The following is a 144,179-nucleotide window of genomic DNA, read 5'->3' as shown; positions in this document are numbered from 1 at the left end:
TGTATTAAAAGGCAGGTGTTCGAACCAATACTCTATAGATATTTTTTATATTTTTAATAACGTATTGCTTAATTAATGAAACGTCTAATAAACTACGTTAAGTACGTAGATAAAAATATTGTTAATACATTCTAATACTCGTAGTAGCAGGTGGTTTGTTATAATGTTACCGATATGTATTTTTATGTAATCCGTGGATAATATTGATAACGTACCCAATTACGACTGTCGCTGTATTATATTCGACTACATGTTAGCGCTTGACATGTTGTCTATTGAAATGTTAATTTATTTTTACTAATAGTATGGTCATAAATGGTAGTTCATTGCCATATTATGTTGGTTTATACAATACATCCTAATTAGTTTCTACACTAAATCGTACTGGAACTTAGGTGTATATTGGTTGCCCACACTAGTATGTACCTGTGCCCACCCTAGGATTCTGGGCTACCGAAAGGATCTATTACTTGATGTCAGTGGCCAGGTCCACCCTAGGAAATAATCCTAGATACGTCAATGCTTTTGGCTTAATCCACCTTTGCCAATATATATTATTATTCAAACTTCCAAAAGCTTCAAAACCCAACGTATCTTCTATAAAAATTAAATAAAAAAATATTATTAGTTGGCATAATATTGTCTGTTTGTCTGAATGACTCTGCCATGATGACTACATCGCCCGCAAACCCCAGTTAAGTGATATACTCGCCATTGATGCCAAGTCCGTCCCAATCCAGAAACTTAAAGACGTCTTCCAAAGCAGCGGTAAATAGCTTCGGAGAGATCACATCTCCCTGACGCACTCCTCGCTGCAATTGGATTGGTCTCGTAGTTTGATCCTTAATACAGACTGACACAGCGCAACCCAGGTTTCCACCGAATCGAAGGCTTTCTCAAACAAACGCTAAGCATAGTGGCTTATACTCGCCTTCTGTATAACCTGCCGCAGCGTATGGGTGTAGTCTATGGTACATAAGTAGCTTTAATCACTACTATTTGAAGTTCAGTTTAAAGAATTTTTAGTTTGAAATCCTATTCCATGTTTTTAAACAAAGCACTACAACATGTCAGTTTTGGCTGAAATCTAAAACCAGATAAAATAGATTCGTTATGTTTTTATGTTTAGAAATATTAGCTTCTATTTCAATAAAAAAAAACATTAATCAGACTGACATAGGTTAGGACATACATTTTTGATTATACTAAAAAATAGCATAGCATACAAAAAACAACATATTCGTAGTGTCATGTTAATAGAAATGTGTTATATTTTTATTAAAACACGCCGAGGCGTCATATCCAATTACTGTGTTTACAATACATGGACTGAGCGACTGCTACAGCCAGATGTACCTCATTCTCGGAAGGCTGAAAGTTTGTCAGCCATTGCTCCCAGTAGCGTGCACTTCATAGATGCATATAAATGCATACCCAGATTAATTAGGTACCTGTATGTTAGGAGAAAAACCTTGTCTACGCCACTGACTACTACTCTCATAAGAACAATAGCTAATCATAAAGTATAGACCATGGTGACTTTGGATGATAGCAGGTTTCAAGGGTCCAGATCCTCAATTGCCCAAGTATAACACGTTTTTGTTTTACATTTTTTCTAGGATATCATGAGGAATTATTCCTCTTAGAACCAAACGCTTAGCTTCTAGACCCTTCGCTAGAAGCCCTTAAAGTTCTCTTTAAAAAATCTTTGACGATGTTTAACGAAGCGAGCCGTAGTCCACCATAGTTTAAACTTCACAATTGGCTACCTATAGAAGGACTATAGGCTGATGAATGTTCAACCTTTCTAAAATGAGGTATTGCAACGGTCTGGCCATCGTTGGCACTCGGTCTAACACGGGTAGAAATCATGTAGCTACAATCTTACATGTGCACAGATAAAATCTGACATTCCTTGTTTTGAATTTAAATTTAAATCCACTCGTGCAAACAACACGTATTGTTGTCATAGTAGAAATACTCTTTGTCTGATAGAAACGGTTTTTTTTAATACTCATACCACGATATCGTTAGTTGACAATCTCGATACATAAATAGATTTTCCAGCACGATCTCATCTGTCTTAAGGGCCTGCCTTTGAAGTGAAGTTTAAAAAAATAAGTTGATCACGTATCTATCATGTACACTTACTCACATTTCTGAGTCTTGATTAATATTAACCGTGTGTACCGCAGCAATTAATAAATAAATAAATAATTGAGTCATAACTATCGAAGTTGTAGCTTTTACGCATAGAATTTAACGAGACAAATATTTTAGCAATCCATGGATTCACCGCGTGGGTGCCAGATTCATTGCGTGGTAGAGAAAAACTCTAAACAAAGTTCTTCTCTTGTGACGTGGGTATAGGTTTAAGAGACCCTTTGAAGACGTACGTTAACATTAACCTTAACCCTACGTACCTAGGTAGAATAATAGATCTTGTAATTTGATTCAAGTCAATTAAAAATAAAAAGCAGATTTTCCACTCTTCTACATAGATTCGTTAATTGCTCCAACGCATTTGCAGATGGTATAGCAATTTTGAGTACTTTGTATTTTCCTGTTTTTTTTTTATTTCATTTTTAAAGCAGGCCCTTGAGAGTTGAGACATGGCCTGATATTTTAAAGTAGCAACATCAAGTTATGATGTTTAGTCATTTCATAAATCATAAGAAAACATCAGTATTGTCAACTTGAGTGTTGCTTTATGCTTGAGTTTTGATAACATGTAATATTTTTACATTGTTTTTATAATGTTAAATTAACTTTTAATTTGATGTGAGCTGATAAAAATGACTAATTTGTAAGACATATCTGCCAGAGATGATTCTATACTAGCTACATTACTAAGCTAGGAAGTAGTAGAATTAGTAATTTTGCTCAAATCTGAAGAAAAGGAAACCACTAAGCCAGGAAATGAATTTAGCGAGACAACACCATTCCTTGTTGAACTTAAAGAACATACACATCAGGTAATTGATGATTAAGTATTTGATTAATCGAATTATATCGTCTAAATCGTCACTAAATTTTTACGTACTCGTTGATACGAGATGTGAGCCTAGTTTGATAAAATAGCAATTCAGTGTGTAGTCAATATTCCACAGCCTGCTTCGGCATGCTCATCACATTGTTGTGCCTATAGACGTCCACTGCAGGACATAGGCCTTTTGTAGAAACTTCCAAACATCACGATACTGAGCCGCCTGCATCCAGCGAATCCCTGCGACTCGCTTGATGTCGTCTGTCCACGTGGTGGGTGGTCGATCTACAATGCGTTTTCTAGTGCGAGGTCGCCTTTCTAGCAACTTGGGACCCCAACGTCCATCAGCACTTCGAACAATATGCACCGCCCACTGCCACTTCAACTTCGCGACTGGTTGAGCTATGTCGGTGTCTTTGGTACTTCTGCGGATCTCCTCATTTCAGATTTGATCACGCAGAGATACTCATAACATAGCTCGTTCCATCGCTTGCTGTGTGACTCTGAACATTATGAGTCCCATAGTTAGCGACCAAGTCTCGGAACCATAGGTCATCATTTGCAACACGCTCTGTTCGAAGAATTTTGTCTTCAAAAAAACTGTTCGAAGACTTTTGTCTTCAAGCTCGGTACGCTTCTTAAAGTTTGTTAGTTTATATTTGAAAATCTGATTGAATATTACAGATTTTAAATAAGTATGAAACAAATCCACTTTCCTAAGCCTTCGCCTTTGTAATATTTAAAACAAGGCTTAAATAATTTTTATATCCAGAATTGCTGAAGGAACCAGAATTATTGTTTTTAGTATTGAAGAGCTAATAGTTTACTTCTCGTCGTCATCAACCCTTATTCGGCTCACTGCAGAGTTCGAGTCTCCTCTCAGAAAGAGAGGGGTTAGGCCAATGGTCCACCACGCTGGCCCAATGCAGATTGGCAGACTTCACACACGCAGAGAATGAAGATAATTCTCTGGTATGCAGGTTTCCTCACGATGTTTTCCTTCACCGATTGAGACACGTGATATTTAATTTCTTAAAATGCACACAACTGAAAAGTTGGAGGTGCATGCCCCGGACCGGATTCGAACCCACACCCTCCGGAATCGGAGGCAGAGGTCATATCCACTGGGCTATTACTGCTCTAGTTAGTCTAGTTTACTTCTATACCGAGATATTCCCGAGGGAACGAGATCTACGCCGATGAAACCGCAGGGCCAGTGTTCCAATAATTTCGAACTGCAATTAATACTTTATCCATATTGTTAGAAAAAAGTAGCTCACCAACTCACATTGGAGCAGTGTATAGGGTCTAAGCTCCATATCCCTTTTCCTATATACTCGTATTATAATAGGCTGACAGTGAGGTAAAATGTTTCACTTAGTATTCTACTTGAAATTAAATCTGCAATCTGTTTATTCTGTCAAATAGCTTACTCGTGCAAGTTAACAATGATATATTATATCAACTCTAATAAGATAGATAGGTATTACTTACGAATACCAAATATTTTCTTTTTACGATGAAGAAAATCTGCCAAGTAAGTGTACCTACGTCACAAAATAAGAAAGTTTTGTATTTGGACATTATTAAATCCTTCAGATGTGAAGTACTTTAAAGATTAATCTTCACAGTATTTTTTAATACTCCAACAACTTTTTTACTCACAAAAAGTCTGTCTTACAAAAAAGAATTCTTCAGCTTTTGTTCAATTGAGGGAAAAGTTCGGCTCTTTTTCTTAAAATAACTCACCATGAAAGGCATAAAAGACTGTTTATAAGTTCAAACTTAGACGACTCGTTATACTCAAATACTATAGAAAACAAAGAATTTGTTCTCAGTAACATTAATGTTTCGGTTTCGGACGTTCACAATAAATAACGGGCCATAAACTCCGTTGAGTGACACGAATATTTCTTATTTTTCTTTGAAACTGATCCCAAAATATTACTCTAGCCGGCCGTAAAAGCTATACTATTAATTAGGAGACGTGTTCAACTTCTGAACGCATGACATCATGTTCGCGCGATTTCCAAAGCACAAAACCCCCTTTGTCTAAGTTGACTAGTTACCGCAGACTTCCTATTTTCTTGGGACATTTCTTGTAGTTCTTCTGCCACTAATTGACTACTAAATACCAATTTTGAGTGACAAGAGTTCGAGAGTAAAGGACGTAACCAGTGACAGTTCGTTTCGCTCTTGAAAGTTTGCTGCGATTCACGATAATAGTATGTATTATGAACGTCATACAGGCAACTGTCAACCTCACCATGCTACAGCGCACGAACTGTAATAATTAATCAATAAGTATGTAATAAGTTCGATTACCAGCAGCGCATGAACTCTAGGCATATTTGTAGCGCCATATATTAAAATATCATAATATACAAATGGCGTTTCATATATTCTTCGTTGCTTACAAAACTGAAAAAAAATTACGTTTTTACAGAAAAAAATAACACACTTGTAAGCTTTTAATGGTCACCATATAAAATTGCCACCCAAATTGTAAAAATATTTTGAAAATGATATTTTTCTCGTTTTCAAAGCGCCGTGGCGCCTGTCCATTGGCACCTATCTCTTAAACAACAAAGTAGCTAGTGATTGATGTCTCGTCTCTATCCCACTTTCTGTACAAGCTGGCAGACGTCTCGGGAAATAAAATGGGTCACCTGCCAATTGGACAGTGATTGTAATAACTGTCGATCTTTGACATCTACTGTGTTAGATCGACCATTTATATACTTCGGTCTCTAATTAAGATGGATGTATTAATTTTCAGCCAGGTTTCAATGTTTTCATACAAAATGATGAAGAATTTTTAATAAATTTTCATACTACTACTTACATCTGTACAAATTTAAAACATAGCTAAAATAGTTATTACCTCCAGAAAGGCTGAAGATATTTTATTATACCTATAATAAAATGCTTCATGTATTGTTTAACTTTTCCCATATCAAGCTCCAAAGAATCTGAAATGTAAATGCAAGATTTTCCTCCTTCTAAGTGGTCTCTTTTTTTTGTTTTTTTTTTTTCAAACAAACATAGAATGCATGTTAGTCATCACTTCTTTGTTGTTTTGATCTACCACGTTCTGGTAGCTGAAAACTACAACTCTTTGTAAGATCCTATTTTTAACAATATTTTTGTTATTTTCTTTGGCTATTTGGCAGTTATTTCGTTGCGCCAAGACATCACTAGCACTGTTTTAGTATCCAGTAGCTTTGTACAATTTTTTTGTATTGAACATGCCATGTTTATATTTATTACCTATTTATAGCATGGCTAGAAAAATAAAACACCCAACCAAGTTGCAAAAAAGATAAAACTAATTTCTTCTGTTAGAATGCTAAGCACAGTCATCTTATACTGCGGTGACCCCGATTAATGTTTCTTTTTTATATTTTTGGTTAGTCTAATACAATATGTCCTGTATTTAATTTTTTTTAGTTGGAAACCCCTCAAACTTGACAGATACGGCGTAAATCTTGCACAGTGACAAGCGTGGCGTATAAATCTGAGCCGAGAAAATATTATTTCTTGCGTTCTTGGTTACCGAGTTACGTCAGTGTTCATTTGGGCTGATGACTATGTGCTAAATTATGAAATGGATTGTCGAACGCATTTGTTTGTACAGGGGCTGGATAAATATACTTGCGAGTGAGTAGTGACTCGAGTGTCGGTCGTTATACAGAAAGTTTTGATGGCTTGTTTATATCACCACTGATCTTAGAGTATCTCTGCCTCGTCGGTCATCATTTTCATCATCATTATCAACCCATATTCGGCTCACAAGCAGTGAGCCGAATATGGGTATGCTAGGGGCAGGGGTAGTAGTAAGGTTTCACGCGGACGAAGTCGCGGGCGTCCGCTAGTACAAATAAATATACTTATTATAAAAACAAAGATATAAATATCATCCTCGTAGTCATCAATAACATCTTCGCGCAAGGTTCAAGGGCCAGTCACGTCGCATGGGAATGTAATTTTTCGTGAGTGCTATCGAAATTTAGCATGTTAACAATTGATTAACGTATATTCTGCAAGTAGCAGTAATTAATTTCATATTTTATTGACCTACGCCTTGTATTAATTTATGCAGATTTACTTCGCAGAACAAGTTGTGTAACAATAATTATTTTCTGGAAATTTTATTGGTTTTCACAATGTTTTAAAAGCAAGTATCTTTAACTATTTTGGCAGGCTGACAAAGATTACAGATTAGATACAAACTTTTGGTCAAACCTTTAACTTTAACTTTAACATTTTTTGACGGCCTCCGTGGCGCAGTGGTATGCGCGGTGGATTAACAAGACGGAGGTCCTGGGTCCGATCCCCGACTGGGACGATTGAGGTTTTCTTAATTGTTCCAGGTCTGGCTGGTGGGAGGCTTCGGCCGTGGCTAGTTACCACCTTACCGGCTAAGCGATTTAGCGTTCCGGTACGATGCCCTGTGGAAACCGAAAGGAGTGTGGATTTTCATCCTCCTCCTAAAATTTAGTCCGCTTCCATCTTCATCTTCATGCACCATGCATCACTTACCATCGTGTGATATTGTTGTCAAGGGCTATCTTGTAAATAATAAAAAAAAAGAATATATAAGGATTATCTCGCCTACAAAAACTGGTTCTGCAATGTGATTTGATCTTATACTACAACGTTACATGGATTTTTCAAAAATAAACCACCTTTAGTACCAAGTACATTTTAATGATTCCCAAGTAAATTGAAGTACATGAAGACATTTATAAGCAGTTGTGGGCTTAAAAATTCATATAAGATATTATAAAAGCCAAAATGTTATTCCAAGTTTATTTTCGTTTCACGCGACAGCTGACATATAAGGGCGTTTCGGTAAACTAATCGTGACGATGACGGGAAAATATAAGTGGAAGTAATTACAAGATGGTGTCTTCGACAAAGTCGCCCGCGGCGATGTCAGGAACAGGAATAGAATGGCGCGACGACCGATTTGTTCCCAACTTGATGTTTGTACTAATTGTGTTCATTAATATATTCCACGCGTTCACATTTTGTATATGGGATGAAGAAAATTGGATTTTTACTAGCAGCTGTGTTGGCCACAGCTTGAAATCTAAATTAGAACCACTTCTTGACATTTCAGGACATAATCACAGAATAAAGATCATACAGAATGAGTCTTTACACGCACCGTGGTGAAGCCGGTGAAACCCATAAAACCCCAAACGTCTTGACATCCGCGTATACAAACTTTTTTCATAATTTGTATTTCAAAATTTAACACTAACAACAATCACGTAAATGAATATAATAATCATTTAAATTACCAATAAAAATACTCTATTTTATTTCTTTAGTTTGTGTGAACAGTTTTTAAAATATTTAAAAACATAAGACGCCATTTTTCTTGAATAATATTGAAAGTTACTGATGCGACTCTTCGTGTCGTACTGACTCGTGAATGTATTCGTTTTTGAATTTTGTATTTGGAGCGGCGACGACACAGTCTTGTTCGCTCTATCTGCCTATTATTGATTAATCTGTGGACATGATATATTTTTTTATACTACTTATAATGTCAGACCAATCAAATGACCGATGATAAATGGAAAATCATTATCTGCCAGAGCTCCGCCACAAAACGCTCTTCTATGTCTATTTGAAAACAAATATGATAAAATAAAGTAAGAAATTATCTTCTAATTGCATAAGAAACGGTATATTAAAGTGTAATTCTATTAAACTTGCTAACTTTACGAGTCTACACTCAATTTTCGCTGATCACAAAAAAGCAAACGAAGTAAAACAAAAGCAAATCATTCTTACAGTTGTGAAACCATAAACACCCAATGTTTTTGCCATTTTGCTCCAATCAGCACATGTAAATGCAGAGGAGCTACGAAACAGCTATAAAAACGCCGTAAGAAACGAATAACTCTCCATACCCAGACAGACAGTGTATAGCCGACGACATGACAACATCTTAGTACTTACTGCTAAAAACATAAGAGCTATATTGTTTAAAAGTTTTATGAATAAACCTTATTGTACCATTGTACAGGAGACTTAATTAGTATCAAACACGCGATCTTCGACTCTCAGAATACTGTTACTTGGTTGTAAAAGAAGAATACCGCCCAACCATACTCATAAAGTGGCTGCAATGAAAAAACCGTAAAACAAGGGAGTCCAGGATAAAATAATATGATTTTTGCAGCGCGGTTCCCCGAAAGAAGTTATTTAAAAATAAACCACAGTTTTAAGACAAATTGCTGTAAACTTCGTCTTAAAGCGAACTTGGAAAGGCTAAAAGTTTCAAGAAAAGAAACAAAAACAACAAGTTAATGATAAAAATCTACATATTCGTCTTCAGTCTTCACAACTCTTTAAGTTAGTTCAACCTTAAACGATAATAATAATTGGTTTTGTAATTAAGAATGGTTAATTAGTTTATCACCTAGTTTATTTATACTTATACTCGTAATAAATCTGTAGAGAGATCAATTCTGTACATGAAATATATTTCCAAAATAACTCTAATCAGGAGGTGATATGTGATCGATACTGATGCCTAAAATGCAATCAATAAAATTTTTGTCTGTCTGTCTGTATGTTCGTTATAGAAACAAAAAATACTCTACGGATTTTAACGAAACTTGGTACATATTCTTCATACTTCTGGGCAGGTTATAGTATACTTTTCATCACACTACAATTAATAGGAGTAGAGCAGTAAAGGGAAATATTGGAAAAACGGGAGAAGTTACTCCATTTTTACAGCGTTACTACTGTAAGGGCTGGATTAAAGATGTCCAAGGGCGGACGAAGTCGCGGGCGTTCGCTAGTCATCAATAAACAAAGAAGTGTTGGTACACATCTTTACGTGATAAACAAATTAACCATTATAGTAAAGACGCTATCTCGATGTAAGACAAAGTCGATAAAGTCAGTCGAGCTTTTTTTACATAATTTAATGTTAATTAGCAAGTTTATCGACACCAAGGTACACGTCTCTGTAAGTTGCGAAAAGCCGAGCCACATGGCGCGACATCGTCAAGAAGCAAGCTTGTGTTAGGGGTCACGACCCTCAGTAATGTGGAATAGGTGAGACGCAAGGAGGACTTAGCAACTTCATTGATGGATCCCAAAAAGTATTTCATGGCATATTTACTATGGAATACCTACCATTGATAGTCGAATAAGTTGACTTTCAACTTCTAAAAGCCACTGTCTTCTCGAATAGCCTAACAGAACTTGAAGTTCATTATTAGAAGACGTACGAGTAACACTATAATCTTTAGAACAAACATTATCAATAGCTAATCTTCTTAAACGAGTTCAAGGTGCAACACTTGCGAACAATTAATAGTCACTAACTAAGAGCCTGTCATTGCCAGACCTTCGTCATTTTATAATAGCTGAATGATTTACGTCATTACTTCATAGGTAATTAAATTAGGCAACTATAATCTATATGTTTTCTGTGCTTTAAGTAGAGTCACAGAAAACATATGTACAAGGTATACTTTTTACAACGATGGCTTCGTGAGCAGACTCCAAAAGTCCAGACGTCCAGACAGAGGATAACAATGCTTGTCGAGAGGTTTAATTACTTATCAGTAGGTACTTAATTCAATTGAAATTGAAAATATAATAAAGTTACCAGATCAATTTACATAATTAAATTGGTACTAGTATATTTTCACATTGCGTGACAAGATTTTATTATTATATAAATTGTATATAATAAGGTATATTGATAGTTGAATTTAAAAAAAAAATATTTTTTTTAGAGCAATTAGAGCGTTTTTTTGCTTTTGATTTATATTTATTTTATAATTATCGCTGGCTAGGTCTCTGAGTCGGTTCATATTTTTAAATTACTATTAATAATCCCTTTTATTTGATACCCATATTGTAGAAATGTATTAAAAATAACTATTTCGCTATCTTAGGTGGTCCGCCATATTGGATGTAGAATGCCGTTATGTAACAACATATCGTGCATTGTCATCCAAATTTAACGTGTATACAAAATTTCAGGCTCTCTAGACTCTCAATATAAAACAACCGCATATTTAACCGACGAGTTAAATCTATTAGTAACTAGTATTGTCATTGATCCGCAACGTCAGTTATCCTTAAACCAATCCCAGATATGCTAAACATGTATATTAACCATAATACGGTCAACGACCTAGTGGTTTAACCTTCTTCTTTAACAATTAATTTTATTGTCTCCACGTGATTTGAGTTAATAAGTGTTATGTTTCGTTATTCTTAGAGATGCTAGTTTTGCATTTGACCTTAATAAAGCTGCCTTGTAACTTTATTATTATTTTAAGTTTTCGACTTTAATTACCACCATTAAATCATGGCATTATTTGACAAATGTGCTTGTAAACTAAGCCTAATTGAAATAAATTAAATTTGAATTTGAATTTGCCGTAACATCACACAAATATGATGACAAGATAAACGAACACGATTTTTCAGCCAATCCCCTAATGAAAAATATATGGCGATTCGGAACATGATTTTTCATATTGCACCGAGTAATATTTTCAATAACATAAAATTTGAAAATTTTAAATCCCCCGAATGTTATGATATTATTAATTACACTCTCGATCAAGTTTCAATATTCTAGGTGCGCTTTAATTTGGGACCTCATTGGAGTATATTTGCAGACATTTATTCTTCCCCACTTTCACCCCCACCACTTTTAAACGCTCAACCGATTTTCATCAAATATGTCTAAAAACACACGCAAATAAATTACCTTTGATAAAAAAAAAAATATTTGAAATCGCCTTATCCGTTTGGGAGCTATGATATGCCACAGAAAGACAGACAGACAGACAGACACGTCACACTTATAACACCCTATTTTTGTATCGGGGGTTAAAGATGCGATTTAATTACAAAGAACAAAAAATTAACACTGGTAACTAAAGCTTGTACATATGTTTTCTGTGATACGGTCTGAATACTGTAAGAAAGAAAGATCTTTAAGTAATGCCACATATTACATTCTTAAATTCTAAAATTCAATTCTAATTGTCCACGCAAAAAGTGGAGCAATAAAAGAAGAATGCCTTGCAATATGTGGCATAACCTACAAAAAGGCCCTAACTCAGCATTTTGCCACATACTTCCTACACAAAAAAGAAGTATGCAGCACTGATTTTCAGTTAGGACCCAGTTCAGGTGCCGCCACGTACACAACATCCTATGTTAACTATTATAAAATAAGAACCAAATTAAAACTAATTAGGTAGATAAGTACATTGATTAAAATTAAAATGTGCACGAGTGATACTACAAGTACACAGTATACTTACCAAAGACCTTATACTTATAATTATATTAGTAAGTATAAGGTCTTTGATACTTACAAGGACCTGGTTCTGCACTACGTACCGGAACCCTAATAAAAAAAACACAAAAATAAAACATAACGGTGAATTTAAATTAACGATTAAAATAAAAAATCACCTGCAAGATAGTCACGTAAGTATACTTTTTCTTATTGAAAACCATTGTTCCTCATATTATAGATAACTAAATAGGTAAATATTAAAAACATTAATAGATATATAACATCATATTCATTCGTATTTGATAATTAAATATATATAAACAATAAATACAAATATTTAAAAACAAAATTAATAATAATACAAATATTTCATTAAAGTGGTGGTAACATAAAGACCTCAAAATATTACATAGAAAATCAGAATTGTAAAAATGAAATCTCCGCCACATGATCTTGGAATTCAACCTGTTTGTCAATAAGAAATCGTTTCAGCAGTTTTTTGGAAGGATATATGCTTTTGACTTTTTTTAATGGAGGAGGGTTGTTAAAGTTTCCTTAAAAATAATTGGGGCTTGCCATGTAATGCCGCCAAATACCACAAAAAAACGCATTTATAGTCAAATCTACGTGTAAGTAGGTGCTTTATTGGGCCGACATCAAAAGGAAAAAGTGATCCCTTTTCCGCCTTGATACCTTGCCGTCTTTGTCGCCGTACATTCGACTTCCTTATTGTGAACAACCCTCATAACTCTTCAATGGACAGATTTCTTTATTACACTTTTCTAATTCAACTTGATCCTCCTGTTCATTTATTTATGTTACCACATTGATATACGAAATCCAAGATAACTAGCTACTTATTAAGCATCACTGTGGTTGATAATAAAATAGTGATACATTATATTATAATTGTTAATATTGATCGTTTCTAAAAAACCATTAACAGCCTAATTTTTGTCTCATGGTAGAACAGAAATCTCTTTTTTCAAAGGAGAAAGTTTGAAACGAAAAACAATGGGGATGATGACTAGGTTTGAATATATCGATTTTTATGATTCATTCGGGTACATAAGGTCAATGTTAACTAATTTATACATAAAAAGAAAAGATTGTCTGGATATTTGCAAAATAAATAAGATTATAAAATTTCAAAATCTATTAAATTTTTTTTATCGTAATTAGATGAAAATTTATACAGTTGTAGCTTCCTTACAATAAATGTGACATTTTTAATAAGTGAACTATAAACATAAACGCACAAATTATAAAGATATTAGTGATTTTGTTTGAACGCCCATACAAATCTAACGATCAGCGAGCCAACGACGTCACTAATTCGTGCCATTTTGTATGAACCGTTTTTCTGGGATCCGCGGCAGCGCCGCAAGTAATGATCGCAGATATCCTGTTACTTTTAGAAAATTGAATTACTGTTAGCATACTCTTAATTTATATACAATTTAAAAAACTGTCATCTTGTGTGAGTGTGTGGTGACTTATAGAGTACCTATACCATTACAAATTATAATTTATGTATGTTCTTTAAAAAAATACCTAAAGTCCTCATTTATGCCATGACTGCTAAAAAATATTTCTTGATATTTTGGTATAACCTAACGATCTGTATGTCTCTACGAATATATGTCTTTGGTTACAAAATAATTTGGTGAAAGGCGACGTAAAGAAAAAACCATTTTTCTTATTAAAATAGTCCTCTGAGAACAGCCGAGGGACCTCATTGTAACTCCACCTGCATTCTTCAGCCAAGTTCAACATAAGTAAATCTTATTATATTCGTCAATGGGAGTCGAGTTACTTGAGGGAGCTCATTTTGTATTTATAACTTGCCGCGAGTTATTTCTAAAACGACATTGTGATGTTTGACTCGGTGGTATATACGCGCCATGAGAAACCAATTAAGAATATGCTTTTAATAATTAAATTACAATCAATGAAACTACAATAATAATAATAATAGCAAGTAGGTAAATGTGAGTTTATTTTCGTAAAACACATCTGCACTATAGGTATACAGTAGGTATAATTCCTAACCTCTTTACGTGTAACCTCGTTAAGGTGAAAACCACCACAACTCTAAAGTACATATACATAAATTGACTACCAAAATCATTAATCTTCCTTTTGTCTTCGCCGTAGTTGGGTAAAAAAGGTGTTTGGTCTTTTTCATTCAATACCCAAAATTCAATTTTTTTTTTTAAACTTCCAGCCTTCATTAGTCAAAAATAATCAATGACTCCTACGTACAGTTCATTTTGGTAAATATTTTCCCTCATAAGTCGAAAATATTAATTGGACCTCTGTATCTCGAACATGGCCAAAACATAACGAAGATTTTAAAATTAACTACCTCAAAAGTATAGCTTGAAAGAATCGAAGAATGTCGACAGGTAAATGCTTTATCTACTTGTCGACATTCTGTAATTTCGGTTGATCTCTGAACCGGCTGGACCGATTTTGACAGGATTTTTCACTGATAGCTGATGTTATACTTAGGTTACTTAGGTACATGATAATAATGTGCTAACCCCACTTAAGTGAGATAAGGATAAACTGATGATGATAAATCACAGATCATAGAAAACGCTAAAGCTATCCCATAAACATAGTTGAGAATCAGTGCCGTGTAGACCAAGCTAATGCAAAGCTAATGCAAAGTACGTAACAGATAAAAGTAGTAGGCAAAGCATAAAATCGCGCGCTGATCTCCCCTCACGTGGCCGTATAGATTTTTAAACAGAAACTTGGAGGGTCCTTTTATTTCCCAACTTAAGTACACGGTTACGACGCACTCGTAAAACACGGATCACTGAAAATTTTTGATATGTAACTTTTCTATTCAAATGCCGGTTTACGAGCCGGCCCATTATAATTTTACTGACGTCATATTTTACTCCACCGTCGTGATTATGGAAGGTTCAAAAGAATTTTTTTTTTATTAAAAAAAAATGTTATGTCTTTTTAATCACTTCCCTTTTTACAACGTTCCCGGTGGCGGTGAGTTCTCTTCAATTTTGCGCGCCATTCAAACTTGTTTATTACGATTTTACTATTGACATTTCGGGATTGGCTATAATCTGGCTGTAATTGACTTTTTCAAACTAGAAAAACTGGTCGGATTTTATGTAGACGGGTATGTCTGCACGATACATAATGCCATTTTATCACAGGTAAGTGATATAAAATTTTGAAGTGTTGAATGTGCAAGTGGAAGGACATAAAAAGAGAGGAAGGCCAAAGAATAGATGGATGGTAAAGAGGACATATTGTGTGAGTGGATGATGAGTTGACGAGTAATAGAGACGAATGGAAAAGATTGACATATTTTTCCGACCCCACTTAAGTGGGATAAGGGTAAGGAGATGATGATGGAGTCTAAGTTTTATGTCTTGAATATTTTTCGCGCTTCATAATATGTTTTTAATGTATTTTGGCTCATATATTTTTAGGAGTATTATTGTTTATTACCTTTAATAATAATAATGCGAATTCTGCGTAAATTGATGTCTCCCTGAATTACGTTTGTTATTTGTGGTAACTACCGTGGCCCAAGATAAAAATATTAGCGGGCGACTGAAATACAGTTTTTCACAAATGACGCGGGAACCATAGATTTTTTCGGGATGAAAAGTAGCCTATTTATTTGTAATCCAGAACAAAATCTTTTTCCAAATTTCAGCCAAATCGCTTCAATAGCAGCGTAAAGGAGGAACAAACATACATACACACACACACACACACACACACAAACCAACTTTCGCCTTTATAAATAGTGTGAAGTGCGATGAAGAAAGATGAGAAAAAAAATATAGCTAATATAACCTGGCCAACAGTTATTATTCTGATTACAATACTTACTAACATAATTCTTTGCTTTTTACATTGCGACCAATATAACAAAATAATACCTAATTGTAATCGTATCTTCGTGTAGTTACTCATAGCGTCTTAGTTACATTCAATAGACTACAGGAAACCATAACATTATATGTCGTCCGGTCATTAATATTAACATATGAAATAAGCCAATACAAGTGACCCTTTTAGTGCATAAGTATTATAAACAAACAGACCCAGGTTCGATTACAAATAAATTTGAAAGTTTGAAATTATAGTGTTAGTTTTTGGATTACCTAATCAGTAGTTTTCAATAAATCAATGTGTGTCCATTAAAATTATGCTACATTTTTAAATTTATTTTTTGTGAAATATACTTTCTGTAAAGCTGTTATTTATTTTCCGCTTGATATATCCTACAATGTGACATTTTAGTTTTCGACTACCTACCTACAGCAAAGTATGTGAAATATAACTTTACTTTCAAAGACGTTTCAAAGACAGTTATTTTTCACTTAGATACCTTCTAAAAAAATCGGTTGTCTGTAAAGTCGGTTTACTGACGATAGTTGAACGTGACGACGTCATAAGAAAATACTGATGGAATGGTTGCATTTTTCAAAAGTAAATAAAAATGGTTTTTCTAAAATACTGTTTAATAAATCTTCATAGACCAGAATAAACTTCATTTCTTGTAAAAAGAAGTTGGCAACCCTAGAGCGAGGAAACGAGGCATGACGTCATATTTTTTCGAGTGTGCAGCCGACTCCATCGAATTATAAGACGTTGTCACGTCAAAAGCTACTTTTAGCTATTTTTAGCAGGCAGGTACAGACTTCTTACTTACCTTACGTTGACATGAAACTGAATACACCTACGCCTTGTATACTGCACGAAAAGACAAAACATTTGTCTTTTACAGATAACTTGCACAGAGATGCAGTCAACTCTCGTCAAAGACTAAAAAATACAATCCCAGTAGGTACTAGCCAAGTCTACGAGTATGTTGACACGAAACTTAATACTAACTACCCATAACATATAATGGGCCATAAAACAAAATAAACAAATCCACTTTTTTATTGCCAACACGAGTGTGTATCAAAAACTGTTCTAATTTATGATTGTATGATGTCATACAAAGTGGAACTCAATAAGAATAAAAGCTGCGCAGTGAAAAACATGTGGTCTGCCAGCGTGAGAACATACAAGCCAATCCGATATATAAAAGGCAAGCTTTATTCCGTACTACAATAATTCGACTTAAAAAGGCGTCTCATAAGATTAACGCGACTGTGCTTGTCTGTACACGATTGTACAGTGGTATGTTTCTTTTTTGTAAGGAATAAGCTCGTGCTTGACCACGATCTCGCCGGATGGTAAGTGTCGATGTGGCCTAAGATAGAACGCGCTTGCCTAGAAGATGCTCATTCACTCTCATCTTAACGCCCAGTAAGAATAAGGAAATACTGAGTTCGGGAGAAAGTTCTATACCCTAGGCATGCGTATAAGAAACGAAGAAGCAAATCGCTTCGTACGAGTTCTAGGAATGTCCATGACGTAAGGATGGAAACCTACCCGGTGTCTTGCAGTGAGCATCATGCTGAGCTGTTGAGCATAAGTCTCCTCTCACAATGAGAGGGGTTAGGCTTAGTCCACCACGCTGATTCACACACGTAGAAAAATAAGAAAATTCTCTGGTTTGCATGTTTCCTCACGATGTTTTGAGACACGTGATATTTATTTTCTTAAAATGCACATAGCTGAAAAGTTGGAGGTGTATGCCCAGACCCACGTCCTCCGAATCGAAGGCAGAGGTAATATCCACAGGGCTATCGCGACTCATGAGCTATCCTATCCATTAGGTAACATTAAAATAAATTAAACTAAGCCTGACAACCAGATATGTAGAACCAGTAATGATGATACAATGTACAATCTGAATTGTATCGACAATCGTCATCATAATTACTTCTATAGGCTGTAAGAGTATTTGAATTAGCCAAACTTACAGTTCAATAATTTCGAAAAGAATAATTAGGCAATAGTAACGTTTTAAATATATCTACTTATTCTGAAATTTTACGCAGTGGTATATTATAGTCTGAAATAACATTTATTACCAAAAACTAAAGAAGAGTTCAGAGATTTTCGCCTACAAAGTTGCGGGCATCAGCTAATACAAAAATAATTAAATTATAATAATATTGAATGCCACTAGAAAATATATTAACAATGTTTGCTCAAAACATGTGATGTCATGTAACATGTTCACGAAAGTTCACAATAATCGGAATGTTAATTAGAAATTATTATATCAGATAATTATGGTCCATGACAAGCCAGGTGTGACACTTTCAAAAATAAAATAACTATCGGTGGATCGCACAAATGCTTTACAGCTGTCTAAAAGCGCATTCACATCGGCACAGGCGTTTAGTGAACATTTAATTAGCGCAGACGCCACGTGAGATCGCACCTTTAGAATTATAGAGACCTAACCCGTTTTTTTTTTAATTTTGACTTCTAGTGATAGCATGACTTACAATGAACATACACTTCGTCTGTCATTAAACAGGCGTATTTTTGTGTAAAAGGAGGTATGCACACATTTAGGTCTGTCACGCCAACCCTTTGCCTGGCATGCGTTTCAGTTTGAAAGCGACGCAAACAGTAGTGAGCCGTCAGTATTTCGAGAAGTTTGCTGCGTGTTTATAAATGTGAAGAATCAATCTGAATTGCGTCCAAATAATACTAAACATAATGTAAGTATAATTTTTTTCGTTAACGTAAAGACCTGATGCGTATAGGGTCCATTTTAAGACACGAAAGTGTCTCTAATTAAATATCGAATGCTGTATTATACAGGCTTATTACAAAATGATACGCGGTTTCTTAATTTTTAGAATTAGTGAAACCTAAACAAAAAAGGTATTTTTAAAAATATGTACGTATTTAGATAAACAAAGGCCTAAATTGCTACAGTTTAAAAAAATATACATAAACATTTATTAAAAACAAATATTTTTAATTTACTTCTCAATTTGTAGGTAGATAAGTATATTAAGATATGCAACTGTAAAAAAATATAATATCAGATAAACAACGAATATAGCTTCTAAGGTCACAACATTTTAAAGAAAATGAATTTACCTTAGAAGCTATATTCGTTGTTTTACAAAAATTAGATTTTTTGCTTTAGGTCTTTATAATTCTAAAGGTCCGACTGATATTTGCACATAACGTAAACAATTTGGGGAATCTAAAAAAACTCGTCCTGTATACCGCTTCCTACTTTGTCAGTTTTGTATGAGTTGTAAGACTAGTACGTAGCATAGCGATTATTTGTGCGAGTAAAGCAGGGTTTCCCAAACTATGGGTCGCGACCCACTGGTGGGTCTTGGTCTTTGGATTAGCGCGATAGTATCTTAGGCTGCATAGTCACTTAACATCTGGTGAGATGGCAGTTAAGTTTTTCATGACTATAAATAAATAAAAAAACAAGTCATTTTACAGTGCAACTTTGTACAAATTATTTTAATGCCTATTATGACTTCTGTATAAGGTGTCATTACGAAAGTAAAACGCCAGGTGATCTCCAAAATATTTAATAATAAAAAGCTGAAGATATAAATTATTATACGTCTATAACTGTTATGAGCAGTTTGAAGAATCCTACTAATATTATAAACGCGAAAGTTTGTATGGATGTTCGTTACTCTTTAACGCCGCATGAAGCAATTTGGCTGATATTTGGAATGGAATTGGAATTTTCTCTGGATTAACACATAGGCTACTTTTCATCAGCATGTTCTTCGCCTTAAATGGGAATGGGCATGCCACATACAAAGAACAACAGACGATAGATGGTCCCAAATGGTTACAAATTGATACCCACAAGACTCAAAGCGCAGACGAGGTAGACCATTAAGAAGGTGGACGATGTAGTCAGGGTTGCAGAAAAAACATGGCAACGAATAGCCAGAGACAGAGTATAATGGCTACAATTAGAGAAGGCTTTCACTGCTATATGCAGTCCTTACAAAAAAGTATATTAATAATTAATTATAAAAAATAAAAATAACACTACTAACATAATACAAATAAAATATTTAGATAATTTGAACTAACCCACTAACAATCTATAGAACTTGTAATCCGTTGTAATAATTTTCAAAAAAAATTGTCTGCAATTATAAGGAAATAAAGCCTCACCCGCGTTGTTCCCGTTCCCGTGAGATTACGGGAATAAAATATAGTTTATGACACTCGCGTATAACGTGGCTTTCTAGTGGTAAAATAATTTTCAAAATCGGATTAGTTTTTATTCAGAGATTACCCACACCACATCATAAACTTTACCTCTTTTAAATAGAAGTATAGAAACAAACTTTTTATTTGTTATTAATACCTAATTTATATTTCTGTATATCAATAAATATTTAAATACCTAGGAAATTGAGATAAGGGAGTTAATTTAATTAAAATACAAAGATGTTTGTCTAATTGATTAAATTCATTTTATTATAGGCCCGACAAAGAACAAAGGAAGATGTTGTTTCTAAAATGTTTCCAAGTAACGAAATAAGGTCAGGTCAACATTCGGATATAAAGTGTATGGACTAAGAGCCTGCAATAGCCAGACATGCCCAATGATATGCTCTTCATAGATGCATAAATGAACTGCCTGCCCTGAGAATGATGTTTGTCAGCCTAGTCGGTTAAATACGCTTAATACTTACTTGAACGATTGAAGGTCCCTTGTAACCTTCCAAAACCACCATAATCCAAGTTCTACTATTGATTACGATAACTCACTTAGGGTAGAAGTAAAGTAAAGTTGATGAAGGAGAAAGTGGGTTCAGAACAATGCAGAAATGAAGAATGCTCTAAAACTCTTGTATTTTTTACTAGATAACTCCATTAGAATTTTAGACTAAATAATATAGGCCAACATGGAAAATAAGCTGATTTCATTATTTTCATACTGATCCAGCTTTACAAAAGCGTTCACTGATAGAAAATGGGCGCTGAATGTGAACGCCAAAGTTATTAAAATATCATGCGTGTTAAAAGTATACTTTTGCCAGTAATTTCATTCTAGGCCCGTGTTTGTATTATCTGTGTCAAACTGATAGAAAATACACATTCAACGAGTAATTAAGGTGATATAATGAATGTAGATTTTACTGAAAATTTACCTCATAAGACCTCCTTATATGTTCTAATTTATGGCCAATTTTGTGTCGTTTGAATTTTTTGGGCCCGTGTTTGTATGGAGACTGAGTTTCATAAAATGAGGTACGTCTGGCTATCACAGGCTCATAAATCCAATTAGTTGTTTTTGACCACAGTTACGCAAAAGGGCGTTGTAACACGAGAATCCAGCCGTGAGTTCTGAGAAACGTGCTTTTAAGAGAAACAAGGATTTATCGATTCGTACCCGATATGGGAACATAGCTAGCGTAGTCGGGATTCAAAGCAAAGCATTATTAACGTGGTTGTTATTGGGAAATTCTAATTAAGTAGAACCAAAACTATTCCATTGTCGGTACCGATATGCTGATTTATTTTAAAGACGACCCGGTTTCACCGCATTCTGATAAGTGTTGGATAGTCTTAGCTCTCATTCGCACGAGAGTTTTTTGGACGGACGTTAAAAAAGCGATCAAATACAACAAATGCATTCCCAAGTATATGTTCACACGACAGCGTTTTTAAAACACAACGCTTTTTTTCGAGGGGTGTCGCATTTTCAATTTTTGGCGTTGGTAATAAATAGAGCTTCATTTAACTTCATACTATATTTGAACGCAACGAACGTTTTTTTAACCTCCGTTAAAAAAACTCTCGTGCGAATGAGGGCTTGCCGTAAGTTTTGTTACTTTTTAATATTATGTCAATTGAAAAACCCAAAACTTCGAAATCTATCCGACGCTTCGGTTTCTTTTCTTCATTATTACCTATTATTAACTTATTTTAACAGTCCACTACAAGGTCAGACTTTCCTGTTTATAGGAGAGGGGATATGGAGCTTGCATCCACCACGCTGCTTTAATGGGCAGGTTGGTGGGTGACAATGATAATGTCAAACTCATTAAGGTAAATAAATGAGACTGACGGTTTAAAGTGCCCTTCGAGGCACAAGGGTGTGAGGGACCGATCCAGGACTCGAACCAGGACCTTGTGACTCATTACCATATAAGCTAACCACTGGAAATACGAGGCAGAAAGAGAATATTAAAAAAAACTTTTTATATATATTTTTTTATTTTTCAATTGCATCTTACCATACTCTGACCGAACATCCTGTGCAAGCCAGTGCGCAGGTCTATCGTAGTTGATTTTCAGGGTCTCGCAAAAAGGCTAAGGTAACATTCGACGGAGCAAACGAGTCAAACAGGTTTTATGTTTTTAAGGAATCTTTTTATACAGTTTCCAATTTCTTTCCTGCACAAAATAACACAATGAAAGGAAATGTTTGCAACGTGCTTGTATGATGTGAAGGAATAAAACATTTTACTAACTTCCCGCTATTACAAACAGTGGCGTGCACTAGTAATGCGTAATTTTATTACTAGTGCATGCCCTTATGCACGTCACTGATTACAAAGTAACTACTACTAATTAGGGAAAATGTGAGCCGTGATAGCCCAGTGGATATGACCTCTGCCTCCGATTCTGGAGGGTGTGGGTCCGTATCCGGTCCGGGGCATGAACCTCCAACTTTTCAGTAGTGTGCATTTTAAGAAATTAAATATCACGTGTCTCAAACGGTGAAGGACATCGTGAGAAAACCTGCATACCAGAGACTTTTCTTAATTCTCTGCGTGTGTGACCCCTCTCATTCTTAGAGGAGACTCGAGCTCAGCAGTGAGCCGAATATGGGTTGATAATGATGATGATGATGATGAGGGAAAATGTGAGCCGATGATGACTGTGTAGTAGGGATAACCCAGTGGATATGCCCTCTGCCTTCGAATCCGGTCCGGGGCATGCACTTTCAACTTTTCAGTGTGCATTTGTGTGAAAGAACCACGGGAAAGTCTGGTTATCTGATAGATATTTCTAAAAACAATAAGACCGTCTTTGCACATGCTTATATACTATGTTTTTCAATTATTGTGCGATAAAGTATAAATAAATTGATAGTACAAGTTCATAATTCCGAGGTCATGCGTGGAATCAAAAATTGTTCGAAGGGCACGCAGCTGTCCCTAAATTTCGCGGCGAACTGCGGCCATTATTCGAAACCATAAATAACTCCATAAAAGAACGACTAACCCTTCATTGCCTCTTCCTTTTACGGTTCCGCGAAAAGAAATAAAATATGTGCGAGCCAAAACAAAGGCTATAAAGTCAGAAATGACAGGGCCACACGCTTTCCAGAAAGAGAAAGAGAGATGGAGGAAAAAAAATTGGAAACTATAATTTCGCATTATGTAACAGAGCGTAAGGAGTTGTTAGACGGGATTCGTGTTCAGGCGATGTTTAAAAATAACCCAAGGTTAGCCGGCAGATCGCCGAGGGTCCCTTAGAGATCAAGGTCTACCAGTTTTGCGGGATGCCTTCGAGTATAGCCATGTTTTGTTCGAAAACGGGTTGATGTTGTTTGTATGGAAAATCGCGGCGTATACCTACCCTACCTATAAAAGGCAGTGGATTATGTACCTACCTAAGGAATCTGTTTTTCAATACATTTTAACTCATTGTTAAATTCATGGGGATTAAATTATTCAATTTCCGAATTTTGTATAAACGAGTGTACCGATGTTAATTCACTCTTAGTAAGTAGTAGAATTTTAAATACATACCTATATTTTTTTAATTATGTAGGTATTGTAAACTAGAAAATATTTATGCAAAACTGTTTTTTCCCCCATTCGTATACCTATTATTAAAGTAGATAAAATAAATTATGTTGAATTGATAAAACTAAATTATAACCATTGATTAATTATTATTATTAGGTAGATTTTACTTATTATTCGTTGCCTTTGCTGAAAGAATATATTTATCTTAAGTAATACTTACCTACCTACCATTATACCTACTATTATTCCACTTAAAAATAATGAAGTTCATAATTATTATGTGAACAATTTACAACCCAAAAGGCTATAAAATGATTTTTGTTTAAAAGTTATGGCTCTGTTGTTTTATAGCAACGTAATCACTGATAATAAGAAGATATGCGATATACTCGTAGCTGTACCAAAATATCGGAATACCAACCCTAAACGGTGAACTAAGGGTTCACATTTTGTATGTTAGAAGGAAAATATCTTTGTCCTGCGGTAAGCTCAAAACTCTACGTAGACGCTACATACTCGTAACTTAAGTATTTAATACTTACACAACAAGATAATGTTTTTGAAGGTTGCAGCTTTCATCAGACGATAAATGATAATTTACAACCGAATTAACATTTCAATGCTACAAGTAAACAATGAAAATCTGATGACTGCCGATAAACGAATAAAAACCGGAATAATTTTAATAATCTCGCATATCTGTATTGGCAACAAGATTTAAATAATACATGGCCAGAGAATCTTTATGATCAGGCAATATACGCGTGATCTTTTCACTGAGAGCCTGCGAGGTTTTCAGTTCGATTTCCGCTTTGGACGTTTAAAAATCGAGAAGAGATCACTAAACACTTTTTATACATTTTTTTATGTTTAGCTGACGTATTTTCAGTCTGTTGGTTATTTTTTTTTTAATTATAATCTGATAGATTTTCAATTGAGATGAAGTTTAGAGGTTAAAGTTAAATTATAATCCGAAATTAACCTATTATTGTTTTAAATCTTCATGTGACCAGGTGACGCGCATCCCACTACTATTTTCAGTTGACAATCATTATTTCTGCAAGTTAGGGAATTAACTATAATACTTATTGTAAATTTTCATTTTGGAGGAAATGAGTAAAATAAAAAATATATATTCGAGAGGATATACTCATTATTCATTATATATCATTGCTCAACCCACTACTCATTTGTGAAGTGCCGATTTTTATTGGTCGACTTGATTAAAATGGAAAAGCGGCTAGCCGCCCCGGCGGTTAACGGCTAATGTATTACAATAGCGCTTATAGAAAACAATATTCAAAGTATTTTTGACAAGAAACAATAAAAACATAGTACGCCACATGTCCACCTTTTCCTCTATGTAAATTGTAAGCATACAATAATAAGCTTATAAATAATAATAAGAAACGCTCGTTTGAATGAACAAATTGTTTCCTAGAAATATAAAAATACGCAAAAGGAGTTAACAAAAAAACAAGTTCACCTATAAACATTCCCGCGCACGCGCATCGCAAAACATGTACAAAAAACAAAAAAGGCGCACACGGTAGACCTTGAGCAACCCCTCGCAGTTAGCAGGTGTACGCTCCGATGCACCTGCTTATATTATGCAGTGACCTATAAAAGTAATAATTAAACAATTTATTCCCTCACAATTATCCCTTAGATGTGGGTCAAATAAAAACGGCTACATTTTTACTGCTAATTAATTCACTTCACCCTGTTGTTTCGAAGTGCGCAGTTTAAAAACATGGTATTCCCTGAGTTCGTGTCCGACGTACAAGCATGTAAGATAATTTATACTGATATTATAAAGCGGAGGAGTTTGTGTGTTTGTATAGATGTATATTTGTTTGAACGTTCGTTGTGTATATGAAAGCTGCTAGAATTCTGAAGCGTGGCATAGGCTTAGTTTAAAGGGGTGGACGGATACGAGGAAAATTTGAGGAATTTTAAAATTCTAATCAAAATGACTGCACAGCATCTAGGAGATTTTGTATTACGAGTAGACAGTAGAGCAATTTGTGCAAAATTTTTCAAGAACAATACTAGGTATGGGTGAATTGTTTTACAAATTAAACATAATTACAATTTTATTTCTTTATTCCTTTATTTGAGTACCATCCAATTAATGAATTTTTTTGACCATGTGTCTATTTTTCCTTCTTAGAACTGTGTTCTTAATGTGTTATTTTAGGAAAGAAAGAATCTAATACCAATTACTTTGCCAAACCGCAGTAGATGTAGTGAAATAAATCAGGATAGGTATCATATAACAATGGACAAAACCCACGCCAGTATGGCTAGACATTGGCTCATCATCAAAACATGGTAGGACTGTAGAGTTATCAGTCATTATGTGCTAACGAAGTCACACTCAACATTATAAGTAATACTAGCAGACGCCCACGATTTCGTCTGTGAGAAAATAGTTTCATTGAACATGATCATTTTTTTATTATAAGATAGAATGCATTATTATTTCTGATTGTGTAAGTGACTTTAACAGGTCCTTAACGGCGTCACTAGAGATTTTTGGCGAACGCATCGCCTGATGGGCCCGAAGACATACGCAGAAGACGTAGACACGTAGACCGAATGACTCTCTAAGGGCGTCTTCTCTGAGACTCGGACCTCGGCTTACAGGGCCATTTTGGAAAGGTGTTTTGGCCTGGGTGTCAAATCTGGGCTCCTCCAGATGATAGAATGCGGCATGTATACTTACAATTATACATAATACCAAGGCTACCTTTTTTTATTCAAGTTAGCCCTTGAGCTCATTCTCACCTGATGCAAGGTGATGATGCAATCTTGAATGGAAGCAAATAACTTGTTAGGAGTAGGATGAAAATCTTCGCCGCTTACGATTTCTACAGGACATCGTACCGGAACGCTAGGTATGTCTTTGCCGGTAGTGTTGTGGTAACTAGTTATAATAATCGCGATTTTTTTGTAGATCTCTAAAACAGGAATCTACCCTGCATTGTTTTGTTATCTCAAGGAAAACTTTCCAACACTTTCTTTATCTTTTATTATCGACATATTTAAACAACAAACTTCAAAATCCGCTAAATAGACAGTAATAAATTTAATTGCGAACAGACTGACAGACGTGACTTTGTAATATGTACCTATAGATGTATGTACTTACTTCATAACGTTTTTTGTATTCCACAACGCATCCGTTCGGCGTCAGAGGAAATGAGGGCTTTATGTAAAAGTTTACTGGCTGGTTTTTATATACTGCATGTAGGAATACGGCCGTTTAACAAAGTGCATTATTCAGAACCCTTAGATATTTGCACTCCAGGTACCTACACGTAATTTTGTTATATAATATTGTTAGATTTTTAATTATTTAAATAATTATAAATACCTACATAAGACAACATATAAAAACTCCTTCTTCCAGATAAATATTTTAATCTTTACTGTTTATTAATGATTATGGTTTTATTCTGAGGTTTGGTTTGGGTATTGTGGTCTATGTAAAAGATGATGACATGTTATGTGGTGTTAAGTAAATTTAATTAATGTATTAACCATCTACTAAAGTAACGATTTGTTTAAGAATGAGTAATAAGTTATTTTGCGCTCGAAATTGTAGACGAGTATATATACCTAGGACACACAGTCCAGTTAGGAAGGTCCAATTTCGAGAAAGAGGTAAATCGCCGAATCCAGCTCGGCTGGGCCGCGTTCGGAAAACTCCGCGACATCTTTTCGTCCGAAATTCCTCAGTGCCTGAAGACGAAAGTCTTCGAACAGTGCGTGTTGCCAGTGATGACATACGGATCCGAAACCTGGTCGCTAACTATGGGCCTCATTAGAAGGCTCAAAGTCACTCAGCGGGCGATGGAGCGATCTATGCTTGGAGTTTCTCTGCGTGATCGAATCAGAAATGAGGAGATCCGCAGACGAACCAAAGTCACCGACATAGCTCAGCGAGTTGCGAAGCTGAAGTGGCAATGGGCAGGCCACATAGTTCGAAGAGCCGATGGACGTTGGGGTCCCAAGGTGTTGGAATGGCGACCCCGCACCGGAAAGCGCAGTGTTGGTCGACCCCCCACTAGGTGGACAGAGGACATCAAGCGGATTGCAAGAAACCGCTGGATGCTGGCGGCTCGAGATCGTTATGCTTGGAGGTCCATGCAAGAGGCCTATGTCCAGCAGTGGACGTCCATCGGCTGAAAATGATGATGATGATGAATAAGTTATTTGAAATACAGTTTAATCATTCCAGCTTGTGTTATTTTATTCCTATTCTATTAATATGTACCTATAATTATTTGTTGCCTGTGCTACACTCTAATGGTTAAAATAAAAAAAAAACGATGAAATATAATTCGATACTCAAATAATATTCTACCATTATTTTTAATATTTATTTAAAATAAGTTAATCACCTACCTATAATATAAGTAACCTAATCAGCGCTGGGCTGTAAACCCTTTCTTTCTGTTTGGTGTCACAGACAGTCATATAATATCTAAGATAGTGTACTGTTTGTGACACTAAAAAGTGAATAAACTTATTTTCTTTCTTTCTTCTTTCTATTTAAAATAATATCTTACGCTTCTCTTACTTTACTTAAGTTATAGTCTGTCTCGATAAATGGGCTACCTAAAACTGAAAGGTTTTTTCAAATCGGACCAGTAGCTCCTGAGATTAGTGCGTTCAAGCAATTAAACAAACAAACTCATCAGCTTTATAATAATATTAGTATAGAAAGTATAGATTACTGAAATCAACTTACAAATATTTTAGTATGTAGGTAATTCAATCAACTTTGTGAAAGTACTTCTAAGTTACTTTAATCCATCAGAGGGCCTAGTGGGAGTTTGATACTGTGACGATCGCGTTAGCGTTACGCGAATTTCTAAGGAATTGAATCAGCGCCATCTAGTGATACTACTGCACAACTGTTTCAATTCCATACAAATTCGCGTTTAAGTTAATGCGATAGTAACAGTATGAAAACATTGAAAAGTCTCACTAGGTACACAGTACAGTAAAGGCAACAGTGAGGATGGCTGTGGGGTATTGATTTAGGGGATTTTGGTAGAGTAAAAGTCTTTTATACGATGCAATGTCCTCTCACAAGGCGAATTCTTGGTATATAAACTCTTTTACAAAAAGTAAATCATCAATGCAGCAGTATAAAGCGGTCGAATCTTTATTCCCACTAAACCACGTTCAAGGGTTACGCTCCAAATATTTTCAATAATTCAATGGCTATTCAAGAGGTCACACAGATGTGCGGACTTCAGACAAAAGCCTTATAATAATATCGCGGGATCAAAACGAGTTGAGACGCAATTCCTTTGCAAGCTTTACCTTTCCGGCAATTCTTTTAAGGCTTAACTTTGTGACTTGGTAATAAAGCTGGTTATTGCTTAAAATATCCTTTTTCAAGGGGTCTTTAAAACGTTGTCACCGATGTATTTTGGCTGGTGTTTGATACACGTGTTGGTCTCCCCTCCGAATAAAATGCACCTATCACCTGGTAAGAAATAAAATTGGGTCACACGTTGCTCTAGTAAGTAGTTTCTCTATGGGTCTATTGACTAGTTTCACGTTTTACTCCGATATGATCTTGTTGGTTTGATCTTATCAGAATATTTTATTTGATTTGATGCTACTGGAAAGTGGCTTAGAGTGCCTGCCTTCAATTGGTATAACTATCGATCTATAGTAGGGACCTATAAAACCCAACATCAATATCATTATCATCATCATCATCATCATCATCATCATCATCATCATACCTATTTATTAGCCATGGAAGTCCACTGCTGATGATTAGCATATGAATCCCAATAAATCCGGTCTAGTGTATCTAGTAGTATACTAATGTAAAGTTGATTAGGTTAGGTATTTGTTTATAAAAATAAAAATTAACCGCAGAGCCGATTTTTGTAAAATGGATAAAGATCATAGGTATTCAAAATCAAGTAGTAACTATGTCGGACAATTTTCAGGGGGGAGGTAGGTATATTTCTTATCGGATGGCTTTTTTATAGTCAACAGGCTTGCGTTACTTCAATCATACGCAATGGAAGGCAATGATGAGGTCTAGGAGGAAGATAGGACGCGCTTGTCTAGATAATAGACTGTCTTCAAGGTTTTAGATTGTAGATGGTAGAAAACAAAGACGGCGGAAGGGCATTCCACACTACAGCAGTTCGAATAAGAAACGTTGAAGCGAAACGTTTGCTGCGGCTCTAGATGTCAATGATCCAGGAATGCCACCCTTTACATCTTTTTGCTATTCTGTGAAGATCAAAACCAACAAACGCGTCTTTCATAGTTTTGTCCGGCTTGCATAAAATATCACATACTTACGTACCACAAAGTTTTGTCAATAGGTACATAAATCATGAATTTATATTTTTTCCCTGGGCCCTAATACTATAACATGCCCAGGTGTCCAGGCTTTGGCCATCTGAATGTAGCTTACCTATGTCGAAATCAACGGGCACCTATCGAGTGTATCCTCCAAGGTGGTCTATTAGAGTCAATACTTTTCCTCCTATACCATGGCCATCTGCTAGTTTCATCTAGTGACACAAAACATAACAACTTCCTTTGTATAGTACAAAAACAGAACAAACCTTGCAGGCTACCATAGAGCCATGGCGCTCAGCCTTGAACCGGTCTTGAAGTAAGCCATTGTTCCTTTCATCTCACCCCATAGTATCCACACGTGCGGTGCTCTGTTCACATGAATGGCCCGCCGAGAGTATTTATTATTTCTGTATTAATAATGGGGAACTGGACACGAAATTGCGCAAGTAATGCGTAATTCTTTTATTTGAATAACTCTTAAGAAACTCGTAATCTTTTTTATGTATTTATGAGTTAGACTAGCGGACGCCCGCGACTTCAGGTGAAATTTAGCTTTTCACAAATCCCGCGGAAAATATGGATTTTTCCGTTATGAAATAACCTTATGTTGCTCAATTACTTCTTCTATCTTCCAGTAGAAGTCCCATTAAAAACCGGTCAGCTGTTCCAAAGATTAGATTAGGTTCCGAACAAACAGGTGGATAGACAAAAATTTTAAAAAAGCTTGGTTGGTTTTGGTTTTGTGTAAATAGCTATTGGTAAGTACTTGATAAAACACAATTATCTTTGAAATCACAGGTTTTATGTTTTATTTATTTGTATAGGTATTGAGTATTAATGATAGTACCTAGTTAGGGGTAACAGAATAGGGTACCTCGTTGACTCATGTCAAATTTAATATAAAATAATATTAATTTTGTATAGTAAGTAGGTACATGGAATAAGAGTCCGAACACCGAAATATATCGATATCTATATAACTATAGAAAAATGAATCCATACATCTCTTGATCACGCCATCACGCGTGAACAGCTGGACCGATTTCACTATTTTTTTGATGTGTTTGTCATTGTCAGGAGAAGGTTCTTATGACAGACAAACGGCCCTATAAACCGAGGTCCGAGTCGCAGAGGATACTTAGAAAGTCGTTTCGGCCATTTACTCTGCTGCTGCCTTCGGGCCCCATCAGGTGATGCTTTTGCGTTCACCCAAACCCCCTGAGGTTACGCCGCTGAGGTCCCATTATGAAGCTTACTACACCTACATAATCAGAAAAAAAACAAATAGGTATATACAGAAACGCTAGTGTGTTAGAACTCATATCATTTCTATAATTGTAAACATTTTAATATCAACATAACAAATACCAAGATAATAATAACAAGATGAGTCACGAGCTAAATTAAGTTTTAAATACCTAACGCACCAGCAGAGTATGATTTGTAGTTAACTGCAGATCATAAACTTAATTACAATAGCTATTTATTTTTAATAAAAAGTTTCTATGGTAACCAGTTTAGACGTAATCTTAATTAAATTGGTTCTGTAAGAATTTTAAAAGGATTTAGAGATAAACCTTTGAATAAATTATTTAAATTAGCTTAGTAAATGAATTAAATTAGGTATTTTTCATAAGTAGGTATTCTGGTGGAAGTGCAAGGTTGGTCAAATATCTGAAAAGCTATGATTAAGAACACGAGGATTCGGGTCCAGGGAACTTGGGGTGTGTCACTAAAATAATAAATAGGTATTATTTCATACACTACTGCTCGGTATTAATAATTTAAAAATTAAACTATCGACTAACCAACGATGTACTACATTGTACCTAAAGTAACAGAATGTTATTAGTAGCGTAAGTGATTCGGGTAGGATAAAAAAAGTGAATAGCAATTGCATTTTTTGGCACCGCTGCAGTCGTCGGCGCGGCAGGCTCGGTCCGCGGTTCCGCCATCGACCGCCGCTGCGTCGCTGTCGCTAGTCGCTACCCGGGCCCGGGCACGGGTAGGGCCCCGGTACCGCGCGAAAGTGAAAATTCGCTAGGCACTTTCTCCCCACCCGGGCCGTCGCGCGTCGGCCGCATCGCCCCGCCCCTCGCTGCACCCCCGCGCCCCCGCGGCCCCCGCGCCGCAAGGTCAGCCCCGCGTGCAGGCGGGTGGCGCGGCGGCGGCGCGGCGACGCGCTGCGCTCTTGAAATTTCGCTTTCGTTCACTCGCGGTTATTAGTCGGCCGCGCGCGCTCCGGCAAGCATGTGTTTCGCGTGACGCGTTCCGATACACCGCGGCGGCACGTTCGATTTCGTTGAGTCGATCGTGGTGCAGCATGGCTCCGCGACGGCAGGGCGCTACCGGCGAGCGGGAGTCCGACGACTCCCACGGCTGCTGCGTGCCCGGCGAGTGCCTGCGCCCCCGGGAGCCCGTGCGCGTGGAAGACGCTATCCGCGTGCTCTGCAACAACGACACGTGCGCCGTCGGCCGGTACATGCACAGAGAGTGCTTCGAGCAATGGGAGGCCGGCGTGCTCGCTTACCTCAAGTCCTGTGGCCGCGCACGATCGTGGTCCGAGAGGCAGAGACACCAGAATCTGTGGACGAAGAAGGGCTATGACTTGGCGTTCAAAGCGTGCGGCTGCCGGTGCGGTCGCGGCCACTTGAAGAAAGACTTAGACTGGACTCCGCCCGGCACGGCGATCAGAGCGGACGATGAGAAGAAGAAACGCAGGAGGGCACGGCCGGGCCGCACGCCAGCGCCGGTCGACGTCCGCTCCCGGGCCTTCAGCCTCTCGAGCTCAGGTTCCTGCTCTCCGCCGTCCGCTTCCTCGGAGCCGTCTGCGAGCCCCACACACGCGCCACCGCTCAACTTGACTCCCGCGAAAAGGAACTCGAAACCCGAACTCGTTTCCGACAGGATCAGGTAAGCAATACATATTAATCTGACAAGCAGCACGTTTTGTCACCGATACTGACGCAACTACAACTCAGTAAACACAGGCGTCATGACAACTTTGTATGATGAATAATTGAAAAGGTGGGTAGACATGGTGGTATTTGAGCCGGAGTGAGTTGTTAGAAGTCCGATCATGTCCGCGGCTCACACTGGGTTGCATATGGATAAAATAATAATGCAATCACGCCTTATTTTGTAAGATTGGCGGTAAGTGGCGCCGGCCGCGCAAATGGCCACACCTACGCAAAAATATGTTTTCTATACAAGAGTACGAGCGACGCCTACGGTGCCTCGAACGCCGGTTGTTTATGTATTAAATCGTTAAGAGCCGCATAATTGGCGGGGAACTGGTTATCGGGTCTCGGAGCTTGTCTTGTTCGAAAACCGGACCCCTTGGGCCTTTTCTATGCATTGAATTAAGATACAAAATTAGATAGCACGTTTCTGTGTAATAGAAACTAATGGTGGGAACACCTACCCAGGTTAATTGCAATTAGAATGTACACCTATCGAGGTGTTACAGTTATAAAAGCAGACACCAGGAATAATCTATGTCTAGGTTGTCCTAAATCGTAACACGGTGAAAATCGTACACCGGCAGTAGTAGGTAAGAATATGAACTTATCATATTTTTTCATAGACCAACTTTACTCATTTTGTCAATATTTAAAATACCACCACCGCGGTTCCACCATCGTTCCATTCCCGTAGGAAAACGTAGTTTTAATCACTGAAAGAAATTTTTAAATCGGTCGTCATTTATTTTGGAGCCTAGGTAGGTACATACAGGCTATAAAATCTTACCTCATAAATTAGTTAAAATTGCGTGTAGTCCTACCTACCCAATTTAATTCCTGTCACTGTACAGGTAGGTAAGAACTCCTATTTTAAAATATTGACTGTAACGCCAGCCACACACGGTCATGTTAAACGTCAAGTTTCAAAATATCGTTATAGTTTATAGTTTGGTAATATTTTTACTGCCCTACGGGCTGCAGACTTGATATTTTTTAATTTTTTTTAATTTAATGACAAGTTGGTTCTTGACTGCGATCTTACCTGATGTTATGTGATGATGCATTCTCCCTCACCTCAGACGGTTTCTAAGCGGCATCGAATCCGATCTAGCGACTAAATCGCTTAGCGGTACGTCTTTGCCGGTACTTGGCCTACCACTAGCCCAGACTTAAGCCAATATCTATCTACTTATAATAAATCTGTAGCAGGTTCAATTCTGTACATTAAAGATATAATCGATACTGAAGCCAAAAATATTTTTTGTCTGTCTTTTCGTGTTTTTTGTTGACCGAGCATCACGCTGAAACTACTGAATGGAATCAAAGGTAGCACGACCATAATATGAATAAGGTTGTAGGATATTTTTTGTCGCGAAAATAAAATCAGAATGAGGTGAAATATGGGTTGAAAATTTGTATGGGAAGTCCTTCATTTTTCAACTTTTGTAAAAAATTGTAAAAATATATATCTAATCCTTAACTAACTGAGCTGGGTATCGAACCCAGGACTGTTGGAAACCACAGCACTATCAACTGCGCCAGAGAGGTCATCAAAACAGTATACTTGACCGTGTGTGGCTGGCATTATAAAATCACCGTTTTGTACTAAACCGTTTAGTCAATTAATTCTGATAAAGTCGTCACACTAAAATTAAAAACATGTAACCGGAAATAACCCCACCTAATGAGTTACACTCGTATGTTATGATTGTAACCTTCACCTGTCTTTGTTTACATTATGAAAATGCTAATAAAGTTTTGACGGCCTCCGTGGCGCAGTGGTATGCGCGGTGGATTTACAAGACGGAGGTCCTGGGTTCGATCCCCGGATGGGCCGATTGAGATTTTCTTAATTGGTCTAGGTCTGGCTGGTGGGAGGCTTCCGCCGTGGCTAGTTACCACCCTACCGGCAAAGACGTACCGCCAAGCGATTTAGCGTTCCGGTACGATGCCGTGTAGTAACCGAAAGGGGTGTGGATTTCCATCCTCCTCCTAACAAGTTAGCCCGCTTCCATCTTAGATTGCATCATCACTTACCATCAGGTGAGATTGTAGTCAAGGGCTAACTTGTGAAGAATAAAAAAAAAAAAAAAAAGTTCAAAATGTATAAAATGAATGAATTTTTTACGTTTGTTTTTGACAATACTTCGTCATGGAATATAAAAAAAAATACTTCCATACAACGTACGAGTAGATTAAAATATTGTAATATCATTATACATAGCTATATGCTAATCACAACAAAATTGCCACTTATTTAAGTAGGAGAGGTAGGTAGGACCTATCTTAATACTAGCTGACCGCCGCGCGCGCGCGGTTTCACCCGCGTGGTTCCCGTTCCCGTAGGAATACGGGGATAATATATAGCCTATAGCCTTCCTCGATAAATGGGCTATCTAACACTGAAAGAATTTTTCTAATCGAACCAGTATTTCCTGAGTTTAGCGCGTTCAATCAAACAAACAAACAAACAAACAAACTCTTCAGATTTATAATATTAGTATAGATTTAATCATAAAATATATTAAGTTTGGAAAAATACTTTTCCTTAATCAAAAATACTATACTCTACAATATAAAGCTAACGGGTTTCAACAATTTCTTTACCTTTTTATTGTAATTTTAACTTAACCTAACCATAAAAGTAATTTTAACTCTAAAACAAGAAAATGTAGGTACTTAAAATCGCATCACCATTTAATTTTGCAAACAATTTTGTAGGGTTTGATATCTTTTTATTAGGTAAACGGAACCCTAATTTTTTTTTGTTTTAAACTTACAATTATATTCCTTAATTCTATAAAATGGGCTATCAATCAGAAACAGTTGCGTCAAAATCAGTGTTGCTTTTCGGAAATTAGCCAGAACAAATAGCTAAAAAAAAAAATTATAAAAAGGTTTTAATGTCTAGCTACCTACTGAAGTGTGGTGTTAAACATTTTAAATATCCAGTGCATTCATTTCAATATTTAATTTTAATAATAATAATTTTAATTTTATTTATTTGTTTGAATACCACTTAAAATCTGGCCGATCGTTGGTTTGTTTCATCATTCGTATAAAAAAATATATCGAGAGTGTTCCATACCTCTCAAAGTTAGCGTGTGCTTATATTATTAATAGTTATAGTTGCTTATCAAATTGCCTATCCATACCTAGTATATTAATTAATTAATTATTAAAATAATCAGATACATAAATATATTGTAGGTACTACTTATCATTGTTTGCGTGCTAGGAACATATTATTAACTAAAGCACACTATAATAACAAAACAATACAATCAAATAGGTACCTAGGCAGGTACTTACAGGTTATAATCCATCATATCATCACACAATTGTTGATTAACTTTATTAACACAGTACAATAGTTGTAAAATAATTATGTCATCATCATTAACAACCCAAATTCGGCTCACTGATGAGCAAGAGTCTCCTCTCAGAATGACAGGCCCAATGCGGATTGGCAAACTTCACACACGCGGGGAATTGAGAAAATTCTCTGGTATGCAGGTTTCCTCACGATGTTTTTCCTTCACAACTTGAGACACGTGATATTTAATTTCTTAAAATGTATATAACTGAAAAGATGTAGATGCATGGACTGGACCGGAATCGAACCTACGCCCTCCGGAATCGGAGGCAGAGGTCATATCCAGGGGGCTATCACGGCTCTCATACATTATTTTTATTAAGTAAAGGTAAATCAGTGGAAAGAGTGCGCAGGACTTGAAGCTTTTTAATTGATTTTTAACCGACTTCAAAAAGGAGGAGGTTCTCAATTCGGTCGGTATTTTTTTTTTTTTTTTTATGTATGTACACCGATTACTCAAAGACGCTTGGACCGATTTCAAAAATTTTTTTTTTGTTTGAAACGATATAGTCCCCATTTGGTCCCATTGCCATCATGTCAAGATCTGATGATGGAATCCTGGAGAAATTGAGGAGAACTTTCGAAAATTATATGAGTGTCTAGTGTGTTCGTATACTTTTCCATTTAGTACTTTTAAGCACTACAATTTCATGAAGGTTTAAAATCGATCTGGTGGTGGAGCCATAAAACAGACGAGGGAACTGATCGGCGATTTACAGCAGTTACCTTGTGTTTGGGCTTGATTAATTTGTATTAATGAGAACTTTCCACATAGATAGGTTGTGACTGTCATTTAGGGGTTTGGTGATGAAGACCAAGGACAATTAAGGGAACTCCTTAACAGTTAACATTAACTACCTTGTGTTTGGCCTTGATTAATTCGTATTGCTGAGAACTTTCTACCTAGATGAGTTGTGTCTGTTATTAGGGGTCTGATGATGAAGACCAAGGTCAATTAAGGGAACTCCTTAACGGTTTACGGTAGCTACCTTGTGCTTGGGCTTGATTAATTTGTATTGCTGAGAATTTTGTACCAAGATGGGTTGTGACTGTCATTAGGGGTCTGATGTATTCGTTTGAGATGAAATTTTACACTAAAAATGGAAAAATAATAAAAATTTTAATAAAAAAAATACAACCGACTTCAAAACCTAAAAACGTACCCACACAACTAAAAAGTGAAAAATAACATCATAATTTGTTCTACCTGCTGATCAGTATGAAGGCGGTGCTTAGCCGGTGTTGTCTTAATTTAAGCCATTTCTGACAGGACCACATGAAATAATACTGTCTGCAAAATCTAAATCTATAAGATATTCTCACATGGCTTGAATTAATATATCACCGGCTTAGCACCGCCTTCATACTGATCAGCAGGTAGAACAAATTATGATGTTATTTTTCACTTTTTAGTTGTGTGGGTACGTTTTTAGGTTTTGAAGTCGGTTGTATTTTTTTTATTAAAATTTTTATTATTATAAACATCAAATTAGTATTCAATTTAATTTGAATATAAATTTAATGGTACAAAATAATAATAGAGGTTTACCTATTTCTTAAAATGCACACAACTGAAAAGTTGGAGGTGCATCCCCGGACTGGATTTGAACCCACACCCTCCGGAATCGGAGGCAGAGGTCATATCCACTGGGCTATCACGGCTCGTCACACGGCTTTTAAAAAATTATTAAAATATCACGTGTCTCAAACGGTGAAGGAAAACATCGTGAGGAAACCTGCACACCAGAGAATTTCTTAATGGGGATGATGACTAGGTTGGAATATATTGATTTTTATGATACATTGGGATAAATAGGGTCAATGTTAACTAATTTATAAATAAAAAGCAAAGATTGTCTGGATATTTGCAAAATAAATGAGATTATAAAATTTCAAAAACTATTAAAATTTTTTTATCGTAATTAGATAAAAATTTATACACTTTTAGCTTACTTACATTAAATGTGACATTTTTTAATATATGAACTACAAAGATAAACGCACAAATAACAAAGATATTAGTAATTTTGTTTGAACGCGCATACAAATCTAACGATCATTACATTGCCTATGACGTCATTTTTTCGAGCCATTTTGTATGGAGCGTTTTTCAGGGATCCGCGGCAGCGCCGCAAATCTGACTCTTTAAATCCCTGTAGCTCCGAAAGTAATGATCGCAGACACCCTGTTCCTTTTACAAAATTGCTTTACTATTAGTATACTCTTAATTTATATACAATTTAAAAAACTGTCATCATCCTTATTCTCTGCGTGTGTGAAGTCTGCCAATCCGCATTGGGCCAGCGTGGTGGACTATTGGCCTAACCCCTCTCATTCTGAGAAGAGACTCGAGCTCAGCAGTGAGCCGAATATGGGTTGATGACGACGACCTATTTCTATGATCCCACTTGTATCCGAAACTCAGTAGGTGTAGGTGCGATCCACCAATCTTGAATTGCATATATTCTGGTGTAATACTGTGTAGGTACACTAGCAGATTGCCGCGACTATGTTCGCGTAAATTCAGTTTTTCACAAATCCCGCGGGAACTATGAATTTATCCGGCCTGAAAGTTAATGTGTTAATCCAGGGGATATTCCATCACCACGCCAAATTTCAGCCAAAATGATTCAGCAGCAAAAATACACACACAAACTTTCGCCTTTAAAATATTAGTGGGATGTATAAATATTAAATTATACACAGTATAGTAACTCAACGAAACAAGTAATAACACTTTTTACAACAGTCGGTCGATAGTATTCGCACCGGCGCATCGCAAATTGGTGTAACCCTAAAAATGCAATTTCGCCGGTCCCATACATTAACCGCGCTTCGCTGCACAGCTGGTTTCCGTTTCCCGTCCATACACCATAGTTACGAAATGCATTTTCCCGAAATTGACGCACCACCTGCCCCTGCCCGAAATTGATGCGGTTTCTTGACTAAAACTCATTACTGGCTTATCAGATCAAATTCACTTTGCGTTACCTTTTATGACTACACCATGTCTTTGTTTTTTGTTTATGCAAATACGCTCGCGTTTGACCATGAGCAAACCTGATGATAAGTGTAGATACAGTCTAAGATGGGACACGCTTGCCTAGAAGGTGCCTATTCACTCTTGTTTTGAAGATACCCAAGTTATAAGTTCCAGGAAACAGACTCGGGAAGGGTATTCCAAACCCTAGCCGTGCGTATGAGGAAAGAAGACGCAAAGCGTTTTCTATGAGTCCTAGGGACTATATTGTAGATGTCCATCTACAATATAGGTATGAGAACCCACCCGATGTCTCCCGATGGTAAAAAGGCGAAGGTGGTATGACGTCGAATTGCTTCAGAGCACACTCTCCATAATAAATTCTCTAAAACTATATTAGTAAAACACTACAAAGTTAAAATGGATGCCTTATGGTAGCTCACTGATACTCACACGACATCTGCATGATCTCATGCACATCACGACCAACACACGATCAATTTTATCGGATGTCCTCCCATTTGCGCTGCAGGCACGTGGGTTTATCGGATGGTGAGTGTTTAACATTAACCACTTGCACCAAATTCAGTTTTTTAGTTTTGTCTAAGAATGCATTTAAAATTGTATTTCATTTGTAATCAATTATGTTAATTGGAATTTCTAGAACAAAGAATTAAATTGAATAAAGAAAATGACTGGAACGAGTAGGTATTTCGTTTATCTTAATGAGTTAAGATATAAAAATAGCACCATATCAGCATCATGTAGGTTATTGTTTAACGCGAGTAAATAATGATCGAGTTAATAATAATTCAAATTAACTCTATGAATAATATTTATTTACTTAATATTTATAATATAATAATAAAGCTTGCATGTATACCTACACAGTAAGAATATTGTTATTGGTAATTTGTGGAAGGAATAAACTAAATAACTTAGATACAAGGTACTAATTTAAAAATCATCATAATCATTATGAACCACTGCTTTATGGACGTCCACTGCTGGACATAGGCCGCTTGCATGGACTTCCAAACACAACGGTCTCGAGTCGCCAGCATCCAGCGGCTTCCTGCAACCCGCTTGATGTCCTCGGTCCACCTAGTGGGGGTCGACCAACACTACGCTTTCCGGTGCGGGGTCGCCACTCCAGCACCTTGGGACAATCCATCCCAACGTCCATCGCTTTGCGCCATGCCCATTGTCTTATAAATAGTTTTGACTTATAATTGTTATTTATATCTCTGTAAGTAAATATATAATCTTGACTAATAGGTAGGTAGGTGTTAACCGTTTTTTTAACATTTGGTCAGACTTAAATCATTAATAATAAAAAGTGTTAAGAATTTATAAAATCTAATAGCTACTCTAGGTAGATCCGTGATAGCCCAGTGGATATGACCTCTGCCTCCGATTCCGGAGGGTGTGGGTTCGAATCCGGTCCGGGGCATGCACCTCCAACTTTTCAGTTGTGTGCATTTTAATAAATTGAATATCACGTGTCCTAAACAGTGAAGGAAAACATCGTGAGGAAACCTGCACACCAGAGAATTTCTTAATTCTCTGCGTATGTGAAGTCTGCCAATCCGCATTGGGCCAGCGTGGTGGACTATTGGCCTAACCCCTCTCATTCTGATAGGAGACTCGAGCTCAGCAGTGAGCCGAATATGGGTTGATGACGACGAAGTAAATATATAATCTTGACTAATAGGTAGGTAGGTGTTACCCGTTTTTTTATATTTGGTCAAATGTAAATCATTAATAATAAAAAGTGTTAACAATTCATAAAATCTAATAGCTACTCTAGGTAGTTTCTGGCCTCTCACTGCAAAACACACAATCTAAATAAACAATAATAGACAGCCAGACACGCAAAGCAATCAAAGGGATTTGAATACGAGTATAACCGGTTTAATGTGACCGGTTTTATTTAGATCTAGAGAAAGGACATAAGTACATACTTTAAAAGCAGAAATGTGTTGTTGTTACGCTTTTACCTGAGGGTATGAATACAATAATTCTAGCTCGTTTAAACTAGAGATTGTTGTAGTTATTTCTACTGTACCGTTTATGCTTAACATATAGCAGTAACTATTAAATCATTATCATCATATTTTAATGGCTCACCGGGCCAGGACCTACTTACAAGAGTGGAATCAATAGAGCTTAGACCCACCACGCTGCTCTAATATGGGTTGGCGAGCTTAGTGATAATGTTAAATTGTTTGACGACCTCTAATCAGATGTTAACAATAGTGATAAATTAGTATGTCATAGCCTGACCCAGGACTCGAACCCAGGGTCGCGTGATCCAAAGCTACATAGACTAGCTACAGGACCAACGACATAGTTTATGCCACTGTAGCACAAAAGACAGCACGAGTGCTGCAATGGATAATTACGTGCAATGGCATACAATACTTTTTCTACGATCATGATTAAATAAGTAACAAAACTTGGTAAACAATATAAAATTGGCGTTTTTATATCGGCATGGCCTCCTAGATTTTATCATTTTTATGGCAGCCTGAATTTCTGTAGTCAATGCTACAAAAATTGGTAATGAATATTACCAAACGACCTGTAGGAATGAATAGCTTTGTGATATGGTTTGAGGTTTTATATTGATAGATTTATTACGAACAAATTATTTAGATGGTAGATTACGAAAAATATCTATAATTGTTTCCCTCCTTGGTTCAGTGGTTAATCTGTTATGCTACGGATCGTCATCTAGATTACAAGTCCGTGAACTAATCTTTATGCTGTTATTATTTAATTATTCGCATACAGTTATCAGTTTTACTGGTAAATGGGCACGACTATACCTTGTTTGTTTTTGAAGTTGAAGAAGCATAGCTGATAGGTGCATTTCACTATTTCGAGCGCTAGGATAAACATGCGGTATCTATTTAAATGCAAGTCCATATTCAAGACCAACGAGTCTGTTATATCAAGTATCACACAGGTATCAGTTTTATTGATACGTGGGCGAAGACAGCATGACGTCCGATGCCTTGTTTGCTCGTTAACTTGACCTATAAAAACGAGTTGAAATCTGACCTCGGGTATTCTAGATATCATAATTTGCGTACGACGCATACATATTACTGGAATAATTATAATGAGTATTGAAAAATAATTCTTATTAACCCACTGCAATTGTGTGAATGGGAATTTAAAGCCACGTGTGTATGGGAACGTAATATGATATTTTAATTTGAATGTAGATTGTAATTCTACTGCTCACGGCAATGGAGACACGAGGATTGTCGGTAGGGTTAAGTATTATCGAAATGTAATTTATATACAGGGTGTCCCGTAATTAATGGATTAAACACAAATGATACACCACCTAATTATCTAAAATTAATTTGAGTAATTTTGAAAAAATCTCTAGGGTGACCAAGTTATATTTTTCATTCTAGGTACTTAATTAAGATAAGTAAGGATCTGATTTTTCTTAAATATTGCAGATTAAATTACCAATTTACTATTTTTATAAATAATGTTTTATTTGTTATGTTATTAGCTTTGAGTGCAATAATTATTTTTCTTTCATTACGATGACTTGATTTAAAAAAATGTATGGAACTGAAGTGTACAATCTTTTTAAAATTTTAATGTCTTGTACCTACACTTATCGAGGTTTGTTAAATTGGTATAAAACTTGTGTTTGCTCTTTGTGGTTACAAAGTTGCTGGTAAAAATATATGTTTAGGTGCAATATTTTCAATACAAGAAAAAAAAATATTTGGAAATTTTGAAGAATGCCAATAGAAAGCTACATAAAAAGAGTATTTGTGTGTCATGGGCTATTTTTTTTTTCTTGTTTAATATAACATCTTTTAAAAATTACCAATATTCCCATTTCCCTCCAAATAGCCCGGAAAGACTGTAATAGCAGTGGGTACGAAAACCGTCCAGCAAGGCGGGGTCGAACCACCACCCCTCAGTGTCCTTTGCCGTTGAGCTATTGAGGATTTATTTTATCCCCGTATTCCCACAGGTACGAGAACTACGCGGGTGAAACTGCGGGGACTTCATTCTCGTTAGTTTTAAAATGCAAAACCTTAATCCTCGACAGTTGCAACTTACATTTGATATTTATTTATTTAAAATTATACATCGACATTGTTGCTTACAATTTGAATTCTTCTATGATTGCTGATATATAAGAATTCAATATCGTAAACATCCTCCGGTAGTCATTAGTAGATAAATATGTGTGTGTATAGCGCATTGAGTCGCCCAACCTGTTTTATAAATTCATATATGATCGCCTAATACGTTCCATAGGGTAGACAATAGTTCGTGTTTCGAATACAAAATGGACTATAAATAGTCTTCGCGCGATATGTGAATTTAATTTATTCAAATTAGCATTGAAAAGAATGATTTAGCTAAGTATCGCATGTTGGTGTGAAAGTTTTGTTTTATTGCATCCGTTGTCATTAAGAGGTTCGCACTTTAAAAAATTCTAGGCTATTTATTCACGGGAATGGGAATTACGCGGGTGAAACCGCGGTACATAGGCTAGTATTAAATAGACAATAGAGCTGACAGGTGTTAAGTTTTTATTTTGGGCCAGAACATAAAAAAAATAATCTTCGCAATCAATGGCGCAAACCTATAATTGTAAATTATAACCTATTTTTTGCCTTGGACATAAGTAGCTAAGCTTGAATGTAATATATAAATAGAAAAAATGCAAAGCCTTAAAAATTCTCAAGGCTATATTTTTTTACGTTTATTATGTAGTCAAACAGGACATAGGAAATACCATTTATTGACACGTTTTCGTAATAAATAAAAATAAAAACATCGCGAATTTTGACAAATTACTTTATTATTGTTAGCACAGCTAATTAATAGATTTTTCTAAGCAAAGTTTCCATTAAATTATTTTTTATAAACCTACTAATACTAATCTACCTCACAGGAAGTAATTTATTTTAATCTTCCTTAACTAATTAAAGTAATACCTAGTGCGTATCAAGTAGAATATAAACAACAGCTTTATAAGTATACTTGAAAAGTTTTGCTCATTATAACTTCAAATGATTCATACCGCGTTTGTCTTTCAGCCAGGTCTATAATACGATACGGATCAGCCTCCTATCAATCAAAAATTTTAAAAACCAACTATAAAAGTACAGAAGTTCAACTTGCTTGAAAAATCTATTCGAAAATGTCCACTAGCTCCCGGCCTATATGGAGAGACATACTTGTAAGCCAAGCGGTGACGCCTCGTCGTAGCCAAATCGACGCCTGGTTGACGGCAAGGCAAAGCAACGGTTACGATCCCTTTTTGAGTCGACATGTGTGCTGTAACCTTTATCATTGATGTTCCAAAGAGTGATTTTGTGTAATTTCTTATAGGAACGAGTGTTTTTTGTACCGCGTTTATTGTGACAGTGAATAGTATGACCACGTTTGTCGTAACCTTGAGACAAGCCCACCATGTCTGGTATTATAATGTATTGTTTTGTTCCGCTAATTAAGAATTAAATGAATTAACATAATTAATGTATATTCGTAACCAGTTGTGACTGTCTTTACATTTAAACTTTAAAAATGTTTTCTACTCTCTTAACATAAAACATTAATTAATTATTAATACTTGATTTGTTCAATTATTTTATTTAAATATCAAATTGTGAATACAGCATTGTGGCGTCAACAATGGAATTACGGAAGTTATTAATTTAATTGATACATAATTGTTTTCTAATAAGATAAAGTAGTGTATGAAACGTACATAATTTGGTATTAAAATACTCGTATCTTTATTAAACAAATACAACTCGGCAACGGTATTGAAGGATACATTCCAGCAGTTTTAAATGCTTTGACAGTTCAACACACTGTCAACGCTACTGTCAAACGTTTGTCCGTCCACGTTACCACTACATCCAAACCGACTTTAAATAGTAGACGAACTATTAAATAATTTTCACCACAGCCAAACTGTGACTCAAAAGATATCTCAAAAACGATAAGTAAAATATGTAATGACCTTAAATGTAGAACGTACAAAGAGTAACAAAAAAGTATTTAATCAAATATTCTTATCTCAACGTTCTCCGTTCCGAGTCCTTAAAAAAAAAATTGGCTGTCTGTAATTGTGTTTACTGATGATAGTTGAACGTGACAACGTCATGAGAAAATACTGATGGTATAGTTGCATTTTCAATAAAAATGTTCGTTTTTCTAAAATACTGTTTAATAATCTTCATAGACCAGAATATAGGTACTTTATTTCTTGTAAAAAAAGTTGGCAACCCTAGAGCGAGGGAACGACGCATGACGTCATCTTTTTTTGAGTTTGCATCTGGTTTCATCGAACTATTAGACGTTGTCACGTCAAAAAGTGAATTCAATCCTTTTTTCTTTCAAGATGGCGGAAAATGCACATAGTAAATCTTGGTCGAGAATTTAAAGTTAAGCTTTTCTAGGCCTTGGACATCATATCCAATATTAATATAATTTTTATAAAATATAATTCAGCTTTCTAGGTTAATTTGCATTTCCAAATGTATACATATACTGGTCTACCTATATACCAAAGCATAATATAGTTTACGTGTACAAATTACAACGACGATGTCGGATCTTACAAAGTAGAAACTCCACAAGAAGTCAAAGGAATACGGAATTGATTAAATGGATCACCTAACAAATTATGGAATGAACAAAACTAAAATACAGATAACGAAAGCGTTCCAAAGGATACAACACGGCTACACCGCAAGGATGCACTTATATTTAGCTGCGAACGTAAAGCTACTCTTACAAATTTAATTGCATCGACGATCGCCCGCCGCGAGACGCAAATAGCACCTCGGCCCTGAACCTACCCGAACTTTCTCCGTACAACACGATGAGCAAGACGATTCACTTACTAGAGATATTATTGTTCGTGATGCAAAATTAACATGAATTTTGCAGATAATGATAGAACTAATATAACATTGAATAGCTGAACGGTAAGGGGACTGGACTCCATACCTAGGGGTCGTAGTTCAATGAGAATATTAGTCATATTTAAAAGATATACATACAGCAAATAAAAATAAAAAAAAAATAATGTGATTTAATGATGAATAGTGTCATCTATTTATTTGTCTTGCTTTTTGTACTGTTTCATTTAGACTTATTGACTCAATACTTAAGTATTCAATCTCAAATTCAATCAATTCAATTCTTAAAACTTCTTCTTTTCAACTATCTTAAAACACGGTTTTAAGATAGTCATTTATATAAATAAAGATAGATATCACAGCACGTTAATTAATACAATTTATACACCCATATAGCTTATCTATATCTATATCTATACTATATACTATACTATATATACTATATATATATATATTATATATAATATTATAAAGAGGTAAAGTTTGTAAGTTTGTAAGTTTGTCACATTTTTTAAATGGGGTAATCTTCGGAACTACTGGTCCGATTTTAAAAATTCTTTCACCAGTAGAATGCTACATTATCGGGGAGTGCTATAAGCTATATTTTATATTGGTATCATATATATTAGCCGAGTTATCACAGTTTTTGTCATACAGGTCGGACTGAAAATCCTTTTAAACAGACTTATTCGCATGCGCTGCCTTAACTATTGTGTAAAATTGAAATTAATGTATGGAGACTTTATGTATATTTAAAAGTTCTACAAAAAAGTCCGCGACACCATATATCTATCTTCTATATATTAGCAGATATAGAACCTTTTGTGTTTTAAAAATTATTAATTTTATATACTTAGGTTTACGTCATTATTTATACAACTAAACTTTAATCCTTATTAAAATAAATTATTTAATAATCACAAGGATATTATGGAGATAAGATTTGCCTTTTACAGTATGTTAATTACTTAAATAGTTTCTGAGATAATACACAATTTCTAAAAGACGCAGAAATTCCGCTATATGACGCCCGGCGCTTTCATTTACGTAGTTCCCGTTCCCGTATGAATATAGGGATCAAACATAGCCTATGATACTCGCAAATAACGTAGCTTTCTATTGGTAAAACAATTTTCCAAATCGGTCAAGTAGATCCAGAGATTACCTACTACAACCACACGAACTTTACCTCTTTACATTATTAGCATAGAAGTCTCTATTTCTCTTGGTCATACCACCACTCTCCAAGGACTGGACCGATTTTGCTAAGGGTAGGAGTAAGATAGAGAAGTTACAGGGTAGGGTAGGGTACGGGTAGGAAAGCGTAGGGGTAGTGTAGGGGTAGGGTAGGTTTAGGGCCGGGTTTAGGGTAGTGGTAGGGTACGGGTAGAGGTAGGGTAGTGGTAGGGTAGAGGTACGGGTAGGATAGGGAAGTGGTAGGGTAGGGGTAGGATAGGCGTGAGATAGGGGTAGGAAAGGGATAGGGTACGGGGAGGGTAGGGGTAGGATGGGGTTAGGGTGTAGGTAAGGTAGAGGTAGGGTAGGGGTAGGTTTGGGGTAGGGTAGGGGTATAGTGGAGGTAGGGGTAGGGTAGGGTAGGGTAGGGGTAGGTTAGATGTAGTGGTAGGGTAGGGGTAGTAGTAAAGTGGACATCGTAATTTACGCGGACGAAGTCGCGGGCGTCCGCTAGTCACTAATATAAACTAGTGCCTGGTATTTACCAACAGAAAATCTATAACAAACAAGATTATATTCAATTTATAGCCTAGTATAAATAAATATTAATAACCAGAATATAATGTAAATTTACTCAAACTGGAAATATTTACATAATAATTAAGATGACATAAAATTGATTATTTCGCCTGCGGCTACTTCCGCGCCTCTGACAGATCTTAATAAAATAAAAATTGCAAAATCAACAACTTGATTGATTTACTCGTATGTGTTCCAAGCTAGAATTATTCCAGTAACTTTCTTTTGATAGAAACTCGAGTATACACTGAATTTCTTATGAAAAGACAAGATTTTCAAAAGAAATCGGCCCAAAATCAGTATAGAAACGTAAACCAGATCCCAATCTGTAATGTTATAAGACAAGTTTTAGCCGATAGAATAGAATGTACAGACTGCTTTTAAATTGCTCTGAACTCGTTACAAAGTCGTTTTAGCAGTCTTGAAAGTTGTATTGAATCCTGACATATAGCGTCGTATAAGGTTGGTCAACTACGTCTAGCCAACACAGCTAAGAGTCATTTCGAGAATTAATGGCTAAATTATGCATAGTCCGCTCTGAATTGTCGCCGCTTCGCCGGTCGACTGCGTAATGAGCACTGCAACTGACCAGGCATGGGTGACAATAAATCATTAAACTTTTATACTTTAGCATCATCATTTAATAAGAACCTACCTCTAGCTGTCTCTGACTTTCTGTCTCTAGGTGGCTGTGGTCTTAGGCCATTTGTAGGCGAAAGTGGATAGGCATCTTCTAGACAAACGTGCTACGTATTGGAGCTCTTCACTACTTACCATCAAGAATGATTGTAGTCAAGTGCAAGTCTATCTATCTTTCAAAAAACTTTGCCTAAAGCTTATAACTCAAAATTACTCAATTAATTTTACTATAGTAAATGGTTAACCAAAATTGTACTGCATCCTTACTTGAAGAAGGTATATTATAATTTATTGAACATAAACTCAAGTCGGGTTTAAATTTTCCCAAGCAATATATCATCTTCTTTTAGTACTTTGAGCGCGGAGTTGGTTGATTTTCAGACGTTATTTATTACTATTTAAAATTTCGAGCTCCACAAAGTGCACACCGATGTTGCACCAATAAAATTCGACACAGGTATTGTGTGAGCGAACGAAGGGGAACTCTTTGTTATGCTGCACAATATTGGGGCACATTTGGTGCGTGCCCACATGAGCATAACACAATGCATACAATGTACTCCTAAATACTCGTACTTCTTAGCTGTTGGATATGCATAATCACAATTTGCAAAATATAATATTTTTCAGTCGGATTGTGGAATTCTTATAGGATTGGGGGCTTTCGGTCAGATGATATTAAACTGAAGCTGGGTATGTCAGCTGATTTTTTGCTGTGCTATACAAATAAAACCAAAAACGTACTTAATATTTTGAAACATGAAGATTACTTGGTGATTCATGAAAATGCATATTTTAAAGTACTAGTCTTAACGGTTCAATTTGTATACTTAACTTTAATATATCATATGAGTATAAGTCACAAAGAACTGGGACCCTTTAACAACAAAGCTCTTTGTAAAATGCTTAAATCAACTCGATTTAGCGATTCGTCATTCGTCCCACAACAAGCTTTTATGTCAGAGAAAAAAGTAAGCTTTCTTAACCAAGGCGATAAAGCCTCTACTTTTCCTCCACTCTTTTTCTTGTTACAATTATCGGCCGAAACTCGGTACAAGGTCGAGACCACGATGCTACGTGACGCCGCAACGCCGGCTTCAGTGAAAGAGATGCACGTACAGAAATCGGGAGAATATTGTAGTCGGTTGCAATTTATGCAGGCATGCGCCGTTGCGTTGATCACGCCCTAAAAACGACGCTAACGAGCCTTACCGCCCTCTGCCACTGTCGACATGGGAACGGAAACCGCCGCCTTGTCTGAGAATTTAAGACTCCTGTAATTTCGAACCCATTAATAACAATAAAACCATTTTCGAGGCCACACCGGAGCCGGTTTGTTACGATTCCGAAGACATTCTGTACAAAAAAGCGTTTTGTTTTACGCGACGAGCGTAATGTGTTTCACGGCTATCACATTCTGGGGTCCCTTGCAGTTGCTCCAAATTCGTTTTAAGAATTAGTTGAATTCTTTTTCTTAATATGTACGAAGCAACTTAAAAATGTTGTATCTGAAGCATTTAATGTTAAGAAAATACTTTTCTAATATTTGCAGTGGCTATCAAAAAATTACATTATTAATATGTCCATCGGTAGTGTAGCTTCCGATTACGTTACTAACATTAAATAGTCCTATGTCATCATCTTCTTAAGATGAAAATCAATGTCAAATTGTTTTTTGTCTCCTGTTTCTACTAACATCTTTCAATACTTTGGTCACAATTATTAAACTCTTCTGTTAGCGTTCATCGATAACCCTATGCGGCCTCCCCTCGATTTCATGCGCCACTGAAGTCTGAGTCATAACAGTCGTGAGTGGCGACTCAGACGCTTTTTATGCCGGCTCACATTAGTGCCGTGAATTCACGCGCGAATTCTCGCAATGAATTCACGGTACGAGTCCATGCCCGCTACATTCACGGGATGCTCACAATCGCTTGAAACCCGCCGCTTTGACTCTGATTGAAGAACAGGCGTGAACGTGCGTGAACCCCGCGAATCCGTCCACATTCACGCGCCTGTTCACGGAGCTTCACGGCAGTAATGTAGAGCCGACATTATAGTACTATATTCAATAATTTCTTTTATTCGCTTAACTAGCTTCACGTGATTTTCCTCTGCGTTGCCTTTATGATGGTTCCTGGCTACATTATATGTAAATCTACGAAATCATTTACAAACAAATACTAGAGCGTTTAACATATAATTTGAATTGCTAGTCTCAAGGATAACGTTGAGGTCTTTCAAAGAAATTTAAATGTAGTTTTGAACAACAACAACAAAGTACATGTAGAAAAAAATTGTACTGAATGTATCATTGAATATAAGATAGATCTGGATAATGGGATAAAGAAGAGGTTTATAGTAAATGATAAAGTGGTTGCATAAAAGGGGTCATTAAGTAAGAGTGCGTTTTATAAAATTGAATGACATATTTAATTTATTTACCTACTATTATTATTATAGCTTTATTTGTTATAGTTTTTTTATATATGTATTTATGAAAATTTCAATAAAGAATTTCTTGTTAAAATTAAATTAAATTTTGAATATATTTATATAATTTAACTTCATTGGTAGTCTAAAATATCATCTCTACTAGCAAATAGTGAACGTTTTACGCGAGAATGTTTCTATGTTGCAATCTCAGCCTACATAAAGTTCAGCAGTTCATTGAGCTCTGTCTCTAACACCCATTGTGGTTTATCTAAAGGTTATATCAGCGACATTAGTGAAGGAGAACTATTGTTAACTTATGGTGAGATTAATTATCTCGCCTTTACACAAAACGAGCGTTGAATTTATTTCTTGCACTCGCAACTCTAATTGTATTATTTTCTTGTAAAGATCAGAAACTCTTGTTGCATTTTTTTTTAAGAATTAAAACTTCATTAATTTACTGCATATTGTCAGCTTTCTTTTATATATTTTTTTTTATTTTGAGAAAAAAATAAACAATATTAAACATGAACATTTTCATATATCATCCAACGCGAGTTTCTTATTCGCTGGCTCGGAATGAACAAGATAATACAACGTTGTACAACACAACTTTAATTCAGCTGACATTTACTTAACTATCAGCCATCCATTGCGGTTATCTTTCCTTATTGTGGCATCTGATATTTTATCCCCTTCACCTCCCATATTAGGTACTAGCTCTTAGCCTACTAGTTCTTCAGTGGCAGACGGTGTTTAATTTCCTAATTCACTGTTTGTATTTGACTTCTATTACTTGTATTATGTATTCTGCCTACTCTTATGTATACTGTCTTCGACTACTGTTTATATTATAGTGTGTGTGTTTGGCTGTCTGTGGCTGGCTTCATATCACGAGTCCTGGGTTCGAGTCCTCAGTCGGGCTATTAAATATCAAGTTATTTTTGATTAGCGTAGTGGGTACTAGTGAGCCGTTAAAATAGGAGGATAATGATAATAGACGTAAAGTGAGTTTGTGAGGGTGTAGGGAATAATCTTTGGATCGACCGGACCGATTTTAAAAATTATTTTACCAATAGCAAAACCAAACCAACCAAAAGCCACGTTATATGTATGTCATAGGCGATAAATTATCCCCGTATTCCTACGGGGACGAGAACTGCATGGGTGATACCGCTGAGCATCTGATAGTGTGTTATTGGGATATTTGTTCTCTTCATCAATCATATTAGATTACATCATCACTTACCATCAGGTAAGATTGTAGTTAAGGGCAAACTTGTAAAGAATAAAAAAAAAAAAAATGTTACAAGAAATGTCTTACCTAATAGCAGTTGGGAGTTTTGTTGGTAAACCCCCGTGCCTCGAAGAGCACGTAAAGCCGTTAGTCTTGCACTTGACCTTTGACCGGTCGTAGCGGAATAGAGAGTGCACCTGTGCTTGCACACACTTGTGCACATTTTGTGCACTTCTGCACATCTTCCGTATATGGTTAGTCTCAACGTGAGATTGGCCGCCGTGATCGAGAAATTGGCTCGGTAGCATATTATTATACACATAGGTTTGAAATGTGCAATGTAGCAGAATATTACAAATGCATATGCGTTATGGCGATGTCATCTCTAAATCTTGAAATATATCTCTCGCAATGGCCTGGGAATGACGTTTAGATTAGATAACTGATTTATAGTTGCGTTGACTTGTCAGCCTGGTGCTATGTAGACTGCAGTGTGCACTCACCCCATTACTAGTGTGTTTGAAAAAGCATACATTGGTGTTGGGAGAAAATGATTTGTCGATATTTGTCCAATGTATTTTGTACTGCGAGTGTGATGCTATGTTATATGTATCTATGGAATTTGTCATATCATCATCTTATATGTTGTTTATGTTGCACTATGGTTAGCCTATTTTATATGTTATTTGTAGAATAATAAACAAATAAATACTAAGTATAATATTTTTACCCGCAGTAGACATTTATTGGGTACAACAAATTAATTTTGTCTCTACGCAATGCCGACTGAACTAGTTATAGCCCTTAGAGAGTCGTTCCGGCCTTCTACCCTGTTTCTGCCTTCGGGCTCCATCAGGCGATGCTTCTGCGTTAGCCTTAAAAAAAAACACTCACACACACACACACACTACACACACACACACACACACACACACACACACACACACACACACACACACACACACACACACACACACACCAGTGACGCCGCTGAGGCTGAAGAGGCTGAGGCTGCACTTAAGTACACAATCAGAAAAAAAAAACTTTTCAGATCTCTCAAACCGTTGAGTTATTTAGACTTTAAAGGCTTCAATGTATCACTACTATCATAGCAGTTACTCACAACATTGATAATGATAAGTTATCAAATACAATTTAATTCACCGCTATTTTTGCAATCGAATTTTATCTTTACAGTTAAGCTATGTTGCTGCTTTCCACAAAAATATTTTTCACCACATCGACTAGCTGTATCGGATTATCAGTAACTTACATAACAGTATTTACCTATACCGATAAACGTATTTGTTATAAATTCGTATGTTATGTTTATTATATTTGTTAATGTTAACTGACACTTGAGGATAATTTAAAATTTTAGAAATAAACCTACAAAACCAAAACTATAAACCTACCTAAGCTATATCAGTGACTTTGGTTCGTCTGCAGATCTCCTTATTATTGATTCGATCACGCAGAGACCAAGCATAGCTTGCAAAATGAGTGGTTGTTGTAGGGGGTAATTTCTGGATCTACTGAACCTATTTTGAAAATTCTTTTACCACTAGCAAGCCACGTTATATGTGAGTGTCATGGCCATATTATCCCCGTATTCTTATAAGCCGTGATAGCCCAGTGGATTGGACCTCGGCCTCCGATTCCGGAGGGTGTGGTTTCGAATTCGGTCCGGGGCATGCACCTCCAACTTTTCAGTTGTGTGCATTTTAAGAAATTAAATATCACGTGTCTCAAACGGTGAAGGAAAACATCGTGAGGAAACCTGCATACCAGAGAATTTTCTCAATTCTCTGAGTGTGTGAAGTCTGCCAATCCGCATTGGGCCAGCGTGGTGGACTATTGGCCTAACCCCTCTCATTCTGAAAGGAGACTCGAGCTCAGCAGTGAGCCGAATATGGGTTGATAATGATGATTCTTACGGGAACAGGAAGTACGCTAGTAAAACCGCGAGACGTCGGCTAGTTATATTTTTGCGTCGCAATTACCGTGACAACCTACCCGTTTAATTTGTTGCACTGCATAACAAAGTTTTAAATGGATAGTCTACTTATCGCCACACACTTATATAACATTCTATTTTTATCGCGGCGTATGCACTGGCTGCAGTCGAGTACATTGTTAGGTACAATAACAATTACTGCGCATCTAGAGAACTAACCATCCTCAACGTTTATAGCCGTTGCAAGGTCTAGAATTTTCTATGCATTAGTACTCATTATATGCGGTGTTAGGTACAGTGCAACTATCGGGGTCACGCTGTCGTTTGCTTCCTGCGATAAACAACGTTTTACAGCTGAAATATTGCATACATTTTTATCTTTAAACATAATATTTGCGTTGTATTTTTCCGTTTACTTACATTGTAAAATATTTGCCTCATGCTCTTATATTTGTACTGTTACTACTCGTAGTTACTTTTTACAGTTATGCTTAGAGTTTCTCTGCGTGATCGAATCAGAAATGAAGAGATCCGCAGATGAACCGTGTCACTGACATAGCTCAGCGAGTCACAAAGCTGAAGTGGCAATGTGGACTGCAATCAAAGGGGTTATTCCAGATGCTAGCGAACCCTCACCGGAAAGCGCAGTGTTGGTCGACCCCCCACTAGGTCGACCGAGGACATCAAGCGGGTTGCAGGGAGCCGCTGGATGCTGGCGGCTCGAGACCGTTGTGTTTGGAAGTCCATGCTAGAGGCCTATGTCCAGCCGTGGACGTCCATCGGCTGATGATGATACAATAACACTCAAAATCAAACTAATTTATATTATGACACCGAAAGCATTTTATAATCATCTAAAGTTCCAGAAATAGTCAGCCCTCATTCGCACGAGAGTTTTTTAACGGACGTTAAAAAAGCGTTTAAATACAACAAATGCATTCCGGCGCTTTTTTTCGAACCGTATTACATTTTAAATTTTTAGCGTTAGATATAAACCTTCATTTAACTTCAATCTTCATACTATATTTGAACGATTTTTAACGTCAGTTAAAAAACTCTCGTGCGAATGAGGGGTTACCCTAGCTAGATCTTATTGAATCAAAACCACTGGACGTTTTGATGGATGCCGGACCAACCATTGCAATCCTAACCTATGACTAAATTGCGTGTTGAAATGTATTCAAGAAATAATTGAATGATATGCATTTAAAAAAGTATCTTCATGCAAATTTGTTTTGACTATAATGTAATTATTGTTTAATTATGAAATAATTATCGCTGCGTGTACACAATAGATATTATACAAGTAACGAAGTGACTATTATTTCTATCATTGATTATGTGTGATGTAAATTATAATGATAATGATAATTTTATCATTACACAAACACATTGCAGACTGATCACAAACAATTGATCGTTTGGATGTTCAACAAAACGCATCAACTTTGTAGTAATTACCTACCTTTTTTAATTAAAATGGGGTCGCGTTTGAACATGATTTTTTTTTTATTATTTTACAAGTTAGCCCTTGACTACATCTCACCTGATGGTACGTGATGATGCAATCTAAGATGGAAGCGGGCTAACTTGTCAGGAGGAGGTAGAAAATCCACACCCCTTTCGGTTTATACACGAAATCGTACCGGAACGCTAATTCGCTTGGCGGTACGTCTTTAGGGTGGTCGTTAGCCTCTCACCAGCCAGACATGGACCAATTAAGATAACGTCAATAGGCCCAGCCGGGGATCGAAACCTAGGACCTCTCGTAAGTTTACTGCGCATACCACTGCGCCACGGCGGCCGTCAAAAATCTCACCTAATGGTAAGTGTAGATATAGTCCAAGATTGAACACGGTAGCCTAGAAGATGCCTATTCACTTTTGTTTTAAAGATCCCAAGTTAAAAGCAGGAAACACAGACTTGGAACACCAAATCCTAGACGTGGGTATGTGAAAAGTAGACGCAAATCGTTTTGTACCTTTGTAAATTTTACCGGATTCGAACCTACGTCCTCCGGAAACGGAGGCAGAGGTCATATCCACTGGGCTATCACGGCTTCTTTTGCATAGAGGATCTTAATTTTCAAGATGTTAAAATACTTTCAGTATTTTGTTTTATTTGAGCAGGACAGACGTAGCAATTTGTTCAGAACACTCGATGCGTGAATCAGTCTCACACTTGGCCGGTTTTTGTTTGAAATAATTATATTATAGGCATAGTTTTTTTTTTATTGTTAATGTATTCAATAACTTGTGTTAGCGTGGAAGGTCGTAGCTTTTTTAATTACGTTAGGTCAGTATCGAGAATAATGGATATTATGTTTTTTTTTAATTTAATTATATAATAACATTATTATATCGAAGATATAATATTTTAGTGTAGATATTGAAAAACTTGTGTTCATGATCGTAATAAAGACTTTTTTTGTATATTTGGATGGTGTAAGTTTAATCCTTCTACACCACAATACTTTTAAATTGTGAGTTTAGTAAGTTTTTAATATGGCGGAACTACATTTGCTATAATATTAAAAGCTACCAGTCAGGTAGCTAATTCTGCTTTATATACTTATATGATATTGTTTACGGCCAGTTGATTTACCTGAGCATGTTCTATTTGCCATAATATATTTCTTACTACAGTTCTTATAGTGTAATAATGTAATTTTACGAGATTATAATCATAAGGTCCATTCGGAGTGAATTGACTTGTCAGTGTAGATCTTACTTCATACACAGTTTTTGTTGCTGTTTCATACATAAACCTCGTAAAATAGTAAAATATCTTACATTGAGTCGTGTCAACTTAATTTCTGATAGAATCTTGTATGATGTTACACAAACTTTAGAATTGTGATTTTAAGTAAACACAATTCCAAAGTACAAAGTTGTGGTTCTTTGATTACTTACCATCAGGTGAGATTGTAGTCAAGGCCTAACTTGTAAAGAATAAAAAAAATTGTAGTTCTTAGAGTTTTGTATTTTTTGAAGCAAGCCGCTATAGCTCATCAGGTATGGTAACCGACATAACCGGTCGTGGGTTCGATACACGTCCGTATTATTTACAAAATTCTCGAAAAGTCTACGATTAATTGGCCGAGAAAGAGAATGTTAGTAATAAAAAATATACCTATTTAAAAAAATACGTGGCCAATATTCTGTAAAATATACCTAATTAAAAGTATGTAAATATATTGATTTTGTAAAAAAATAAATTAGGATAAAGTTAATAATTTTATTTATTTCATATCTATAGTAGGTACTTAGAAGGTACAAGGTACCTAAAGGACTACTTCTCCTGTAATGCTATAATTTTGCTTACTATAATTCTCTCATATGTTAGGAATAATAACTAACTTTATGTTAATGGCAATTTTTAGAATCTCAAGTATTCCCTTTCAATTTTTGGTAAATTCAAGTCTGACCTCTGCATGCTCTTACTCGTACAACAAAGTACGCTAATTCCAGGTATCTGTTTATTTTGCTGTCTGAATGTTTATAATAAAGGGTCTGCAGTATTTCATGAATAAAAAAGGGAGAAAGCTAAATCCTCGACTTAGCACTTCATTAACACTGTAAATGTACTTAACGATTTTAATAAATCCTTAATTGAAGACGTGAAATTGCTCAGACATTGGCGTCTTGCCCATGCACTTACACTTTTAGTATAGCAACGTAAGAATTTAAATGGACTTAAAAAAAATCGAAATATCCCTGTAGTTTTTAATTCGATGTAAATGAATCTAAACAAAGAAGGTAAGTAGGTATAAAACTAATTAGTATTCAAAGTTATGGCTCTATTTATCCTTAAACATTGCAACATAAACAAGATAAACAACCCTATAAATTATCTCTTAGTTTAGTAATACCACTAATTATTATAAAAATAACTATAAGAATCGAAATCGTGGAACAAAAATAGTTGATAGATATCGCTTTAAATTAGTATTAAGGTAATAAATCTGGCAACATAAAATTCTTAGCCGTTAACGATAAGTTTTTTTCAATCAAACGGGCATATTTATCATGCTGGTTTCGACTTTAGATTGTATCATATTTGGTATTTATGACCACAAAAGTAGTTTAACGTGATCAAGGTAAGAATTCACTCTAATAGCAAACTACTAATGAAAAGTATTGGTCAAATTGTATTTGAATTTCGCAATTGTGCTGCCTGAAAACTACTAACTAAGGGTAGGTTTTACCATCTTCGGGTAAGTTTAGGATAGTCGTAATTGAAAGTTTTGTCACTTACCTATATTATCTCGAAAGAAAAAGGCAAAATTTGTGAATAAGCTATCAGACACTTTACAGAAAATGGTGAAGTTCTAAATTATCTTTTATACGATTTAGCTACCAACGTAATATCATACTCAAAAACATCTTCAGATCAAGTCTTATCAATACTAATCATTGTGATAACTCTGACTGATATGCTACTTACTCTATTCTGTAATAGCTTAGTCGCGAGAAATGATTTTTTTTTAATTTTAATATTAGCACTACTCATCTTATAAATAGAAAGGCTGTTAAACTAATTTACAAAGATTTTTTGAGTAAATCATTTGGTTACGCTCAATTTGATTGTTTTGCTTTTTATATACAACGAAGACAGTCGGGATCGAAAGCCACGCCCTCGCACAATTCGCCTAATTGCCTAATTATTTTTATTACCCGTTTGTTTCGGGCGCGGCCGTCTCGACCCATTTTCCAATTTAATCTTGCAACAAAAAAGAACACCTAACATTTTATCATCTATCAAAGCAAATAAGAGATCTTTTATCACTTCATTACACGTGTCATGAAATATAATAATCAAAAGTTTATTCTGTCGACATCTACGGTTCAAAGAAATATTTCCATTTGGAATTTTTAATGAGGGAATGTTGCCTTGAAATTATCCGATAGAGGATCGGTCCCTTTGTTCTTGATACGGAACACTTCGGAATCCTAATGAGGGACTGTTTACGTTTGACGGCCTTGAAACTTAAGAGGGTGTGGTAGGTGTACCATTCCTAAATTTTGCTACGTGTGATTCATAGAAAAATATCAATTCGTATATGTAAGCGTTTCGGTTTCCGGGCATTGTTGACTGTATATATACAATGTATCGAATCTTATGAATGTTATGAATGTTGAAATACGATACCTTAGTACACTCTTTAAGTGGCTACGTGGTGGAGGTATACTGTTCGGGTACCGAAAAAACAAAATAAATATTAAGAATTCAACGTGTGTAATAAATGCGATGCTCGTATCTTGATAAAAATGATATACTTGGCAGAAAATAAGAAAAATTATCACATTTTGGTTTATGAAATCATGGAATTAGTGTCATAAAACGTAGGCGACTCACGAAAATTGGCGGTATGATAAAAAATCGTGAGCAAAACAAGCGTGCCGGGTGTTAGGTAATCGAATTTAGTAGGACCCATTATGCTACCGAGGCCAAGGTCTTTATTGTTTACAACGTGCGCAGCCATGACGTACCAAATCATGTTTTCGGTACAATTGTACCGGCCTGAACTATGTTCTGCTTTATAATAATTATTTACTATTTAGGTACGACAAGGTCCTTACTTTTGGTTACAAACATGTTAATAGTTCGTGCATGTGTCGGACCAGTAAGCTAGTCTTTTGTTCAGAAAGGCATTGCAAAATGCACATACTCATTTCCATGTATATTTTATACTTGTACAGAAAATCCTGTAATAGTAACGTTTACAATATCGATAAACGATTTGGAAACAATTCTACATTCATTAGTTTGGAAAATACACTGTAGTCGTGCTTGTATATTTTATAAAAGATTACAGCTTTTAATCACTAATAGAGAAACCCAAAAGTATTATTCGGTCTTCGGATTATTAAATATTATTTGAAACTTTGAAGCGTCCATGTGAATCGAGGTTCTATAGATATTAATTGCTCTGCTCTATCACAGTAGATATATTACAAGCAGTAGTTGGACTTCATACTAAAGGTCGAAACGCGAGCTATACCTACGCAGCTCGTACGTGGGGTGATCGTGGGGTGAAGACCGTTGCGACTGTGCCGCGGTGACGAACGCAGTGTATTGGATTTTTTAATTATGACGACTAGGAAAAAAGTTATTATTTTTATAAAGTTTGATTAATATTTTGTATTCTAAAGGCATAATTTAATAAATATATATATAAATAAATGCTTAAATGATAAAATTGTGTAAATAGGTAAATGACGTAAACGTTAATATAATATTATTAAATAATTATTTATTAACTTCTTCATTTATGTTGTTTTCTTTGATTATTATGTAATACATAGATTTAAATCTTATGACATGTATGTTTTGTATACCTGTATTTTAAGGTAATAAAGAAGTTACGTAAAGAAGTTGTTTGAATTTAACAACATTATTGTGTTGCTCATACTTTAATGTATTTGAATAAAAAAAGTAAAGAGCCAGCTTATATCAATATACCTATCCAGATTTTTTTATTAAACTACTAGCGAACCCGGTCAATCTCAATTTGTTTTTTGTAGTTCCTTCCCTACATGCCAAGTCAGGGTCAATTTTTTATCGTCTATTCTATAGTGTGGGGGTATCGTTATCGGTATTTTTGTACATTACATAAGGGGTTAAAGTGCTAACATAATCTACGGAACCCTACACTGCGCGTGGCCCGACACGCACTTGACCGATTTTTTATTATTTGGTCACCTAGTGTGGTGGTAATAGATAGATGGCATCACCAAAATAAATATATGAAGGTCCTTCAAGATCATTGATTAGTATCAGCCTTATTTAAATCTACCAATCAAAAAACAACACGCATTTTATTGATCACTTCCTATTTTACTACAATTTACAAAGTATTTTATTTGTTTATTTAAAAAAAAGTATATTTACAATCACATAACTAAATGGAAACACAAAGTTGGCAAATGTAATTAAAATGCTGGAGGCAGGCAGCCCTATCACATGTTTACGGAGCGCGCGGCTGTAGGTATTTATTTCAAAAATATGGCCGAGTTATTATACTGCTTGTAATATATCTACTGTGGCTCTATTATTCTGTCTATAATCCCGTGAGCATTGAAGGCGTGATACAGATACACATCTATCATTTTGCAAAAAAACAACTATGCAAAGCTGACAAGGATTAATGTTTGATGTAGGTATCTGTTGACCTTGCTCACGAATTCATTCCATCAATTGTTTCGAAACGGCGTAACAAACTCAGTATACACGGGCGCGAGGATTACAATCTTGTTTGTAATAATCCACCTCTCAACGTTATTTTGTTTTTGTGGATTAATGGTACGTAAAAAGGAATTATGGCACGATCGGCAAATTGTAAGTGATGTAACTTTTACAACTGACAATGGAGCCTCTCCCACGCTTTTATAAACTCGTTTCAAAAGATTAATGGGCGCGTATTTAAATCTGGTGGTGGTCGTTTATTTGTTGGCTGCATTTCTTTGTAGACTTGACGGCGGACGTTATATTGCGCAGGTATATCGACAGAATACTTGATATGTCCTCGACTACATCCGGACGTATCTTATCATCATCAATGCGTATATTGAAGTTAAAGTGTCTGTCTGTGATTTCAAAACCATGTTTTCTCAAGTGTTTATAATTATTTACACAATACAACAATCAATTTTATTTAAATTTTTTGTCTCTGTACAATTGTCCGGGTTATTCTTTGGGAACGGGTCGATGAATTTTAATAAAACTCACTGGATGATAAAGGAGGTTATGCAACATACAGACTACTTTTATCCTGGAAAGATCCGTGGTTTCCGCGGGATTTGTTAAAAACAAATTCCGGGGCGTTAGTTAACTATAAGTATTAACGTAGAATCATAGAATTTTCGAGGCACGTTTTAGTGTTTAAATGGCGCCTTAAAGGCACCTTGGCAATTTTACGACTTGCGTTTTCATGCACATGTTTGTCACATGCAATAATGTTTTTCTATTAACTACGCCAGCTCAAGGTACTCAGTATTGTGGTAGGGTAAATTGGCATTTATGTAACATTCGTCACGACATTAATTAAGTTTCTGTAGCTAAACGTTCGACTAACGATTTATCGTTTCACACAAAAACAACGGTTTTCAATTCAGTATTAATCTATTGCCCTATTTCAGATTAATCTTTTATACATAAAAGGGTTTTATCACCAGATACCTTTTTAAATTTACTCGTGCCTTAATGTTTACTTAACTCCTTCTCTGTGCAAGTAATAAATATAATTATTTTTTGCTTTTGTGAAGAAACAGCATCGCTTTCTAGTGTCAAAAAAAAGTTATCAATTTAATATTTGTCTATTGCTCTATTTGACTTAATTCCGTTATACGTTCAAAGATTTGTTTATTTTTTCCTGAATCTCACGCTGTTCCTCATAGATAAACTTAAGTCTTGTACAAGTTTAATAAACAGCGTACCTTCTTATTTTTCAACCACTACTACAACACACTATATTAATTATCTTACACAATACACTGTACAATGTACGTGCGTTATAAGAACTCTATATCTGCGTAACATTATACTAGTTTAAACTTGATACCCCCGTGCCTTAACGTCTATATTAGCATTCTTTGCAAAATGAAAACAAAGCATAAAATTTATAACCGTCGAACAAACGCTCGAACAACAAAGAACAATGTCAGGGTCACGGTAAATATTATATATCGATATTCTGAGTCGTATGAAACTTGGGACGACTAATCATGAGTACTGGACCAATTGCATTTTCCAATCGGAATCGTTGTAATCGTTCTTAACATGATTTTTTAGAATTTACTGTTAAAATATCATCAACTTTATGTTGCAGTAGAGTATCTAGCGGAAACATCGTGGTTTGACCCCAGGATAGATACATTACATCATTTATAACCTCAAAACAGATGAATGGATCTGGATGACATTTGTCATAGTGTTAGATTATTGTCTGAAATTCCTAGAGTTACTTTACTTTTAATCCCGTTATATCCACGGGAATGGAGTCTACCCGGGTCTAACTGCGGGGTACAGATTGTAAATCACAGATAACCAAGTCAAGAATTTCATAGGCTAGATTAAGCAGATATCAAGATGCAATTAGCTGAACTTGTTAGCCATACCGATTGTGGTTGTTAAATCACAATTGCTCGCAAGCGCCGGTTTCTGTAGGCCGATCTGAATGAGAAAGTCGTATACCGGTTACCGGCTCCCACTGGCAAAGTCTACTTTCATATCACAATAGATGTTCTGTTTATCGCACTTAACTGAACATGGGGCTACTGGGCATTCAATGAATGTTTTTGTACTATGATGGTTTTATGGTAGCCGATAGATAAACCTACAGTGTAGTTTAAATTATCCTTTTCCACAACCACCATCAGCTGTGTTAATGGTTATTTAGCTTCTAAACAAAATGTAAATATATTAAATGATACCCTATTTATTTAAGGTACTCCAAAACTGTGCAAGAATAAAGACCCTTTTCCTGGATTTTGTTTTTTTCTTCTTTCTCTCTTTTTGTCCTTCATATTTTTTAAAGGAGTTTGGTCCGCTTTGACTATCTCTGTTTCAACCAAGAAACAGAAAACGATAAAGCTAACGATTCTTTAATTCCATGGTTTCAACGCTGTATAATATTGCTGCTTTGTTATTACAGAATTCGATGTAATAACAAGCAGCAATATTACTAACGCTCCTTACGCTCCTTACTAAAATATCAATCAGAACAAAAATTACGTCAGATGTTAAAAATCATATTCGGTGTACTCAACGCAACTCTAGTTTTATAAAACCAATGTTAATAGAAAATAAACAAATGAAATTTCAAAATGATTTTGTTTATGATGCACGTTTTGTTCATGTGATATGTCTTACATTGTTGTTTTACACGGAAAAAGATTCGTATTCAGTTTATAAATTATGGATAGCGTAGCACAAAATCGAACGTTCTGGGAACATAAAAAAAATGCATTTTCCGTTAAGAATACAAATTCTCTGTTTTGTCTTTAAGCAGATACTGAGAATCCAGTTGAAGGAATAACAATACCTAGTAATCTTGGAGCTGATGGCGCAAGATCAAGGTGTTTCGAAATTTCAAGAAAGAGGCTTATTTCCTGCAATGGATGACCATTTAAATAACGAAGTTAAATAGATAGAAAACACACATTCTATATAACAAATGGTTTTGTTTATAATTCAAGTTGCCAAAATGATTGCCCATCGATGTAAAAAAAAAGAATAATATGACAACAAAAATATGGATATAATAAAAGAACTACGTTTTGCTGTTGTTTTGTTTGTACCAGTGCGGGCTAGATCCATATTTTTCGAACATATTCGAAGTCATGTTTATCAGGATAGTGTTAATACTGTCTCAACAAAACAAAAGAAGACCGTCCTTGCACTAAACTCTCACAGGCTAACTTAGACTATAATGTTATCAAAGATCTCTGAATATGGAGAAAATTAGAAAATTTTGCTCCACAGACATTGTGATCACAATCCCATAGGCACGATGCTCTAAGTGCACATTCACAAACCATCAAAGCCATTGTGCATATCCTAAGTAAATAAAGACAGAAATATCTTAGTACACATATTAATATTTTGGACGCAAACTGAAAACACCTTAGAGACCGGACGGCCTCTGCATTTGTTTGTTAAACACAAACGTTATTATAACTCAGCCTGCCTGGGACACGGCGAAACAACTTTAGCTCTTAAGTTATATACAGAGCAAACTAATTGATTTGTTTGCTTATGTGCTATATTTTTTTTCGCTCTTCATTATTGAAAACGTATAAATTAAATATGAAGTACCAAAACTAAGTCATCCTTTAAATAAAGGTCTTATTCTGAAGGTTTACAAATTCTTAATTTACTAATTTCTTCATATTCTTTATATTATATATTATTACTTTGAATCTGTTTTGAAATACGTGGTTACATCTTGAGCTTTATTTTGCTGTGGTAAAATAGGCGCATTTGAAGTGGTAAAACGAGCAAATTAACTCTATTTTAAGCCATCGCTATGCAATTAAATTACTCGAGGAGAAACATAAAAAGTGGACACAGCGTGAGCTCTAAATTCTAAAATTAATTTACCTACCTCTACCTACGCAGTGTTTTTCTACACAACAAGTCTAAAATGCAGAATGACTTTGATAACATTAAGTCCCAAAATTTATAAACCCGTTCTATTTAAATTGTTCCATTTAAAATATACATTTTAATGTATAATTAATTTGCAAAAACGAATATAATGCGGTATGCACGATCAACTCGCCATTTGATATAAAATCGAGTCGACACAAACATCGTTATTTTTATTCCACGCCCAAGGCCAACGCCGCCATGTTGCATTCACTATGTATCGATTCAAAAAAAGTTCGTAACTCGTAAACAAGGTCTTTATTATGCTGCATTTGAAAATAAAACGAGGTGCAAAGAATATTTTTACATAATTCCCTCCTCAAAGATTTACAAATGGCCTAGGCTCGTTGTTTTCTAAGTTGTTGGGATGTATTTTTCCTACGATTTTATTAATGTCTGCAATATCCTTTCTTGACATGATACATCTGGTACCGCAAATAAGTGACAATAGGCATGCAGGTGTCTAAAACATGTGTAACATACTTATTGATACATGTATTCGTCTATTTTGCGAAGGCCATTCCGTCTACGTTTTAATAGTAGAGTGGATCTACGATCATAAATCTAATAAGGTATAACGAACAGTTAAAGATCCAAAGCATGACGTCAAAACATATTAAGAAATCTACTAAACCAGACCACATATATTTATGAAATTTCGGAAGGTTTTGTATGTAACAACAGCAAAACATAATTTCGCACAAGGAAGCTGTTAAAGCCACACGAAATGCTCATAAAATATCTACATAGTGGCTTGACATTTTGAAAGCCATTAATTAAATAGAAACGTCAGATTTGTTTAATAACGTTGACTTATCTATTCTACCTAACCAGTCGACCTTACACCTCGTTTAGATCTCTTATCATAGTCTTAAATGTCAGCATTATAGTCACCGAACCCTACTGCCTTTTATGTAATTGGGCCACCAATTTTACCGCCGTTTTTTGTCGATTACATTAATATAACTAAGCCATTGTGTTCCCAAGGTTACCCATATTAAGCCAAGCGTGTTTCCGCTCGACTGTTCGTGCCCGCCTTTTAGGAACATACTTTTTGTTTCACGTAAAATACGTCTTAAATTATTATTATATGCCTAACGTGTTTTGTATGTAATATCTACTTGTATAAAATCTTTGGATGCATTATTTCCTTAAATTGAAAATTCTTAAAACTAACTTTTAATTTGTTATTTTTCTTAAACCTAATAACCCGTGACATTTTAATTAGTTTCAGTTGTGTATTTCATTTAAATACGTAACTATTTTTAATGTTTCAATTATCCTCTTCTGAAGTTTGTTATTTAGAATTAGCTACAAAAACATAATTTATTACATCTATACAGAATATAAAAGCTTTTTTTGCTATAAGTTGACTATAAAATATTAAAATTAACGTTCAAAACACATAAAACGTTCTAGTCTACAATGTAATCACCGTTTTTTTATCTCGACGCAAATGTATACACAATGCTATGTTGACACGCCCCAACGAGATATGAGAGCCGGTATCTAATTCAACTGGCCTTGGCAATGAAAAAACCAGTTTTTTCGCGTAACCTTGACGCTTTATTTTGCTTTTCGTGCTGCGCCACCGATGTGCCATGAAGTTGAAGAGATGCCTGTTCTTATATTGATTGTTATCTAAGTAAAAGGATTAAAAATGTACGCCATACGAATGAATTTGTGACTATCAAAATGTTTTTCTTTTTTTATTGTGTTTTTATCTATTACTCTATTATTGTGTTATTCTTCGTAAAAGTATACCTTGCTGAGATTTGCCCAGTCTGGCACATTTCAGTGACCGTTTTCACTGTTCAGATAAAAAATCTTATAAGAGTGCTTTCGTGTCCAAACTCTTAATGCAATACTCGGTAATTGATCGCCTTGTCAGGGGAAATATGTTTGGGGAGCTTGGCAATAAAGATAAAACTCTGGGTCGCACGGCAACGAATTGCGCTATTAATAAGGTTGGCTGTCTTTGTTCTCAATTTTCGACTCTTCGAAGGTACATGTACATTAAACACGTGCATGAATATGCTGGAAATAAATTTACGTAACGTTATCATAAACAAGATGCGGCAAGAAATATTTCGGTGTCTGTAAATTGAATGAGTTTATTAAAATGTCAACAATCATATTTGTACCGCTCAGTATTTATTAAAAGTACAAGGTTAGATGGTCTTGGTATGCACAATGTTTCTTTATGTTTTTTGCTGATATAAAAAGAGGAATTTGATATTCTTAACCGTTGTATCAATAAGCCATTATGAATTGTGAGCTGTTGTTTGCTTAGTATTAAATACCGAATATAAATTACAAGTGCTTTATTTATCATTATTAAGTAAGTCGATTCGGTAATTATACATATAAAAATTGTAAGACGAGTATGATTGTGAACTAATAAATTATAAACGTGTTTTGTACCAGTTAAACATTTATAATGTTATTATTCAACACAAATGCCGAAAGTCGTAAATTGCAGAACATAGTTCGTTTAAAAGTGTTAACGTTTTCATTTAATTACAAGCATTCTTTTTTTTAATAATTCTATTTTGTTTATTTGTTAAGTAAATTGATTGAATTAAAATATGCATCTTTGTTAACTAAGAGTTAAATTTTGTCTAAAAAACTTTTTGATAATAATGTTGTAATCACGGAGTTAGAGGAATATATCTTTCGTTGCTGTTTTATTTTAAACACAGTTTCCTCAGTTTCGTAATCTGTTAATATAACTTCCTCTTTATCTTGGTCGTTTCTCGTGAAATATATTGCCGATATAATTATTTTATCTTGTTTCTTTATTTCCTCGTTAACATTATTTTTAGAAATGTTTATTTATTTTTCATACGTTATCAATAATGGATATATGGAACATGTTGTAGTTTTACTTGTATTGATTAATTATATTTTTATATTTAATTTAGTTATAAAAGCGTTTTATTCAGTGAAATTTTTGTTTTCTTTCCTCAGAGCTGGCGCCGGTGCGAATGGCATCTTTTCACGAAGACTGGACTTCTCTACATTCAACCTTCTACCCAAACATAAAGTGAACTCATATCAGATAAAGGTAAGTGCCAATTTCAAACATTTTCAAAACAAAAGTGAATACACATCTTCTTCTTGGTAAGCGCGCTCCACCTTAGATCGCATTACTGCTTTCCATTAGGCATCATTTTAGTCCAGTATTTCTTTAAACAAAAACTTCTTACCTTTTTGGTGTTCAGAATTAGAACCCTATGGTGCACTATGTCTAGTTAGATTACTATATCAGCTTAGGAACTTAGGAGTTGTAGACTGGTTTCAACTGCGTTTATACTAAGTCATACCTCCGTATGAATGTAAGTTTCAGCACTAAGCTGCTTGCAAATCTATTGGAAATTTACTGAAATTAGTTTTCTTGTTAAAGCGTGACTATCTCAAACTGTATCTTCACTTGCCATCGCGTGATATAACAGTCACGCACTAGCTCTGCTAGACAATAGAATTAAACTTTATCGCACTTTTTTTAAATTGGATATTTTCTGTGGGGTGACATGCTAAATTACTCCCAACGGGTTCTCGGCCATAAATTCATTGTAACTAAATAATGACATCCACTTGAAGCACTTTATCGATTGGAGTAGAAACTGATTAAGATTGGCAGACGAGAAAAAACGGTTTACACATCGCTTTCTGTATTTTAAAACCTATTGCTATTTTTCTTTGTAAAACCATCGTTTTAAATCTTAATGAACATTATTATTGCATAAAATGTTATATACTTCTACTTAAAAAAGTTACTTGGTCATTTGGAAAAAAAATATCAATATGGATCTATCTAGTTGATTCTGTTCACATATATGATCAACATTTTGTACTTCACAAAAATACTGCAAGCATCTAGTTTCACATTTTCAAATCATTCATCATCATCATACTTATGGTCAGATAATTTTTTTCACAAGGTACACTATATTGCTATACCATATTAGTTTGTTGATGTTACTGTTACAGTTAACCCGTTAGTTAGCTGATGATAATATTCATCACATTGTGCTTTATTATTTTTAAGTATATTAGGCATTATAATTCTTTGAAGCACTTGAATTGTTAAAGCTATATTTACTTAAAGCCCACCCATACCCCTATGATTAAGCTTTTTAGTAAATAATGATTAACAAGAATAAATAGAAATACACCACCCTGAACCCATACGAGTACATTCTAATAAAAAGAATCTCTCACATGAAGGATCTTATGTTAACCCCCATTCATACATGCAGAAACTTCTTTTCATAACAATTTGCAGCAAGAGGTTTAGTGGTTTAGGTATCTCTTAACTCATTAGTCTCGTCATCACGTCCACTTAGACCACTTACGGTTGTGTTTCTTTACCTGATTCTATTCAACGGAGTTTATTATGAATTTTGTATAAATTGAAGTGCTTTACATCAGAATCCTATGGTTCTGGGAGCTGTAATTTACAAAACTCAAACCCCCATAGAGAGATTTTTATAAATGACTTAATGAAACAAATTGTACGATTACAAAACAGTCTACGTCAATATTCATGTCTGTAAACTATTTCAAGTTTTATTAAGTGTAGGTAAAATATAATAGTTGTATTTTAGGACTAATCTCTGTCTCTAATCTAATTTTAACAACAAAGTCTGATATACGAGTCTGAAATATGTTTATCACTGAAAAAGATTCACACAGGTGAAAGTTTGCTTTTGTTAGAGGTGCCATAAAAACACTGGCCTGACACTTTTGCGATAAAACGCCCTCACAGGACGCGCCGTGTGACCCTCTCCACGTTTTCTACCAAATAAACGTTACTCTGGTGTAATTTAATCGCTCCAGTAGGTGTTTTACGACTGCCTTACGGACTTTTCTACTGAATTCAAATGTTTATTTTAAAGCACGTAGCCGCGAAAGTACACCTCAAATTACGTTAGCGTTTAAAGCTTCACAGAACTCATGTTGACTTAACACATAAGTGTTTACTTTGAGCAATGTTACTATATTTTAAATGAAATCATATTTTATTTTAACAGAACGTTTGCATGTTATAATTTAAATCAATTGTAGCACTGAAACCGATTTGTGAAATCTAAATGTAATTCTATTGCGAATATTCGTGGAACGCTTAACATACAATTGCTCAATTCTGTTTAAATTTGATTGTTTTTTATATAATGATTTATTTATTTTGCTATCATCCGCGAAAATTCGGCGAACCCATGCGACAACGTCACCCAGGTCCGACAAAATACTCTCTACGTACGTTTCACCCCGAAACCGGAGCATCCTCAGGAGATGTTGACTCTACAACGTGCAATTGCAAAGTGTCGTTTTCGACCTTTTATCTCGCATCGCATTCGAATGCGATGCGAGATAAATCGCTTATATTATGAGTATCTTGGCAACGCCCACCTCTTGCCCCCACCTACTTTTTGGTCTATAAAAGACGAAGCAAAGGTCGAAAACGACACTTTGCAATTGCACGTTGTAGAGTCAACATCTCCTGAGGATGCTCCGGTTTCGGGGTGAAACGTACGTAGAGAGTATTTTGTCGGACCTGGGTGACGTTGTCGCATGGGTTCGCCGAATTTTCGCGGATGATAGCAAAATAAATAAATCATTATATAATCATGATGAACTTCCGCAAAGGCCTTGAGTCCGTTGTATGTCAACTGACGGTCATTCGCCCGCCCGCCGTGCCTGTTTCTATTTTTACTCGCCGTTTGTTTGATATTTATTACCAGCGTTTGCAGTTAGTACTTGGTTTACAGTTTCCATGATTATGTTATCGTCTCCTGTCTCTTAGCAATCTTTCCCAAAATTTTCATTAAATTTCTCACCTGTGATTTAATTCTCATTTATTTCAAGTGCTTAAATATTGTACGGTTTCACCATCAGCTTCTGATAAGTGACAGATAATTAAACCATAAGTTTTGTTACTTTTAAACTTAGACGCTCCGCAGTTTCACCTGCGTAGTCCTCACAAATAACATGGCTTTGTAGTGGTAAAAGAATTTTCAAAATAGGTTCAGTAGATTCAGATATTACCCCCTACAATACCACAAATTTTAGCTCTTTGTAATATTAGTATCAGATGACAATGATAAATGTTGTCTATAAGTGATGAAACTGGCTCTAATTTTCTTCAATTAGAGTCGCAAATATCTCTAACAAAACATACACAGAACGGTGTAAATAGAAAATGTGTGTAGAAGCATAAATTGCGTATATAGTCCGTAACATGCCGGCACCAGTGCCACATTACTACCATACTTGGTCTATAAGAACACGTGTCCACGTCTTTGCCTCTCGCCACATCTACATCAACAGCGCCTTATTAATCAGATGCGACGTGCTTGAGTACTAATCCACGACAATAGATTAAACCAGAGGTTCCCAAACTATTTTTCTTATCTAGCTGGTTTCGATTGGCCCCATGCAGCTACATTTCTACCATTTTCAAAATTTTGTGCTTTTATTGTGCTGTGAGTGGATGTAAAAAAGCAAAGTTGTCCAATCATAAACTTAAGTTTTTAACAGCGCATTCTCACTCGAAAAATTTCAAAACTCAAAAACTCACTTGTTTTATTTAGAAAACGCCCTATTCAGCATGAAACTAGATACAAGTTCAGAGACGGTAACGTAGCCACTGTTGAGTCTCCCGTAGACCCTTGGAGGTCCACCTGGACCACTTTGGGAACCAATAGTTTAAACCATTCTCTCTCAGCTTTATCGCACAAACACGAGCGGTATTGTTTTGTACACCCGTTTCGCTTCGCTTCGCGTGACAGAGTCTCGTTTGTATACCACCAGGGGAAACTATTTTGTGTTTCCCATATTTTATCCGTTGTATTCTTTAAATTAAGTCTTTTATTTTTAATATCGTGTTTGTATTTATATTCTTCTCTATTAAAATGGAATAAATGAAAATGTTTTTTTTAAGAACGAGATATGTTTAAGTTCATTATGAATAGGGAATATTTTGGTGTTCTCGAAAAACCGATGAACAGTAGATTACAGTCAACATCCGACGATGATGATTCAGAGTGAAACGTACCTATACCATGTCCAGATTGAATTGCGCTATTTGGTAAATAAACAAACCCTTTTGTCGATGCCAAACTTTCATAACAGTTTTCAGAACCATCAAACTATTAAAACACGCACAAACACTTTGTTCTTTACAATCCACCTATGGAGAATCATACAAACGTAACATTTTTTTAATTTACACAGGGTTTAATCAAAATTTTTAGAAATAAATGAAATTAAACACGAAATTATGCACACAGATTACATTTAAATGTTAATTTGACGTTTCGTCTCTCTAAGGTTGTGCCAAGTAAAATTGTCACCACAGATTAAAAATGAACGATTTACCGATTGTAAATATCGAATGTATTCCGTTCAGTATCGATATCGTAATTGAGTAATTTGAATAAAGTATTTTTTTCATAGCGCTGTTTAGTTAGTTACGTACTTATATGTTAAAAAAAGATAATGCGTTAACAAGTACTGCCTAAATTTTTTAGTACTCTTTTAATTTATAACAAACAGATACAAGTGAAAAAATGTTATTTGATAGGTATTAATTAATATGCAACAGAAAGAGGTAGATAGTTAATAACGCGCGTATTTTGACTGTGTGATTAGTGTTGCCAACTTAGAAGTGAGTTTTTAAGTAAAGTGATTTTTTTACAATTGATATAAAATTCGATTAGTAGTAGTTAATTCTCGATATAGTTCATCAACGGTCCATCCCTAGGATGACGTCACAACTAATGTCAGTGATGAATACGGCCATATTTGTTTATAAGATTTTGCAATTCTAAAAAAACGAAGTTTACTTAAAGGTTTAACTGTAAGCCAGCCTATTTCTTAAATTTCACTTGTCTTAGTGAATATATTTATTTATTTATTTAATACTCTTTATTTGTACACCACAAAAATAAAAGAAAACAAGCAAAACAGAAACACAAGAAAATATTTACAAAATTTACCAACTAGCTATTTGTTAGTAATTTAAGTGACGTGATCATTCACTGTTTATTTAATGCTAACTGATCAAAATTGAAAGAAATTAAATACCACGAGTCTCAAACGGTGAAGGAAAAACATCGTGAGGAAACCTGCATACCGGAGAATTTTCTTGATTCTCTGCGTCTGCCAATCCGCATTGGGTTAGCGTGGTGGACTATTGGCCTAACCCCTCTCATTCTGAGAGGAGACTCGAGCTCAGCAGTGAGCCGAATACGGGTTGATAATGATGATAACATCAAAGTTAGTGAATTGATCAGCCGATCTGGTTGACGTTGTTCTTTGGCTATGTCTGTTTGTCATGGAAATAAATTTATTATTATCATGATTCATTTCTATTTATCATTGCCGAAACCGAGTCTTACGTTACGTTATTTTCATTAATGATTATTTACGTAAGCGGCAGCCGTAGGTACTCCACCAACATCAAGAGTCTCGCTGCCATTCATCAAAAATAATCCACTCGAGAATGTTTATTATAGTGACTCGGTTGTATGAAAATTCCACGGATTAAATTTTACAATGTACATTTTATTATCATTATTTTTTACTCCTTTGACTTGGATGTGGTTAAATACTAATCCTTAATGTGTTTTAAATGTATTTTCAAATTATTTATTTTACCGGATAATGTGTTTCTCTATTAGCTACAATCAATTATTCACCTATAACTGCTGCTGGACAGTTTCCGTTCCCGTTCCCGTTCCAGTGAGAATATGGGGATAATATAATATATGTTTAACTAGGATATGTACTATATATACAATTTGGTTACAAAACGGAAAATTCCTTCCCCAAAGCAGGTTCGTAATGACTCCTCAGGGTAGGCAGAGCATTTTTGCATTGACGAAGTGCAGCCACTGTATATAGTCTGTATATACACAAATAAAGTGGCTTTCTAGTGGTAAAAGAATTTAAAAAATCGGTTTAGTATATCCAGAGATTCTCGTTATCAACCCTTATTCGGCTCACTGCTGAGATCTTGTCTCCTCTCAGAATGAGAAGGTCAATAGTTCACCACGCTGGCCCAATGCGGATTGGCAGACTTTATACAAGCAGAGAATTCAGAAAATTCTCTGGTATGCAGGTTTCCTCACGATGTTTTCCTTCACCATTTGAGGCACGTGATATTTAATTTCTTATATATCGCGTCTGTAGCTATCACCTTATCCAAAGATTAACCCTACAATACATCTTTTTAATATTAGTGATTAGTGTAGATTAATTATTTGATTGCATCGTTCAATTTCTTAATTCTAAAAGCTCTCGCGTGTAGTAACAGCAGTGAAACGATACTTAGTTACAAAGTGATTGATAATAGTGACAACCGAGGCACGTTTTTGCAAGCAACATCATTAAAGACCGCGACCACTTCTTCTATTTATGGTGGCCGATGTCTACCAGCATATTGATCGGACCGGTTAGCGGCACATACCAAACCTGGCGTATGAATTCATCGTGCAAGCGATTTTCACATCGCCGCTACTTAAACAGATTTTATCCACTCACGATCAAACGTTGTAGCCTGTGTTAGCCAGACATACTCGTACCTCATTTTAGGAAAACTGATTACAATACGTAAGTAGATACGGGACAAATAGGGTAGTTGACTCATATCAAATAATAATATTAATTTCAAGTAGTACCTACATGGAATAAGAGTCTGAAATATATCGATCGATATTAATGTTAAGTTAAGGATTTCTTAAAAGACTTAATTTAAAAATCATGTATTTTTTCAAACAAAAACGCTGTCATTCATGTCATTTTTTTGTGACGTCACAAAAAATAAATATATGATGTTTTTTTTTCAATCTGGTAGAACGATAATGAACAATTTAAGATCATTTAAAAATGTGTCCACAATAGCCTATTATGTAGTTTGGAGCGTAGTAGCTTTGAAGGTAGCAGGTTCCAAGGGTCCAGATCCTCGATTGTCTCAGAATAAATTGTAACGTAACGCAACCTGCGGAGATACGTTAGCAACACCTCATCTCTGGCGCATTTCCCAAACGCAGCTGCTGAAAATGCTCAATTCCTTAAGCGTCGTAAATACTCTTAATGACCGCAAAAAATTCAAAAAAAGTCTTTAACAGTGTTTTTCTAAGACTTGTTGCGAAGCTAAGTGTAAATAAAATATGAAAAAAATACGTTTTATACTTGGACGGACCAAAATCCTTGACCTTCCAAAGCCAACTCAGACCAAACTCCATAATTGACTACTGTACTCAGGACCTAGGCATAGTAAGACCATAACTGACGAATTTTGAGCCTTTCTAAAAAGGCGTATGTGGCTATTACAGGCTAAAGGGCTAAAGAGTGGCAACCTCTTAAAATGTCCTAATAGATTCATTTGTCTTATTTGTCGCATTGGACATAGCTCGGCTAATGCTTTTTCGTTCATTTTACCTAACATAGTTTTATGCAAGCATTTAATCGCGCTAACGCTCCTATTTGTAGCTGTACTGAGAATTCAAAAAGATATATTTGAATTAACTACGCATTTAGATACCGAATGGACGACTCGAGACTTAGTTCGCAGCGAAATCCTGAACTACGATATTATTTATTGAACTATACGTATCAAAAAAGAAAGAAATTATCTTTACTACTACATCATGACACACAATTATTTCTAGTTACACCAGAACAATACCCTGCGATATGTGACATAACTTGGGAAATCATTCTTCCTCTTGAATCACTACTTATTCGTAACGCATTAAAATCTGTTGCATAGTTTAAAATAACTAAGAGTACAGAGGGAAGACGAGAAGCGATTTTGTTTTAATAAGCTGAAATCAAAAATAAAACTCTGAGGGCCAGCTTCACCATTTTCTGATTAGTGCATTATATATCAATCACAAGTTTTGTCTTTGTCTTTCATCTACTCGTTATAAAGATTGTGGTGTTGTAGGGCTTTTTTACTATTATAAAGCCACTTTAATTGTAAGTGTCTTGGGCTATATTTTAACCCCGTATTCTCACAGAAACGGGAACTACGTAGGTGAAATGGGGCGTCAGCTAGTTGGACATAAAGTAAGAAAGTGACAGCAGCTAGTTAGACTAACCGACATGTTATCCTTATTATAGTGAAACCGACTCCAAGTAAAACAAAATATTTTGCTTTATTGAAACGTTAGCGTACTATAAAGATGTATTACTATGAAAGAAACAATAATAGCATGAGCGAATCGGAAAGAGATGCGGCAAGCGCGCGGTCGCCCGTGTAACTAAATCCGCCGGAGCCCACAGCCGCGTATCACCCGATACTCCGCTCAAGGCTTCCCATGTGGATTAGCACTGTGTTTTTCTTTTAAATCGTCTTGCCGAGCACACAATGAGATAATAGCTTTATCATTTTGGCTCGGGCTCCGCATTGGATTGATAAATCGGATCTCGCTAAATTGAAAACATTTCCGAGTGCTCAATTTTTGCGTGGGCCATGACTGATTTTTTTGAATTGGATTTTATCTTGCTAATGCAGTTATGACTCAGCATTCACAATCGAAATATATGCGTTTTTATTTATAATCGAATTGTTAAAGTCAGTTCGCTGTAGACATTTATAAAATTGTTGTGGAATACTTTAATGATTAAGTACATTACAACTAATATATGTCTAGTACATGTCTAGTAGTTTTTTTTAGATTATTACAAATACCTATTACAAATGCGTCTTGATTTTCTCAACGAACCGTAAATGGCAAGAAATAAGAAAGTAGCCAGCTAATAGATACAATAGGGTTGGACGCCTGATAACTCGTAGTAGTGCAACTTTCTTGCGCAGAAAAACTTGCATCTCGATGTTAGCATGACGTGCAATCTCATACCAGTTCAGATATCAATCGTTTCGTAAGACAACTTGACGTAATTATTTCTAAGCCGAGATTTATGTTAAAATTGCTAACCCTTAAATCAGCGCATGTGTAAGGATGATGCCTTGTTAGTGTTTTACCTTGTGGCAACGGATCAACACAGCGTATTGTCATACGTGCGTTTCGTTGACGCACGACGTCGCAGCACAAGAGGACGATGCACGCACCCAGTCAGTCTTAACAATACATACAAAATAAATGAGCACTGTCCGTCGTCTGTTGAAACGTCGCCTGCGATAAAATAAATTTTGTGAGGTTGTAGGTGGTAGAGGTAATCTCTGGATCGACTAAACCGACTATGAAATTTTATCACCAATAGTAAGTCACTTTATTTGTATACTTTACTATACTTTAACCCCGTATTTTCACGGAACGGGAACTGCTCGCGTGAAACCGCGGCACTTCGGATAGTTTAAAATATGTAGAAAACGAAGCAGCGTTGACGATACGACGTCGCAACAGAACGCAACGTACAAATGGGGCATTGCTCTAATCGGGGCAGTTATTGCTGTGGTGCAATGTTTGCATCTTGCACATTTTCTTCCAGCTAAGCAAAGTTTTCGAAATCGTTTATAGGCACTAACACTATAAATGGCTAGCTTGGGAACTTTGCCCAACGACTACTGGTTCCACCATTTCGTGTGTCTCTGATCAACTTTTTATGAAGTTATCGCAAGTATCCACTTCAAGAAAACATTATTGCTATACATGGAGCGGACACGGGAGCAGGTTTCTGTTGCCATCGGACTGTATTGAATTCAATCTTGGTAAGGGTGTAGGTACCTTGTTTACATATTTTACGAATTTCGTTAAATATTTGAAAGTGTTTAAATACATTTTTGCACTATCGGCGCTTGTATCATTTATACCTACGTTTACCTCTTTACTTAAGTTCTCAAAATTCTGCTTGCTATTGTTATTATCTACTTTTTTCACCAAGTAAGTAGTAGTCTGAGTAAGTGTCAGTGAAATATTTGCAGCAAAAAACTCTTAAAGTAATTCTACCCTACCTTCTGGAACTGTTCCTCCCTTATGTGAATTAAGAGTGTTTATTATTATCGTTTTACTTACTGAAGTTATCACAATTCTGATTATTATTATTACGATTTAACTTGTGTTCTGTCTACCTCTCCACCATCGGTGCTCCAAAAAAATTCACACCTAACATAACTTGAACTTCTGGCTTCAGTTATTAATTTCTGCCTTATCTTAATTTATTTTAACAGCGCTGCATATAGGTACAAAGTGTATCGAATTCTGAAAATCGCTATATTTAAAAATGTTTACTATTTTTCACTATCAGCGGTTGTATCATTTATACTTATTTTATTTTTTTACTCAAGTTCTCACATATGTGATTATTGTTACGTTGGTGCTGCAAAATACTTGAACCTCTACCAAAAAATCTGTCTCAGCTATTTTAGTTCTTCCTTATCAGAATTTATTATGCGCTGTATAAACAGTGTTTGCAGAATGTTCAAAGCTATGCTAGTGCATCATGACGTCCCACACTTGCTCCCACGCACATAACGACACTGCCATCCGAATTGTGACTCATTAAAATAACACAATTTTATATTTTAATACCATGCATTATTAGGTGTGAACTGTGATTGATAAGTTACATATTATGACGTGGATAATCATTATTACACTTCTAGTAATATGTCTCTCATTTACTTTTAATAAGGACTGTTTCACTACCTTCTGATAAGTAGTAAGTAGTAGTAAGTAGTAGTAAATAGTAGATAGTAGTAGTAGCTTATTGTCAAATTTTATGTTTGAATTAATTTGAAATACAAAAAATTACAAACCTTACGTTAAGACTATCAGACTGTTATTAGAAGATGGTGAAACCGGTCCTAATTATTCTAGTGTTTACTTATTTTTAACCGACTTCAAAAAAAAGGAGGAGGTTCTTAATTCGACGTGTAGGTATGTTTTTTTTTGTAGGACACAGTGATGCATTAATTTAAGCTGATTAAATCATGAAGTTTTAGAATGCAAAGAAAGTTCTTTCAGAAACGGCTATAATTACGACGACTAGCTTGACACCGCCTTCAAAGTGATCAGAAGGTATCATATACGATGTTATTTTTCGCTTTTTAGTGGTTTGAAGTCGGTTTAATTTTTGTTGTTAAACCCTTTGCATTGACATTTTGGTATATTTTATTATATTATCGAAATTAGTGATGCTTAAAATGTTTATTATAGTTAAATGACAGTATTTAGTTTCTTCTACTGTATTATTTATGTAACTAGATACCACGCAGATAAATATCGATGCGCCGTGACTAAGCCCGCCCACCTTCTAAAATACTTCCTACCTATTAAGATGTGCTAAATAAACTGTAAGAAGACTTCATTAGATTCTGCAGCTTGTAATCAGAAAGTGATAATTAAGTCCCAGACAAGATAATGACTTTACGGTAGGTACAAAATGAAAGTTCAATTCTAGACTTTAAACGACAATTTATGCTTGATTAATCTCTTAACTGAACGCTGTTGATGAAATTTGTAAATTTTTGGATAAACTATACTTTGTTAATATTATATATAGGTACTTGAAGATTTTGTTTGTTAAGTGGAAAGCGCTTATTTTTGGATTTACAGGTCTAATTGAATTTTTTTTGTATTGGATAGATAGTAATGTAGCAAAAACGGGAAAAATATTCCTTTTCGAGAACTATGATCGTCGGCTGCGTAAAAATTACGTAAAAATCAGTTTGAACATTCATAAAGGGTTGTTACGCGGACGAAATCGCAAGCGTCCACTAGTGTTACGCCGTTGAAATTTAATATACTCAGAGGCACAATTATCCGCCCACTTTAATATGACGCGCGCATATTAGTGGGCGGAGTTGTGCCTCTGAGTATAGTTAGTTAACGAAAAAATTATAATACTTCATGATACATTTAAATTCTCACTATAATAGTAAGTTTTCCGGGAAATAATATAGCGTGGTATTTTCGTGTAGCAACTTGTAGTTACCAGAATAGAAGTAGAGCGTTCGTTGAACTTTACCGATACTATTATTATCTCGATAACGCTAATAATATTTTGGTTAAACATGTTTGATATCGGGCCAAAATACTGTATACAAATGCACTACATTATTAAGTAAGATCTATCATAAATGCATACATTTTGTATTCCCGCAAGTTAACGAGGGTAGTCGGATATTACTGTTTAGTACCTAATAATTTATTTAGGAGTAAGTATTAGGTTATTGTTGTTAAAAATGTTTGTTGTTAGTTGGACATAATAGTATTAAAAATTACCGTCTTTTTACAAATTGCTGCAGTACTAGAAATTTTACTAACCTCTTCTAATTTCTCTTGAATTTTAGGGAAGAACAAGCTAATAACAAAACCAAAATTTTTAGCTTTTCCGTATTAAAGAAGACGCGGTTCGTAAATTATTATTAGGCAGACACACCGCGATTTTATCCCGTACTAAAATTTAGCGTACTGTTAAAAAAATAAAATCGGTTCAGTAGATCCAGATTATTCTAACAACCTCATAAACTCACGAAGTTTATCTCTTTGTAATATTGTAGCATAGATTATGTTTATTAGGCGTAGACAATATGGAATTGTTGTCATAGTAAATGGTGGTCACAATGGTGTAGATGTTAATAGGGTTACGTAAGAGTTTGTTGGCATGGACAAGCATAACCCTGAAGTCGGGCGTGAGGTCGACGCTCGCGCGCGGCCCACTTAGAGTGCACGCTGCGCCTGCGCAATTCTTGCAAATCTCTAGCGCCAGTGGCGGATTCTGCCTTGGGGCCCCATCAGGCGATGCTTCTGCTCTCGCTCAAAACTCCCGGTGACGTCACTGATGTCCCACTAAGGAGCCTACTGCACTTATATAATCAGAAAAAGAAGTGGCGGATTTACCAGCAGGCTTAAAGCCTAAGGCGAATATTTTTGGGGACGGCATGGAGACCATTTTGGGCCGAGTAAATTACAAAAAAAATTATGACGAAAAATTCTTTATTTTATAATAAATCAAAATCACTAAAATTAACTAGAATTCACTGACTGTTAATATTTTTTTTTAATGTGTTTTTGTGGAAAATTAAAAACCTGAATTTTGTAATGTACGAGTAGGTATGACGCCCATATTGATTATGCAACTGTCAAACTGAAATAAACCAGTTTAAAACTATAATAAATGATATTATTTAATAAATGACACTAATTTGGACATTATAACGAATCTTTCATTAAATCTGGGCACAGCAATGTATGACAAATGGTCGGCCTCCTTTGGCCTAAAAGTTTGTCTTACAGAAATAAAGAAAACTTGTCTTGAAAATTTAACGAAAATTTTAAAACTGTACGTAGGTACTATACAGAGCTAAAATATTAAAAGTTGCAATTTGTTTGACCGAACAAAATTTAGTCAATATTATTGTGGACTAGCTATCGAATTTGAGGAGTTAACAGCTGGCAAATTAGCAAATCCGCCACTGTCTAGCAACTCTAGCGCATAGAATCGTAAACCGCGGCCATGTTTGTTGCGTTTCTATAAACCACCGATAAAGTTTAATTCATCGACACGAACCTATAAATTTTCCAATAAAGTAACCATTGAATAAATAATTCATTGATCAATTTTGATTGAAACACGACATCTACTCAATAATATTTATTACTCAGCTTAACATGATACTTATATAAAATAAGATATTCAGATATTGCATATTAACGAGTAGTGGAATATTTTACGCACAACTTAAGTGTAGGTAGCTAGAGATATTTTACTTAACTACAATATACCTCGTAATACTAAACACTACTCGTAATTGTACCTCGTTATAGTTAAAACAACTCTATTGTCTTTAAACCACTGTTTTGCAAGTATACTAAGGACTGCAAATCTAATATATAAAATTCTCGTGTCGCGGTGTTCGAACTTGAACTCCTCCGAAACGGCTCTACCGATTTTGATGAAATTTTTTGTGCATATTCAGTAGGTCTGAGAATCGGCCAACATCTATTTTTCAAACCCCTAAATCCTAGGATAGGGTAGTGGTAGGGTAGGGGTATGGTATAGGGATAGGGTAGGGGTAGGGTAGCGGTAGGGTAGGGGTAGGGGTAGGGTAGGGGTAGGGTAGGGTAGGGGTAGGGTAGCGGTAGGGTAGGGGTAGGGTAGGGGTAGGGTAGGGTAGGGGTAGGGTAGGGTAGTGGTAGGGTTGGTTTATGGTATAGGGATAGGGTAGGGGTAGGGTAGTTGTAGGGTAGGGTAGGGTAGGGGTAGAGTAGAGGTAGGGTAGGGGTAGGGGTAGGAGTATGGTAGTGTAAGGTAGGGATAGGGAAGAAGTGCAAATAAATAAATTAATAAGTCAAAGCGAAGCTTGAGCGAGTCCGCTAGTAATTTTGGGTAAAAATAATTATCAGCTCCACATTAATCGCGGTATTAATATTTGAAATATCATAACAAGTAAAATAATAATAATTAACAGATGTTATGTTAAGACTACCTAATTTTTTATGGTAGACTAGCATAGCCCAGTGTCATCCGCGATATTGCCGTTTCCCTGAGAATATGGGGATAAAATATACCCTATGATACTCACAGATAACGTGGCTATCTATTGATACCAGAATTTTCAAAATCGGTTCAGTAGATCCAGAGATTACCCTCTAAAACCTCACAAACTCATTTACCTCTTTATACGATTAATATAAGCCTATAGATTAACAAAAAGTAACATGAACTTGGTTACGAGTAGTCATATCAAACACACTATGAGGACACAAATTAACATCATACTCGCTTTTTAATGGAGTGCATTATACAAAATTGTGTTTTAATTACTCTTTGACGTAATTCTATTCTCGACATATCTATGCGTTTATCTAATTTTCCTTATAGGGCACAGTTTAAGTGCATGCTTTAATAACACAGACACGTAATCAAGATCTAATTGCGAGGTGTGGTAGATATTTTATAGCTTGAACAATTTGTAAAGTCTCGATTGCCACGTGATAACTCTCCCGCCTCCATGACTGTTGTGTCGGCATACTTAGCGTTTATTGAGTTATTAATAGAAGATGAATCTTTATACAATGGACGAGACTGCGATAGCCAGACATACTTCATTTTATGAAGGTTGAAAGTTTGTCAATCTATAGGTACGTACTCCTATCATACGTAAGTAAGTAAGGTACCTAATTATAGAACTAGGTTTGTTGTGGCTTTGGATTTTATTCGGTTATAAAGGTCCATTTGGCCTATTGGCTAATTATTATGAGTATTATATATTCACGAAATTTACTAACTAGGTTTTTTTCGGAATTCTTAAGTCTTAGGTGTTTGGCGTTGTGGTGTTCGTTAACAATGGGCTTTACGTGATACAAAAAATACGTTTACTATTGATTTCATGTTAATAATAGGCTAATAGACTGAAGTTAATCTATAGGCCAACAAGACCTTCAACCGTCCAACTATTTATTATGTCTTCATAAAATGACGCATGTCAGGCAATTGCAGGCTCTACTTTATAAACGGTGCTATTTAGTCTTGCAGGTTTGAGAATTGTGTAAAAAATACCGTTGCCGTGCGATTTCTTATTGAAAATATGCAGAACTTAATTACTTCAATCTTACTTTTAAATTTAGCTGATTTTACGGTTTTATGAACTTCACTGGGTTCATTGTATTCATATTAATATACGTTTTTCGTGACTAATCTGGCAATATTTACATTCAAGTTATGATGATTGATTCTGATATTTATCTGGAAGCTGCTAGATGTAAATAAGTTTCATCATTATTACCAAGCGTAGTTGTTCCGATCATGTGGTAAAGACTTTTTCTTCAGTTTCAGTTCTGTGTTGGGCTATGAATTACAAATGTTTTCTTTCTGCCGAAAAGTTGAAAAGTTGCTTTTACACTCCCGTGACTTGGACAGTACAATTCTCAATCACCCTAAGCCTCCCGATTGGCTCTAAGCTTCAAATCCTCTTTCGTATTGTTAAAATACTATTATAATTTTTATTGGGAGCCGCTGGATTCTGATGGCTTGTAACCATAGGGTTTGGGAGACCGTACAAGAGACCTATGTCCAGCAGTGGACGTCCGTCGGCTGTTATACGTCCACGATGATGAATGTGATGTGTGTAGGGTTAAAGACAATGTAGGGATGTAGGTATCACCGTTGTGGGCTGTTGTAGGTAAGTCCACGACGATGATGATTGTGATGTGTGTAGAGTTAAATACAATGTAGTGATTTAGGTACGACTGAAGTCGGCTGTTGTAGGTACGTCCACGACGATGATAAATGTGAATTGTGATGTGTGTAGGGTTAAAGACAATGTAGTGATGTAGGTACGACCTATTGAAGATAACTGGTATAAGCCAAAGGTTAAAAGGAATTTCCTATCCGTTCTTGAAGCGCTAATGAAACTAAATTATTATCAGTGCCTACGTGACCTACCTACACGCTGCGCGAGTTATGATAGCACACATTGTAGGAATATGTTAAAACAACTGCGTTTCAACTGTGATGGTACAAAGTATTTATTATACACTACTATTAGCATACCTCGCTATTTATGTATCTTATTGTTAGCATTGCTTTACAATGTATTATGCATGGTATTGTGAGCTAATTGAGCTCTCGATTGTTCATAAATACAGATTGTTTCTAATTTATTCAAATTAATTAGTTATTCGCAATTATTATATTCTATAAATTGATGAAAATGTTAGTTTTGATTTGTTTAATGTGGTGACTTTCACGGTTCACCTGATCTGACAATATTCAGTTTTCCCCACCACCTACAATATGGGTATCTTCAAGTCAAGAGTGAATAGGCATATTCTAGGCAGGCACGTTAAAATAAAATATGTATATACCTATACAAAAAAAAATTAACTAAAGTTTTTGAAATGATTTAATGTAGGTAATACTGTAAGGTCATCATCATCATATCAGCCGATGGACATCCACTGCAGGATATAAGCCTTTTGTAGGGAGTTCCAAACATCACGTCATATCATATAGTTAAGTAAACGAATACAAATGCATTAGTCGAATAATGAAAACTTTGGATTTATTAGATGTATAAAAACAAATTGGACTTTAGAAAAGTTATACATATTATGTATAAACTTAAGTAAAGCCACAAATGTTAACAGACTTAATAAATCCGTGTTTATTTAAAGCAATTTCTATAGAATCAAATTTATGTAAAGCATTAGAAGCGTTTTGGCCAAACGTTTCTAAGTGAATAAGATTTCCAGTAACGATTTTAGATGTCGGGGATTTGTAACGGAATATTTTTAAGTAGAAACGGGAATTGAGACGATTGCTCCGAGCGCCATTAGCCGTATTGTTATTGCCAGCATTCGAGTAATGAAGCGGTCGTTTTCGACTTTAATATTACTGCTTTTGCTCCCTCGCTATCACGAAACTAGCTCCATTTTGTCGCGACTCATTGAGCTTCATCAGGACTTTTTTAATTAATTCCGCTATATTTTTTAAATTCTACCAAAATCTAATTTAGGTACTCGTAGTTTGTCCATAAATTGTATTTCCACTTTGTGAATACAAATCGTGTAAAGCAGATATTGGCAATTCAAGTTGTTACATCGTGCAATATTCCTCGCACTTGTTTTTCTCAGTGACATTTTTCTAGACATTGCACCGCAAAATCGCAGCTGAGGTACTGGAGGGCGATTTACATGAAAACTTAGCGATATATTCGCATCAGCTGTCGATTGACACGTCTTATTGAGATATTCCAACTTTCTCTTCAGCGCAGATTGTGCATCCTATTTGAATAATCAGACGCCTGGCATTGTGTGGCATCGCAGCTCACGAACCATAAATATTGATTGTATCCACCGTTCAAATCAGTTAGGTGGGAATTCATGGTCGCAGCGTACAGAAGGCACGCTATCGCAGCACAGGCGGGACTATTTTCACACTTTCGCCCACGAAATTCGTACCGCCGCGGAGGTGAAGTTCAAGACTATTTATAAAGCGGGCCGAGTCCTTACTCGGCGTTTATTGATCGTTTGCGGAGCACGCACCCCGACGCATTACGGTAGGTTAGTATGCCCGCGGCTCGGCGTTCGTAGCTCCCGGAACCCACCGAAAACGGCCGAATTTTACATCCCCGGCCTGTATTGATCGGTCTTGACATTGAAATCGTAATAGACATAAACAGCTGGGAGGCGAGGGCCGCGCACCCTCGCTAGCGACCCTTGTCGGCCAGTCGGCGCTCGGATTTGTTCAGACATTAAAAAACCTACGGGAATCACTTGTACAATCGATCCGTGCACTCCGCAAATTGCCTCTGCCTCTCAGATCGTTGTTAAGATAAAATAAAGATATTAATCGACATCGCAACGCAGTTGAACGTCATTATAGTCTAGTAATTATGCACGAGAGCCCTAGAAGACTTGCGGCGCGACTCTAAAATCTCATTTATATTCAGTGTGGTTGGAGTTTGAATGTTATCTAAAATCCGTGTTTAGGTGTCGGGCGGGATCGGTATAATCTTGAAACTAAACACATTGTTAAGTTAGCCGAAGCTTTGTTCTCCTGACGACGGTTCTCCGATCTCATATTACAACTTAAAATGAATTCTTGAAGTTGTTTGCCAGTACATGCCAGTCAGATTACTTTGATTTCTTAATTAAATAACTTTGCCTGTTAACGATTCTTTATCGGTATTCGATACGTCCCACGCGAGTGTTTGCGATACGGATAGCTTTATACGAAGATGGAGTTTAATGTGACACTTTTATTTGCCTTCTCCCGCTTCGGTACGTTAATAATAGTAAAGTTAATTAAATCCTCCGCTCATATCGTCTTGTCTATACTCGACTCGGCGAAGTACCTGCATTAAAAGTGCGTTTCTTATCATTCCACATTACTTGTCCACATGTTTCTTTTCTTACGACAAGCTCGACTGACATCGGCTTCCTGTTGTAAGTTGTCTCTTTCCCTTTGCGTCAACATAACTGCTTTCTTTGATACAACTAATGACTGACTTAGATAAAGACGCAATAGTTTCTTTATCTAAAAGCAATTAACAAACCTACTAAACGTACCTATTTAGTTAAATGTTTACTAGTTGAACGACGCGACATTCACAGAATCTTGCATTCGTCTGTATTTTCTTTGTAAAATACTAATAAATCAAAACATTTTTTTAATTTATAGAACTCTGCACCTCCTAGTTATAATCAACTGCTTCAGAAAGCATGGCAAATTATTCATATTTAACACAAAAACTATTGTATTTTTTCGTCAGATTAAAAACGCTAAATTGCAAAGATAATACACATTCCTTATAATACCGACCTTGGCGTTTAGATTTATTTCCACTTATTTCAGTAGTTTCCCATAGAAATAACTAGATATAAAAACAAACAACAATTTTATGATTTAGGTGCAATAAAATAAATCCTATTTAAGACAGCGTAACAAAGCAATTACGTCCAATAAAAAGTAATGTTGATGAATTGAAGCAATTTCGCGGCAGTATTAAGCCATTATTTCAAGACTTAATGGATATTGTTAGTGTTCCTATATTTGCTTGTAGCTGAAACTGTAATGTGTTTTTTTATTTGCATAGATGATAATGAGATACCATTAAATTTGGATGTCGAAAATCATGATACTGAGATTACTTGCAATGAAAGTAAATTTTATTTTTGGTATAAAATTTCGAGTACTAAAATATAAAGTCTAAGTATAAATATAAATACTAAAATTTCATTGGAATAAAGATGATGTACGAACATTAGGAATGTAAATCAAATGAAGAAAAGTCCTAACTGAATAAAAACATTGATTTAGATTTTTTGATTGTTGTTTTTTTTTTATTAAATATTATCGCTGAACTACGCTTTTCACCTTTTTACCTACATTATAAAACTTAATCAAATGACTTCAAATTAGTATCATATCGTAACTTGTCGTGTTTATTTGCAAATAACATTTTATTTGTTGTTATTCCATGACTTTATAATTATTACAAGGTCATTGGTATTAAATATGTATAATCAGACACAAGATAAACATCTCAATCAAAGACGACCAAAGGGCAGGTAGATTGGGTATATCAAACACTAAGATATTTTCGTTGAGTACCGATCACGTCCTATTGAAATTATTCTATTACCCAGTCTCACTATTCGGAATGAAAAATTCATAAATAAAAAACGGGCAAAGTGCGAGTCGGACTGGCGCACGGTTTTCCGTACTACACTAATATTTTAATAGAGGAAAGATTTAGATTTTTGTATGAAACAAACGAATACATTCAAAAATTACTAAACCGATTTAAAAAAAAATCTTTCACCAATTGGAAGCTTCCGTGCCTCTGAGTCACGTTAAGCTGTCGATTATTATCGATATCTGGTAGTGGTCGTTAATGATTTTAACACTATCATACAAAGCTCGTATAAGAGAGCCATGATGGCCCAGTGGATATGAGCCTCTGCCACCGAATTCGGAGGTTGATGGTTCGAATCCGGTCCGGGACAAGCACCTCCAAATTTTCAGTTGTGTGTATTTTAAGAAATTAAATATCACGACGTGTCTCAAACGGTGAAGAAAAAACATCCTGAGGAAACCTGCATACCATAGAATTTTCTTAATTCTCTGCGTGTGTGAAGTCTGCCAATCCGCATTGGGCCAGCGTGGACTATTGGCCTAACCCTTCTCATTCTGAAAGGACATTCGAGCTCAGCAGTGAGCCGAATATGGGTTGATAATGATGATTATGATGGACTATTACGGTACCTTCTGAGTGCCTACGGACAAACAGCCGAGTCTCAGCAATAAGGTCCCGTTTTTATCCTTTGAGTACGGAATTCTAAAAATCCACTGCTGTGGCTTATCCGATGAATTCTATATAATCACGGCAGCTCTCAGGTTTAAGTGATCACCGGGCGGCGACGTGCCTCGAACACGAAATGATTTTGCATCGCCACCTGGGACTTCCAACTTGGCATGAATATAGCAAATGAATTAACAATGGATTATAAAAATGGAACGTACTTTGTATTATTTTCATTCCAGCGGGTTTTGTTTCTCTATAAATTAAATGTGTTATTTTTTACACATTTTATAAAATATTGTAAGTTTATTTGCACTGGGTAAGCTGTGCTGTTTCTATTTTGCCTTTGGTGATTGGGAAGGGATGAACCACAATACTATTGTTCTTTGTTGCGGTTTATGTTATAATAGGTACGAATAGGTTCATACGAGAGAACTGGTCGCATATAATCGAAGTCAAATGAATTACCTAAGTCAAAATTAATCAAAAAGAATATTTGACAATTTCCACCACCATTCACTAGTCAAAAATACCTAATAATTAAAGTACAGTTAGACAAGTAGGTACATTATTTTAAAACAATAAAACAATTAGGGCTGCATAAAAAGATCGAGATCAAGTCGTGGTAATACACATTACCAGGTCGTGGCTTCGAATACACATTTTCATCTGAACAAACTCCATTAGCTGCTACTCGTATACTACAGATTGCACAAAAGGTACAATTGTAATTTCATAAGGTACAATTTGTAATTTGTTACAATTGGGAAGTAATTTCGAAATGCGAAAGCAAAGGTCGATAGATAGATCGGCGGCGGGCGGCGGTCCCACTAATCGATCGTGTCTGTGTGCACACTTACTGCACTCGTCCCGTCCGTGTCCTGTTGCCGTCTCGCTCGCAACCACCCCTTCCCACATAAATCCATCCCTCTCATCGTAACTCATCGTCCCTAACCACCCGGCAGTTGCTGCCTCCCTGGTCCTCCGTATTTAGACACTGCAGACCTTCAATACGTAGATGAACTGTCATATCAAAAATGGATGGATACAAATGGATGTAAATGATCCTATTTTATTTCATAAAGTAAAACAAAAAGCAACTTCTTTGTCATCTTATTTGAACAGAGCCATGCCTCATCCATCCATTCATCATTATGGATATCTACGGAGCATAAATCTACAATGCGGGTTGGTACTTATGCTTAGACTAATAATATTTGACTATTTAATTATCACTATCAGATATTAGTCATAATTACCAGCACTGACTACATAACCTCTGGCATAACGCACTCTCCGATGCATGAGGATGTGACAACACCAATTTCCCAACTTTAGACCCAGGACTCGAACCCAGGCCTTCGTGATCCGAAGCTACATAGTCTTGCCACTTGACACAAGGAGCAGTTACTTTTGTGATTAAATTTTTTTTAAAGTGGTGTAATAGGTCTTGAAAGTTTACATTGATTTCCATGCGGACGAAGTCACAGGCGTCCGCTAGTGTAGAAGAGAAGTATAGACAACTACCTGGGCACTTACGTTTAGTCGACGACTTTTAACAGTTAGGTATTATCATTATGAGACCTAATAAAGTTTATCGTAATTTGGCTCGTGGTTGGTAATTCGGACAGCACCTGATGTAAACGGGGCATTTGCGCGAAGTTTGCTAACTAATTTAGACTTAATTGTATTTAACAATTATTTCACCGTTACTCCTGAATACCTGGTATGCACGGTGCTTAAACGTGTTTCATCTATTTAATATGCTAGTTGACACTTTTTAAAATGGTCTTAAATAGTACATTATCGTTTTACTAGATATTTTGTTGAGACGTTATTACATGATTTATTTTTTTTAATTTTTTTAGACAATACGAGCCAAAACGCCTGTCATCCATGATGGTTTATATTTCAACTGTTTCACATGACGTCACGTTAACAAATCCTTTACAAACGGAGTGTTTGACAAAAATATTATTTTGACATTTTGCACATAAGTCACCAAGTAACATTGAAACGTCACAAAATAGACGACAGCGTTTTTTCCGTTTGAAAAATTTTAAAAAATATCTACATATTTTTTAAATTAAGTTTCATAAGAAATCCTTAACTTCTATTAATTAATATCGATATATTTCAGACCCTTATTCCATGTACTACACGAAATTAATATTGTTTATATTAAATTTGATATGAGTCAACTACCCTATTCAGACAGCACCTGATGTAAATTGGACATAATTTGCGCGAAGTGCCCAAACAAATTTAAATTCAAGACGTTCATTTACACGAGCAGCAACTGCTACCGACGACTGCAGTTGGCGACATCTCGACAGCAGTCGCCGATTGCAGTCAACTGCAGTCAACGGCAGTCGTTAGCAGTTGCTGCTCGTGTAAACGAACCCTTAATTGTATTTCACCGTTACTCGTGAATTAGGTGGTATGCACGGTGCACAAACTTGTTTCATCTACTTTCAATTGTTTGGAGGCCTTGGTTCTAACTAAGGAGTAGCACTGGCATTTGGTATCGGTGACTGCGCCTGCTTACATAACCCACCTGCCATATCGGGCCGAACCTCGCTCGCTCGCCCATTCTATGAATTACTTATAGGTCGTAGACCTTAGGCATTATTTCAATCCACTTGGCACACGATACAGCATTGGTGACTAGGTTTACTTAGATTACATATTGTAAGTAATTTATGATATGTAATAAAAATAAATCTTATACCATTATGGTGTAGTAGGTACCTACTATATTTTATTAATAGCTAATATACGTATAATAAGTTTTTAACAATAATAAGTACACGCCACTTACAGTAATTTGTCCTAATATAATTTCCTAAGCCTAAGGTTGCCTGGAAGAGATCGCTACTAAGCGATAAGGCCGCCTTTTGTATTCTACTTCTTATGTTTCTATTTTGCTTGTTTTTTAATTATTGTAGTGTAGAAATAAAGAGTGTTAAATAAGATTTTTTATATTAAAAAATATTTGAATGTATTATCTACCGACAGAATGTTTAGTCAAATAATATCTACCTACCTTCAACTTTTTAATAACATCTAATGATAATTGATGGTCAAGATACTCTATAATAATTGTATAATCGCTCATTAGAGCATCACTTCGAAAACACTCACGCCTCATATGCTTATACCCGGTCAAGCTTCGCTTTGACTTCATCCACATTGGCTAGTACTCAAGCAACCAATAAGTTATGTGCGACAAACATGAACTTTATCCGCTTATAATAAGAATATCAGCGGCAACGATATACTTCAAAGCGATACGGTGGTAATAAACAATAACTCTCATATATACCTAAGCTTTCTAAAGTCCCACTTGTCAATTAAAACAACCTACTGAATAAACTTTTATAACAAAAATTCAAATGAAACACTTCAAGGTAATCTATGTGTATTAAGAGAAAATAAAGGAATCCTAAAAAATCTTTGCTTTTCTTTCAAGGCATTTTTAGATAGGGTTAGCCGAGCTACTGAAGTTACTTCGTTTTCCGCGTTTTTGTCTTTAAATCCTTTAGCATCCCTAAGGAGTCGACCGCGGGTGAATGGGGAGCCTACTTTAAACACTCCGGCACTCTACAACTGTGCTAACACCCCGATAAAATTTAAACGTGCTTTTGCTTCATCTTGTTAAAAAACTGAATTACTTTTTAAGTACACTTGACAGAAAATTCAGGGGTAGCGAAGCGTGAAGCTCAAACATTTACGGGTATATATGGTTATATTTATGAAAAGTATCATCGCTGAAGTTTCGGTTATTAATGGTAATAAGCAGTGGCTGCACAAGGTTCATAACTAGGGTAGGCATACAAATTGCATAAATTTGGAAATTCCTTCTAAAAACAGTAGCGCTATTTAGAAACGATGGTTTTGGAAATCGACAGTATGAGTTTCGAATTCGTCTCTATCTTTAGTATCATGTCAGATAGGGAGAGATAGATAGTAATAACTCGTTACAGAATAGCGCCAAAGTTGCGTAAACAGCCCAGCGTCTATGAAATGCACAACAATACTTGTGATGAGGATTACTTTTTTTTTTTAATTAAACCATTCAGTTAGTAAAGATTATTAATTGTCATCATTATCAACCTATTTCATCAACTAGCTGGCTTATTCACTATTTTGGTCCTTATTAATAACCTATTAAAATAAAAATCTAATTATTTGGTAAAAGAAGGGTCCGGATGACATTTGTTACATAGAATCTCAGTTTCGTATATGTGAACTAGCAAACGTCAAAGATAGTGAATTAGTCTGCAGGACCAGCCCCTGTAGCCAAGTGACGCAAACCTCTGTCCATATAGGAGAGGGGACATAGAGCTTATATCCACCACGCTACTTCAATGCGGGTCGGCGGACGTAATAAAACTTATGCAAAGGTCCGAAACTAGGGCAACCATAAAATTGCCATGAGAATGTACCTGCCTCAATTTGTTTGTGGAATTAGTTAACAAAGTCGGAGCGATCTATTACTCAACTCCGTGTGTATCGTGTTTTGGTTTATTCAATGAATAGATCAGATATTTCTCAATTTGTCCGGAGGGGATTGGATTGCGAACTACCAGGCTTTTACTTGGATCGACCCCATTTAGCTTTTAAGTTATAACTTACTCTAGAATATGACTTGTTAACATCAATTGAATAATATAATTTCGAAAAGATATTTTGTCTGAAATTTTATTATCTCCTGGAATTAAATAAAAACTAATTATTTTCCAAACCAGTGCATAATTTCTAAAAATAACTATTGTTACATTTTGGTGTTATTTGGTGGTATATTATTTTGTAAAATACTAAGCTTTATTTATTTAAAAGAAATCTAAATGTGTTGTTGATATTTTACATTTGTCTGTTTAATTATTATTATTGTTAACAATATAAATTGATAACTTAAATATAATTTAGACCAATTGGGCGACCGACCAAACCGATTGACATGAAAGAAAATACAAGTTCATATTGGATTGAGTTGAAATTTCGTAGAATTATCAAGATTTTTTTTTTTAATTATAAGCAAGTTGCCGGGCGGTAAGGGTAGGCCTAGGGATGGGCATTCCTCTTTGCATGTAATAAAGTTATTAGACAAGAAAAGAACGCGAAGCAATCTCATGGGAGTAATTTCATAGTAAATAACGCGACTCCTGCGTGATTGGCAGTAATTATTATGGCTTCAGACCGGCCTCCATTTAATGAATCTCAAATCCACCACTGCAAGGCATGCTAGACATTTTGCATATCAACGTAATAACTTGTTGAAATTGGTATGACATTATTTCCCTCGTTACCATCATTACCTATTTGTAATGTAATTTATCGTAAGAGAAATCGTGTTTTGTGTTGAGATTTACATAATAGCTACACATTTCTACGATATTTTTAACACCACTGGTGATTACGGGTGTTTAGATAGAATGTTTGCTTATTTTTTAACAGAATTTATTCATCATCATTATCATCATATCAGCCGATGGACGTCTCAGGACATAGGCCTTTTGTAGGGACTTCCAAACATCACGATCCTGAGCCGCCTGCATACAGCGAATCCCTGCGACTCGCTTGATGTCGTCAGTCCACTTGGTGAGGGGTCGACCTAATCAGGGGATTTATTCATATTGTCAGCTTATTTAAATGGCCAATCGTAAGTGAGTGTCCTCCCTTCTGGAGGTTTGGACCCAGACTCAACTCAACTCTACTACAATCGGGTTGGGGGCTGTGTAACGAACACTAAACGATTGATAACAATGTTTATTTATACTCTATACTAATATTATAAAGAGGAAAAGTGTGCACTGTTGTAGAAGGTAATCTCTGGATCTACCGAACCAATTTTGAAAATTCTCTTACCACTAGAAAGCCACGTCACGTTATGTCAGTGTCATAGTCTATTTTATCCCCGTATTTTCACGACTAGTTATAAATAATAACCAGAATCGACGGCATAACATGCTCTTCGGGGTTCTCTCCCAGGGTGTGCCACCAATCAAGTTGCACCTAACAATTTCTGGAAAACTTTCTAATAGGCCTATCCGGGACTCGAACCCATGACCTCAAGATCAGCTGAACAGGCTAAACACTGGACCAACAAGTCAGTATTATCAGGCATTATATTACCTATGAATATGAATTGACCTGACAAATATATTTTATGTATTCTGTTGGTATACGGAGCTTCGGAGGTTAAAGAAAAGATTTAAGCACTGCTCGACTGTTCCATTTTTAAATTAGTAAAATATAGTGAACAGCAGATCACTTGAAAAGAACAGAGAATGACGGATAATACGACTCTTGAATGCACGAGAGTGTTATGACATGTTGATGATGACAGGTTTAAACAATGTCCACAAACAATATACACCCTATTACAGGCTACTGTATACCATAGACGTGTATTTTTGCTATATTCCAACATAGTCATTTAAAACTATGTACATCGTTACTACAAACAGTTGGAAACCTGCTGTATGCGGCGATGCAAGGTAAACTACGCCCTCCGGTTTCTATCGGTCATTGTACCACAATAATCCGAAGTGTTATGTAACTACGCATTATCGTAAACGCTCGGTACGGTGTGCGTATCGATAAAAAACTTCTATACTTACTCATTTTAGTATAACCCGTGAAATTGATAACTATTAGGTGTTAAATACTTGCGTACATCTTACAGATGGGTTCAGTTTAGTATGATTAGTTCCATATTGTGATTTTTTAATAAAGTATAATAATCGATGTCATTATCAACCCATATTCGGCTCACTGCTGAGCTCAAGTCTCCTCTTAGAATGAGAGGGGTTAGGCCAACAGTCTACCACTCTGGCCCAATGCGGATTGGCAGACTTCACACACGCAGAGATTAAGAAAATTCTCTGGTATGCAGGTTTCCTCACGATGTTTTTCCATCTCCGTTTGAGATTCACACGTGATATTTAATTTTTTAGCCGTGATAGCCCAGTGGATATGACCTCTGCCTCCGATTCCGGAGGTTGTGGGTTCGAATCCGGTCCGGGGTATGCACCTCCAACATTTCAGTTGTGTGCATTTAAAAAAATAATAATCGATGTAATCACAGACAATTAAAGCAACACTTTACAGGGTTTGCAAAGAATACATCTTTCAATGCATTCCTAACCATTCTTAAGCCTCATAATTATGTATCTGTAATTTCACAGAAAACTATTTCCTCTAGATTCTACAGTAAATAGTTATCTGTGAAATTGAATTGCTGTGTATCGTCGAGTCTAGAACAATACGCAGCAATGCTGCGTGGTAACAAAAATAAACATCCCCGGACGATCTCTGATACGAAAAACACTATTACTCAAGACGATCTCAAAGGGGTCTATTACTATTTAAAATAAAACAATGAATAAAAGGCGATGAATAGACTAATCTATTGAAGGTTGAGAAAAATTACCATTCCTTACTAGAAGAAAGACTAACAACATAGAGCTTCAATAGCTCAACAGTAAGAGCGGTCGGACTCATCACCAAGGGGTGGTAGATTGATCCCCGCCCCGTTGGTCTATTGTTGTACCCATTCCTAACACAGTCTTTACAGACTAGTTGGAGGGTAATGAGAATGTTGCATTGTTGTTATAAAAAAATCCACTTTTGGCTGAGTTTTCTACGAATATAATTTTTAGTAAGAAAACTATGATTGTACTTTAATTTTACAAATCTCAGTTTATATTCAAGCCATTCTCTTCAAATAGTAAGTAGTATAAATAGTTAAAACCCTAAAATTGTGTTAGCTTTAAAGCCACACCTGTTTCATTCGCAGTAAAATGTTAAATGGGGATTTTATTCATTACTCAGCTAAAGAGATCGGATTGACTCATTCGTTAGGGTTGGCGCTCTCGACTTTTATTTGTTAAAAGATAAACTTTGCGATAAAATATGACATTTCAATTATTTTTACTTTATTTCACCAGATAGTGCCTTTCAAAGGTCATTATATATATTTTTTTACATTATGGCGTTAAACAATAGTTGGCTTAAAGGATTTAAAAAAATTTAAAAATACCAGAATCATCTTATTTTTAGATTATAGTACAAACTTCATTATTGCGTAACTTTTCTATTATTACGTCATATTTTATTTATGCGAGAAAATTAAATTAAAGCATTTCCAAAATATTTATTTGTTAATTAATGAACTTTGATTATTTTATTGATATAGTATCTACTTATAGTATGCTAACTAATACGTAACGACCGAGCTACTCGAAACTCCGGATGTTGCCGAGATAAGTGGAACACATTTGAATTATAGTATTAGATTAATGATTATAACCTCGAACATCTGTCAGACTTGAATATGATATTTACCGGTACAGTGTAGTTACACATTTCTTATACGATCCGTTTCCGTTTTTACTGACTACAGACTATTTTAAATGTTGTGTTGTACAGAGAGATTTCCTTTACCTAATCACGTATTCTGAATACAGCTTAATAGAGGAAGAGATACTGCCATGTTTGTACGCAAAAATGCCCGAGATCAATCCTGGGCATCACACAAGTTGATACTGGCCAATGATACGTAGATTGATATTGGTTCTGGAGTATTCCAACCAGCCGAAAGCGCTCCAAAAGCCAGTAAGCCAGGTATACGATCGTCTTATATTTGTATCTTATATTTGAAAGTCTATACCAATAATTTAAAGAGGTAGTTTGTGGTTATTGTAGGGGTAATCTCTTAATTTAATCTATTGAATCGATTTTGAAAATTCTTTTAAGTACTATTAGAAAGCCACGTTGTTTGTGAGTGTCATAGGGAACTACGCGGGTGAAAGAAACCCCGGGGCTAGTGATTTTATATAGTGGCCAGTGTGCAGATTATGTCTGGTGTCATAAAACATCGCTATACTTTATTATGGAAGAGTATGGTTACCAGTAAGATCCAGGCGCATATACTTTCGCATGTATTTTATTGAACTTTGTCAAAATTTTTACAATTTTTTTTTTTGTTACATAAACATTCTAGTCTCAAAAGCTTTCAAACGATACTAAAATATCCCATAACAAGCAACCCTCAAAGCGGCACAATTAATTTCGATTAAAAAAACGCATTCATCCATAAACAGCACAATGGTCAACCCTAAACAGCGTTCTATATTATAATCACGTTTTTTTTGTGCTTCGTTTACAAGCAAAGTTGATTTTATTAGGGCGTGCTAGACCAACTTCTAACGTGTTGTGTAAGGGCCGTACAGTGAACCACACCAGTCCTAACCCAACAAGTGACTGGCCTAGTAGAAGGGTGAAACCTTTGTCGCCTTTGGTACGTTTATTATGTTCGCCTTGAAGAGGCCGTTATCCTCTATATGATACTTGGCTTATCGTATGCACGCCTTTACCGACGCATGTATAATAAGCAGCAGAAATACGTGTAAGATCGTGTTAAATTATTAAGCCTGATGTTTATGAATACTTAACAATCATGTAAGTTTAATCGAACATAAGAATAGGAACTAATGGTCTTACAGCAACGTTTTCGAGAAAGAGAATTTGCAATGATTACAAGTTATTCTTTAGATTATATGTCTGGGTTTATTAGCATAAATATTAGCTTGTATGGTGTGCAGCATAAAGAAAAGCATTTTATCTTCTAGCGTTAAATTAATATCGCTAGTTTCTGAATGGAGTGTAAATACCTAATAGGGGATTTTTTATACCTATATGAGAATGACGGCTTGAGTCGCTAGCGTTAAAATCAGACAGTTTCAAACTTTTACCACTTTACACGGCTAGAGAGATACGTACGTAACGACTAATTAAAGTTTGGAAATTAAACAAAACTATTGTGTGGAATCAGCAATTCGAACTTCGTTTTGAGGATTCAAGTTAATTAATTATAGGTAACTGCATTAATTTATCAGTTAATTTAAAATGAAAGCGTTCTATTTAAAATTCAATTCCCGTTCCCGACCGCACTATTTACAATATGACGTTGAATTTATCGTGTGTTCGGATTTTATTATCGCTAACTGTACCTTTACTTATTTACATTATGTGTGTGCACTCAATACTCGAGATAAAACTCCATTTGAAATTCTATGCATACCATATTATTTATTTAATATAAAATGCAACTATAATCTATTTATAGATTACCACGCAATGTACTCATACCAACTTGTTGACTTGATTGTCGTGACTATTAAATTTGATTTATATAATAGAATAATAATACTATAAACTTCTATTAATACCTACCATGAATCACAGAATTGTCCTATAGGACCTGAAGAGTTTGTTTGTTTGTTTGTAATCTCAGGAACTACTGGTCCGATTTGAAAAATTCTTTCAGTGTTAGATAGCCCATTTATCGCGGAAGGCTATATATTATCCCCGTATTCCTACGGGAACGGGAACCACGCGGGTGAAATCGCGCGGCGACAGATAGTAAATTATACAATCGAAAAACAATACATCATTAATAATTTACTGCCTACAATAATATTTCTATATTATCGGCTTGACGATAATAATTTATTTTGAATAACATGATAAACTTTCTTTTAATCATCAACATTTTCACGTTTTTCATATTTAAACTAGCGGACGCCCGCGACTTCGACCGCGAGAAAATCGATGTTGAATTTCATAATACGAACACAAGGGTAGCAGCGGCGAAGAGTCCATACAGGCCAATTCCCGTCGGGTTACCTTTTAAACAATCCATCTCTCCACATGGTTTCTCTTATGTATGAATGTAAAGGAAACCGTGTTGCGTGTGTGTTAAGCGGTATGAATTTCCATTTCTTTGGGATGGCTTAAAATTCCATCCTTCGCCATTGGTAGGGATAATGATACATCCTAGTAAGATTGCATGTTTTTTGTCACTACACCAATAAATTAGGCAGCGTACTCGATTTTAAGTTGGTGGCGCGATTTTTTGGGACACCTTCAGCAATTAGTTATATTTCAATCAATTTACACAAAATCTTAACAAATTATATAGGTACTGAAATCTTGCTCATTATTTACAATATCTATTTGTAAAAACCACATGAAAATCGGTTCAGTAGTCTTTGAATTTATCGCGAACAGACAGACAAACATACTTTCTATAAGAACACCTTTAATCGCGTATAAGAGATAAAAACGTCACTTTGTATTTAAATTATACAATAAACAATTGATAACAATGCTATAAGTAAATAATTACATAAACGGCGATAAGATTAACTCTCGACTTGTTTTGTTTATGAGAGACCGTTTTTTGTTGTTTTTCAACGCATATGTATGTCAAAAGTTCAAATGAAAACTACGATACTGGGATAGTTAGTATACACATTATCTATATCTATACTAATAATATAAAGCTGAAGAGTTTGTTTGTTTGATTGAACGCGCTGCTAATCTCAGAAACTACTGGTCCGATTTGAAAAATTCTTTCAGTGTTAGATAGCCCATTTATCGAGGAAGAGTATAGGTTATATAATATCCCCGTATTCCTACGGGAACGGGAACCACGCGGTTGAAACCGCGCGGCGTATTTTTTGGCCGTGAATTTGGCTAGTGGGAGGAGGCCCTGGCTAGTGAAAAGTTGGGTTCGAACCTACCCCTTTCGAATCGATGGCAGAGGGCTTTTACGTTGGTCTACCAACAGATGTACAAATATTACAATAATTAAAAATAAATGCAAGGAGTACAATGATAAAATGTAAATTCTATTTCTAAGTAAACAATGTAACTGTATGCGGTTTTGATTCAACTTACTTGTCGGGTTTTATACTTAGTTTTAGACAAAAAGTAGTTTCTAGGCACCCACTACCGACATATAACTTGCATTAGCATTCAGACAGAAGGGGTGCATAATAATTTTAACCACTTCAACGTGTCTAAAAAGGTTTTATGTTGAAATTTTTTACACTCTCGTTCACGTTCCATGCATCCCTTTATTATTTACGAACATCTATGGATTGTTTTTGTTATAACTACAGCAAACATAGGTAAGTAAAACATTTTTAAATGTAAGTTGTTATGTCAGTCACAGACGATCAAGTAAGCTCACATGCCTGCAGCGCTTGGCTTGACAGTCGATAAAACTTATTGTGTGCTGGTTGTGATGTGAATGACATCATGCCTATACCTATAGCGACCAACACACGATCAGTTTTATCGGCTGTCAAGCCACTCGCGCTGCAGGCATGTGAGCTTACTTGATAACTAGTGGCTGACTTTTAATAATACGAATTCAAACTACTTTGAAATCCGAATTTTGGCATTCACCGTTCTACGTGCCTTGACGTTCACACTACCGTAATTAAAAGATACCTTCCAGTGTAAGTAGGTAATTCCCATTCGCAAACAATTTTCATTAGTTTATTCCGACTGGTCTACATCATCATACCGTAATGCTAAATCGTAAGATGGTACTTTACTGACATACCAGTTAAAATCCTTAGTTGAGCAAACCAAGGAACCAAGTTGAGCAAACCAAGGAATCGAACCCAGAGCCTGAAAAACAACCATCATCAATTTTCATTTATATGTATTTAAGGTTATCAAAATACTGACAACAGTGCTAAAAAGTTCATCAAACACGGTGACGTTAGTAAAAGCAATAAACCCAACTAGCCGACGCCCCGCGGTTTCAAACGCGTAGTTCCCATGAGAATACGAGGATACAATATAGTCTATGACACTCACAAATAATGTGACTTTCTAGTGGTAATAAAATTTATGAAATCGGTTCAGTAGATCCAGAAAAAACCTTGTACAGTACCACAAACTTTACCTCTCTAAAATATTAATATATGTATCACGGTTAGATGTAGTATCTGATAAATAAAAGAACAAGTATATGTACTTAACAACAAATTAAATTACATTACAGCCTATACGTTAAGATTAATTCATGAGCCTCTAGGCCCTTACAAATTGTGGATTCAAAACGCGAATAGCTACGTGCAAACAAAACTATTGCAGTCAATGACAGTTACAACACAGGGATAGGATGCAAATGCAAATACGTACAAACTCGGCGCGGCTCTGAATCGCTTCGTTACCACTATACAACCCAAACGCAAAATGCCAGTTGAAAACGCAAATGAATCTGCCTTTTTTGTATGTTCACGTTTGTTTTTGACGAATGAAATGAACAACATGGGGAAGAAATTAATGAGCTAATTATACAATATGCAAGGCAACGAAGACTCCATTGCTTAATTCATCTGTCAGTCACAAATTTAGGTAGGTACACTAGTGTGTTAAAAACTAGATAGTATTACTATTTTTTGTCATAATGTATAATAGGAAACTATACAAATTGGTACAAAATTAATTAATCATCGGAACGTTATATACGAATTCTAATGCGTAGGTAAACTGAAAAATAATTGGTAATTATATGACAAAATAGAGCTTACCTATACTCAAAGCTTACCGCATAAAAATCAATTCAATTTAAGTATTTATTTGTTGTTCTACGTATGTTTTTTTTTACAAATACATCATGCAATGTATTTACAAATACATCAGGCAATGTATTACTATCAAATAACAACCTATCTGAATCATGATAAACTTAAACAATCAAAACTTTATTCATTTCTTTTATCTTTTACTCTTGCCAATACAAATATACATATTTTTCAATGTCACATTGAAACAGGAGATTGTCCGAAGCAGATAATTACTGTTTGTTGAATGTTTGTGTACAAAAAAACAGTGTAAACAAGAACTGCATTTTTCGATTAATTAATTATTAATTATATTTTTTTAGGTGTAGAAGCTTTTTGCATTAAAATTAAATCACCATCAACATTATCTGCCCTTAATAATGGCTACCATCAATCTCAGACTAATTTCATAAGAAATAAATAAATCGCACTCAAACTCACGAACAAAATTTTTTGATCATTTTTAAGGCAAATGAACTTAGATAGGTATATATCTTTTTGACCGTTTTTTACACCATTCAACTACACAAAGGTATTTTTACGGAGCTCTTTAACCAATGAATACGATTACAACAATGAAAGATCGATTCTATAGAGACAGTTTTTATAATCGCATTAGATCGTTGATCATAAACAAGTAACATCTAGCGAGGCAGGTCCTTATGTAATTAGTCCAAGGTATCAGCTGATGTTAATGACAATGACCGAGACCGACGAAGGCTTAACATGTTATCGTGGGAGGTAACGGTACGGGGTTGTAAACCACTATTTCACCAACTCCGGGTTGAAGTTTTTTACTCAAGAGTTAGAAAAAAAAGAGTTCAGTATTATATACGGCGATAAAATATAGCCTATGAAACTCACAAATAACGTGGTTTTCTAGTGGAAATAATTTTCAAAATCGATATATATATATATATATATATATATATATAGATCCAGAGATTACCCCCCTACAATACCACAAGCTTTACCTGTTTATAGCATTATTATAATTTTATATTACTTCATATTCAATATAAAATTTCTTTGATAAAGGTAATCGATAACTATCATTAGGTTGTTTATTTTCACTTTATCATTATTGTCACTTATTTTAGTTATACCGATTAATTCACAAGGCTGTTTTGTTGGCAACTTTGCAAAACATGGTTGATAAGCGACCCGGGGCGACACAACTAAGTGCAGGGTTATCGTTGTATGGTCGGTTTATACTCGTATCGGAACTGATAATGTTATCACGGTTTCATTTCATTACATTTCTCATCGACAGGCATTACTGTTATACTACTTGTGAAGCTGTTTAAATTAATACAATTATGTAGATATACTAAAAAAAATATTTGTATTTTTATGTATAAAGAATAGGTAACTCGAAAACATACCATTTGGAAAAAAAACTTCTAACCACGCGCTCTTCGCCCTCTATTTAATAAAAAAGTTTTGAAACCGAAGTTATAGGGAATTTAATTCTCTACAAAATTGGTCATACATACAAATAGCGAAAAAACCCATAGAAAATTATATTTGACTTGAAGATATTTGCAAAAGAAATCGATTTTTGGGACCTTTGTCTTCTATAATAAACGCGGATTATAATAAAGCTGAAGAGTTTGTTTGTTTGATTGAACGCGCTAATCTCAGGAACTACTTATCCGATTTGAAAAATTCTTTCAATATTAGATAGCCCATTTATCGAGGAAGGCTATAAGCTATATATTATCCTCGTATTCCTACGGGAACGGGAACCACGCGGGTAAAACCGCACGGAGTCAGTTAGTCTATAATAAACGCGGATACCCTACCATATGTCAAAATACAAGTTCATACAAATATTCAACTGAGTATCTCAAATACCGAGATTCTTACCTACTTTTGACTAATATTACTTGATCAATGTCAATTGGGCACTATCCACAACCTATTCAATGATTTGCGAGCCGTGATGGCCCAGTAGACATTACCTCTGCTTCCGATTCCGAAGAGTGTGGGTTCGAATCCGGTCCAGGGCATATGCACCTCCCAATTTTGCATTTGTGTGCATTTTATGAAATTAAATATCATGTGTCTCAAACGGTGAAGGAAAAACATCGTGAAGAAACCTGCATACCAGAGAATTTTCTTTCTTTCTCTGCGTGTGTGAAGTCTGCCAATCCGCATTGGGCCAGCGTGGTGGACTATTGGCCTAACCCCTCTCATTCTAAAAGGAGACTTGAGCACAGCAGTGAGCCGAATATGTGTTGATAATGATGATGATTATGATTCAATGATTGGATATCATTGAATAGGTAGTGGATAATGCCGAAAAAGGGCAATGTCTACTGACTATCCACTCAAATCAATATACACTGAAATTTCTTTGAATGATAATATCAATAGGGATGATGACAGTTTTTTAAATTGTATATAAATTAAGAGTATGCTAATAGTAAAGCAATTTTGTAAAAGGAACTGTATTTGCGATCATTACTTTCGGACCTACAGGGATTTAAAGGGTCAGATTTGCGGCGCTGCCGCGGATCCCTGGAAAACGCCCCATACAAAATGGCACGAACTAATGACGTCGTAGGTAATGTAATGATCGTTAGATTTGTATGTGCGTTCAAACAAAATTACTAATATCTTTGTTATTTGTGCGTTTATGTTTATAGTTCATATATTAAAAAATTACACATTTAATGTAAGAAAACTGTATGATTTTTCAACTAATTACGATAAAAGATTTTTAATAGATTTTTAAATTTTATAATCTCATTTATTTTGCAAATATCCAGACAATCTTTGCTTTTTATGTATAAATTAGTTAACATTGACCTTATTTACCCGAATGTATCATAAAAATCAATATATTCAAACCTAGTCATCATCCCCATTGCACATTTTAAGCATCCGTTTAAGTCCAGATGGTGATAAATTAGAGTAAGATAAGGTATAATTAAGTTGGTGAGTTACTTATGTATTGCTACTTATTTTAAATACTCGTAGCAGTGAGCTGACGCCAGTAAACGACATTGTTAAGCCTATCGCAGCAAAATCATTGTATAGAAGACCAAGATGTGTAATCAAGTACAAGTTTTTATTCAGTACTCAAAGATTGTATCTTTATTTATGCGATTATGTCTTTCCAACGGCTGTCTGAAAGAGATCGTTTGCTACGATAAAACTGTATTGTATAGTTAAGTTTTATTAATGAATAGATTTTAATTTAACCTTGTTGTGGATTTTATCTATACTAATATTATAAAGACGTAAGGTTGTATACGATAATCTCTGGATCTACTAAACCGATTTTGAAAATACTTTCACTAATATAAAGCCACGTTATTTATGAGAGTGAGTGGATTTTTAACAATTGTATTCCCACGGGAACATAGTCTTTATTGTCATCATTATCAACCCATAATATCTAGCCTCACTGCTGAGCTCGAGTCTCCTCCTAGAATGAGAGGGGTTAGGCCAAATAGTCCACCACGCTGGCCCAATGCGGATTGGCAGACTAGTCTTTATATCTCAACTGAGTTTCAAAAATGTTCAAATTATATATGTTCCTAAACTCGAAAGTAGTTAGTGTTCTTGAATTTAGAAATACCAATGTATACCTACTGAAATATATTTTGTACATATTGTATGACACACCTACTCGTACCTCTAAATTACCTTCAGTAGTCGTTGGAGACATTTTAAAAGATAGTTCTCGCTGGCGATATTCTGATTGGTATATAAACTAAATAAATCTCTTTGCCTACGACAGCTGTTTAATAGATCTTCTTATTTCTAAAGGATTCCAGGAGTTAATATATAATATATTCACAGCTAGCAAATATTAGATACTATAGGATATAAATGTTAAGAAAATCCGTGTACTGGCGTCTATAAATTACCCTTTATTGCCAACTTTTCTAGTCAATAAATTAAAGCAAGGCATATCCCATACAATATATCTTACCAGTTTGACTAACTAATCGTGTTTATAATGTCGCATGATGAAAAATGTATTGATATCGCCATGTTATTACATCTTTAAAAACCGCAGTCGAAATTAGATCGGAAGGACTTTGATTGATATATTTTAGTAACATTGCATTGCAAGAAAGTTTTTTTTATTTTTATTTAAGTACACTTGAAATTTCATCACAACAGTATATTTATGTTAATCTACAATTTTCAGGGAGTTAAGTAGTATCGCAAGACTCTTACATTCTTGTGTATTATAAAATAGATGACCATTTCAATTTCAGATCAGCTCTGATAACCGTTAAAATTATTCATTCCCCTTGTCAAGCATTTCAAATATTTCATTTACTAGAGTTTCATACATTCTTATGATTCTAGGATTAAAATGTCGCATGTAAGTTTTCTTAACTATATCAGTTCAAACTTAAATCTAATAAACGTCATTCACACGGTGCCTAGGAAATTTATACTTGAATTATGCAGTAGTTTATTATTGGCACGGCGTTTGGCGTCGTTTATCGAATCATATTGTTTGTACGATCGATAGTAGGTGAATAACTAATAAATCTCACTTAATATTATATTGCTAACAGTCAAGTATTATGTCCTTAACATTCCAGGAACCTACATTAAGGTTATGTTAATAAAATTGTTATATTAATAATTAAAATATACCTATTTATATTGTTTGCACTATTGCACTGATATAATAAACCTATTAGAATCTGTTTGACGTTTTTCATCGATCAGTTTTTCACAAATCCCGCGGGAACTGTCGCGGACTTTTTTTAGAACTTTCAAATGCGAACAATTCTGTCATACATAATATGATTTTTGCGAAACTTTAACCGGTTACGCAGCGCATGCAGCGGAAAAAATCTCCCGATTTTTAAAGATTCTTCATTAGTACTCCGCTCCTATTGGTCTTATCGTGATAGTATAAAGCCTATAGTCCTCCTCGATAAATGGGCTATCTAACACTGAAAGAATTTTTCAAATCGGACCAGTAGGTTCTGAGATTGGCTGAGATTATTCAAGCAAACAAACAAACTCTTCAGCTTCATAATATTAATAATAGATTATTAACATCTGATATATAGTTATTACTCTAACCCCGCAAATTTCTTTAGGTACTACTTCTAAAAACTAATTGTGTAATATTTAATAGTTAAAGCAAAGTTTACACGCATTTGCAAGTATTGTCCTTGTACCATATTAGTTAACCTAAATATTACCTAAATCATTGTTTTTATTTAACAATGACTTCACCTTCAGCGAACTTTATTATTAAATAGTTAATATTGCATTAGTTTACTATTTATGTAGGTACCTATCGATTTTATACAATAAGTTGTTTACTAATTTAAATTCAATGGACAGCGCGTTTTAATTCATATTATATTTATGATAATAATAAATTAATTTATGTACCTACCTATTATAGCGAAAAGGAAAACAATAGATTGTAAAGAATACTTAACCTAACCTAACTAGAGATAATAATACTTACAGGTACCTAGACTCATAATCATCATTATCAACCCATATTCGGTTCACTGCTGAGCTCGAGTGTCCTCTCAGAATGAGAGGGATTAGGCCAATAGTCCACCACGCTGGCCCACTGCTGATTGGCAGACTTCACAAACGCAGAGAATTAAGAAAATTCTCTGGTATGCAAGTTTCCTCACAATGTTTTTTCTTCACCGTTTGAGACACGAGATAGGTATTTAATTTCTTAAAATGCACACAACTGAAAAGTTTGATAACATGCCCCGGACCGGATTCGAATCATTCGAGGTCATTCATATTCACTGGGCTATCACGGCTCTCTCAGGTTTTGAGAGGAAACTCGTGCTCAGCAGTGAGACGAATATGGGTTGATACCTAATGATGAAAGAAAACTGACATAAGACTGTATGAAATTCCTGATGAAATCTTTATCACTGTTCGTTGAGATAAATACATGAAACTTCACATACATAGGTACCTAACGGTAGGTTCTATAATAGGATTATAGTATTGGGGCTCGTTCGAATAAAAGATATCGAGCCAATTAATTTAGAAAGCGGAGTTTATCCAGCGTCTATCTAGCGGGAGAATTAGATTAGATACTAATATAACTTGGGTTTCAATTTCACACAAATCAAACAATCTAATTGAATAGAAATAATTGGAATCTTCTTTGGGGTTCTATTAAGAAAATAGGGATAGACAGTTAATATATTGCGTTTTATTAGGTTTAGTTTTATATATTTTCACATATTTAGTGATGTAAAGAGACGTATATTTAAACCGCAGAATATAAAACACATGAGTTGGTGTTTAAAACCAAAAAAGTACTTAGCAGAGTTCACGATGGCATAATACGAGTCCTTATGGTTTTCCTAGTTTGCGAAATCTCCAAGGCAACTTTCTTTTGCCAACACTTCCGTCATTTATGGTCATATTTCAATTTATAGAAAAGCCTGAAAAGATATATAGATAAATCTTCCTTATGAATCACTCTACCTATTGATAATCATAGTACAAACAGTACAAAGTTACAGTACAAAAATCCATTCAGTAATTTTTGAGTTCATCACGGACTTACAAACGCAGAGAACTGCTGACTGCTGTCAACTGCTGCTGTCTGACTGAAAAACATCGATTATTAGCTGACTCTAGCTAATAATCGATGTTTAGGCTGTTCATATAGATTATTATTAACCGACTTTCTATGTTGCTCTATCACGAAGGTGATATGCAAATCATATAGATAGATCTTGCGATGGCTGAGTTTTAATTGATCTATACTAATTTTGTTTATCTGTTTATTTGCTTGGATGCGCTAATCTCTAGAACTACTAGTCTGATTTGAAAAATTCTTTCAGTGTTAGATAGCCCATTTATCGACGAAGGTTATAGGCTATATATTATCTTAGTATTCAGACGGGAACGGGAACCACGCGGGTGAAACCGCGCGGCGTCAGCTAGTTCAAAAAAAGTCTACAAATGTTAGCACTATCGGATCGCTAGACATAACATTACGAAAGGATTGAACGGTGGACCACATGTGGCTGTTGACTCAGCCGTGGGCGCACGTGGCCACGCACGTTATCTTTCCCGATACCTACTTCGATACAAGACTTCTTTTTATTATAAAATATCTTGAGTGTGTGTTATATTTATAACTGGTGCCTTATCTACTTTAACAGCTATCAAGTAAAATATAAACACTATTACATACTATGTACCTATAGATACATGATACAGTCCACTGAAAACTTACATATATTTATTGACCGAATCTCGGAATTGTAAGATATAGTATAGATAAGTATTTTTTTTGTTTTATCATGGAAAGGGTGCTTCGGGAAGCTTTTAAATACAAGTTTTCGGATTTCTAATCCCCCAAGGATCAGTTGCCTTGTTGAAAAAGGCGGTGGATTCATTTTTTCGATCTAGTGCCCAAAATATACAACTCATAAAAAATATATAACAGAATATACTCGGGAACAGTATCGAAATTTGAGAAATGGCCGGAAGGCGTCAGTTTGAAAAGTTCAACAATAAATGTTAAAAATTTTAAAAATGTTAAAAATATATAATAATACATAGAACATAATTTTGTTGTTGCTCAGCTCCCAGCGGATGTAAAAACCTATACTTAGACGATGAAAAAATTGTAACATTAATTATAACAAATATGTTATAATAAACAACTGTTTATATAAATAAAAAAATGCGTAAATGCATTGAAGAACAATGGCAATCAATATTCAACAAGTACAAACAGCTACATAGAATGTCATCCATTAAAACATTTGCGGTTTGCAGATGTTGGTATGGAATAAAAATAATATTAATGATATCGCAGTGAAGGACATATAATATACATGGTACCTACATACTGGTACATATTGAATATGCAAAACAAATAAATTTCGTAAGCCGACAATGAAGATCTGAACAAATGTTCGCATATCGTGTTTACACATGCAAACGTGTTTTGATATAATATTAAATCTTTATATTATATTCGTATAATATGCTGTTTTCACACAAAATTTGCATAGACGATAATATTTAAATGTATTAGTGCGAACATGATTGTGTTGATATTATATTTATATATATATATAATATCAACACAATCATATCACTATATTTATATATATATAATATCAACACAATCATATCACTATATTTATAATATTTTAAATTATTACTTATTTAGCTAAACAATCAGTTGGTTTTACTGTGCATAGATAAGAATCGTGACCTATGCAGTTGTGTTTTAGTAATGAAAATTTACCTCTGTAATAAAAAAAGAAAAAGATATCTTTTAATTCGTAAATAAAAACAAAAGCAAGTTAAGACATATTATGTTTAGATAATTAAGAGCGCGCAGCGCGTCGGTACCTACAATAATTGCAAGTAAATTAAACAACATAACGAAAAACAAAATGGCCATGTTCAAGATATATACGTAATTTTCTATACAAAACAAAAATTTAAGAGAATAAGTTTGATTTTCCTGAGATTGAAAGCAAAATGTGAGCAAAACATGTATTTTTTTAAAAAATAAACTATCGAGAAAAGTTTTACAAATTGTGTATTTTGTATAGTTATAACGAAGCTAACACTTTGAAATATCAATTACCCAAATATCAGGCTCCTAACTTTTCCAGAATCTGAGAACCAGAACCATTTGTAACCACCAAATTACTTATTGCACACTCTTAATTTTATCAACAGACGGGTTCTAGTATATTATGTCTCTTTATCGCGTCCACTGCTTACATGTCTGGGCTTGTAGCTTGTACTCGTAGCTAACATCGTAGGAGCTAATTTGTCACCAATACCTAATGATAATAATCGTAGTGATTCACTGACTACCACATATTGTGCAATAAAATCGGAAAACGTTATACGTATATCGGAAAATGTATTGTTTTTTGCATTGTGGCATGAAATAATCCATGATATTATAATATTAAACAGTTTGTAAAAAAGAAAAGAAGTAGAAAAAGTTGAAACCTACTTTTCCATAGTAAACATCTAATCCACACGCGATATTGAATCAGATTTACGACCTACCTCAATGAACAGAGCATCTACACAATCACTCATCAATCATTATACTTATTTACTGCATCTATTATTTTTTCATTTTCTTATAAGAATTTTTATTGAATTATAAGAATTTTTCTCGTTAGATGCTATTGTCAAGAACGTAATTGAACGTCGTAATGGCCGGGACTAACCGAGATAATATGAGAACGTGAATTTAATCACGTATCCTTTGTAGGTACTGCGAATCACTGAATACATACTTATATTATCTATCTATGTATATACTTATAATAAATCTGTAGAGAGGTAAATTCTGTACATGAAATATATTTCCAAAATAACTATCAGGGGGTGATTAGTGATCGATACTGATGCCAAAAATGCAATCAGTAAAATTTTTGTCTGTATATTCGTTATAGAAACAAAAACTACTCGACGGGTTTTAAAGAAACTTGGTACAATTATTTTTCATACTCCTGGGCAGGTTATAGTATGCTTTTCATCACGCTACGATCAATAGGAGCAGAGCAGTAAGGAAAATGTTGGGAAAACGGGAGAAGTTACTCCTTTTTTACAGCGATACTACTGTAATGGCTGGATTAAAGAGGTCTAAAGGCGGACGAAGTCGAGGGCGTTAGCTTGTACTAAATAAATTAACTGCCTCATTGGTCCCGTGGTTAACTAGATCGGCTGAGGAAAGTGAGGTGCATGGTTCCCAGGTAAGGCCAACAAAAACGATGTTAGGTACCTACTGGGATTATTAAAATAATGTAGAATGTAGATATGTGAGAGCGATTGTCTGCAATCAAGCTTGATGGTAAGCGATAATGTAGCCAAAGGTGCATATTCACTCTTGAATATTGGGGTTTTCCAGTCGAGAAAATTCTCGATGGCAGGTTAAAAGCCGGTAGTATTGATAAGAACACACACTCCCGTCGATTTGCGTGGTCTTATAAGAGTGAAATAATAGAGAGTGCATCTGTGATTGCTCTGCGTATACTTACCTCTTAGAGTATACTCATAATTATTTGCATAGATGGCTAATCTCAATTTTAAACAGTATGTGGTCTGTCATTATAACAAAAAGTCCCCCACTGCGTCTGCCTGAATACGTTAATCTAAGAAACTACTTACTAATTGGCTGAAATCGGACTCATGAATAGCAATTACTAATGTGCGTCGCGTATATAAAATAGTTATAGGTAAGCATACATGTATTTCATTTATGTCTCGTGAGCTCTAAGTATATCAGCTAGGTTTTGATTTCAGCTTATCATATTAATATATCGTATCAAGATATTTCAGTCAATTTAGTTAGCTTCAGAAGTGGGATGATAAAATTCAATGATAACGGAATATTGGAGATTTCAAAAGTTGTTGTTCTGAATTGTTTTTTCAAATTACTGGGTATCAAGATTTTTCCATTTTAAATATCTAATAAGACGTAATTTAAAAAAAAATGTCAACACCATGGAATCTTTTTAATATTGTATGTAGATACTTTCAACTTATTTAGTACGTAGGATTCCAGCCCTGAGCATCATAAATATAGTAAAAGTATCTACCTATCCACAGAACAAAAAGCGCTGTGTACCTACCTAACCAATGAAGAAGTTGTTAAAAGAGTTGAATAAGTAACTAAAGTTGCAAACTACAGACCTATAGCCAAACAAGCTACCTGTACCTACCTCACCAATGGAACAGCTTGACTCAAAGCCATATCACCATTCTAACAAAGTGTCTCACAGTCTAACCGTAAGTTTATTCACCCTCTTACTTTATGACAAACACAAAATGAATGAACTATCCACCACTCACCAGAAACAGTTAAGCTTATGAAACTAACCTCTAACTACAATAGCAAACTACAGTTTATGTTTTAACATTTACGCAGTTAATGAAAATTATCGCAACACATGCCAAGAGTTGTGCTTATTGAGTTTAAGCGGTGGAAAAACACTTTAAATATTTATAAACATTCACAGTAAAATGTTTAACACTCGCAATTACTCACGAGTACGCCTTGACCTGCATCAATACACGCGTTATTTATATGTCTTTTACGCCTGGACAAAGGAGTTTAGTTAATCGCTTATGATTTATATTGCAGACAGTAAAATGAATAGCTGAGTTTAAAATAGAGGATTGTATCATTGTCAATTCATGTTTACATAGTACCTATTAGAGTTTGAAGCGCTTGCATAGAGCATTGTTGACATTGTTAGCCTATTTTAACAGCCTTATCATCATATCAGCCGATGGACGTCCACTGCAGGACATAGACCTTTTGTAGGGACTTCCAAACATCACGATACTGCTACCTGCATCCAGCGAATCCCTGCGACTCAACAGCCTACCTCCAGATAATCTTTGACAATCTATATTCGGCTCACTGTTGAGCACGAGTCTCCTCTCAGAATGAGATGGGTTAGGTTAATAGAGACATGTGATATTTAGTTTCTTAAAATGCACAAACCTGAAAAATTGGTGGTGCATGCGCCAGACTGGATTCGAACCTGTGCCCTCCGAATCCCCTATTATGGCTCCTTATCATCATCTCCTTACCCTTATCCCACTTAAGTGGGGTCGGAAAAATATGTCAATCTTTTCCATTCGTCTCTATTACTTGTGTACTCATCATCCACTCCTTTTACACACATGTCCTCTTTCACACAATCCAACCATCTCTTCTTTGGCCTTCCTCTCCTCTTATGACCTTCCACTTGCACATTCAACATTTTTCTAGTAATATGACTTTCCTCTCTACGCATTACATGTCCATACCAAGCTAACCTTCTACTCCTCAATTTTTCTGTCACTGGCGGCACCTTCAGACTTCCTCTTATATACTCATTCCTTATTTTATCTATTCTTGTCACACCACACATCCATCTCAACATACGCATTTCGTTCACATGCATTCGTTTACTATCCGTCCCTTTCACCGCCCAACATTCTATTATGGCTCCTTATGAGAGTGGGAATATAGAGCTTAATCCCACCGCGCTGCTCCGTCTGACAAAGTTATCATTGTAAGATTATAGTGATCGATACCGACGTTTGAACTTGCTCTCCGAGTCACGGGGTTCTTCTTCTTAACTTTTTAACTCCAGGCTGAGATTGTTTACTGTTCGAAGAAAGAAAAGGTCTCAGTATTCCATAGCCCAACCCTCGAACCCCAAGACCTCTTGATTCTGAAGGCACATAAGTTAACCACAAATCAACGAGCCAGTTAAATACTATGAATAGTTGACTTTAAAAATAGAGGTTTGAATCATTGTCACTTGGTAATTTACATACTTGCTCGAGTTATGGCGCTGATAGAGCACAGAGCAATGCAATTTATTTATTTGCATTAATGTTTCTCATTCGCACAGCAAATGTGTGGAGTGTCTGTGCTTCCTTTAGAATACCTTCAAGTCAAGAGTGAATAGGCAAAAACGCTACAACTTGGACATCATTCCGGCTTTTCATCAGGTATAACACGACAAAAAAAAAACATACGAATAGCATCAGCGGTTTGTTTAAAACTTCTGATTTTTACAAGTACATATTTGGAAAGAATTTTCGTCATTTACTCCGCAAATGTAATATTTTCGCTTTCTGGAACGCTTTAGTGAAGAAAAACAAAAAGGCGGTTTATTTTTCCTTGAAAAACATGGTTCACATTAGGGTAAGCCAACATACTTTGCTAGTAATAATATTGATTAATTTTCGATTAATGTATCGCTGGGTACCTAAAAAGTTCCATCCCTTGAGACGGAAGTATGCGTCGTTTCATAACCTTAATGAGGTTTTGATTGATTCTCAACTCGCTTTAACTAAAAACTTCCTAATCTAAATTAATAATTTAACAACAGTAAGTAATTAATATTCTATTGTCACAAATTAACATAACACGATTACAATAATACAAATTTTACACACCGAAACACCATAAAACCACGGTCATTAAATTACATACACAAAGCCACTCTACCGCTATTATCTATGGCACTAATGATGTTACTCGAATGGGCAGTCAGTAATGCTAGTAACTGCCACAACAATGCGGCTAACAATAAAACGTAGTTAAGATAAGTAGTTTTTCATGTTACCAAGTATCCGTCTGGGAAAGAGTTGAAATATCGTTAGTTTATTTTATTTCTCCTAGCTCACAGGAATGAAAAAAACAGACAAAACGATTCGAATCTCTGACATCTCTCCTCATCATCACCATTGTCTAACTAGGTGGACCAAAGACATCAAGCGGTTTGGAGGGGGTCTTGACTTTATGATGAACTCTGTGAACATTACTATCAAGTAATGATTATGACAACTCGAAGCCAGGACTTCGTGAACCGAAGCCACATAAGTTAACACCTTAACGAAAGAACTGATACTTCATATAAAAAAACAATATACCGTACCAGCGATTTCTCTGAGTATGTTGCTCTTTTATCGAAGCCTGTTGTGTAAAAATGAAAAAACAGTGAACACTAAAATACACACGTTAATTAAAATGCTCACAATCAAAAACAAGCCTAAAGTTGTAAAATTTATGTTAACGTTGAGATGAAAAGTTTGATTTGCGACGTGTTAATTTGACTAACAAATATACTCGTACTACCCTCATTTACGTAAAATACAAAACTTTTAACTAAATCTATTACAATTTTCTCAATAGATTGTTAACTCGACATCAAACATCTGATCATTTAAACAGCATTCAGCTTCTTTTGAGACGTTTATTACACGAGTAACAATGGAGCGAATGTTTCAACAAACGGCATTAATAAAAACGTCGTTCTGTCCTTGTTCGTCGATGGCATTTGCCGGGAGCACCTCATCAAAACCTCATCAGTATTCGTACCTAAATGGTTTAAATGACAGTCTTGGGAAGCACTTCAATAGTTTTATTGTGAATTTTATTGAGATTTTATTCTAAACTTCAGGTCAGTATAGTTAATATACAATCAAATTCTTGTATACAATCAAATTCTAAATTTTTAAACTTATAGATATATATTTTTATACATTTAAATTTTCCTTGTTATGTACCCAAAATAAGAAATACAGCTTCTGAAAGATACATTTTTCAACCCAGTTTACAGAAATTAAAACACTTTCACATCTTCAATATGACGGAATTTGCGCGTCCTATTTCTTGGAATATGGAATCTTTGGGACGTGAGACTAATTCACGCGAGAAAATATCTTGAATACGGCACAGAATTCTCGAGCAACCTTCATCCACGTTTTTGAGATAAGAAATTTGAGAATTCACTGGAATTTTATATTCAAATATGCAAGAGTTAAATTCTGGAGGTGTTATAAAATTGCGCACTGGGATATTTTGTGCCTTGCCTTTATTTAACTAGCCTTTTGTTCGTTCATTACTTTGTATATAACTTTGAACATAATGTTTGGAACCTTTCTTAATATTTTCCTTGAATGTATCATAATGCCAATCCAGTAGGTATAACGATATTCACGAATATCAAAGTTTTAGCCGAAAGAAGCACAAAGGATTAGTACAAAAGTAAAATCAAATTACTTAACATGCATTTAACATGGCCAAAATAATTTTGTAGTATTAAAGAGGTCTAAAATAATCTGAAATACAAAGATACATAGATACAATGGATCTAAAATTCGTTTTATCGATTTTTTAAATATTCTGGCATAGATAAAAGAGAGTTCCCATTTAAAATTAAAATCTGTTATTAAACTTCTTTGAAGTAGTTTGTAAGAACAGTCAGTTACAGACTTACAGCTACATGGACAGAATCTCCGATTCCGAATCTCCGCCGTATCTCAATTAAGGATCGATCCCGTCATGTCAAAGTGTTTGCTACCTAACATTTGTAAAAATAGTCATGCATTAGAAATAGTATTCATTTTCCTAAAATGCACTCTTTGGTACAAATAATAAAACATCACTGCGAAGCTTTCAGACAATGGCAAACATTCAGCAAAACGTAACGCTACCATCAAAATAAATGTATTGAGCACCGCAAATATCATTCGCTGGCAGACATATTGTTTGTAAGGGTGGCCGCAGGGTTGGCACCTATCTACTCGTACTACTAGAATGTTATAATAAATCTGAATAGTTTGCTTGTTTTCTTAAAACGCGCTTAACTCTGGAAATAGTCAAAGTTAGTAGTCGCATTTGAAAATTATTATTGTGTCAGATTCATGTATAGTGTAGTGAATAGTGACAATTTTGGAAATGCCAAAATTAACATGAAAACCAACCATTTCTTCATTACAACATATTTTTCTTCAAAAGTAACAATTTATTGAAGATAAAAGAACGATAATAATAAGATACCACTAAGATTTGTTTTAACTTTTGAAAAGTTACGTGTTCTTTTTGTTAATTTTCACTTATTAAGCCAATGTAATAGACTAAAAAGAAGTTTTACTTAATAATAATTACATATATCACTGCTAGGCTACACCAGTGAGAACACAATTTATATACAATATTTTCAAGTACCGACCTACTTGCTCTTTTTCTTTTGTTTGACAACCCTATTGAAAAATTTTAACGTCTATGCGTTTATTCGAGTACATTATAGTAATCGCCTGGAATTTTGATGGCTGTTATATAAACTATATAGTTATACCTTCATCTATATATTATATTTTTAAACGCGTTAATCTCCGAAAGTTTCATTTGGAAAGTAAGTAATATAAGATTAGACTGCATACAAAATTTATTGATGTATAAACGGTTAACCATATCAAAACCTCGAAGCGTTACATACCTTTTATATACATTTGTGACAAATATTAGGTTTTCTATCGAGATCTCAAATTGCTATTCCAATAGGACTTTTCAACACCAGACTTGAGCTATTAAATCATCTAAAGTTATTAAAGCTTACATGGTAAAGGAATGTTTATTGAAAATTTTACAGCGGTACATTAGCTATCTCTTCCCTGTCATGTTTCCGTTTTAACATATTTCGTTTTGTAAAATTAATTTTATTTGTAAACTGCTCACTGAACCGAGTGCCGACGACGGTTGGATATAATAGGAAAAGTTTCATTTCCCTAATTAAAAATAAGCCACCCTTAGCAGGAGATTTAAGCTGTCTTTCTACTGGAGTGATGCGAGAGTAAAATCGACGTTAGATAGGCCTTTTCTGGTAATGTGGTAATCATCACGGTGATCATGTTTTTTAGAAACATCGTGGTTTTTGTTGTTGATAAAATTACAACCATACCAGACTTATTACTGTAGGGGTCAGTTAATAAGTCTGAGATGATTGTGTAACAGAGAGGCAATCTCTTAAATATAATAACTACATGTTATCAGGCACAAAATATATTTCGTGGTATTCCGTGGTATACGCGAAGGTCCAAATCAATGTTAGCTAAACATTGATGCAAGATGAAGACGAAAGCGCACAATGTACTCTCCTAATGAATGCTTGTAATTGAAACAAATCCGAAAAAGCCCACTGAATCTGTAGTGTCTCTACGTGCTACCGTATAATTACATCGCGTTCAATTTAGGAAGTTGTAATGTGTGTAGGTACATTCGTTTTGCGGCATGTCGACTACTAACGAAGCTAGGGTACTTTGTCCCTCTCGTTTCCTCTTTAAAACGGCCTCTTGACGCTTTTGTTGTTTGTTTCAACAAACGAAAGCCGCGATTAAATTGAAGGATTCCTGGTATCTAAATTTTGCACCAAATTTAAAGTACCACTTGAAGTCTTCCTTTTGTTTGTGCCGTTTTGATTTAAGTTTCACAATTAATGCCTTTTACTCTCCTGTCTCGTAAACATATGAGAGTTAGTCACATGTAGTAACTTTACTCCGTTTGGCACACAAACAAACAATAAACAATAGCGTGCACAACTGCAGGAACTGTGAGACTCTTAGCTCAAACATTTACGAGTAAGTAAACAAAAGCTTACACATAACTTCTGTAAGATTCTGAGCTTTGATGGACGATGAGACTGAGTAGGGTTTGTGGGCTAAGAGAGATAAGTCCTGACGAATCTCTCACCGTGGTTCGACTCCTCGTTCTGACGGCTGACGTGAAATCGGGAACCTTATCGTCTTCAGGAATGAATAGAAGATACTAAGACGATCCATCCCCGAACTTTGAATGCGGTGACGCTGCTGCGGTACTACAGCAAGTACAAAATCAGATAAAAAAAAAACAAAGTTACTAGTATTGTACAATTTATGCGACCTATTATCTGTCTCTCCAAAGTAACAAAGAATAGCTGGGTATATTTAGCTTCTGTGTCGATTTTAATCTGTTATGCAAATGCAAACACATTTCGGTCCGTACACGTGTTCGTATTTCCTTATTAACATGTTGTTGATTTCGACTTCGCGTGGCGCATGTCATAAACTACGTCGCCGTGACAACTTTACGATGGCGGATATGACAGACAAAAATTAACAATGTTAAAATGAAAAAGTAAACGTGCTTGTTTTAAACAAAACAGCCCGCATTGTAGACGAAAAACAAATTTAACATATGAAAATGTATACTTGGTCTGTAATATGGTGGAATTTTTAACGATGTACTCAACAGATGTAACATTTAAACTTGCCTCCCAAAGCTTCACAACCGCAACATAAATTTAAATCTTCATATTTTTTCGAAGTACCCACGAGTTTCAGCTGCAGTATTAATTTTCATTCCGCTTTCAAAGGGTGACTTGCATCAGACAAAGCGTGATCGGATTGAGTGAATAAACTGTCTGCTTAGGGTGCTCATCAATCTTGTAGTGCGAGTAGGTACCTAAAGTACCTAAAGTAGTAAATGGCGCAAGTTTGGAACGCTTCGTCGCACCGGGTTCGTTGGCCGCGACCTGCAACCTCACTAAACTAACGCGACAGTTACAATTTCATTGCCACTCATTAGTCTTTGGCGACAACTTGTCCTTTTAATTTAATTTACAAATTTACAGACTCTATAGCTAGTTCAGATTTGCACCGCACTTTTTAATCTGGCAGAAAGCCATAAAAATAAAGAAAAGCGAAATGGCATAGCTTACCTTTGTACGTAAACTAAATGACTTTAAAGCAAATTTGAGACATGGAAATATTCACTTATAATTTGATCACTGATGATTAAGTTTAAAAATAGTAGTTATTTAAATTTATTAGCTATTAATTAAATCAAGAGAGCCGTGATAGGCCAGTGGATTTACCTCTGCCTCCAATTCCGGAGGGTTTGGGTTCGAATCCGGTCCGGGGCATGCACTTCCAACTTTTCAGTTGTGTGCATTTTAAGAAATTAAATATCACGTGTCTCAAACGGTGAAGGAAAACATCGTGAGGAAACCTGCATACCAGAGAATTTTCTTAATTCTCTGCGTGTGTGAAGTCTGCCAATCCGCATTAGGCCAGCGTGGTAGACTATTGGCCTAACCCCTCTCATTCTGAGAGGAGACTCGAGCTCAGCAGTGAGCCGAATATGGGTTGATAATGATGAAGTAAATCAAATGAAACGTTTAAGGTTGAATGGGGTATTAAAGGTCCCAGAAGGTTTGAGAGTTAAAATAAACAGAGTACAAATATTGAACATGGACACTGTAGAGCATAATTTTAGTAACAATAACGGATTCTTAATGTTGATCATCAACGCATCAAACCCAAAGGATGACATAATGGTGACATTCAATTTAACTAATCTTTTACCGAAACTGCAGAACCGTTTCCTTTTCAATATTGTGCTGTCAATAACTACCGGGGCTAAAAAGAGATTATCTTTTTGATACAAGCGCATTCCTTTTAAAGGTTAGATCTCAAGTGATTGGCATAAATGGCCATGACTAACTGTTATTAAATGATTGATAGAAGCAGGATTATTTTGCGAAACGTAATAACATACCATAAAAAAGCTAAATTTATTACCTATATATTTCTTATTCTGTTTGTATGTTTGGCCAGCAATCTAACATACGACCGGATAGCCGAACGATTTAGTGCGGAAATAGTAGCAAAAAATTATCATGAGTCAATATGCTACTTTTTTAACTACGTATATTAATTGTACGTCCTTTAGATTTTAAAAGAGTAGTACGAGGTGGGCTTCCTCGGGTTTGTCATTTTTATTATGAGTAAACGATGGTAATTTCATTTAAAGTTTTTTTTCCTTTCTGTAAGATAGTGAAGATCAATGTTTGATCAAAACGCATCAGTCTTTCCTGTTAAAAAATAAGTGGATTAAACATTAAATATTTATTTATTTATGTGATGCATCTTTAAGTAATACAATGAAAATACCTATACAATCAACAATTAATCATAATCATAATATGAGACCGCGTGTTAAATTAGCAGACAGGGGGGTCGAATAAATCACTCACGTCTCTCACAGGTGGTTCAGTTTGACCAAACTATTTATCATTTACAAATTTGTAGACATTCACTCGTGATGAAAGCAATTTGCAAATGGACGCGACGTTATCACTTCGTTAATCATCCAGATGTAATCGTGCTGAAAATTAGGTGCATTGTGAACTATTGCGTTTACGTCTGCGATACCGGATGGCTTGCCCCGCCTCGTCTCTTGGCAAACTGCACTATCCTATATTGCAAATCATACTGTGTTTGTTTGCGTAGGTCAACGCTCTCGCCGAGACGTTTTATATGTTCCTGGTGTCACGACGTCATTCTAATAATAGAATAATAGGAATGTTAACATCAAACATGCTGGTATGCGCTCTGCTACTTACCGATTGTGTATGTGATTCGCGTTTCCTTTAAACATCAGCGAATGATCAACGACAAATCGATCAGTACCTCTATATTCATTATACAAACAAAGTCTCGCGAAGGCGGGGATATGTATTAGGGTTTGACAGTTCATAATATGTTTAATTAAGTTCTACGACGTAGCAGTAACTCGTTAAACTTTCATTATTATTCGCTTTCACAAATTGCTCGTACGTGAACGAATTGTTCTCAAAATCGATCTCTGCGGCGCCCGTGAGCCTTTGTTTGACTTCGACTCTGAATTCAGCATAATTGCCTTTTAGCCTTTCATTATTCAACTTTGTGCAGTCATTTAGATTATTACGAAGGGAGTTGCGGTGGTAAGTGTCTTGGGTGGATGCATTAATCGCGATATGTAAATGTGGGGTTCTAAAATATTGAAAGCGTAAGCGTGGTTTTCCAAGAATCCACGCTCGACGTATGCAACCCTCGCATTGTTTTCTTATGTGTTTTAGGTATTACAGTAAAAGCGAACGTGCATGCGAATGTGAAAATTCAAGCCTTTAAAATATTTGGATATTTTTGTATTGATATAATTATTTGTCTATTTATTATTTGTCTTTGTCCAATTTTATTCTGGATATATATTGTTATTTCCATCTAACTTAAATATTTAATTTAAATCAGTTTTTTATTTACCATCTGGATTAAATCGCAGCATTAAAGCTTTCAAATTGTACCTCGAAACTTTAAATTTGCATCTTTACTTATCACCATATTTTTATAGTAATATAAAAGAAACAATTACAAATGTCCCATGATTGTATCATGATTAAAAATGAACATATGTTCTTACTAAATATTCAAAATTAGAACAACACTATGCCTGAGCCTTCTTTGTATTCATAGTTTTTCCCAAGTGTTTTTATGTTTATTCTCTCATTATAATTGATTTTTTTTTTGTTTTAGATCGAAGATGAGGGCAACCACGGCAACGATGACACTCGCCTGTTCATCCTCTCAACACTTGCTGGACAACACAAACCGCGCGTCTCCTGTGCGTTGTGCAAAGAAACTTTGCATGTCTTCGATCGCTACCCGCTGGTGGATGGCACCTTCTTCCTCAGCCCTCGGCAACACATGAGCAGCGCAGTTGAGGTAAACATTTATCAATAACATCAGTATCAGTTTATTTGAAAGGGCCTCCCAGAGAGGGAATGTGGAGCTTAGGACCCATAGCTGAGAGGTGTTATATTGCAATTATTAAAAAGGTTATCAAACATGGTCTTCGGATAAAGCCTGTAATTCTGGACTGCCAATGCCTGGGCGTAACAAAAAAAAAATACCGCGACCTACGGTTTCACGTCCTCTGCACGGGGGTGGAAAGTTTTACTGAGCAGGTGTTTAAGGAAAAAAGAAATGCAATATTTCATAGTTCGGCCGATCCACGTATCTGAAAACACATAGGCTAATGAGGCACTGAACAACAAGGCAGTTAGGCAGCTAGAAATCAAAAGAATTATAATCTTTAATTAATAGAATACAACAACTGATTTAGTTGTTCGCCAGAAATCATTATTATGCGATATTTACGAATTTATAGTTACGACTGCCTTTGGTATTCTATTGTTAAATCTACTTGGGATGTCTTATTAATTTGTTGTGGTCTTAAATCCTTTCCACCCATCAGCATAAAATGCATTGACTTGGAATTGTGTTAAATTGTTTATGAGGACAATTACGCTAAACAATAGAACAATCTATCAAACTGGTTGGTATGTTGCTGAAGCTCGTATTTTAATAGTAGATAGGTTTGCTTTAATAGTGCAATTACTGTTTTGATTGGTGTCATAAATCTTTGCCAGGATTTGTTGTAGAAATAAAGAAGACAATAAATAGGGTAATAGCGGGAAAAGTATTTGTTTTCTCTAGTACGTAGTAGGCGAACCAATGGCACGCGTGCCATTGATGGCACGCGACACAATATTTTGGGCACGTCGCCGATCATAAAACATGTGTAAAGTAGGTATTTGACATAAATTATTTGTCATCTAACCTGCAGCAACAGAAGTCACACTAATTTTACAATAATTTAATTTATGCGTGTGATAAAAACATTCCAAAATGTACCTCTTTTGTTTACTTTATTTCATAAAGAGTTTTGATAGTATTTATTATTGTTATTCTCCAAATAATCAGAAAGTCAAAATTATTTGATGGCACGCCAATGACCCCATTAAACATTTTTTAGAAAAAATGGCACGTTGATGCATAAAGGTTCGCCTACCCTGCTCTAGTACAATAAAGTAGGTATAGTTGTTTACATTTTGAAGTCTGTTTGGCTTTAGATGTACCTGTAACATTTAAATTACTTAATGAAATTGAAAAATAAGTAATTTTGTTGAGTTTTGTTTGACTTTATCAACAAATATTGTATCCGTTTTCAAGTGTTGCAAGGAACAGTATTCTGTCGTAACTTAAATAAGATCTGTAAAAGTTTGTTTAAGTCTACAAAATACACGACTGTTCTAACTCGCTCCCAACTTCTCGACTGGCGTTGTTTATTCAGTGAATTACGACACGAATGTGAGCTGAGATGTACTTTGGGTCTTTGTTTGATGTTGGAGTTACGATTCCATCCTCTTTGCAATTACACACATTTGTACTATTTGTGTCCCGATTTTAAAATAATGCATTCTTTAAATACCTGTTCTAAATGCATTTGGTGTCTGTTGTAGGCAGGTTTATTGTTATCTGTAGACGACGCAAAATTTGTACATTTTTCTAGACGTCATGACGAGTCTAATAAGTACTTACTTACTTACTATACTTTTTTTTTTAATTCGCAGTATCAGTAATTAACACGTTTTTAAAGAAGTTGATTGGCCTATTGTCTAGGGTGGGCCTGTTGATATTATAGAAGATGAAAAAAACATTAATAAGGACCCAGTCAAGAACATAATGAATGTTGATAAAAGTTATCTATGTTATGCACAATACTTGGAGGTTATCTTTAGGTTGTATCTAGTGAATCAAAGAGCTTTCCATTTATCTAGATTCATTTTAATCTCTATGGGAAGCTCTCTCCCTGCCTCCTCCAACTTGAGAACCATTGCTCTGATATTAATAAGTATCGATCTCAAGTTTAACTTTATTATGGCTTTGTGGTGGCCCATTATAACAGACAGATAATAATGAAGGCTTTTTAAATTTAATGTATTGATGAAATATGATCCCCTAAAAGTATCCGTAAAGGCATTAAAACTCCCTTACTTAATATGTATGTTTTATTGAATGCAGGTGAAAGTGGAAGGGCGCACACAGTATCTGACATGTGTATGCATGGGTTGCCTGGAGCGATGCGACCTGGACCGGACGATTCGTTGCCGCTTCTGCGGTCAGAAGTGGGACGGCTCCTCGCTTGTCCTCGGCACCATGTACTCCTATGACATCTTCATGGCCACGCCCTGTTGCGCTGAGAGACTGAAGGTCAGTAATCAATGTAAAATATTAGTCAGTAGGACTTGTCAAATAAACAATGAATGTCAATAAAAATTTTAATAAAAAAAATTCAACCGACTTCCAAGTCAAAAAATAACTTTAACTAAAAAGCAAAAAATAACATCCTACCTATGTGCTACCTTCTGATCAGTTTGAAGGCGGTGCCAAGCCAGTGATGTTTTAATTAAACACGTTTTAACTACAAAATTTCTGTGGTTCTTTTAGAAACAGCTTTAATTAAAACACGACACTGGCTTGGCACCGCCTTCAAACTGATCAGAAGGTAGCACATAGGTAGGATGTTATTTTTTGCTTTTTAGTTAAAGTTATTTTTTGACTTGGAAGTCGGTTGAATTTTTTTTATTAAAATTTTTATTTTTTTATATTTTGTACAGTCACAACCTATCTAAGTGGAAAGTTCTTATCAAGACAAAATTATCAAGTCCAAACACAAGGTAGCTACTGTGAGCCGTCGAGGAGTTCTCTTCACTGTGCTTCGTCTTCATCACCAGACCCTTAATACAGTCACAATCCATCTAGGTGGAAAGTTCTCATCAATACAAATTTATCAAGTCCAAACACAAGGTAGCTACTGTGAACCGTCGAGGAGTTCTCTTCACTGTCCCTTGTCTTCATCATCAGACCCTTAATACAGTCACAATCCATCTAGGTGGAAAGTTCTCATCAACACAAATTTATCAAGTACAAACACAAGGTAGCTACTGTGAACCGTCGAGGAGTTCTGTTCACTGTCCCTCGTCTTCATCACCAGACCCTTAATACAGTCACAATCCATCTAGGTGGAAAGTGCTCATCAATACAAATTTATCAAGTCCAAACACGAGGTAGCTACTGTGAACCGTCGAGGAGTTCTCTTCACTGTCCCTCGTCTTCATCACCAGACCCTTAATACAGTCACAACCCATACAGGTGGAAAGTACTCATCAATACAAATTTATCAAGCCCAAACAAAAGGTGACTGCTGTAAATCGTTGACGAGTTCCATAGTCTGTGTTTCGGCTCCATCATCAGACCAACTCCAAACCTTCATAAAGTTGTAGTGGTTTAAAATACCTTATGGAAACACTAACAAACGCACTAGCCGTCTCTACAACTTTCGAAAGTTCCCCTCAATTTCTCCAGGATGCCATCATCAGATCCTGACATGAAAAAAATGGGACCACCCTGGAAGTAAACCCTTCAAAACAAAAAAAGAATTTTCAAAATCGGTCCATAATTGACGGAATTATCGCTGGACATACATTAAAAAAAAAAAAAAAAAAAAAAAAAAAACATACATACAGCCGAACGTAGAACCTCCTCCTTTTTGGAAGTCGGTTAAAAAATAATGGTTATTATGCAATTGATGAATATTCTAATGACAAAAATGGTTTAGAAGCAATTATATACAGAATTCATAGAAGTAATGTAAATGGTGATTTTTTCAAAATAGTAACTTCTGAGCTGGATTTTAGTGTTCTAATTTTCGAACCGGCAGTAGTCTAACAAAAAGACAAACTTTAAAGCGCTTGTAAATTACTTAATCTAACATCTCACATATGTAACGATGTTTTCGTAACTCGACAGTGCGAGTTTCGAATTCGTATATATCTCTCTCCGTCTAATTCTATAGATAGAGAGCGATAGATTCAAATTCGAAGCTTACATCGAGTTATAAAAAAAAACATCGTTATAGTTCAAAGTGCATTGAAATTCGCATCCAAATCTAACGGACATCTCTTTGTCCACAGTGTAACAACTGCTACAAGCCGCTGCTCCACCCACACCAGCGGCTCAACTACTCCGACTATTCGCACCCAGTCACCTGCCCGCACTGCCGCGTAGTCGACACGCACTTCGTGAAGCCGCTGTCTTACTGCTTCACGAAACGGGTCTTCCCGCTGTTCCAGCAGTGGCCATAACAAACGGCGGTGCCGGGGCCCTCTCCCGGCACCCCCCCTGATTCGTGGGGTCTAGCGCCGTCGCCTTCCCGACGCGCGTCCCCTCCAGCGTTGCGCCCAGTCGTCAACACGAGCATGGCCCGTGCGCCTGAACCAACAACAACAACCGATGAGTCTGCTAAATTCCTCAATCCTTTGGCTAGTATAACGGAGTCGCTGTCTTTACTCGGGCTTAGTCCGGAGACGCTCGCTATGAGCTTCGGAGAATCTCTGGCAGAGCGGTACCTGTCTGCCCTGCGACCCAAGCCTGCAGAAAGGCCGCTGTTGAGTACTTGTGGGGCCCCTCGTCGCACGCCGCAAGCAGAGCCCTCTAACTTGCAGCTGTTCTCCAACGACTTCATCGATTACTTGAACCAAATCGCGTAAAGTGCTAACGACTCGCGCAATGACGAACTCTATGTGTGTCCTCATTTGAGGCGCTAGGAATAATTTTTGTTAAAATTAAGTTGGTATTATTGAAAATAATTTTATGTATCGGTTTAGATCATACTATTGATTTTATTTTAATTTTATTCTACAATTTGTTGATTAAAATAGGTAGATGTTGATTTATCGAAAATAATAATAATTAGGGGTATGTATAGTGACACCAGAAAATGCATTTTGTTTTTTTTTTTAAATTTTCGTTTGAACCAATAACCGGGGAGTATTCCTTCTGAAGGAGAATATAAAGTTTTTTTTTTTTTAATTATTACCTTCGATTTCAGTGATACTGATAGGGTAGCCCTATGTAATAGGGTGTTTGTGTGGTGTGTTGTTTAGTTCAATTTAGTTTATTAGTTATGTTTTATTTTAGCAAAATTTTAAACTTTTAACATTAACATTAAGTGTTATACGATATTTTCGTAGGTTTATGTCGATTTTTTTCTTCTCTCCCACCAAATGGCACCCAATATCTGTAAGCGCATTACAGATGTCATTTTAGGTTATATTACTTTAATATCATTTTCATTTACTTACAGATATTTTTCACTTAATTATGGTATAGGAGTTTAATCGTAAGTAATTGCTGTGTCACCAATAATATGATTAGCTTGTCAATAATATGTATTACATTTACTGTAAGGTTATGTATCTACATGTTTTGTTTCCACTGAAATTATTTATTATAATATTCAGTGATCAGCGGAGAGTTGTATATGAAAAAAATAAATTTTATATTGAATAGAAACTTTTTGGAATCGTGCCATATCAAATGAAATAACCTCAAAATATTTGGAACAGAAATTATTTTATAAGATAAATGGCCGCTTATCACTGAAAGCATTTATTTATGAATAAATTTTGTTACTATCGTGAAAATTTTTGGGCTACGTCTATATTTTAGGTTAAGGGTTTTTTCTTATAATTATCTTGAATGTCTATTTATTTGTAAGGATAGCTAGCGCTTCGACATTTAATAAGCGTATAAGTGATGCACATTTACTCAGTAATGTTTAACGTTAACATTTTAGGTAAGTTTTTGATACATTTGATACTTACTACTCGCAAGTGATTACAAGTGATATAAAAATTCTAGACCTAGTGCGTGTTTAGTGGATAGTGGAGAAAACAAGTGGTGCGGATTGGTAGGCGCTTATAACGGCTTATTAGGCTGCTACTCCATAGGTCTGCGAACACTTTTTACCCAATTATGGTATTTTTAGGCAAAGAGAGACAGCTTTTCTTGGGGAAAAGATCGCAAACCTGTGGTAGAGCGGCTTAACAAAATTAGGGTATCGTGATATCCGTGAACTAGATCGTTCACAATGTAGGCAATAATTCTATAAAGACTTGACAATTTTTATAGGTAAAAATTTTTGCATTATTCTAAAAAAAAAATCAAAACTGCCATTTACCTTTTTACTAAACTTAATAGCTAAGTTCCAAGTTGGGAGCGTCTTTGTTTTGGAACCGACGTTCATGATATTGGACTGAATGTATTCATACATGTTGCGTAGTAGGTAGAGCCTTAGTATCATCACCCATCACGCGCACGACATCATTCTATCATCCGCATCACTGCACATCATCAATCATCCCTGTCATTTGGCATGGTTTGAGTGGCGGCGAACTGGCTTACTGTTACTCCATTTGTTACACACCAACATTTTTGTTCATAATATTAATACTATTAAAGTTAAAGTATCAAAATACTTGCTCACAAGATTACCGCCATGTGGAATGTTGAGTCAACTACCATTGTTCCCATAGTTGTTTCAGTTAATGGTCTTAAAGCGAAAACTCTTCTTTGACTTTAAAAAGAAAAATCTTTGAACAACACCCTAAGAAGCTTTCACTTAATTGTTGGATCAAGAGTCGTATACAGAAGGCAGTGATTCTTACAATGTTCTGATTTGTATGGTGTCACAGGGCACCCGTAGAGACGTTTCATCTTACGTTCTACTAGCCCTAGAGCTCCAGTCTTGGCAGAGCTATGCTCGTTCGATTCCCTCAGTAACGCTACTGCAGCAGTCATGTAATAATACTGCAGCAGTCATGTAATAATACTGCAGGCAGCCCTGTAACAATACTGCAGCAGTCATGTAATAATACTGCAGCAGCTTTGTAACAATACTGCAGCAGTCATGTAATAATACTGCAGCAGCCCTGAAACAATACTGCAGCAGTCATGTAATAATACTGCAGCAGCTTTGTAACAATACTGCAGCAGTCATGTAATGATACTGCAGCAGCTCTGTAACAATACTGCAGCAGTCATGTAATTATACTGCAGCAGCTCTGTAACAATACTGCAGCATTCATGTAATAATACTGCAGCAGTCCTCTAACAAGACTGCAGTGGTCTCATTAAGGAGTAAACCATTACAAAGTTATACTTGAAAATTCTAACTGCGTTCACAATATGGCGGTAATTCTTTTCAATATAAAAACATGGACAGTAGCTTGTCTTCTGAACAGTAAACTATTTTCATTCATTTAACATGTCGTGAAGTAACAAGAATGTTTTTGTTTTCGTTTGAATCTATAAATTTGTATGTGACATAATGGGTTCTAGTAGTCAGTTCGCCGAGTGTGGTTGTACGTATATTATTACCTCTCTAAACCTTTAAATTTTCGTATTCTCTCGCTTAAAATTTACTGTAAAATTGAGAATAATTATATCGAAAACTATGATAGCACAGTATAGTATTGTAAATAAATACCGTTTTTCTACACGCAGATGCTTACAAAGTGTTTATTGAGATATTATATGAATGCATATTTCTAGTTTAGCCATATAGTACATAATGTCAACAATATCAAAGATCCCTAATTATTTTAAAACGATCTCGCGCAAGTGTAATGTCATCTCATATGTTAATCAATTTTAATTTTATCGAAGTTTGCTCGTTCGAATATAGAATTATATTTAAAAGTTTAATATACATTTATGTAAATGTATGTAACCAATAAAAATGTTTGAAAAAAAAGTTAAAAAAAAAATAACGAGCTGTTGTTGGTATATTTAGGAAAATATTAAAAAAAAAGAACCAGATCATCTGATGGTGGCCATGTACAAATGAAAAAGTGGAATGACATTACACTTGAGATATTTAGTGAAAGCGACACAAATTTTATAGTAACATATTGTTTAATAGTCAATACAGAGCCATCTAACTTAGATGTATATGAATGGAATATAATGACGCGAAGCATCAAGTCATTTCCCCCTCTCCTCCGGTACAAATTCAAAGAATACGATAATATATTGGAAATTAAAATATCCAGTTTTACGAGTTTATTAAAGTCCTCCGAAATAATAAGGATCTTTTTAATATTTTATAAAGGATGACATTACCTCTCTAGAATTAATTAGAAATTATATATATTCAGAGGGCTCCTAAAATTAAGAATACGTTTTCGGAACTAGCCTTTATAATGAAGGGTTTACTTGAAATACAAGTAGTTCTTTCAGTTGCACAGTACAAAATATAACGGAAAGCGTATATTAATAGTTGCTTACCAAACGATAATAATCTTTGTCTGTTAATTTATATTTTTCAAAGTAAAATTAATAATTTACCCCTTTTTATAGTAGTATATATAATTAAGTATATAACTTATTTAACCTTTTTAACTTGAACTATTGTGTACATTTACTATTGGTAATTTTAACTTTAATATTGTTAAGAGTTTTCCTAGGTCGAACTATTTTAAAACTTCGGGATTTCGTTTGAACAAATCTTCCATCGTCCCTATTCCATTTACTCTTAAGTTTTTACCAAAGCGAAATAGCTAAGAAGGAAAACCATTCTGATATGAAACTTAAGGTTGTGTAGATTTAGGTGGGAGGCCACGTTTATAAAATAGTTTTGACTTATTCCTACTCTCTTATACGACAGATACATAATCGTAGTATGTTTTGATTATTCATATTTTAGTCACTTAGTTATTTGTTCAGTTTAATAAATGTAATTACACAAACGTTGCCAACTTCTTAGTTTATTTGCACATATTTGTTAAATTTTTGTAATTAATAACAATTTATTTAGACACCCACATTGAAATTTCTTCATGTTGAATTTAGTGTGGTGTAATTTAGTGAATTGCTTAAAGTACAAAGAAACAATTTGTTACTTTTGCAAATTTTATAAAGTAAATCAAATACATATTAAATAAACTAAAAGTAACAGTGATCTAGATAATCTTTACGAAATAGTTGCCTGTAAATCCTAAATGAAAAGCGCAATTGTTTCTACAAACAAGTGACTAGCCGTTATCTTGGTTTTAAAGAAATCTTGTATCTCGTTTTGCGTTGGTCAAGTAGGAGCGGAAATTGTTACTTATTATAAAACTATATCTTGTATAAGTTCTCTTGTACATTTATTTGAACTTGTATTTTATCAAATGCTATTAGTACTGTAGGAGCACACCGTAGTAAGATAACCATCGGTATAATACTTGTTGGACTAGGTCTCGCTTTCCAACCTAGGTAAGACTAACCTTATGTCAACGGTAGTTCTCACTTACAGCCTTTTCACACTGGCGTATATCGAGCGCCGTTTGTCGCAGTGCAAACGCCGCGACAGTGCGACTAGCATTGCGACAACGCGACTAACGCAGTGCAAATTATAAATTGCGTCGTCGTGCCGTCTGTGTCGTGCGTACATTCGATTATTCTAGTATGAAGAGGCTGTTAGTATAATAATATGTGTTTTCTTTAACTATAATGTGTGAATGGGATGAATGGTCGTGATCACATACTTTAAGATAAGTCATCATTTTATTTTCATTTCTACTTATTGATAAAGTGCTCGCCACTTGCGAGTCTTGTTATAAAATCGTGTACATTCTGGTCATAGGCACGACTTGTGCATAGTTATGTGAAATTAACATTAATTATTTTGTTCGATAAATCCATTATCATTACTATATAACTTATTGCACTCTCAAATCTACCCTGCCCCATTAACTTTAGCTATACGTAATTGGCATAAATTCATTAAGGTGTAAGGTATTTTTATCTTTTCCAAAAATATATACAGTCCCAAAATGTGATAGTTAAGAAGACTTAGGTCGCGCATGCAAAGAGATAGGAGGTCCTTAGTATAGATAAACTGTTTATGGTTAGAGAACAGAAAAGTGATAGAAAATCGTATTTCACAGAATATTAAAAATGGTGGCATTTTGTATCGAACATTTCATTATCATCGCAAATAATCTCTCATAGATTAAAAGCACATATTTTTCAAAAAGCAGAATATCTCAGAATTCTTTCTAAAGATACGATAAACATAAAACAGGCATCCGGTGTCCATTATGAAGCTCAAAATTTTCAAACGCATTGGCTGATTATTAGTATACGGCTGTTATTGGTTAGTGAAAGATTCAAATCAAGGTGTTAATTATATTTTGATACTCGATGTTTTCTACACTAGTAGTATGTATATTAACCTTTTGTATTAACTTTTGTAATTAGGCTTAACATCGCACTCCATCGCATTTCTCAATTTGAGTGATTTAAATCATTTTGATATCATTACACATTCATGAAACAGTTTGTATCTCAAACTAACAAATGCGATGAGAATGTGACAAGTGATATAAACAGCATTATCGAAACGTTACAATTTGGGGTTTGACTTAGAGACTTGCACAGACACAAAAAGACTGTAACCAATACTAAAAACTAGATCCATAGATTATAAATCTCCATTTTGTATATCTATTTAACGATTGAAGAATTATATTGTAGTGTTTCGTAATATTTTCAAACAGTACCAAATCCCGTGTGTAATTTTAATTCTGTGTGCACTTTTCTAAGTCATCAATTCCTCGGTATGAAGGAACTTAAAGCATGCGATAGGTGCAGTCTTAAGGAATGAAAATTTAAAAAGGAAAGAGATTGTGGTAAGTACGGCTAAATTTGGGTGATAATCTTACGAATTGGTTAAAGATAATAATTAAGTTATTGCGTGGCAATTAGACTAATTACTACGTAACGCGCGGGGTGCATCAGGGTATGAGTGTACTAATTTGTAATGAGCAAAGAGAAATACTTTTGTACTTTCGTAAAAAGTTAACAAGTAATTTAGTGATAACGTTTTTTCTAATTAATGTGTAATTCGTAAATTAAACAATCATGTTAATGTACGTTTTTTTACTGAAATCGTAGCTGTAGTAATTTTTGTAAGACAAAAACGAGCACCGACTCGTACGTGTATCAAGAGCGATAATAGTTATTGTGTAAGACCGCTCGTTGGTCCGTTGAGGAGTCGTCTTGACCAGTCCCGAGAGGCGATTGACTGCAATTGAGATCACTTCTTGACGCGTGACCTTCGGTGGCAAGGTCATTTATGTCTAGGCTAGGGTATCCTCAAGTAATGTGCGTTTTGTGTCCGATGTTTTTATGTTGGTAATTGAAATTTGCATTTGAACTACAAAATATTGCAGTGAGTAAACATAAGTTTAAGTGAAAACTAAGCCAAGAAGTCCAATCTCGGTTCAATATGGTGTGCGTAAAAAGTTGATTTTGCGAGTTGGTACCAATCTCGGTTCAATATGGTGTGCGTAAAAAGTTGATTTTGCGATTTGGTACCTACAGGTCTAAGTAAACAACTAATCGCCGCGGACGGAGTTTGAATGATTGGCTTTAATACTTTATAAGGGTCAAGGTGTCAGTTATTTTTGTTCAAGGTTATTTAACACTGAACTGAGAAATTGCAAAAATCATCTAAAATAACTCTCAAGACAAAATTAGTGTTATAAAATGGTATCCAAAATTTAAAATACACATTTTATCATTGTAGTCATAAAATTATACACCAATTTTTCTCCGTACCTAAAGTCTCTTTTGACAAGGACGTAAAAAGAGATGAGTACAGTGGATACTATACAAAATTGAAGAATTGCTTAAATGCCTTGACCCTGTGAATCGCGACACAAAGATACATTTGGAATTAAACTGCTACAAGACTTGAAACAACTTGCTTCATAATATTTAATTTCGCGTTAAGCATTTGTATGAGTATGGGATGAATGAAGTATGCCTAATGTTTTAAAATGTTTCCTTCATTTCTAGTGTAGGTATACTGGTTATCTACACATAATTATTATTAATATTGGGTGTGGTCGTGTCATATATTATGTATTTTACTATAATGATCTCTTGTTTACTTACAATTTTTCTGGAATATGGCTCGATTAGAGACAAAGTTGGAATGAGAAGCTCAGAGAAACGCCAATTGACTATTTTTAAGTGTATTCGATAAGTGCTTGAAATAACGGATAAGAAACGTTTAAAAAATATATTATGATATATAAGTATTACCACTAAAAATTATATTATTTTTAAACGATTGGATTAAGTCGTATATTTTTGTAAATTTGCAGTCAATGCATGAGGAATTGGCGCGACAAAAGCGAAGAAATTTACGATTACGTAAAAGCTAAAAACAGGCAGAACGATTTTTGGAGAACGTCAAAATGACTATGCCGCCAACGGCGTGACAACGCTGCTGCAGCGATGCGGTCTCTCTTTTTGTCTGTCTTTAGCTTAAGAGTACGCTGTTTAAGATAAGGAAACAAGTTCCAATTTGTAACAATTGAAAATAATGAGAAAGCTATTCATTTATAACGATAGTGAGCGATGTATTGTCTATTTTGTAATGTTGGTAAAGCATGATGTACTAGATTTAAGGTTGTTTCAGAAAATTGTAATAAAACTAAGGAGGCAAAAAAAAACATGTTATATTTTATACGAATCCTGATATTTCGCCCGCCCCAGCGGCGAGCTTTATGTTACTTTACGAAGTTAGTATGTAAGTTTACTCTTTAAAAGAGTTTTCGCAGGTAGTAGTTTTAGTAGGCTTAGTGTTTTTTATACCGGCTTGATGTTGTGACATTTATTATTAATATGATATCGATAAAACGCAGAACTACCGAATGAGCGGCCAACATGATCAATAGCAGAATGTGTAGTGGGTATCGGGGAATGGTATCGGCGATTTCCATTGATTTAGTTTAGCGGGCAGCATTCCTGCTGTTGTGATTTACCAAAGTGTCGCAGTTCGCAAGCATATCATTTTAATACAACGCTAGATACGTTTTCGGTACAAAATTTAGCGAAGTTTTTAATTCTATTCAATTAATATATTGTTAGACAATTCCTCGTCCCCAGCGCTGTACTGGACAGTGGCGGACTGACTTCAGATTTAATTGAAGCCGTTTCTAGTCGACTTCATCGGCTTACAAGTGAATCGTTCGCCCGATCGGAGGTATGAGTTCAACTTGATCCACTACAGCTATGGCGATGAACCTGAAACAATTCAGTTATTTAGCAGAATTATATTATTGTCTAGTGTTTCCGATTATGTTACGTTTTATATTGCTTATATTATATATTATTGATACAATGTTCATTAAGTATTTAATATTCATTTGATGAGGACCTAGTCGATTCTCTATGATATCACATCTCCCAAAGTACAAATTCCTTGTTGTTTAGTCCAATTTTGTTTGACTGTTATTAACTGGAAATTTTTTTAGAGAGAGTTTGCCTCGTCTGGTCGCGTGGATGATAGACTTTGTTTACGAGTCTATTTCGGTTCGTTTATTCTTTGCCAGTGACGTAGTTCGACCAATCGGCGCGCTGCGTCTACGGCAAAGATCATTCGTAGATAACAGATAGTTCAAATTAATCCTTAAAATTATTTCAGTAGATACGAATATTGTGCCGTAATGGCAACTAGGAATTACGAATATTATTATGTTTAGCAGCTCTTAATTTAGTTTGATGTTAGAATAATCTTAATTTACCTACTTTTAGTTAAATTGCACAATTAATAACCCAACACTTAGTTATTCATTACCTACACTAATTTCTACTGTATTCATTCACACACTGGTTATTTTTAAGATTTTATTTTAACTTGGTAAACTAATGCTCAGCATTTCTTTATCGGGTATCTTTGTTTTATTTACCATTGTATTTTGTTATACGTAATCGCCTACTACACATTATCTAATTGGAAAGCTTAATTAGCATTGAAATATATTTCAAATGACACTATACCTACGATAAATACAATAAAACTTTTATAAAAATAAAATAAAAATTTGAAAAATATGTCAATTTGTTTTATTCCTAATATCCCTTAATCCCTGTACTTAGGTCTAGATCAGAGTTTTTAGGATTTAACAAATTTTGATTAAGTACCTACCTAGTTGGTCTCTTCAAAAAATATTCATCATCATCATCATATCAGCCGATGGACGTCCACTGCACGACATAGGCCTTTTGTAGGGACTTCCAAACATCACGATACTGAGCCACCTGCATCCAGCGAATCCCTGCGACTCGCTTGATGTCGTCAGTCCATCTGGTGGGGGGTCGAATAATACTGCGCTTTCTAGTGCGGGGTCGCTATACCAACACTTTGGAACCCCAACGTCTAAAAATATTACCAAAATCAAATAGATTAATATAGAACTAAATGAAAGGTAAATGCACTACACAGAATACTATAGTCCGGCAAGTTCATTGATAACACTCCCATGATATGCGGGCGACAGGGGGAAAGACTGCACGGGTGTGAAATCGTGCGTGCGGGGAAGTGACGTGCATCAGTCGTGGGTTTTCATTCATCGCTACACGCCCCCTGGCCTGCGCGTGACATTGTGAGTGTTACGAACGAAATTGCCAAGCTATAGTACAACTAAATATTTTGGCTTGTGGTTCGACCCCACTTTTTACACGACTGAAAAAACGATTCCTATCAGCTGCTTACTAGAGAGGGAGAGCTTTCTATCAAAATCCTCGTGACTAACATTCGTGAGGTTTTTGATTATTAGCAATTTTTCTGAGTGTTAGCGCCGTAGTTCATAATAAGATCTTAACGGCGTCACTGGGGGGCTTGGGTCCCGGAGGCAGAAGCAAAAGAAATAGGCGGAACGATTCTCTACGACCACCTGACGCACTGGCGACCTGCCGCTTGCTCTTAAGCTTTCAAACTAGGAGGTCATAATTTGAAGCGGAGACTCGGCACTCTGCTCTAATGCAGGTTAGCAAATTTAGGGTGGTAAATAACAATCTCACTATCATGTGTTAATTACAATGAAGGAAACGGACCGACGGCTTAAACCACAAAATAACCATAGGTAACAGGCACTAAGAATTTGTAATGTACGAGTAGTTGTCCTTGAATTTTCAGTTAAAATATTGATAGTTAGTTACCTAGGTACTTCTATACCATCGATGGCATCGATAATATTCCGATAAAGGCTTCCTTCCTGCTCTCGAGCCGCCTGCATCCCTGAAACCCGTTTGATGTGGTCGCTCCTTTATAATAGTGGTTGTCAAACATTTTCCAATCGCTTTGCATTCCATTTGGAACTTCAACCATTAGTTTTTCGAACTAAGTGCCTCGCCCCGACCATTGTCAGTTTTACTGTGCGACTTGTGATGAGTAAGGTTTAGCTAAAGCTTTTCTTAAAATGGATCTGGTTAATTTCATAGGACGAACAACAGCTTAGCTTAGGTAGGTACCTATAGTTCGAATTCCTTTAATTACCAAAAGCTACTCATCTCCTTAATGTAAGTATTAACCAAAGTGGTTTATGCTCTGATGGTTAATAAATATCGCAACCTCCCTCTAAAGTAAATAATGGCGTCTCGAGAACACAGACTATATCTCACACACCCTTGCAAAGGATTAATGTAAGGGCGCGGCAAACATATAGCGGGGTAAACGATTAATAAACGAATACTTATAGGTGGGTAAGCATTTATATTTCTTTAATTTTTTCAAGTTTATAAAGTTATTCCGCCAGCTTATTAAAATAGGCCACCAGCGCCGGACCGAGGTAAATTTTAGAATGGAGCGTTATTAGCGAATTTAGTGGACATTAAATTTTATCCCGTATTTTTAAAAAACAGAACGCGAATTTTTGATTATTCAGAGTTAAGGGCGTCTGATAGAATCTAATAGGTAGGCAGGTAAGCATAATGAATCTTTATGAGTGAATAACCCCTGTTGAAAGTATTAACTAAGGTCGCTGACCAAATATTTAAAATTGGGCTTATCAGCCCTTTGAAACTGAATAGGCACAAGAAGGTCAAAACATAGAATACAGGTGTAAAACACCCTACATAGTAAGTATAATTATTTTAATGTGACACTAATTTACCTCAATGACATATTTTTAATGACGCCGCAAGGTGTTTTATTTTAGTACACATTTGCGCAATTTATGTCATTTTGATTGATTTAAAAGCAATTTTATAGGTTATTTTTTTATTATAGTCGATCGTACCGAAAGATAATGTACCTAAATAACATGGAAAAATAATAATTAGGTAGGTATGTAAGTATTGTATCTAAATAATATAACTCAATGGTGACTGACTGACTCACATAGTGATTTATCAACGCACAGCCCAAACCACTGGACGGATCGGGCTGAAATTTGTCATGCAGGTAGATGTTATGACGTAGGCATCCGTTAAGAAAGGATTTTGATCAATTCTACCCCCAAGGGGATTAAATAGGGGATTAAAGTAAAGTTAAAGTAGATTTGGCTGAACTTTGTAGTCTGTCTCAAGCCTGAAGAACATTAACTAACCTGGACCAGATTGCCAGTAAGTTATCTTTGTTATTTTAGAAGACTTGTATCTTTATAAAAAGAACAATAAGAGAAACGCTCGCAATTGGGACTTACCCTAACGTTTGAGATTTGTATAGAAAGTGGCCGGGGCCATTCAAATTCGTATCTAATCCCACCTTCGCAAATTTAGAGATAACGACAACCAACGAGCTCCTTGAAAGCTAACATGTATCTTCTCTGCCATTAGGTAGAAGCCTTGAAGAGTCTATTTACATATTTGCAGTATTAATTGGATGAAAAGGCTTCATTAGGTTATTTATAAAATATACACTAACCAAATGACACAGCTTCGTGCTGTTTTAATTTTTATTAAAAAGAATATTTTATTTTGAAACTTGTAAAAGCTGTTTAACCTGAAGCAACAAAAAACCTATATTTTGAGAGCGTTGTCGTAAGCTTCAGCTAGTAATCAATATTTTCCTAGACCTCCTAATACTCTCCAACTCTCTTAGCGCTAGGCTTAGAGAAGAGGAAAACAACCTTACCACTAAGCAGTAGACAATATTGCAACTATGTGGATGGATACTAAGATCTGTTAATTTTTTTCCCACTAAAATTATTGGGAGGCAAGGAATGACACAATGACTGGGGTTGTTTCAAGTTGCTGACAGATAGGATAACGAAAAGAAATGAGGATCATTCCTCTTCCAGTGGTCACTGCGGTAAAAAGTGTCGAGCCAGAATCGCTATAAGTATCCTTCCCAAAAGGGGTACTACTTATTATACTATCGTCTATTAGCATTGACGACGAGGGCTTACGATGTAAACAAAGACATGAGTTATAAATAAAGTACTTTAATGTAATCACACAGCAATTCATTATCTTTCTCTATTAGCGTGACGAAGCACCCTCAGAACGGGATCATGAAAATTATTCGTCATCTTTAAAATTGTCTGGCGTCGAGATCCTCATTATCAATTAATTCTATCGTTCAAGTACTTATAGGCTTTGCGAGCGTTCATTATAACTGGCTCAATTACAAATATAGGTACTTGTAGCAATAGGGCTGTGAAAAACCATAGGTAAAATTTAAGCGAAAGCTTCTTAAAATGTTGGTCGAAGCTTTTCGCTATAAGACCATTGACTGAAACAACTATCGGAACAATAATAATAGTTGACTCAACATTTCACATGGTGGAAATCTAGTGAGCAAGATCCGAGTATTTTGATACTTTTTACTTTTCAGCTTCAACCGGATTATCGACATGTTATCGTTACATATAAATACATAAAACATATAAATACATAAAACATATATAATGTTTAACTGACACTGAAAAACAGCCATGCTAACCACACAGATATTTTCCAGTTTAGGGAATCGAACCCACGGCCGTGGATGCTGAGAGCAAGCACACTACCCACTGCGCCGTGAAATACAAAGGACACATTTTATGTATACCTGTATATAACCTTAATACGGAATGTATATGGCATAGATTAAAAAAAATTGTAAAGATTTTACACTATTTTATTTATTACGATAATCATTATGCATATATTTTTACCTAGTCACCTTGTTTAGAAACAAATCACGAGTATTCGATGATGATGGCTGATTTTTTTTTAATATTAAACACCCCAGCAAGAGGCAGCCCTAGAAATTCTCAGACCATCGTGATGAGACAAGATTAATAGCGCATTTATAGGTAGATAGTTACTTACGTTATTCAAATGGATTTATTATTAGACTCCGCTTGGTTATAAACCTAGGTGTTATAGTATGTTGGAAGAACAACATTGGACCTACATACATATACATGTGTATTTATAAAATAGTACCGTTATGTAACAAGTACCTAACTACTCGTAAGTAGGTAGAAATCTGTAAATTATTGCGTCGACCTTTTCACACGGGATAATTGTACCTATTTATGCATTTATAAACACTCTGGATATGCAAATGTCATGGTAAATTGTTAGTAGGTATATCTTTGTAATGGATTCTCATACAATAACATTTAGTTGTCAGTTATTTCTTGTGGTTTCTTGGGGTGACACGAGAAAGTGATTAATATAATTTATATTGTTTTGTTTATATATCTATATTAATATTTTAAACAGGAAAGTTTTTTTTTTACATTTAATAGGCTCTGAAACTACTGAACTGATTTCAAAAACTCTTTCACTGTTGGGAAGCTTTTATCATCGGGTCCTATAGGCTATATTTTATCTCCGTCTTCCTACGGGAACGGGAACCACGCGGATGAAACCGAGCAGCGTTTCCTAGTAATTTATAACGATGCTTTATAATTCGAAAGTGTGTCTCACATTTATTATTATAAGTCATACAACACTGCTAATCCACCAAAAAAATGTTCAGAGGGCCTAGTGGCAGTTTGATATTGTTACTATCGCGTTAACGTAAACGCGAATTTCTAAGGAACTGAAACAGCGCCATCTAGTGGCACTACTGCACACTTGTTTTAATTCCATAAAAAACTCGTGTTTACTTTACGCGATAGTAACAGTATGAAAACATTGAAAATTCCCACTAGGTACACCGTTGACCGGTGAGAACAACGGACGTATGCAAGTGACCTCACGTTATCATTGAGAAACGGGGTGTAAACACCACCGACTTCTCAGCTGCTCCGGGCTGAGAATTTCTCGGATTGTCCAAGACTCGAACCTGGAGCCTCGTTATTCTTAATCCCACGCATAGACTAACCACTGAACTCACGACAAAATTCTTATAAACACAACAAAGTAAGCAGCAGACGTATCGCGCAAACAAATGATAAAACCGTCATTTAAAACTATACGCTATCTACCCTCATTGTACCGTTCAGTGGCTTTACGAGTTACTTTCGCTGACCGAGCCTCGAGATCAGGATGTGTGTGAATCATAAAAAGTTTATAGACAAATATAAACTCTTGGGGGTTCATCACAAGACAGTAGGCCGGATCGCAAAACGATGGGACCTTTATGGGGCCCATTTTTATTGCTTGTTACGCACCATAAACGGACCGATAGCGAGACCTGAATTTATTTTTTTACGAGTACAAAACTTGCTTAATGGGTGAACCGGGTGATAATACGCGGGTGCCGGGTCGCACAATGTAAGTGCATATGGGTGGTGTGAATAAATAGGTATTACTAGGAAATTGGATACTTATACTGTTTAGGTATTATAGGATGTGATATGATTATGGTATGAAAAGATCCCTATTTTACCTTTTTACATACTTACCTTAGCTACAGATAAATAGGCAGATTTTACATAAAATTAAATATGTACCTACCTACATTTATGATTTATCTACTAAGAAAGTTATTTATCAAGTAGGTATACTCGTATAATAATATCTTCTCCGAAAAATATTAAATAACGAAAACTCAAATTTTCGGGAAAATTGGGGAAAATCAAACTTACATACCTAGACACATCGTATAGTATCTTCTCTGCAAAATATTTAAATAACGAAAACTCATATTTTCGGGAAAATCGGGAAAATTAAAACTTACATATCTACACATAAACGTGTAAAATAACTTTCTTTATACATATAACTTAAAAATATTAAACCTATAGCTCTCGTAACTGGAAGGATGGGAGTTCAACAAAAATAGTTACTACGAGTAATCAGCTGTATTTTTTACTGTTGCTTAATTTATACTGAATAGCTACAATGTCCTACAAATTGCGTGTTGGTACTTTATCTCGTTCCTACGCTCAGAACTTTTTATTAGGTACCCAGTTAGTTACCAGAATCACGAATTTTCGTAAATATAAAAGTTGAGCGTCTCATCATTATATTAATTTTAAGTTATCAAGTTAATTTTAAGTATTAAAATTAACTTGATAGTAATCAATTCAATCAATCAGCACTGACTCTTCGTCATTAATTATGCTATATATATTTTGTTCATTATTAACGCAATAAAAAATAAATAAATACAAAAAAACATCCAAACACGTGTCGTGTGTTTATTTATACGTAATACCATGATCAGGTACACGTAGGTGGCTCGTACGTACATTCGTCACGTGCGCCATCAATTCAATACATCCCACAATGATGTATGGTTGACGGAGAGGCTGCGA

At 35.4% G+C, this 144,179-nt stretch overlaps 1 protein-coding gene across 1 annotated transcript; it reads left to right on the top strand.

Annotated features, from left to right (window-relative positions):
• Nucleotides 1-32,449: 32,449 nt before the first annotated feature.
• On the top strand, nt 32,450-137,592 carry LOC112058315 (headcase protein). Its single transcript, XM_024099037.2, has 5 exons — nt 32,450-33,223; nt 68,701-68,797; nt 123,550-123,738; nt 125,881-126,069; nt 127,833-137,592. Exons 1-5 carry the CDS (start codon nt 32,634-32,636, stop codon nt 128,001-128,003), a joined length of 1,236 nt encoding a protein of 411 aa, XP_023954805.1. The 5' UTR covers nt 32,450-32,633; the 3' UTR covers nt 128,004-137,592.
• The last annotated feature ends 6,587 nt before the right edge of the window (nt 137,593-144,179 follow it).

The sequence above is a fragment of the Bicyclus anynana genome, chromosome 9 (genome assembly GCF_947172395.1).
Source record: "Bicyclus anynana chromosome 9, ilBicAnyn1.1, whole genome shotgun sequence".
Lineage (NCBI taxonomy): Eukaryota > Metazoa > Arthropoda > Insecta > Lepidoptera > Nymphalidae > Bicyclus > Bicyclus anynana.
This window is presented reverse-complemented; position numbering and strand designations above follow the sequence as displayed.

What these genes read in the sequence shown, in the direction of transcription:
- LOC112058315 (XM_024099037.2), top strand. Translation starts at nt 32,634, where the DNA reads ATGGCTCCGCGACGGCAGGGCGCTACCGGCGAGCGGGAGTCCGACGAC. An exon ending in CTCGTTTCCGACAGGATCAG is followed by an intron (nt 33,224 to 68,700) that starts GTAAGCAATACA and finishes TTCTTTCCTCAG; the next exon opens with AGCTGGCGCCGGTGCGAATG. An exon ending in GTTGCGCTGAGAGACTGAAG is followed by an intron (nt 126,070 to 127,832) that starts GTCAGTAATCAA and finishes CTTTGTCCACAG; the next exon opens with TGTAACAACTGCTACAAGCC.